General features: G+C 39.2%; 5 protein-coding genes across 5 annotated transcripts; 3 read left to right on the forward strand and 2 right to left on the reverse strand.

Moving 5' to 3' along the window:
• Nucleotides 1-44,092: 44,092 nt before the first annotated feature.
• On the reverse strand, nucleotides 44,093-45,840 carry LOC110880863. The gene is made up of 2 exons (XM_022129303.1): nucleotides 45,664-45,840; nucleotides 44,093-45,313 (listed from the first exon to the last, which is right to left on the reverse strand). The coding sequence occupies exons 1-2, from the start codon at nucleotides 45,838-45,840 to the stop codon at nucleotides 44,093-44,095; spliced, it is 1,398 nt and encodes a 465-aa protein (XP_021984995.1).
• An 11,891-nt stretch (nucleotides 45,841-57,731) lies between these two features.
• On the forward strand, nucleotides 57,732-82,967 carry LOC110880864. The gene is made up of 7 exons (XM_022129304.2): nucleotides 57,732-57,797; nucleotides 59,383-59,510; nucleotides 60,075-61,420; nucleotides 78,239-78,292; nucleotides 78,394-78,638; nucleotides 78,720-79,279; nucleotides 82,790-82,967. The coding sequence occupies exons 1-7, from the start codon at nucleotides 57,732-57,734 to the stop codon at nucleotides 82,965-82,967; spliced, it is 2,577 nt and encodes an 858-aa protein (XP_021984996.2).
• Nucleotides 82,968-89,630: 6,663 nt separating this feature from the next.
• Nucleotides 89,631-93,120, forward strand: LOC110884298 (pentatricopeptide repeat-containing protein At1g02370, mitochondrial). Its single transcript, XM_022132005.2, has 2 exons — nucleotides 89,631-90,010; nucleotides 91,622-93,120. The coding sequence occupies exons 1-2, from the start codon at nucleotides 89,711-89,713 to the stop codon at nucleotides 92,861-92,863; spliced, it is 1,542 nt and encodes a 513-aa protein (XP_021987697.1). The 5' UTR covers nucleotides 89,631-89,710; the 3' UTR covers nucleotides 92,864-93,120.
• A 3,417-nt stretch (nucleotides 93,121-96,537) lies between these two features.
• Nucleotides 96,538-99,400, forward strand: LOC110884299 (ATP-dependent Clp protease proteolytic subunit 5, chloroplastic). The gene is made up of 9 exons (XM_022132007.2): nucleotides 96,538-96,952; nucleotides 97,832-97,951; nucleotides 98,032-98,146; nucleotides 98,225-98,317; nucleotides 98,416-98,461; nucleotides 98,536-98,608; nucleotides 98,701-98,735; nucleotides 98,816-98,904; nucleotides 99,001-99,400. The coding sequence occupies exons 1-9, from the start codon at nucleotides 96,846-96,848 to the stop codon at nucleotides 99,193-99,195; spliced, it is 873 nt and encodes a 290-aa protein (XP_021987699.1). The 5' UTR covers nucleotides 96,538-96,845; the 3' UTR covers nucleotides 99,196-99,400.
• Nucleotides 99,401-106,970: 7,570 nt separating this feature from the next.
• LOC110884300 (probable WRKY transcription factor 65) lies at nucleotides 106,971-108,631 on the reverse strand. Its single transcript, XM_022132008.2, has 3 exons — nucleotides 108,483-108,631; nucleotides 108,229-108,360; nucleotides 106,971-107,613 (listed from the first exon to the last, which is right to left on the reverse strand). The coding sequence occupies exons 1-3, from the start codon at nucleotides 108,509-108,511 to the stop codon at nucleotides 107,148-107,150; spliced, it is 627 nt and encodes a 208-aa protein (XP_021987700.1). The 5' UTR covers nucleotides 108,512-108,631; the 3' UTR covers nucleotides 106,971-107,147.
• Nucleotides 108,632-144,179: the final 35,548 nt, after the last annotated feature.

Raw genomic sequence — 144,179 nt, forward strand, 5'->3', positions numbered from 1 at the left:
TCATCCTTCCATGGAACACCTTATCAGGGTCCAGACAGTTACCAGGCGAGGTTCAACCAGTGCGAGTGGTACTTTACACCCTCTCACCATTCATCGCCTCATGAGCAGCAACAACAGCAGCAACAGGATCCTTCCGAGGATTCGCGTTTCGTGGCAGTCACGCCACCGCCTCCTCCGCCACCAGTTCAACAGGCACCTCCGGATCCGCCAAGGCGTAGGAGATCAGGCGCGCGGATATCCGCACAAAGAGGGGATTTTCATTTCAGCACCCCTCGACACTCCAGTGGCTGTCATTTTCCGCCAGTGCCAGAAGACCCACAAATGGGTGGACCTTCGAGTCACCCTGCAGAGGTGAATTCTGCACCAGTTGCACCACCTCCGCCACCATTCGGCTATGATAACCCGATACCTGCGTACGCCGGTTCCACCGCGTATAACCCATTTGAGCAGCCAACTCACACTCACTACAACTATATGGGTGGCGACCCATACATAGAAGCGACGGCAAATTACCACGGCCTTCATCCTGAAGTACCTTATGAAACACTTTGGGGAATGGGATACTCAACTCATGGGTATCCAATACCCGCTAGAACTCCGGCTCAGCACTTGTCGCAGCAGCCACGTTTTTCCCCACCGGAGCAGGAAGAAATCCTCCACCGTTTAAACAGAGTGGAATGAGACTTTGAGCAAGAACGCAAGAATAATCGTGGATTCCTCAAAGGCCTAGCAAACCTGTTAAAAGGGAAGAAGAAGCGAGATCATTAGTCTCTATATGTACTATTGTATTCCCTATTTTAATCAAGTCCCTGCGTGGACATTTATTGTGTGTTAGTCCCTGCGAGGACTTGCCTTTCAGTCCCTGCATGGACATCTATCCTAGTATTCGGTCCCTGCGAGGACTTGTTTTTTGTATAACCTCTGCGAAGGTATTACGTCTTTTAAAAGTCCCGTTTAGGGCAGTGTGTAACTTTTTATATATATTGGAATGTTAAGTTTATAAATTTCATCTCTGTCATCATATGCGTAATTATATGATATAAATAAATCAAAAATCATTCCTTTTAAATTAATCTGCCTACCAGTTATTAAATAAAGAATCTTAATGGTGAAACCTAGCCTGGTGTCATTATAAGACCCGGCCAAGATGGTAAGACCTGATTTAAAAGATTCAGATTCTGGTTAACCTCTGTAAACATGTTAACCCTCCTGGCAGACGTGATTCGTTAAAATCACACGTGTCATTCTTCACAAGGATCCTTCTAAGGATCCCAACACCTAAATTAATGATTTATAAATCATGGGTTTACATCATCAAGTAAGATGATCATATATCAAGCATCCATTAGCGATGTAAAGCCTACGGGCCATACCCATTGTCATATAAGACAAAGGACAGCTGTAGTCTATAACTCCCTGTCAGAAAGGTAAGGAACTATATCCAAACCTGCGTGCCTTGATTCTCTGAAATCCTGGCTTATAATATAAAACGTCCCTGTGACTAGGCTTCTGTGCCACTAACAATATTATTTGTAATTACGATATTATATTAAAATCCTAAATAAACGTGAGTAACAAATTAACCAGATATGGTCTACGTTTACCATGGTTGATGAATTACCCAATAAGGGTAATTACACAGTAAACTCCCGAATAAGACTTCTGTTATTATCTTTTGTAGCAGATCAAGATTTCAATGGCTGACTCGGACGAGAATAACAGTCATCCAAACGCGAATGAGAATGATAACGCCCAAGTTAATTTAACGGGTGCTGAATTAAAAGCGTTAGTAGATAACGCTGTTAAAGAGGCCTTAGAACGGCAGTATGAAGAATACAACGAGTCTCGAAGTAGGACCCGATCTGCACCACACTCTAAACCAAGAACCCATTCTGAATCTCACAGCAAACCACCCTCTACCCAGTCTAAACCTAAGAAAGATGATGACCGGCGTTCATCAAATGAGAATAGTGCCCGTCCTAAGAAGATAGTGTTCGATGATGCACCTCGCGCCAAGGGTTGCACGTATAAGTATTTTGTTTCCTGCAAGCCCCAAGATTTTACTGGGGAAAAAGGCGCTGTGGATTTCATGACCTGGCTGGACGAAATGGACACTGTTGTGGACATAAGTGGTTGTACTAAGAGTGATGTGGTGAAGTTTGTATCCCAGTCATTTAAGGGTGAAGCCCTAGCGTGGTGGAGGTCATTGGTCCAAGCCTCGGGAAAAGTTGCTTTATACAACATGTCATGGGAGCAATTTGTTGCTCTTATAAAAGAAAACTACTGCCCTCAGCATGAGGTTGAAAAGATAGAGTTTGATTTTCTATCTTTGGTCATGAAGAACCTGGATTGCCAGGTTTATCTCACGAGTTTTAACACCATGTCAAGATTGGTTTCGTACCTTGTGACCCCGGAACCCAAAAGGATCGCACGTTTCATTGGGGGTTTGGCCCCAGAAATCAAAGCTAGCGTGAAGGCCTCTCGGCCCGCTACTTTCAGATCCGTAGCTGATATATCTCTGTCTCTCACTCTGGATGCAGTGAGACAGAGATCATTGAGAAATGCTAACACAGAGAAAAGGAAACGTGAAGATGATAATTCACGTCGGTCGAGCGAGAAGCATAGAGGGAACCGTGACCACAAGAAGGGATCTGAAACCAAGAAGAATGATCAGCAGCCGGGCGATAAACCCAAGTGCAAGGTTTGCAATAAGCACCATTTCGGGAGGTGCAGATATGAACAGAAATCCCAGCCGAAGGCATGTGGGATTTGCAAGTCCTCTGAGCATAGGACTCTTGAGTGCAAGAAATTAAAGGATGCAACTTGTAATAGTTGCAATGAAAAAGGGCATATCAAGACCAACTGCCCAAAGCTGGTGAAGAAGGGAAAAAGACCAATGCCAGGGTCTTTCAGATGAATGTTCAAGAGGCTATCCAGAACGACAACATTATAACCGGTACGTTTCTCATTAATGATGTATTCGCAAGAGTATTATTTGATTCTGGAGCAGATAAATCCTTTGTGGATAGTAAGTTTTGTGAGTTGTTAAAATTGCCTATTAAAACCTTGAATGTGCATTATGAGGTAGAGCTAGCAGATGGGACTATGGAAACAGTCTCAACTGTGCTAGATGGATGTGTCATATCCATTAGGAACCACTCATTTCCTTTATCCCTGTTACCCTTTAAACTAGCTGGTTTCGACATAGTGTTGGGTATGGATTGGTTATCGCATAACCAAGCTCAGATTGTGTGCAACAAGAAACAACTGATGATTAAGACTCCGTCTGGAGAACCACTTACCATTCAGGGAGATACTCGGCATGGATTGCCTGCGCAAGTGTCTATGCTAAAGGCATCCAAATGTTTGAAGAAGGGATGTGTCATTTATATGGCACAGGTGACCATTGGTGAGGAGAAACCCAAGATTGAAGACATCCTAGTCATCTCTGAGTACCCTGAAGTTTTCCCAGAAGAACTGCCTGGTTTGCCACCAGATAGGCAAGTGGAATTCAGTATCGACATCATTCCAGGAGCAGCGCCTATTGCAAGAGCGCCTTATAGATTGGCACCGACAGAAATGAAAGAATTAAGAACGCAGCTAGATGATCTGCTAGCCAAAGGTTTTGTTAGACCTAGCTCGTCTCCATGGGGAGCACCAATCTTGTTTGTCAAGAAGAAAGATGGTTCGATGCGTCTATGCATCGACTACCGTGAGCTTAATAAGGTTACTATCAAGAATAGGTACCCTTTGCCCAGGATCGACGATCTGTCCGATCAGTTGCAAGGAGCAAGCTACTTTTCCAAGATTGACCTAAGGTCAGGCTACCATCAATTGAAAGTCAAGGACGAAGATGTGCACAAGACTGCATTTAGGACTCGTTATGGTCATTTCGAGTTCCTAGTGATGCCTTTTGGGCTCACTAATGCACCTGCCGCATTCATGGATCTCATGAATCACGTTTGTAAGCCGTATTTGGATAAATTTGTCATTGTCTTCATCGATGACATCCTCATATATTCAAAAAGTCAAGCTGACCACGAGAAGCATATTCGATGTATTCTTAAACTACTTCATCAAGAAAAGCTTTATGCCAAATTCTCTAAATGTGAATTTTGGCTACGAGAAGTTCAATTCCTTGGACATGTAGTCAGTGAGCGTGGTATCCAAGTGGATCCCGCCAAGGTTGAAGCCGTCATGAATTGGCAGGAGCCGAAGACGCCTACAGAGATTCGCAGCTTCTTAGGGCTAGCAGGATACTACAGACGCTTCATCGAAAATTTCTCAAGGATTGCTGCACCCCTAACTTCTTTGACTAGAAAGAATATAAAGTTTAATTGGGGCCCTAAGCAGCAAGAAGCTTTTGATATCCTTAAGCAGAAGCTGAGCAATGCTCCTATGTTGACATTGCCGGACGGAATGGAAGAATTTGTAGTATACTGTGATGCATGACACACCGGGATGGGATGTGTGCTTATGCAGAAAGGCAAGGTCATTGCCTATTCTTCACGGCAACTAAAAGTGCATGAAAAGAATTACACCACCCATGACTTGGAGTTGGGTGCCATTGTATTCGCACTTAAGCTATGGAGGCACTATTTGTATGGCATTAAATTCGTGATCTATTCTGATCACAAGAGCCTCCAACACCTGTTCAATCAGAAAGATTTGAATATGAGGCAGCGACGTTGGATGGAAACTCTAAACGATTATGACTGTGAAATAAGATACCATCCAGGCAAGGCCAACGTAGTCGCAGATGCCTTGAGAAGAAAAGAAAGAGTGAAACCAATAAGGATCAGTGCCAAGAGCATTGAAATCAAGAACAGTCTGAATGAACGATTGTTAGCTGCACAGAAGGAAGCTGTGTCAGAAGCTAACTATCCTAACGAAAAGCTAGGAGTAACTGAAGAACAGTTATCCTATGGCAAAGACGGAATTCTGAGATTAAATGGAAGGATATGGGTTCCTGTTTATGGAGGTCTTCGGGACGTTATCCTTCAGGAAGCCCACAGTTCCTGATATTCTGTTCATCCTGGAGCGGACAAGATTTACCAGGATTTGAAGGCAAACTTTTGGTGGATAGGCTTGAAGAAGTCTATAGCCACATATGTGGCAAAGTGTTTGACTTGTGCGCAAGTCAAAGCTGAGCATCAAAATCCGTCAGGCTTGCTGCAACAGCCTGAACTTCCCGAGTGGAAGTGGGAAATGGTGACGATGGACTTCATCACCAAGTTGCCAAAGACAAGGAAGGGAAACGATACGATATGGGTAATAGTTGATAGACTGACTAAGTCAGCACATTTCCTACCCATTAAAGAGACGTATAGCTCTGACATGTTGGCACAATTGTACGTCGACAAGATTGTATCTCTGCACGGAGTACCCGTGGCTATTATTTTGGATAGGGATACCAGATACACGTCACGCTTTTGGAAAAGTTTCCAACAGTCTTTGGGCACGCGCTTAAACTTCAGTACGGCTTACCACCCTCAGACAGACGGACAGAGTGAGCGTACAATCCAAACGTTGGAAGACATGCTTCGTGCATGTGTAATTGACTTAGGTGGTAGTTGGGATAGCCACCTACCATTAGTCGAGTTCTCATATAACAACAGCTACCATACGAGCATTAAGGCCGCTCCTTTCGAAGCCTTGTATGGTAGAAAGTGTAGAACGCCCGTTTGTTGGGCAGAAGTTGGAGATGTCCAGATGACAGGACCTGAAATAATATTTGAAACAACAGACAAGATTGTCCAAATTCGCGACCGTTTGAAAGCTGCCCGAGATAGGCAGAAAAGCTACGCAGATTTGAAGCGTAAACCTTTTAACTTCGAAGTAGGCGACAAGGTATTGCTGAAAGTATTACCCTGGAAGGGAGTGATGCGATTCGATAAGAAAGGCAAGTTAAGCCCGAGATACATTGGACCATTCGAGGTAATCGAACGTGTCGGATCGGTTGCCTATAAGTTAAACTTACCGGAAGAGCTCAGTAGTATTCATAATGGGTTCCACATCTGCAATTTAAAGAAGTGTTTCGCTGACGAATCGCTAGTTATACCGCATACAGATGTACACATCAATGAGAGCTTAAAGTTTGTTGAAAAACCGCTGTCGATCGAGGATCGGCAGGTTAAGAAACTTCGGAGGAAGTATATACCGATTGTAAAGGTAAAATGGGATGCCCGTAGAGGTCCCGAGTACACGTGGGAGGTAGAGTCCACGATGAAAGAAAAGTACCCTCATCTGTTTCAATAAATCTCGAGGTCGAGATTTCTTTTAAGGGGGTGAGGATGTAACACCTCGAAAATTTGCGTCCTATAATGTGTTGACACGTGTCATAGGTTTGCACGTGGTAATAAATACTAAAGAGGGACTAAAGTTGATAAACATAGAAAGTATGTGAATTTAAGGGTTCAAAATGTCAACAAGGGATAAATATACTTTATAATAACCCTAAATGATGCTCGTATCTTTAAACGAATGAATCAGGATCATACGGAACGAAATGTGGAAGACAGTGAGGAATTACAAACTACACGGGCCAAATGTGTCAACATGTTTAAGTTATACCTCTGAGTGACCCTTGGGCATATCCGAGGCTTTGTAATGATAAATTATACTCACTAGAATGCGCGATATAAATTTCATCACGTTCCGTTACAATATGAGAAGGTTATGACCAAATTCGTTTAAGAAGGGTTAAAAGCGTCAAACATCGAAAGTTACGACTTTTCGGGTAATTATAAAATAATCGAGGATTAATAAGATGGGTAAAAGTTCCAAGGCCCTTATACGTAAATAAGAAAGGCCCAAAATGCAAAGTTACCCCTTCGAAACGCCAAGAGCCGATGGTAATAATTGAAAAAGATTTGAAAATCTTACAGCAGGCCTCAGGCGGGCCGCGTAAAGGTTGCAAAGAGCTTTACGCGGGCCGCGCTGACAGTGAAAGATATGGGTTCTGACAAAAGGATTCAGACGGGCCGCGTAAAGGTTAAGAGGGCCCTTACACGGGCCGCGTCAATGGCCCAGATACATAAAATGCGGACAGAAGCACTGTTTGCTGTTTTAACCGACTTAGGAGCCATTATGAGCAGCATGGGCGCCCCCTAAAAGATCCCTAGCACCCAGGGACACATGTTGATGATCAGGGAACCCTTGTAGACCTTGTTGTCATGATCTAATTCACCCAAGATTACTATAAAAAGGCCACTAAGTTGTAACAAGTTCCTCACACCTTCCATCTGCACATTAGAGCATTTCTGGAGCTAAAGACTTCTCTCTAAGCTTCACAAATCGTGCATAGGACTTCAGTAAGTGTGCCTAACCCTTAAGTTTTCGCTTAGTTATTGCTTAAAAGTCAATCCGTCGTAATTAACGATTGACTTAACAATTAATCACAAATGGTCCAGTGATTAGTCGAATCAAAGGTAGTTATATGTTGGAAATTATGTGGGCATTAAACCCTTAAAAGGGCACCCTTAGATTCCCACTCTAACTAGTCCAAATGTCGGGTCAAAGTTGCTTAGAAAAAGTCAACAGAATGCTAATTTTCGATTTAATGCATAATTAATAATGTAGATGGCATGTAACCTATTTTATCACACATATAACTTGATAATAAGTATTATAACTGGTCTAAGCTTGTTTGATCCGACCGTTTTCTGTTTTGACCCGGTTCGGAACCGAAAGTCGCAAAACTTTGACTTTTGCTTTGACTTCAGTTCTGACCCGATTTGGTATGATTTAGATATGCCTTAGGACTCTCTTAGGACCAGGTTACATGATGGTATAACCCTCTGTGGCTGGTTCGTTGTTTGTCCGAGTCATGTGCACATTTCCGTTATATGCTTAAAGTTGACCATAATGCCCTTTTGACTTTAAAATGAGAATTTTGGATATGTAAAAGAAAAATAACCTTAGTTACTGATTTCTAAGCATGTCCCTAAAATTTCATGTCAATCCGAGGTCTAGAATAGGAGTTATGCTAAATAGCGCAATTAAGAAAACTTTAATGATTAATCGGCGCAATCAGCATAAAGCCTATCTAAACCCGAATTTCGACACCAAACCTTTTACACCCTGATGTAAAATAATATTTTGGGATTTTTAAAGATTTTTAATTATTTTTAACCTACTCATAACCTGCGGTTATGGCATTGATTCGGTAAATACCAAATATACCCTTTTCGAACATAAAATGAGTTCTACGTGGTATTTTGACCCGAATCCAATTGCTACTGATTTCATATAAAGTATTTTGAACTTTATAATCTATTCAGGAAACTCAGATTTCCTGTAGAACCCGGAAACCTCTGTTATAATCTTTAAAATGACCAAAATACCCCTACGGGGCGTATGTTGGGATTAAACTCGTTATGGGCATAATGGAAGGTATCCTACTGATACCACAACCTCTTCAGAGCATATTAACTTAGGAAACCTGTGTAAGACTCTTACGGTTACCCGTTACGCCATTTACGCGTTCGGTCCGGTTTATGTAACTAGTTTGCATAAATTAGCCGAAACGGGTCCAACCTTGTCGTTTTTATCTCAAAATCCAGAATGTGTTTAGTTTACCCATAATATACAAGTCTCTGAACTTGTTGGGTCCAAACCACATTCCATTCCCGGTTTTCGCCTTTCATGCGATTAAACCGTATTTATCCTTTGAAACTAACCGGTCTAAGCTTAGGCTAAATTAAAGACCCGTTAGGATTCTAATAGGTTATTATAAACCTTCATTCCAGAATAGGAGACCAGTAAAAGATACTTGCATTTGCTTGTTGTGGTTATTACTTGCTCAGGTAAATACTTTTAACTTATTTTCCCTTATACGGGCTTGGGGTACGGTATATACAATACCGCTTGGTCGGGCAATTGACCCTAACTCATTAGTAGTTGGGTATTATCAATGTGACACTGTTCGATTGGATTTTTTCTTCCTCTGAGTAGGATGTGTTTGGGTATGATGGCTTGACCTTTTGAAGTTTTCGTTGTTGTATTTGAGAACATTGAAGTGTCCTTACCTTTCAGGTCGATCGATCGAACAGGCCGTTCGATCGGCCGGCTTAACCGATCGGTTAGGTACTTCAGTAATAAGTCCTCAGCAGGATGTCACCTGATCGGACAGCATGTTCGATCGGGTGGCACTCCAATACGTCGAACGAGTTGGAAATCGATTAAGTGTTGAAGCATAGTATCTCATGATGCGAAGAGTAATTCAACCCAAACCGTAGTTCGATCGAATAGCACTTCGTTCAATACTAGACTTCATGAAATTGTCAAAGTGTGGGGCCATGTGCGAGCCGATCGGCTGGCCTGGTCGATCGGCTGACATGTCCGATCGGCTGGGCTGTTCGTTCAAACAGCCTGTCCGATCGGTCAGCATCCTGACCTGGTCGGCCTGTTCGTCTAACACTTGGCTGTTCTGATGGTTTGACGTTATATCGAAGTATTTTGACAACGAGTTGGACCATGGAACCATCGTTCTTACTTGTTTCCCCTGCTCGGACAGGAATCACCCAAGTCCGGCCGGTGAACGGTTCAGAACAGAGTTTATAGTTTAACCCGAAATGGGTGAACCTCATAGATAGAATCCGAATCTTGAACCACACAACCATTAGAATGATTAGTGAGTTGGCTCAAGCTCCGTTTCTACCGGTTTGAAGGCATTGAGTGTAAAAGAGTTGGAAGAAGGTTGGAAAATCCATCTTTTCAATCCTTTACATCGTGTAAATGTTTAGATCTAGGATGGATCTTTGTTTGTTTATGTGGAAATCGGCTAGATCCAAGTGATTCTTGGTGGATTGAAGCCAAAACATGAAGTTCTTCAAGAACCCATGATGACATTATCCTAGAACACTTAGATCTTGATGATTTCACGGTTAAAAGTTAAGATTTGAAAGATAGAAAGGTGTAGGAGTGTGCATAGATCAAAAACGTACAAGATTTAGGATGAAATCTTACCGGGATTGAGAGAAATCTGAGAAAAGGTGAAGAACACGAGCTGGTCGGTCAGAGAGTTTCCAAAAGTGGAAAGAATGACAATGACAGGGCTATTTATAGGCTTCCCAAAGAGGAAAGGGCTGGCCGATCGGCAGGCATCCCGATCTGACAGCCTGCTCGATCGGACAGTCCGTCCGATCGGCTGGGCTGTTTGATCGGCTAGGAGCCTGATCGATCAACAGCCTGTTTTGAGCGTTCGGCGCGACGATTTCTGGTATTTCGATTTCGATTAAAGGCGATATGAATACGATATTTCAAACTACTTTTAATCCCAACCACTATATCTACATACAAGCATCTACATCTTGCACTGTCTCTTCTCCACCAATTATCATGATTCGATTTCGATTGAGTTCGAGTTTCAATTCGATTGAGCACCACACATAACATAAAGTAAACACGCACAAGTAACACATAAGGCACACACACACGTATAACGACACCAAAGTTTGCACAATTCGAGTTTCGAGTTTGATGATGATTCGATTAGCTTGATTATTGATTGATTGACTTTATCGCATTGTTACTTCCTACTATTCACAGTCGTTTAGCGTTTCGCGTTGATAAACATTCGACTTATTCGATTACTTTGATTAATAACACTTACTCCACATAATACAACTAACGGAAATGTGCACCTAAAGTAGACTAACTATAGTCAAAGAAGTCAATCTTGACTTGGACTTTGACTTTGACTTTGACATTCGAAAACACGGGGTGTTACAATCGTGTAAACCACAATGATCGAATCGTCATCCAAAAGTTTATTTGACTTTGGGATAAATTTATCAAGAAAGTTTTCGTCATCTTCAGAATCTGAACTGGAATTCTCAGAATGAGTTTTAACCGTTTCGAAATCAGTGTTATCACTCTCTTCATTCAACACTTGGTCTACAACTGTTTTAACCTGTTGTGACTCGTTGTCGGTGTCAAACGGAGAGAATGTAACATCAATGTTTTCTGGTAACTCATTCTCCTCTGTTCTCAGTTTGAGATTCAATGCCTCCTCCACCCCGTCTGGATATTTCTGAGAATAATGATTCCACATTGGGGGGGGGGGACATTTTTAAAATCAGCTTGTTGAGGAACTGTCTGATCAATCACATATGAAGATGAAAGATAACTGGTCAACTTTTTGTTGACTCTTTCTGTCTCAATGCGCATCAGTTCAAGTTCCTTCTTTAGAGATGCGATTTTATCCAGATGAATGTTAATCGACATTTGCTTATCCATGACCGTAGCTTTGAGCAGATTAACAATTTTATCATTTTCTTTTCTCTCATTGTGAATCGCTTTAATTGATCGTGACAGTGTGTCATAAGCTTCTTTAACACCATTAAAGTCAAATTTTAATTTGTCATTAAACTTTTTCAACTCTTGAAACTGTTTGTCTTTTTCAAGACAATCCATGCATGGTTTCAAACAGTTTTCGCATGGCTTTTAAAGAATTTGATCAACTTTTTCAAAAACATTTTCTTGTTTATCATTTTTACTTTCCGATTTACCAAACTCTCCGGACTCAGACTCAGATTTCTCTCCGGATTCGAATTTCACATTTTCTGATTTGCCATCGGCCTAGGACTTCACATTTTATGATTTGTCATCGGACTCCGACTACTTTTCAACTAACACTGACACTTGAGTTGCATCTTTGATCTCATTGTTATCAGAAGATGTTTTAGTTTGTTCTACCTCTTGCAGCTTGACCACGAGAGCTTTGTGTGCTATTTCTTTCAAAGTCTCTTCATTCATTTCCTTTGAAACATCAATGATCTCTTGAACCGGAGTTTGTTCAACTTCGTACTGTGGGCAAAAACCCTTAGTCGGTTCACTAAAGAAACCCGCAAAAGAATCAAACACATTAGCTGGCAATATAGATTTAAATGCATTAGTATTTAGTAATAACCTCCTGTTCAGACTGATAAAAGTAGACCGCTGCTGCCACCTCTTCTAGTTCTGCAAAACTTTCTTCAGTCATCACTTCACTGACTTCTTCAACTTCAGGAACAAATTCCTCGATTTTCGGTTCCTGCTCATCAATAATTTCAGCCATCATTGCAAGACCACTTCCTGGAACATACTTATCCCAACTAAAGCCTTGTGGAATCTTTTCGTCATCTTGATTCACCAAAAGAGCTTTTTCTTTAGATGGACTGTCCTCGATTTAAGGTCGTGGATTAAATGGTTGTTGACTGTATTTATGATAGATGGCATGTCGGTAATAATCGTTGGCGAAAGGATTCTGTTGGTTGTTAACTTCTCTATTCGGACATTCGCGCTTGAAGTGCCCCTTCTCTTTACACTTAAAGCAAGTCACCTTTGATTTGTCGGAGCAGATGTGGCAGATGAGTTTCCTTTGTAATAAAGTTGAACATCTTGCTGTACGTTTGCAAATTTCATTTTTCTCATCTTCCAAAGTTCAAGCTTATGAGCTTTAGCTCTCTCGATAAATGTACTTAAATTGAAACCCACGTATTCCAAATTGTTTTTCAAAACCAATAAGAATGTTCCCCACTCTTCATGTGGTAGGGCATCAGCCAACTTATCAATCCACTCTTCGTCTGGTTTATCCATATTCAAGCATTTCAGTTCCGCTACCAAGTGACGGTACCTCTCAATCAACTCATTCGTTGATTCTCCACTGAGAGCAGTAAATATATCGAATTCTTTTTTCAGAAGCGCCTTTTTGCTTTTGATCATAACAACACTTCCAAGAAATTTGATTTTAAGAGCATTCCAAATAGATTGCGCGTCATTCTGATGTTGTAGCAGTACCAAACTGTCTTCCTTAATTGCCTGTTGCAATATACTGACCATCTTCTTCTCGGCTTTAAAGCTTTCTTGTTCAACCGGAGTTAATGTGTTAAGTGTTTTCGGAAGACCAGCATCATTCACAGGAACTACATATTTTGTTTCAACTTTCAGCCAGCATTCGAGGTGATTCGCCTGAACCCACGTGCGAAATCTATCCTGCCACCCCGAATAATCTTCAATGTTAAGCAGTTTCGGTGGTTTTTGCATGGTTCTGAGCTCATTCTCCATATTCACATTCTGAGCTATACTTGCTCGAGTTTGAACCATCATACCTCCTCCGAAAAACGCATTGTAAAACTCTTGATTGTCCATTTTATACTTTGAAAAATGTTTCGAAAAATTTTTAAGTTTTGAAAAATTAGACTTTCAAGCGATCTGGACTTTCAAACGACCTCGACTTCAAATGAACTGATATGTTTCAAACGACCTGGAATGCCAATTCGTGCGAAGTGACAAAAATCAGTTAACAAAATTTTCAGTTCGTGCGATCTGACTTATTCACACGATCCGGATACTCAATTCGTGCGAGCTAGTCTGACTGTTTGTACTATTCGCGCGATCTGGTCCAACTCGTGCGAGCTGGACAAGATTTTTACACGATCTGACACATCATTTTCACACGATTTGGACATTTTGACATTTTTGAATCAGTTTTAGTTCAATTTATGGTCTGTAACTTTGTATGATTGTTCAAAATGATGTTTTACACATAATATCCAAAATTCAGTCTATTTTGTTTGTGAATTCGTCTAAAAGTCCAAGAAAGAGTAGAAGAATATGATTCTAAACCATTCAAAACACTGATATCAACTGATTTGACTCATCCTGAGCTCTGATACGACTTGTAGGATCGAGGATTCGTCTAATACGAGTCAAACTGAGTCAAATCTGAGTCTTTAGAAAGGCGGAAACAGACTAGAAACCGTCAATCAGTGTTAGAATAGGAGTAGAAGAGTAGAAAGTCACTTTAAACATGTTCTTCATTCATATAAAACGTTTTGGTACAGAGAGAATTGGACAGCACTTTGTGACAAGATTCTCTGGAAAGTTCTGAAATGAAAAACACTACTGACCTATATATAGGCCTTCCAGTTTGCACGAAGTAACATCTCCAGATCGCACGAACTGACAACTTCCAGTTCGTGCGACCTGACCTTCCAGGTCGTGCGAACTGGCCTAAATACATACAAAACTTAACTTTTTCAAACAATTACATATACATGACACGACATAGACTGATGACGTAGGCGATAGACATTATGCATCAACAACATCACTAAGAAAGAGTAGAAGATCAGAACAAGCTCCGATTCTATCGGTTTTGAGTGCATTGAGTGTAAAAGAGTTGAAAGAAAGTAGGAAAACCATCTTTCAATCCTTTTAACCATGGAAATGTTCAGAGCTATGTGAGAATCGTGTTTAATCATTTGGAAATCTTCCAGATCTAAGTTGTTCTTGGTGGAATGAAGTCAAAACATAAAGTTTATAAGAACTCCATGATGACATCACCCTAGAACACCTCAAAACCACTGATTTCACGGTTAAAAGTTAAGATTCAAAGGTGAAAAAGATGAGGAAGTGTGTGTAGATCATAGAAGTACAAGATTTAGGTTGAAAACTTACAAGAATCGCGAGAAATCGAGAGAAATGAGTGCTTGAGCGAGTTGGTCGAGTGAGAGAGCTGTCACATCACAAATGATGTGACAGGAGGGTATTTATAGGGTTTCCAAAAGAGGAAAGTGCACATGGATCGGATTAGCCACTGATCGGATGGAAACTCGATCGGATGGCCACTCGATCGGTTGGCCACTCGATCCCGGTGTCCGGGGTGTTATTTTTGTCGTTTCGATTCACGTGTTGAGCATTGCGATGCGTTTCGAGTGAGCGATGCGATAGTTTGATAATGCCCACACAAATACTATATCTAACATACAATCACTATAAATAACTTGCGTTTAGCGTCTGTGATTCGAGTGCGATAGAGTTGCGATTGCATTTTGATTGATCACCACAAACGTAAACATAATTTAAACATGCACAAGTAACACATAAACAACACACACACGTAACACAATATCCAGAACGCATAATTCGAGTTGCGAATGCGACTGCGATGCGATAAGCGATAAAACATGCGATAAATATCGATTCAACCCCGATTATTCACAGATACTCCACATAATACAACTAAAGCAAATAAAATAAAGGATTCAATTACAAGTCAAAGAAGTCAAAACAGTAGTTAAGCAAGGAGTGACAGATCTCAATTAGCAATCTTTTCTTCCTTCGACTTCAATCTGGACTTTGACTTTGACTTTCGAAACACGGGTGTTACAGCCTCCTCTACTTAAGGGAATTTTGTCCCCAAATTAGGTCGAAGCCGTAACAAACAACTGCGGGTACTTCGCCTTCATGTCGCTTTCGAGTTCCCAAGTGAACTTTGCGCCTCGTTTACCTTCCCAGCGAACTTTCACAATGGGAATGCGTGAGCGCCTGAGCTACTTGGTTTGTCGGTCCATGATCTCGACAGGCTTCTACACGAAGTGTAATGTTTCTTCCACTTGTAGATCCTCAAGTGGCACTTGTAAATCATGCTCAGCCAGACACTTTCTGAGGTTCGAAACGTTGAAAGTCGGGTGGACGTTACTAAGTTCCTCCGGTAGTTCGACTCTGTAGGCCACTTTTTCGATCCTTTCCAGAATCTTAAAGGGTCCAACATATCGAGGCGCGAGCTTTCCCTTCTTGCCGAATCTGACCACACCCTTCCAAGGTGAAACCTTTAGGAGTACGTGGTCGCCAACGTCAAATTCAAGGGGCTTGCATAGTCTATCGGCGTAACTTTTCTGACGACTCCAAGCTTTCAGCAGATTGTCACGAATTTGGAGGATTTTGTCAGTCGTTTCTTGCAATAGCTCAGGACCGGTTATTTACGAGTCTCCGATCTCGTGCCACATAATAGGCGATCAACATTTTCTTCCATACAATGCCTCAAATGGTGCCATTTGAATGCTGGAATGATAACTGTTATTGTACGAGAATTCGACTAAAGGTAAGTATGCGTCCCAATTACCACCAAAATCTATGACACACGAATGGAGCATGTCTTCCAAGGTACGAATCGTTCTTTCAGTCTGACCGTCGGTTTGGGGATAGAAAGCAGTACTTAGATTAAGCGTAGTACCGAGAGCAGATTGAAACGTTTCCCACAGACGCGAGGTAAACCGACCATCACGGTCAGAGATGATGTCGCGAGGTGTCCCATGTCGACAAATGATCTCATCGGTGTAGATTCAGGCTAATTTGTCTACGTTGTAGTCTTCTCATATTGGCAGAAAATGAGTGGATTTAGTCAAACAGTCAACGACAACCCAGATGCTGTCGTGACTTGATGGCGTGCGCGGAAGTTTCGTTATGAAGTCCATAGCTATACTCTTCCATTTCCACATAGGGATCTCGGGTTGGACGAGTAAGCCAGAGGGTCTTTGATTCTCGGCCTTGACTTTCGAGCAAGTCAGGCACTTCGAACCGTAGAGAGCGATATCTTTCTTCATGCCCGGCCACCAGTACTTGTAGCGAAGGTCCTGGTACATTTTATCGACACCGGGATGAATAGAATATCGAGACTTGTGGGCTTTGTCCATCAAGATCTGTCGTAAGTCGGTGCGCTTGGTGTAACACCTCGTAAAATCACGTCCAATGATGTATTGACCCGTGTAATAAACCCTAATGAAGTCAAATGTTGAATTTAAGGGACTAATTTTTTGAAAAATCGAAAACTTTGATAATGAAAGGACTGGAAGTGTTAGCATACCTAAAATAAGTTTCTAAATAACCTCTCACGATATTTATATTCACAAATGAGCCACTTGTCGATCAAGTGTAGCCGTTTGCGGAATTAATTGAAAGTTTGTGCAATGAAGGGTTAAAAGCGTCAACATGTTAATTCTTACTTCTGAGTGACCTTTTAACAAACCCGAAGCATCGTGATGTTTAATAATACTTTCAAGAATGCCTAATATGGATTAGATGAGGCTTCATTGCTAATTAAATGATGATATGCGCAAGTTTGCGCATTAGAGGGACCTAAAGCGTCAACTTTTGAATCTACGCCTTTTGGTGACCATTTAAATGATCGAGAGCATAGCGATAATTAAACTTATGCTTGGGAATGACCATTATGGGCCATGGGAGGCTTGGATGTCAGTAAACGACATTTCGCGCTACTTTGTGTGATTAAAGGACTAATTGCGTCAAACTGCTAAAGTATGCTGATTCGTATGGTAACGGACCTTCCGGAATATGACATGAGTTAAACATGCCCTAATTATCCTTTATGTAGCTTAGATATAGGCTTAGAGGTGTTTGGTGCGCAAAAATAAACTTTTAAGTCATGCAGGGACTAAAAGTGTCAAAAAGTGCACAAGTTTGCACTTTCGCGCATATCTCACATTCTGAATATACCCGGGCACCCAAAAATTTATGTGAGCACTAAAATATTTTATTTTAGTGTTCGGCATGATAAAATTCCATTCGTCACGTAGTATGGATCGTTTTTCACGTTCGTTCGTGTTTCATCGTAATTAGACGAACAACGAGACCGTACGGCCAAATGAACCGACATCCGGCATATTTTTGAGCATGTTTCATGTTCCTATGTTTAGACATATTAGTAGAGCCTTGAAATGAGGTTAACGGGCCTTAGATGTGTCAGAAACACATCTATGATCTATGTGATTACAGGGACTAAATCTGCCATTTCAGAAACATGTATTGCTGAGCTGGACTGTCAGGGGGGTCGCGAAGCCCTCTGGGGTTCCCTACGCGGGCCGCGTGAAGTACACAGATGCAGAAAACAAGTTTCAGCTGCTGGTTTTGCTAAAAATGGTTTCCATACTCTCATTTATCAATACTATGGGCCATTTTGGGCACCCATAGTATTAGAAAACAGTGGGTATGAAGTGTATGGTCCAGATTTAATCACGATTATCGAGGAACGATCCTAACGGTCCTCTAAATCCTATAAATACCCCACTTCTTTTCTTGTCAAACCCACACTTGATTTCTGAATCCTCTAAGTTGGAGACCTTGCTCTTCATACCTGAGAATTTAGGATCAAAACCTCCTTGCGTGGACCCTTTGTAAGTGTTTCTTCGTGCTTAGTTTAATTGTTTAGCGTTCATAGTCAAACGGGCAAGCGTTTCAATAAACGCTTTGACTTTTAAACGGTTTAGCCATTGTTCGCATAAAACATGGCTACGTGACCGTAATTAGGTAGGTGTTAAACCCTCAAAAGGGAACCTCCTAATTACCACGTTACTAAGTTAAATTGTCGGGTCAAATAAAAGTCAAACGGGTTAGTTTTAAATTAAATTCATAACTATTAATATAGAAGCCATAAAATCGGTTTTCTCACTTTAAATAACTTGGTAAATATTAATTGAACATGTCTAAACATGTTCAACCCGACAATTCTTAGTATAGGCTCGGTTCGGAACCGAAAGTCGCAAAAGTTGACTTTTGCTTTGACTTTCAGTTCTGGCCCGATTTAGCTTAGTTTAGATATGCCTTAGGATTCCTTTAGGACCATGTTATAGGTTGGTGTAACCCTCTGAGGTTATACAACTTGGATCCTTAGTTATCCTATTCATTGCATGTTTCCGTTATATGCTTAAATGTTGACCATTATGCCCTTTTGACCCTAAAACGAGAATTTTGAAAATATGAGAGGACAATAATCTTTATTACTAATTTATAAACTTGTCCCTAAAATTTGACATCAGTTTGAGGTCTAGAGGAGTTATGTTCATTAGCGTAAATGAAAAGCTTTTTATTAATTAAACGGCACAATTAGCGTATATCCTATCAAAACCCAATTTTTGATACCAAACTTTTTACCTACTGATATAAAATAATATTTTGGGATTTTTAAAGATTTTTATTTATTTTTAGGCTGAGCATAACATAGGGTTATAGCTTTGATTCGGTAATTGTCGGTTTTGCCCTTTTGGCCCATAAAATGAGTTTTACTTAATATTTTGATACCAAACTTTTTTCTGCTGATTTTATATCATAAATACAATATTTTGAACTTTATAAACTGATCAAAAACTCAGATTTCCTATTTAAACCCGAAAATCGCTTAAAACCGACTTTTACGCGTTTTAAGCGCATAGTATGAGTTAAAAACTATTTTTGGCATTTGAAACTTAATACCTACTGATGTTTTAAGTAAATTTATATATTTTAACAGCAAAGAAAAGTTTTAAACTCAGATTCTTTAGTTTTGACCTTTTAAGCTTATGTGAAATTACCAAAATGCCCATACGGTGCATAGTTTGGTTATAAATAGTAAATTTCACATATATGCTATACCCTACTGTTATAACTTATTAAATAAAGTATTTTTACTGATTATATCAGACCTGGAACTCAGAATAATATTTAATCTCTCTTATAACCTTTAAAATGACCAAAATACCCCTGCGGGGCATAAATTGGTTTTAAATTTGTTTTGGGCATAATGGAAGGTATCCTACTGATATCACAACATATTTAAGGCATATTAACTTAGGAAACCTGTTCATGACTCTTTTGGTTACCCGTTACGCACTTTTCGCGTTCGGATCGGCTTACGTAACTAGTTTGCATAAATTAGCCGAAACGGGTCAAACCTTATCATTTTTATCTCAAAATCCAGAATGTGTTTAGTTTACCCTTGTTACACAAGTATACAAGCTTGTCGGGTCTAAACCACCTTCTAATCCGGTTCTCGCTTAATCAAGCGTTTTGAACCGTATCCTCCTTTAAAACTAACCGGTCTAAGCATAGGCTTAATTAAGACCCGTTAGGAATCTAATAGGTTATTAAAAACCTTCGTTCCAGATTAAGAGCCCCAGTAAAGGTACTTGCGCTTGCTGATTAGGATATATGGCTGAGTATAAATTGCATTTTTAAGCTCAGGTAAATACTCTTAACTTATTTTCCCTATACGGGCTTGGGGTACGGTATATAAAATACCGCTTGGTCAGGCATTGAATTGTTAATCATGATAAGGTTAATGTATTGATATGACCCGTTTAAATTGTTTTGTTTGCTTAAAGCCTTTGGGGGGTTAATGACCATGTCCCGGATATCCTTGGCATCATTCATGAAATGGCCACGACCTAAGCACGGGGTGTAGGCGTACACCTGACAGTGCATATGTAAACAACTAGTAATCCACTTAGAGGAATCAACCTTGTGGGCATTATACCTGTGGTGTGTCTATTAATCTTTAACCCGGTATACAGACCGGGCTACTGAACGTATAACAAACATGTAATTCTTTTACAAGTTTATGTACAAATAATTATCCCAAGTTATAAAAGAATTTTGTGCCTTGAGCACTCATATCAATTTTCTAAAACATTTTCAAAATGAGTCAGTTAATTGTATTTACCAGTGTAAACTGACGTATTTTCCAAAAAGATTAAGTGACAAGTACTGTACGTAATTGGCTAGGAGCTCAGGGCGTTAATAGGGAATCTCGCAAGTTCTAGATGCCTAAAGTCTGTTGAACAATGTTATCTTTCTGTTTTAAGATCCGCCTGTGGATCTATCTTACATTCCGTTGTAATATTTGATATTACTTTTGAATCGGATTGTAATATATTTATCTTTTGCTTCCGCTGTGCATTTAAATTGTGTTGTTGACTATGATGATATCAATACGTCACGATACTCCCCACCGGGCCCACCGGTAATACGTGGAAATATTGGGGTGTGACACTTGGGAATCCAAATCCGATCCAGATAATGGAATATCCCGTTCGACTTATTCACTAGCTGGGCTCCATCGTTCAGAATCCTTTCCTTCTTCAAAGTGTGTTCGGTGAAACAAGCATGTTGGGCTTCGCGTATAAGGGTTTCGAGATGATGTTGGGCTTGGATATTACGAGCGCTATGCAAATAGTTTCGTCGGCTTAAAGCATCGGCAACGACACTTTCCTTGCCATGATGATAAGGATCTCACAGTCGTAATCGTTGAGAAGTTCAACCCATCGGCGTTGGCGTATATTAAGTTCCTTTTGGCTGAGGATGTGTGGTAGGCTCTTGTGATCTGTGAAGATCGTACACTTGGTACCATAAAGGTAGTATCGCCAAATCTTCAATGCAAAAACAAGTGCGCCTAGCTCGAGATCATGGGTTGTATAGTTCTTCTCGTGGATCTTGAGCTGACGAGACGTGTAAGCGATAACCTTGTCTCGCAGCATGAGAACACAACCAAGACCAAGGTTCGAGGCATCGCAGTAGATAACGAAATTGTTATTTCCGTCGGGTAAAGCGAGGACGGGAGCATTGCAAAGCATATGCTTGAGGGTTCGAAAGGCAGTCTCTTGTCCAGTTCCCCAAACAAAAGGCTTGTCCTTGTGTGTGAGAGAAGTAAGCGGCACGACGATTTTAGGGAATCCTTCGATAAATCGGCGATAATAGCCCGCTAGTCCGAGGAAAGAACGGACTTCAAACGGGTTCTTAGGTGTAACCCAACTCTTGACAGCTTCGATCTTCGCGGGGTCGACGTGAATACCTTGACTATTTACAATGTGACCGAGGAATTAAACCTCCTCCAGCCAAAATTCACACTTGGAGAACTTGGCGTAGAGTCGATTCCCATGGAGTAGCTCGAGAACCAAACGTAGATGTTGCGCATGTTTGGTTTTCGACCTGGAATAGATCAGGATATCATCGACGAACACGATGACGAAGCGATCGAGGAAAGGTTTACACACACGATTCATCAGATCCATGAAAACCGCAGGTGCGTTGGTCAAACCAAAGGGCATAACAACGAACTCATAGTGGCCGTAACGAGTGCGAAAAGCGGTTTTAGGTATATCTTCCTCTTGAATGCGTAACTGGTGATAGCCTGAACGTAGATCGATCTTCGAGAAACATGTAGCACCTTGTAACTGATCAAGCAAATCATCGATCCGAGGCAGGGGATAGCGATTCTTGATTGTCAGCTTATTCAACTCCCTATAATCGATGCACATCCGAAACGACCCATCCTTTTTTTTTGACGAAAAGGACTGGTGCGCCCCAAGGAGAGGTGCTAGGGCGAATGAAGCCTTATCAAGCAATTCCTAGAGCTGACTCGAGAGTTTGCGCATTTCGGACGGAGCGAGTCGATAAGGAGCTCTAGCAATAGGGTTTGCTCCAGGAATGAGGTCGATGCGAAAGTCGATATCACGACTAGGAGGCAATCCCAGAAGATCGTCAGGGAAAACGTTAGGAAATTCATGAACAACAGGTACCTGGTTTACCTCCTTCTCTTTCTTTTTCTTCTCTGCTATTACAATGTTAGCCAAGAAAGCTCTGTATTCCTTGCGGAGATACTTGCTAGCTTGGGTACACGACATAAATTTGAGACCTTTCGAAGGAGTTTCGCCATACCCACAAAGTTGATCCCTATTCACGAGCGAGAAACGAATCGTCTTATCGAAGCACACAACTTCAGCATGGTTTTCGCGAAGAAATTCCATGCCTACTATTACGTCAAAACTACCGAGCTGCGTCGGAATAAGGTCAATAGGAAAGATGTGATTGTTAAGTTCGAGGGTACAATCACGAAGAACAGAATTGATAGTAACGGTTCTTCCGGTGGCAACTTCAACATCGAACGTCGAGGGGAGATGGGCGCGCTTACGATTAAGGAGCTTTTCGAACTCAAACGATACAAAACAGTTATCGGCTCCAGTATCAAACAAACACGAAGCATATATACCATTCACAAGGAACATACCATTAACCACATTGTTTTCGTCTTGAGCTTGGCGGACATTGATGTTGAAAGTTCGTCCGTGGGCTGCTGGCTGCTGTTGCGGCTACTGTTGCTAATGTTGCTGTTGGGGCTGTTGTTGTTGTGGCTCTTACTTCACCACTCGATTGGGGCACATGTTTGCGAAGTGGTTGGGATCACCACACGCAAAGCAAGCTCTAACATGGATCGCGGGTGCAGGAGCCGCTTGTTGGCGTTGAGGAGCAGGAAGTAGAGCTTGTTGAGTAGGAGCTTGACCTTGAGCTGGAGCTGTAGCTTGGCGTGGACCTGTACGGCAATTAGCAGTGAAGTGGTCGTACATGTTGTAGTGCACACAGTATCTGCAAGCGATTCCCACTGGATGATGTGTCACACCCCTATTTTCCACGTGTCATCGGTGGGCCCGGTGGGGAGTATCGTGACTTAGTTGATATCATCATAGTCAAACAACACAATTTAAATGCACAGCGGAAGCAAAAGATAATTATATTACAACCGAATGAGAATATCAAAGTATTACAAACGGTATGTAAAAGATCCACAGGCGGATCAAACAAAAGAAAAACTGTTCAACAGACTTTAGGCATCTAGGACTGGCAAGACTCTTTATTAACGCCCTGAGCTCCCAGCCAATTTCGTACAGTACCTGTTACTTAACCTTTTTGGAAAATACGTCAGTTTACATTGGTAAATACAATTTAACTGACTCATTTTGAAAATGTTTTAGAAAATTGATTTGAATGCACGTGGCACAAAATTCTTTTATACTTGGGACAATTTTATTAATAAAAATCTTGTATCTGATTTACATGTTTGTCCAACATTTAGGGCCGGTGATTATACATATACAAGTCGGTCAAAATTAATAGATACACCACAAATATAATCTCACAAGAAGACACCCTTACGAGTGAGTATATGTTTTACATAAGCAACATGAGGTGTTATGCCTACACCTTGTGCTTACGTTGTGGCCATTCACTTTTTAAATGAGCCAAGGATATCCAGGACACAGTCATTAACCCCCAATGTTATTTGTTATTAAGCAATACAGATCAATACGGGATTATGTAATTTAATCATCTCCGATTAAAAGGTTTCTACACCCGACCAAGCGGTATTTTTATAATACCGTATCCCAAGCCCGTATAAGGGAAAATAAGTTAACCGTATTTACCTGAGCTAAATATAAATTCAATCTCAGCCGTATATCAAATCAGCAAGCACAAGTACTTCTACTGGGGCTCTTAATCTGGAACAAAGGTTTTATTAACCTATTAGATTCCTAACGGCTCTTGTTTAAGTTGAAACTTAGACCGGTTAGTTTTAAGAAAAGGTTTACGGTTCAAAACGCAAGATTAAGCGTAGACCGGATTAGAATGTGATTTAGACCCAACAAGTTTGGAGACTTGTATAATATGGGTAAACTAAACCCATTCTGGATTTTGAAGTGAAAGTGATAAGGTTTGACCCGTTTCGGTTAATTTATGCAAACTAGTTACATAAACCGATCCAAACACGAAATATGCGTAACGGGTAACCATAAGAGTCATATACAGGTTTCCTAAGTTAATATGCCTTAAATATGATGTGATATCAGTAAGATACCTTCCGTTATGCCCAAAATGTATTTAAAACCAATTTAGGCCCCGTAGGGGTATTTTGGTAATTTTAAAGGTTACAAAAGAGATTAAATATTAACCTGAGTTACAGGTCTGATATAACTAGTAAAAATACTTAATTTACTAGGTTATATCAGTAGGGTATTACATCTATGTGAAAATTTTCATTTATAGCCATACTATACGCCGTAGGGGCATTTTGGTAATTTCACATAGGCTTTAGAAGCTAAATTTTGAAATCTGAGTTTAAAACTTTTACCTACTGTTAAAATACACATATTTACTAAAAATATCAGTAGGTATCAAACCATATATGTTTAAAATGGTTTTAACGCATACCATGCGTTTAAAATGCTTAAAAAGGCGATTTAGAGCCATTTCCGGGTTTTCAAAGAAAAGCTGATATTTTTATTATTCCAGAAGGCTCAAAATATTTTATTTATCATATTAGATTAGTAGAAAAAGGTTTGGGGTCAAAAGGATTTGTAAAACTCATTTTATAGCCCAAAAGGGCAAAACCGGTAATTACCGAATCAAGCTTAAAACCCTATGTTATGCTCAGCCTAAAAATAATTAAAAATCTTCAAAAATCCCAAAATATTATTTTATATTCGTAAGTAAAAAGTTTGATATTAAAAATTGGGGTTTGATAGGCTATATGTTAATTACGCCTTTAAATTAATAAAAAGCCTTCAAATTACGCTATTGAGCATAACTCCTAATCTAGACCTCAAATTGATATCAAATTGTAAGGACAAGTTTATGAATCAGTAGCGAAGGTTTCTATCCTTTCACTTTTTCAAAAATTACATTTTAAGGTCAAAAGGGCATAACGGTCAACAATTCGGCATATAACGGAAACTTGTAAATGAATAGGATAACTAAGGATTCAGGTTGTATAACCTGAGAGGGTTATACTAACCTATAACATGATCCTAAAGGAATCCTAAGGCATATCTAAATAAGTCTAATTCGGGTCAGAACTGAAAGTCAAAGCAAAAGTCAACTTTTGCGACTTTCGGCTCCGAACCGGGCCTATACTTAGAATTGTCGGGTTGAATCACGTTTAAACATGTTTAACTAATATTTACCAAGTTATTAAAGTGGCAAAACTGATTTTATAACTTTTATATTAATAGTTATGAATTTCATTTAAATTAACCCGTTTGACTTTAATTTGACCCGACAATTAAACTAAGTAAACGTGGTAATTAGGAGGCGCCCTTTTAAGGGTTAACTACTTACCTAATTATGGTCACGTAGCCATGTTCGTTGTGAACCATGGCTTAGCCGTTTAAAAGGTCAAGAGTTTATCGAACGTTTGACTTTTCGGCTATAACCGCTAAAATAATTAAACTAAACACGAAAGGGGACTTACGAAGGGTCAAATGAACTGAAGGAGGTTCTCAAAAAGAGTTCAAGATCCTCACAACTCAGAGAGTAAGCAGATTTGAAGGCAATGGTGCAAATGAGAGCCAAATTCAATGGGTATATATAGGTTTTTGAGGACCGTTAGGATCGTTTCTTGATAAACGTGATCACATCTGAACCGTACACCTTTACCCCCTGTTTTTGGCAATCTATGGGCAGCCCCATGTTTAAAGAATGAGAGTACAAAGCTGGTTTTCATCAAAAACCAACAACAAACTGGTTTTCTGTTACTGTATAAGCCTCGCAGCCCGCGTAGGAGGACCCTGCAGACTTACGCGACCCGCCAGCCAGTCCAAAACAGCAAACAGCTTTTCTGAATTTACAGAATCAGTCCCTGAGAGCATATAAGGTTATTTTAAGCACGTTCAAGGCCCGTTAACCTCTTTTTAAGGCTCCACTAGGATGATTAAACATAGGGGACATGAAACATGTTCAAAAACATGTCGGATGTCGGTTCGTTTGGGCGTACGGTCACGTTGCGCGTCTAATTACGACGAAACACGAACGGACGCTAAAAACGATCCAAATTACGCGACAAGTGGGATTTTTTCATTCCAAACACTAGAATAAAATATTTTAGTGCTTACATAAATTTTTGGGTGTCCGGGGATATTCAGAATGCGAGATATGCGCGAAAATGCAAACTTGTGCACTTTTTGACACTTTTAGTCCCTGCATGACGTAAAAGTTTATTTTTTGTGCATCGAACACCTCTAAGCCCATACCTAAGCTATATATAAGATAATTAGGGCATTTTTAACTCATGGTAATATTCCAGAAGGTCCGAATCATACGAATCGACATACTTTTGCAGTTTGGCGCAAATAGTCCCTTAATTGCGCAAAGTAGCGCGAAATGCCGTTTAATGATATCCAAGCCTTCCATAGCCCATAATGGGCATTTCCGATCATGAGTTTAATTATTCTATGCTTTTGATTGCTTAAATGATCACCAAAAGGCGTAGATTCAAGAGTTGACGCTTTAGGCCCCTCTAATGCGCAAACTTGCGCATTTCATTAATTAATAGCATTGAAGCCTTATTTAATTCATATTAAGCATTCTTGGGAGTATTATTAAGCACCACAACGCTTCGGGTTCCCTAAAAGGTCATTCAGAGGTATAATTAAACATATTGACACTTTTAGTCCCTTATATTTACAAAGTTGCGCGTAACGTCACTTAAAGGCACAAAAGCCTTGGATGGCCAACGATTGGCATTCCCGAGAGTATATTCATATATCATGAAGTTCTCGGTTTGTTAAAAGGTCACTCAGAGGTAAGAATTAACATGTTGACGCTTTTAACCCTTTATTACGCAAACTTTCAATTAATTACACAAACGGCTACACTTGATCAACAAGTGGCTCATTCGTGAATATAAAACCATAAAAGGTTATTCAAAAACTTATTTTAGGTACGTTTTCTTTCATAATTAATGTTTTTCGATTTTTCTAAAAATTAGTCCCTTAAATCCAAGGTTTGACTTTATTAGGGTTTATTACACGTTTCAACATATCATTGGACGTGCTTTTACGAGGTGTTACATCCTCACCCCCTTAAAAGAAATCTCGACCTCGAGTTTTGCTGAAGTAAAGGAAGTACTTTCTTTCTTATATTGGACTTAATCTTCCCCAGTACATTTGGGCCTCTAAGGCACCCTAGTTGACCTCTATAATAGGTACATGTATCCTTTTGGAGGTTCTTAACCTGACGATCCTTAATCGATACAGGTTTCTTATTATATCATAAAGTTTTTGTAATCTGCCTATCATTATGACAGTGTGTTTCTGTAAGGTCCGCTTCTCCATAACTAATAAATTACTTATAAGAGTAATTTAAAGACATCAAAAATACCAACTTTAATACATAGTAAAATTTTTACAAAAATTGCGCATGACCCGTTCGTAAAACGAACATGCCCCTTGTTTTTAACATAATTAACTAAACAACATTCTACGATCCGTTTGACATTAAACTACCCAAAGCAAAGACAACAAGTTTTACAAATGTACGACTACTAACAAAGTTGGACAAAATAACAAGTCATGGACCAAAAGATGCGAATAAGCTAAGCGGAAGCGTTTGGTATAACAAGGCATGGACAAGTGCTCGCTCCGATTCTCCAAATCGCCTAAAGTGAGGATTTACCTACATTCAACAACAAAGCTTTAAAAGTTAGTTATCATACTTGCTAAATCATAATCTCATCATTTTAGTTTCATCCGTAATATGAGCTTACATCTTTCTTACACTTTCGACTACCCAATTGCTTGGGTTTGGCATATACACTCTCAATGAGAGTTAAGCATACACATTTAACCCGTATAGTTGGGTTATTCTCTTCCAACATAATCCTAGTTCGTTCCGGTTAACGGATTGAACCTCATACATTCGCTTTACATTTATGGCCACCCGTTCAAAACGAGTGGTACCATTTCATTACTCGACCCGGTTCGATTCGAACTGGTTGGCTTCCTTAGCTTAATATAGCCTTTATTAACATAACCAAATCCGCGAACAGATTTGTTACTTATTTACTAGTCACTATTTTCATTACATCATGGCTATTTATCAAAATAAAAACAAGATTTAATTAAGATTTTTGTATGCAACGGAACATACCTCGATCCAGTGAGCCTTCCGACTTCTTAGAGCTTGAACCCTCTTCCTTTATGCCTATATCAACACATACATTCGTTCGTTTAGCACCCGAAATTTCTTTCTTTTTATTTTCTTAAATTACACATAGTTGGTCATTCAAGCATTTCATCAAACACATGGCGGGTTTCGCATTTTCGGGACATTTACTCATCTATCTATCATATATTTCTAAGCTAATTACTTTAATCATTCAACAACAATCAATTGAGCCTTACTCCATATCATGTTATCTAGTGATTTTACATCATAAACAAGGTTATTCTTCAACAACACACACACATATACCAAAACTTGATCATTCTAACCCTAGTAACTTCTCATCAATTTGGGTCTTGGCTATTAAGAACAAAATTGCTAGAAATCAAACATGATTCTAATACTATATTGTCACACCCCAACCGATGGCGGAATCATCGGGGCGCGGCACTGAGCGAAACAGATTGTTCAGAAGTTTCCATAACAACTATTTATATAATCCAGTTAAAGATACGTCCCATACCGTATCCCGAATAAACAAACATGTCATTACAGATAATCATCCAAACAAGAAATTCCGTGCCGACAACTCAGATTCAAATATTATTACAGCAATTGTTTATCTGCTTCTAGACCCCTATTCTGTTGACTTTCTGGCTGAAATGCCAGAGGACAAGATCTACAGACAACTATGCCCTAGACACTTGTTCTTGGTAGACAACCATTTGTTGGGGACTTCTAGAAACTTATTCTAGCCTCGCTTTCCTAGCAAATAAGCATCCTAAATACCTGTCACATACGTTAAAATAAAGTCAATACATAAAATGTAAAGGTGAGCATACAAGTTTGATAATAGCATATAGAGTTTGGAATAGTTTACGCATAACCAGCACGTACACAGAGGAAACGAAGCATGTTAATTATCGACATGGACCTATCGATACCAATGACTGCGGGTTGACCGCCCGAGACGGTTCGCAATACATGATTACCACCGTAATCCATGCAAGTAATTGTCCTTAACAACCCCCGTGTGAACGGGTGCTAAGTCCAAACTATAGTACTATGTCATTAAGGCATGTAGACGGCATTCCACGTGTAAACACAATCAACAAGTATTCATTAAGTCACGTAATACATGCATATTGGTTAGCGTTCAAATAGCTTGAGTAGTGTGATTGTTCGTGTTTTGATATAAGCAACGTATGTAACACCCAAAAGTGCTAAAAGCAAAAAGGGATCGAGTATACTCACAGTGATTGATTATGGATTGAAGGGAGCGCTGAGAGTAGGGTTAGCCTGAATAGTTCGATAGCACAACAATGAGTAACGTGGAAAAGTAAGTAAATGTGGATGGATCGAATACTATGTCGTTAAGGCAGGTAGACGGCAGGTTCGATCGAACGGGCTGTTCAATCGGCTGGTATGTCCGTTTGGACAGTCCTGTTCGATCGGCCGGTAGGCTCGATCGGCTGGGCCATTCGAGTGGATTGTTTCTTCCTCTGGCGTGTTTTGTGTTTGAGGATTTGAACTTTTGAAGTTTTCGTTGTAGTATATGAGAACACTAAGGTGTTCTTACCTTTCAGGTCGATCGATCGAACGGTCCGTTCGATCAGCCGGCTTAACCGATCGGCTGGGAACTTTTGAAGTGATTCTCAACAGGATGTCGCTCGATCGAACTGACTGTTCGATCGGCTGGCATTCTTTACTACGAACGAGTTGTAAAATCAATCAAGTGTTGAAGCATAGTATCTCATGATCCGAAGAGTAATGTTTACCAATCGAGTAGCATACTCGATCGAACATCACTTCGTCAATAACATACTTCGTAAAGTTTGAAAAGTGAGACGCCATGTGCTAGCCGATCGGCTGGCCCGGTCGATCGGCTGGTATGTCCGATCGGCTGGGCTGTTCGAACAGCCTAGCCGTTTGGCCAGCATTTCTGACCTGGTCAGCCTTTCGCCTAACACTTGGCTGTTTGATTACTTGTTGTCATATCGAGGTAGATTGATAAAGAGTTGAACTATGATATCCTTCATTCCTACTCGTTTCTTCGGCTTGGACAGGAATCACCCAAGTCCGACCGGTGAACGGTTCGGAACGTCGGTTTAGAGTTTAACCCATCGTCTGGGAACCTTGTACATAGAATCCGAATCTTGAACCTCTTAACTGTTAGAATGATTAGTTAGCCGGTTCAAGCTCCGTTTCTACCGGTTTTAAGGTTTCGGGTGTAAAAGGTTGAAGAAAGTTGGAAATTATTCCTAAAAATGTTAAGATTCTTACAAATCTTAGTTTGTTTATGTGGAAACCGGTCAGATCTAAGCTATTCATGGTTGAATGAGGCCAAGGTTTGGTGTTCTTCAAGAACACCATGATGACATCACCCAAGAACACTTAGATCTTGGTGATTTCGCGGTTAGAAATCGAGTTTTGAAAGATAGAAAGGTGTAGAGTCATGCAATTATCAGAATCGTACAAGAATTAGAGTGAAAACTTACCGGAGTTGAGAGAAATCTGAGAAAAGGTGAAGAAGAAGGCTGGTTCGGTCAGAGCTTTCCAAAAATAGAAAGTGTAACAATGACAGCCCTATTTATAGGCTCCAAAAGAGGAAAATGGCAGCCGATCGGCCAAGAGCTCCGATCGAAAGGGCTGCTCGATCGGCTAGGAAGATGCTAGCCGATCGGCTGGCCTGTTCGGCCAGGATGCCTCCTGTTCGATCCGCGACCCACTTTGAGCGTTTCGCGACGATTTTCGATGTTTCGATTTCGATGGACGATGATACGAATACGATAGAGTTCTTGGTCAAGTTACTTTCAGTCCCAATCACTATATCTACATACAAGCATCTACATTTCACGTTTTGATGTCGGTTTCGATTGAGTTTGATTGCTTTTCGAGTTTCGATTCGATTTTCGATTGATTTGTTTGAATACCACACCAAACATATAAGTAAACACGCACAAGTAACACATAAGGCACACACACACGTATAACAATACCAGAGTTCACATAATTCGAGTCTCAAGCTTGATTGATGAATCGATTAGCTTGATTATTGATTGATTAACTTTATCGCATTGTTACTTCCTACTATTCACAGTCGTAAATCGGTCGCATTGATTAAACATTCGATCATTTCATTTAGACAACACTTACTCCACATAATACAAAAAGTAAAAAGAAGTGTTAACAGTCAAAGAAGTCAAAGTTGACTTGGACTTTGACTTTGACTTTGACATTCGAAAACACGGGGTGTTACAGACTCCCCTTGTTTAGGGAATTTCATCCCGAAATTAGGTCGAAGGCTACACAAAGCCGTGATTTACCAATTTGATGCTTCAGATCTATTTATTTAAACAACTGCGGGTACTTGGCCTTCATGTCGCTTTCGAGTTCCCAAGTGAACTCCGCGCCTCGTTTGCCTTCCCATCGGACTTTCACGATCGGGATGCGAGAGCGCCTGAGTTGCTTGGTTTGGCGATCCATGACTTCGACAGGCTTTTCCACGAAGTGTAAGGTTTCATTGACCTGAAGATTGTTGAGTGGTACGATTAGATCATGATCAGCAAGGCATTTTCGGAGGTTAGAGATGTGGAAAGTCGGCTGGACGTTACTGAGTTCCTCTGGTAAGTCGAGTCTGTAGGCGACTTTTCCAATTCTTTCCAGAATCCTAAAAGGTCCAACATATCGAGGCGCGAGTTTCCCTTTCTTGCCGAATCGGACTACACCCTTCCAAGGTGATACCTTTAGAAGTACGTAGTCACCAACTTCAAATTCAAGGGGCTTGCGTCTTTTATCGGCGTAACTTTTCTGTCTGTTCCGAGCTTTCACCAAGTTGTCTCGAATCTGGTGGATTTTGTCAGTCGTTTCTTGTAGAATCTCGGGACCGGTTAGTTGCGAGTGACCGATCTCGTGCCGTACAATAGCCGATCGACATCTTCTACCATACAAAGCCTCGAAAGGTGCCATTTGGATGCTGGCATGATAGCTGTTATTGTACGAGAATTCCACCAATGGCAGGTGTTTGTTCCAACTACCACCAATATCTATGACACACGCTCGGAGCATGTCTTCAAGAGTACGGATTGTTCTTTCAGTCTGTCCGTCGGTTTGAGGATGGAATGCAGTACTCAGATTAAGCGACGTACCAAGGGCCGCTTGAAACGTTTCCCACAATCTCGAAGTGAACCGAGCGTCACGGTCTGAAATGATGTCACGAGGCGTACCATGATTACAAATGATCTCGTCGGTGTAGATTTGGGCTAGTCGCTCCACCTTGTAGTCTTCTCGTATCGGCAAAAAGTGGGCTGATTTCGTTAGACGATCGACTATGACCCAAATATTGTCATGACCTGATGGCGTGGGCGGGAGTTTTGTTATAAAATCAATAGCTATACTCTCCCACTTCCATATGGGTATCGGCAGTTGTTCGAGTAAGGCAGAAGGTCTTTGATGTTCAGCCTTGACTCTTGCGCTAGTTAGACAACTTCCAACGTAGAGGGCGATATCTCGTTTCATGCCCGGCCACCAGTACTTATAGCGAAGGTCCTGGTACATCTTGTCTGCACCGGGATGAATAGAATACCGGGTTTTGTGGGCTTCATTCATGATAATCTTTCGCAATTCGGTCCGCTTAGGGATCCAAATTCGGTCCAGATAATAGAATATCCCATCGGATTTGCTTACTAACTGAGCTCCATCGTGATAGATTCCCTCTTTCTTCAATGTACGCTCGTTAAAGCAAGCATGTTGAGCTTCGCGAATAAGGGTCTCGAGATTGTGCTGGGCTTGGATGTTTCGAGTACTGAGCACGTAACTCTTTCTGCTGAGCGCGTCGGCTACCACATTCGCCTTGCCTGGGTGATAACGAATCTCACGGTCGTAATCGTTGAGAAGTTCTACCCATCGGCGTTGACGCATATTAAGCTCTCTCCGATTAAAGATGTGTTGTAAACTCCTGTGATCAGTGTAGATTGTACACTTAGTGCCATACAGGTAGTGTCGCCAAATCTTCAATGCAAAGACAACCGCGCCTAGCTCGAGGTCATGGGTTGTATAGTTCTTCTCGTGGATTTTGAGCTGACAAGATGCGTAGGCTATAACCTTGTCTCGCTGCATGAGGACACAACCGAGACCCAGGTTAGAAGCATCACAGTAGACAATGAAGTTGTCGCTTCCACCGGGCAGCGTAAGAATCGGAGCGTTGCACAACATATGCTTGAGGGTTTGAAAGGTAGTCTCTTGTGCGTTTCCCCACACAAAAGGCTTGTCCTTATGAGTAAGAGCGGTAAGTGGCAGAGTGATTTTGGAGAATCCTTCAATGAATCGTTGATAATAGCCCACTAATCCGAGAAAAGAACGAACTTCTGACGGGTTCTTAGGCGTAATCCAGCTTTTGACGGCTTCAATCTTCGCGGGGTCGACATGGATGCCCTGACTATTCAGGATGTGACCCAGAAACTGAACCTCCTCCAACCAGAACTCGCACTTGGAGAATTTAGCGTAGAGTCGGTTCCCCTGGAGTAACTCGAGAACCAAACGTAGATGTTGCGCGTGTTCGGCTTTCGTTTTGGAATAAATCAAGACATCATCGATGAACACGATGACGAAACGGTCAAGATAAGGCTTACACACGCGATTCATCAGGTCCATAAAAACCGCGGGTGTGTTGGTTAGACCAAAGGGCATAACAACAAATTCGTAATGGCCATAACGGGTTCGAAAAGCGGTTTTGGGGATGTCTTCCTCTTGAATCCGCAGCTGATGATATCCTGAATGCAGATCGATCTTAGAGAAACATGATGCACCTTGTAGCCGATCAAACACATCTTCGATTCGGGGCAAGGGGTATCGGTTCTTGATGGTTAGCTTATTCAATTCCCGATAGTCGATGCACATCCGGAACGATCCATCCTTCTTTTTGACGAAGAGGACTGGCGCGCCCCAAGGAGAGGTGCTTGGGAGAATAAAGCCTTTTTCGAGTAATTCCTGGAGTTGATTCGAGAGTTCCCTCATTTCGGATGGTGCGAGTCGGTAAGGGGCTTTGGCAACGGGGTTAGCTCCAGGAACGAGGTCGATGCGGAAGTCGATATCACGACTTGGTGGTAGTCCGGGAAGGTCATCAGGGAACACCTGAGGAAATTCACGAACCACTGGGACGTCTTTGACTTCAACTTTCTTTTTCTTTTCCTTCTCCACTACTACAATGTTGGCCAAGAAGGCTCGGTATTCCTTGCGGAGATACTTGCTGGCTTGAATACATGACATAAGCTTGAGACCTTTCGACGCTGTTTCACCGTACACACACAATAGATCACCATTCGCGAGCGAGAATCAAATCATCTTTTCAAAGCACACAACTTCAGCATGGTTTTCGCGAAGAAAGTCCATGCCTATTATGACATCAAAGCTTCCGAGTTGCATTGGAATAAGATCGATTGGAACGATGTGATTGTTGAGTTCGAGAGTACAATCACGGAGTACAGAATTAACGGCAATAGTTCTTCCCGTAGCGACTTCGACTTCGAATGACGAGGACAGATAAGAGCGCTTACGACTAAGGAGCTTCTCGAATTCAAACGACACAAAGCAGTTATCGGCTCCAGTATCAAACAAAGATGATGCATAAATACCATTCACAAGGAACGTACCATTAACCACGTTGTTATCCGTCTGAGCCTGACGGGCATTGATGTTGAAGGTTCGGGCATGGGCTGCTTGCTGCTGTTGATGAGGCTGCTGTTGTGGCTGTTACTGCTGGGGCTCTTGCTTAACCACCCTGTTCGGGCACCTGTTTGCAAAGTGGTTAGGGTCACCACATGCAAAGCAGACTCGAGCATTGGCTGCTGGTGCTTGAGCTGCTGGTTGGCCTTGAGGGGCAGGGAGTAGAGCTTGGTTGACCGTGGCTTGAACTGGGGCTTGACGGGGACCATAGCGACAGTTCGCAGTGAAATGACCGTAAAGGTTGCAGTGAGCGCAAAAACGACAGGCTAGACCCACCGGGTGATGGTACGAACACGTTGGGCAGAGTGGGTGAGGGCCTGTGTATGCACGCTTTGCTGGCGTTGCATTGATCACTGGAGCTCAGCGGTGGTGCTGCTGTTGTTGAACTGGTATAGCTTGAAGAGGAGCAGCAGTGGTTGCGGCAGCACAGCTCTTGTTGCTGGAGCTGTTGTTCTTCTTCCTTCTTCTTGAGGACTTGGAGGCTTGAGCAGTGGTGTTGTCGGTGGACGCTGTTGTAGCTTGGTGCAGAGACTTGGTTTGCTTATCCCAAAAACCAGACTTTACTCGCTTGTCATTGATCTCAGCGGCGAGTAGGTAGGTTTCTTCGATCGTTGCTGGCTTGGCGGCGTGAACAAAGTCTGCTACACAGTCTGGTAGGGCTCGGATATACTTCTTGATAGTCACCTCTGGGGTCTTGACCTGATCGGGACATATGATACTGAGCTGCTTGAAGTGAGCAGTGAGAGCAGCGTTGTCTCCGTCCTTCTGCTTAATGACCCAAAATTCATCCTCCAGCTTTTGGCGTTCATGAGGAGGGCAGAATTCGTCGATCATGATTGCCTTCAGTTCCTCCCATGTCAGCTCGTAAGCTGCATCATTCCCACGCTTGTTTCGTTCAGCAGTCCACCAGTCTAGAGCATGGGACTGGAAGACGCCAGTAGCATTGAGAGTGCAGAGATTTTCGGGGCATCCGCTTTGTCGCAGGGTGACTTGGACCGAGTCGAACCAATGAAACATGGCAGTAGGGCCATCCTCACCGGTGAATTCCTTCGGTCCGCACGCTTTAAACTGCTTGAAGCTAAAAGCAGTCTTGCTGGAATCTTTCGAGGTATCAGCATGAGATCCTTCAGACGACTTGCTAGCGTTTTCATACACCTCACTCACAGCTTTCGCTACGGATTTGGAGATGATAGCAGCGAGACGCCTGTCTCTCTTTTCTTGACGGGTCAGACGTTGACGTGATCCAGACGACGACATGGTCTGCAATAGACATCGTCACAGGACTCAACACAACGTAATCGATTCTCACCTCACACGTCTAGATTACTAAAGCTTAGGAACACGTCGAAACACATATTACGTAATCTCATAGACACAAAAGCACAGAATCCACATAACCACATAAGCACATAAGCAAGTAGAGCACAGAAGCACATAGTCACGAAAGGCACATACGCATTTAATCACAGAGGCAGTCAGAAAACAGAAACCTATCCTTCAAAGCTCGCATGTCGTTCGTATAGCATATCGAATAGCATCGTATAGTATAGCCTAACTTAGTCGTACAGCATAACATAGCATAATATCGTCTGGATTGCAGCAACTGGAGATCGATTGGGGATAGAATAACAGTATGAGTCGTGTGTGTCGATTGAAATGGTAGCAAAATCGAATAATGTCCAAAATATAAACACGTAAACAGATAAAGCACACAGAAACACATAAAAATCAACGAGTCATCAGAGTACACGGTTGCGGTTCTCATAATCGAAACACATAAAATCGAGAGATAGATTGTCTGCGGCTACTAGACATCGACTACCCTAGGCAACTCGACTATTCACAGTAGACTTGTCATCATTTTCGACTCTAGAGGTCGTGTTTCTGCCTCGATTCTTGGGCATTCCACACGCGTTCCCTAGGTCATACTTGTGAGTTCAGGTCGTTGGAGTCCGTTGAATGCCTTGGTGAGATGGAATAATATTCGGAACAAACTGCCAAGGTTAGGGTTTCACCCCTTGGCTTAGCAATTTCTTCCTTGTTTTAAGAAAATTTAAGGAGAATTTTATCAAAATGGGGATTTCACTCCTGATTTGGTATAATTCTCCTCGTATGTTATTGAAAACGTCAGGATAAGCATGAGTAAATGGATAAATTCATCACAAGTCAACCAATTTAGTCGGGAGTTTGCGGTTTTCGCACCTATTCCTGACTAAATCACCTGACTTTAATTGAAAATTTCGAGTGCAGTGATAGTGAAGAATTGCAGAATAAGGCACAAAAACTGGGTCTGTTGGTTCCTAACTATAGTCTAGGTCTCTAAGACAGCGACCCGGACTAGGTCGTGTCTAACCTAATTCCCTATAGTTATGGCTTTGATACCAATCTGTCACACCCCAACCGATGGCGGAATCATCGGGGCGCGGCACTGAGCGAAACAGATTGTTCAGAAGTTTCCATAACAACTATTTATATAATCCAGTTAAAGATACGTCCCATACCGTATCCCGAATAAACAAACATGTCATTACAGATAATCATCCAAACAAGAAATTCCGTTCCGACAACTCAGATTCAAATATTATTACAGCAATTGTTTATCTGCTTCTAGACCCCTATTCTGTTGACTTTCTGGCTGAAATGCCAGAGGACAAGATCTACAGACAACTATGACCTAGACACTTGTTCTTGGCAGACAACCATTTGTTGGGGACTTCTAGAAACTTATTCTACCCTCGCTTTCCTAGCAAATAAGCATCCTAAATACCTGTCACATACGTTAAAATAAAGTCAATACATAAAATGTAAAGGTGAGCATACAAGTTTGATAATAGCATATAGAGTTTGGAATAGTTTACGCATAACCAGCACGTACACAGAGGAAAACGAAGCATGTTAATTATCGACATGGACCTATCGATACCAATGACTGCGGGTTGACCGCCCGAGACGGTTCGCAATACATGATTACCACCGTAATCCATACAAGTAATTGTCCTTAACAACCCCCGTGTGAACGGGTGCTGAGTCCAAACTATAGTACTATGTCGTTAAGGCAGGTAGACGATATTCCACATGTAAACACAATCAACAAGCATTCATTAAGTCACGCAATACATGCATATTGGTTAGCGTTCAAATAGCTTGAGTAGTGTGATCGTTCGTGTTTTGATATAAGCAACGTATGTAACACCCAAAAGTGCTAAAAGCAAAAAGGGATCGAGTATACTCACAGTGATTGATTATGGATTGAAGGGAGCGCTGAGAGTAGGGTTAGCCTGAATAGTTCGATAGCACAACAATGAGTAACGTGGAAAAGTAAGCAAATGTGGATGGATCGAATAGGCTGGTCGATCGAACGGCAGGTTCGATCGAACGGGCTGTTCGATCGGCTGGTATGTCCGTTTGGACAGTCCTGTTCGATCGGCCGGTAGGCTCGATCGGCTGGGCCATTCGAGTGGATTGTTTCTTCCTCTGGCGTGTTTTGTGTTTGAGGATTTGAACTTTTGAAGTTTTTGTTGTAGTATATGAGAACACTAAGGCGTTCTTACCTTTCAGGTCGATCGATCGAACGGTCCGTTCGATCGGCCGGCTTAACCGATCGGCTGGGAACTTTTGAAGTGATTCTCAATAGGATGTCGCTCGATCGAACAGACTGTTCGATCGGCTGGCATTCTTTACTACGAACGAGTTGTAAAATCAATCAAGTGTTGAAGCATAGTATCTCATGATCCGAAGAGTTATGTTTACCAATCGAGTAGCATACTCGATCGAACATCACTTCGTCAATAACATACTTCGTAAAGTTTGAAAAGTGAGACGCCATGTGCTAGCCGATCGGCTGGCCCGGTCGATCGGCTGGTATGTCCGATCGGCTGGGCTGTTCGAACAGCCTAGCCGTTTGGCCAGCATTTCTGACCTGGTCGGCCTTTCGCCTAACACTTGGCTGTTTGATTACTTGTTGTCATATCGAGGTAGATTGATAACGAGTTGAACGATGATATCCTCCGTTCCTACTCGTTTCTTCGGCTCGGACAGGAATCACCCAAGTCCGGCCGGTGAACGGTTCGGAACGTCGGTTTAGAGTTTAACCCATCGTCGGTGAACCTTGTACATAGAATCCGAATCTTGAACCTCTTAACTGTTAGAATGATTAGTTAGCCGGTTCAAGCTCCGTTTCTACCGGTTTTAAGGTTTCAGGTGTAAAAGGTTGAAGAAAGTTGGAAATTATTCCTAAAAATGTTAAGATTCTTACAAATCTTAGTTTGTTTATGTGGAAACCGGTTAGATCTAAGCTATTCATGGTTGAATGAGGCCAAAGTTTGGTGTTCTTCAAGATCATCATGATGACATCACCCTAGAACACTTAGATCTTGGTGATTTCACGGTTAGAAATCGAGTTATGAAAGATAGAAAGGTGTAGAATCATGCAATGATCAGAATCGTACAAGAATTAGAGTGAAAACTTACCGGAGTTGAGAGAAATCTGAGAAAAGGTGAAGAAGAAGGCTGGTTCGGTCAGAGCTTTCCAAAAATAGAAAGTGTGACAATGACAGCCCTATTTATAGGCTCCAAAAGAGGAAAGTGGCAGCCGATCAGCCAGGAGCTCCGATCGAATGGGCTGCTCGATGGGCTAGGAAGATGCTAGCCGATCGGCTGGCCTGTTCGGCCAGGATGCCTCCTGTTCGATCCGCGACCCACTTTGAGCGTTTCGCGACGATTCTCGATGTTTCGATTTTGATGGACGACGATACGAATACGATAGAGTTCCTAGTCAAATTACTTTCAGTCCCAATCACTATATCTACATACAAGCATCTACATTTCATGTTTTGATGTCGGTTTCGATTGAGTTTGATTGCTTTTCGAGTTTCGATTTGATTTTCGATTGATTTGTTTGAATACCACACCAAACATATAAGTAAACACGCACAAGTAACACATAAGGCACACACACACGTATAACAATACCAGAGTTCACATAATTCGAGTCTCGAGCTTGATTGATGAATCGATTAGCTTGATTATTGATTGATTAACTTTATCGCATTGTTACTTCCTACTATTCACAGTCGTAAATCGGTCGCATTGATTAAACATTCGATCATTTCATTTAGACAACACTTACTCCACATAATACAAAAAGTAAAAAGAAACGTTAACAGTCAAAGAAGTCAAAGTTGACTTGGACTTTGACTTTGACTTTGACATTCGAAAACACGGGGTGTTACATATATCATAATCTTAACCGAATTTCATAAATTTCATAAGATGCAATCAGATTTGATCAAGACCCATTTCCTACAATTTACTAAATCATAAAATTTAACTTACCAATTCGAAGAACAGATGTAGGAGCTTAGAATTCGTTGTTTATACTTTCAATTTTCTCAAGATTTCACTTGATTCTTGTGAATTTTGGTAAACTAGGGTTCATCCCCCTTGCTCCCCTCTGTTTGCTCGACCAGAACCCCCACACACGAATTGTGTGTGGGTTTTTGACTTATGTTTCTTTTAGTAACCTAGCTTTTTGGCATTTACAACTTTGGCCCCTTGATTTCATTTACTTATTAATTTTAAATACTATCCCATTTACTTCTACATTTTATCCTAAGTGGAATAAACATTTTTGGGGTGTTACAAGTCTACCCCCCTCAAAAGAGGTTTCGTCCCCGAAACCTAAACACATAACTAATCAATTAATGTCATACCAAAGAGAAACGGATAGTGCTTCCTCATTTCGTCTTCTGCTTCCCATGTAAGTTCTGACCCCTTTCGGTGCTGCCATTGCACCAACACTTGTCTAACAGCTTTGTTGCGGAGATTCTTCACCTTAACGTCTTTAATAGCTATTGGTCTTTCAACATAGTTCAATGCCTCGTCTAACTCTATATCATCAAGAGGTACTAATGTTGTTTCATCCGCAAGACACTTTCTCAACTGTGATACATGGAAGGTATTGTGAATTCCGTCTAGAGTAGGCGGTAATTCTAATCGATATGCAACTTTTCCAACCCGAGCCAAGATTTTAAACGATCCGATATAACGAGGACCCAACTTACCCCGTTTGCGAAAACGGATTATACCCTTCCATGGGGACACTTTCAATAGAACCAAGTCTCCGACTTGAAGTTCAATGGGACGCCTTCTTTTGTTTGAATAAGCTTTTTGTCGATCCTGGGCTGCTTTCAGTCGAGCTCTAACCAACTTAATCTTTTCATTCGTTACTGCTATTAAATCACTTGGCGCAAGCTCTCTTTGCCCTACTTCTCCCCAGCATACGGGAGTTCTACATTTCCTCCCGTACAGTAATTCATACGGAGCCATTTGGATACCACTATGGTAACTATTATTATAGGAAAATTCCACTAGTGGCGCAAGCTCTCTTTGCCCTACTTCTCCCCAGCATACGGGAGTTCTACATTTCCTCCCGTACAGTAATTCATACGGAGCCATTTGGATACCACTATGGTAACTATTATTATAGGAAAATTCCACTAGTGGTAAATGGTCATCCCAACTTCCCCCAAAATCTAAGGCACACGCCCTCAGCATATCAACAAGTGTTTGAATGGTTCTTTCTGACTGGCCGTCAGTTTGAGGGTGGTAGGCGGTACTTATGTGTATTTTCGTACCCACACTCTCGTGAAACTTTTGCCAGTAACGAGAAGTAAATCTAGTGTCCCGATCCGAGACAATTGACACGGGCACGCCGTGTCGAGATATAATCTCGTTCATGTAAATTTCCGCCATTTTCTCGGAAGAGTAGGCTTCTTTAATGGGTAGAAAATGAGCGTTTTTCGTAAGTCGGTCCACAATTACCCATATTGTATCATGCCCTTTTTTCGTTCTAGGAAGCTTGGTTACCAAATCCATCGTTAATTCCTCCCACTTCCATACCGGTATTTCCAAGGGTTGTAATTCCCCGTACGGCTTTTGATGCTCGGCTTTCACTTGGGAACATGTTAAGCATTTCGCGACATATTTGACTATATCGCGTTTCATGCCCGGCCACCAATAATTGGCCTTCAAGTCCCGATACATCTTTGTAGCCCCGGGGTGGACCGAATATCCTGACTTATGTGCCTCGTCATGTAGAGCGGCCTTGACTTCATAGAATCGGGGTATCCAAATTCAGCCGAATCACGTCTTGAGTCCGGTCAAATTTTCTTCTAATTTATCGATTAGACCTTTTAATCTTTCTTTCTTTAAGTCTTCCGCTCCAAGCGACTTTATTTGAGATTCACGTATCATTTCAAGTAATCGTGGCGTAACTATCATCTTCATGGACTTTACGCGAAGAGGAGACGGATACTCTCTTCGGCTTAACGCATCGGCTACCACGTTTGCTTTTCCCAGGTGATAAAGGATATCACAATCATAATCTTTGATAAGTTCCAGCCATCTCCGTTGCCTCATATTTAAGTCTTTCTGCTCGAAGAGATACTTGAGGCTTTTATGATCTGAGTAAATTGTGCATCTCGTGCCATATAAATAATGCCTCCAAATCTTTAAGGCAAACACTACCGCTGCTAATTCTAGATCGTGAGTTGGGTAGTTTACTTCATGCGGCTTCAATTGTCTTGAAGCATAAGCGATAACCCTTCCCCTTTGCATCGGAACGCAGCCTAATCCCTGGTGTGAAGCGTCTGAATAGACCACCAGGTCTTCAGTTCCATCCGGTAATGTCAAGACTGGGGGACGTGATAGTTTCTCCTTTAACATTTGGAATGCCTACTCCTGTTCTTTACCCCACACAAACTTCTCTTTCTTTCTTGTCAGTTTTGTTAAGGGTAAGGCTATCTTTGAAAAATCCTGTATGAACCGTCTATAGTATCCCGCGAGGCCCAGAAAACTTCTTATTTCGGTCGGGTTCTTTAGGGAAACCCACTTCATTACAGCATCGATCTTTGATGGATCTACTACCACACCCTCCGAGTTGATTACATGCCCCAGAAACTGCACTTCTCTGAGCCAAAAGGCGCATTTTGAGAATTTCGCGTAAAGTTTCTCCTTGCGGAGAACGCCAAGCACTTCACGCAAGTGCTTTGCATGCTCAGCTTTGCTTCGCGAATAGACTAAGATATCATCTATGAACACGATTACCGATTTGTCTAACATGGGTCAGCACACCCGGTTCATAAGATCCATAAATGCAGCCGGTGCATTCGTTATTCCGAAAGACATGACTAGAAATTCATAATGCCCATATCGGGTTCGGAACGCTGTCTTTGGAATATCTTCTCCCCGTACTCTAACTTGATGATACCCTGAACGTAGGTCTATCTTGGAGAACCAACTCGCCCCTTGTAATTGATCAAAAAGGTCGTCAATTCTAGGTAAAGGGTAGCGGTTCCTTATGGTCAGCTTATTTAGTTCTCTATAGTCGATACACATACGCATCGACCCGTCTTTCTTCTTAACAAATAAAACAGGTGCTCCCCAAGGCGACACACTCGGGCGTATGAAGCCCTTATCTAAAAGATCTTGTAGTTGTGTCATTAATTCGCGCATTTCGGTGGGAGCCAACCTATAGGGGGGCTTCGCAACCGGCTTCGCACCCGGATTCAATTCGATACGAAATTCTACTTCTCGCTCGGGAGGAAGCCCCGGCAATTCTTCCGGAAATACATCTGGGAATTCGTTCACAATTTCGACATCTTCAAGCTTTGGGGAACCTTGTTGAGTATCTACCACATAAGCTAAATATGCCCTACTCCCATTAAGCACATACTTAATGGCTTGAACGAGGGTACATGACTTCGATTCTACCTCTCTTTCGCCTTGTATATTTAATCGCCTTCCACTTGGAGATTGAATAAGCATCGTTTTGGTTTCACAATTTATCTCCGCGTGGTTTTGAGACATCCAATCCATACCCACTATTACTTTAAATTCCCCCAACATCATAGGTATAAGATCGATGTCAAACTCCTCACCTTCGATGGTTAATTTACAACTCTTACATATTTCGTGCAACAAATAATTTTTGCTATCGGCTAGTTCTACTTCTAAGGGCATCGACATTCGTTCAACCTTAAAGGAAGGATGTTGTACAATTTCATGAGATAAATGACATAGTGGCTCCGGTATCAAATAAAACATAAACCGGTATGGAGTTTAATAGAAAGATACATGAGACCACATTCGGATGGGACTTGGCTTCTTCGGACGTGATTTGAAACATCCTTTCCTTAGCCCTAGAACCCTCTTGCTTCTTATCTTCCTTTTTCGATTCTTGCTGAAGTTTTGGGCATTCTGATTTGATATGCCCCCTTTCAAAACAATTGAAACAAGTCTTCGGGTTGTTCGGGCATTGATAAGATGAATACCCCTCCTTACCGCATTTGTAGCACCCTTTTTTGCCTAACAAACACTCTCCGGTATGGAGTTTTCCACAAGTCTTGCAAGGAGTAATTCCACCTTTCGACTTATCCTTCCTTCCTTGATTTTGAAACTTCCCCTTTTTTGATGGACTAGAACTTGCACCCTTTTCACTTGGTCTCTTTTCACCTCGCTCTTCTTGCCTTTTAATTTCAATCTCTCTATCCCGTGCTAAATTAATAAGCTCATCAAGGGTTTCACATTTTGAGGGAGTGATGAACTCTCTAATTTCTGCCTTTAACACGCCATAGAAACAATTGATCTTCATTCTCTTGGTCGTTACAAAATCCCCACAGAACTTCATCTTATCCATGAAAGCGTTTGATATTTCGTTTACTGACTCATTTTTCTGCCGGAGGCGTAAGAAATCCTCCTGAATCTTATCAATAGCCGTCTGAGGACAATGATATCTCATGAAGGGCTCCTTGAACTCTTGCCAAGTCATAATTTGAAGTCTATCCTCGCCTATTTCCTTACTGTGCGCATCCCACCAATCTTTCGCTTGATGGGTTAGTTGACCAGTAGCGAACATCACTTGATCTTCCTTATCGCACCGACTTCGTATAAATACCGCCTCTATATTTGAAATCCATCTTTGACATTCGATTGGATCGATTTTACCGTCGTACGTTGTTGGATGGCATGCCATGAAATCCTTATATGTGCACCTTCGTTCTTTGCCTTTACTTTTGGACCCCTCAATTAGTTCTTTCAATTCGTCGATCTTACTAGTCATCATAGCATCCACGACTCCCAAAACTCGGCTTTCTACTTCTTGAGCTAATCGGGGAAGATTAGCTTGCATAACTCCTTCCGCCACCTCTTCAATTTTGCTATTAAATGCTTCTTGTTTAGTTATTTCATCATCATCATCATTAACGTTTCTTGTATCGGCCATCTACACATTGTCATGTTCATTTTTAATACAAATCACAAGTTTTCATTACATCATAATTCATTAATCCGTGTTTACTTCATTCGCATTCCTATATTTTAGACTTTACTCGCGTTTTTAAGCTTTCATCTTTCGTTCATGTCATTCGACACTTTACTTTCGATTTCTTTATACACTTCTTTCTATCATAACCACTAGTCGGGGTTTACATAATCATTTTAGGCCTTGTATAGACCCTAAGTGAGCTTATAATAGGCCTTTAGACCATTTGGAAACTCAAAATATTAAAGACAACATAAAATAAAATTTCCAGCGGAACCATTTTCCACTACCCGTCGGCGACGGCATCATACCCCATCGGCGACGGGCTTCCTAAATGTGGCGTCGGCTACTTTATCCGTAGGCAGACAGTTAGAGCGTCGGCAACCAGGGGGCGTCGGCGACGGCCAGAGGCCTGTCGGCGATGGCCTCTCCTTTGCTGAAACGTTGCAGTCTTGTTTTAGGTTGTTCTGACTGTTTTCCGGGTCCATTTTCAGCTACCCGGGTCCAGGGACTTCTTATTTTTATACGCATTAACACTTCTTAACATACTCAACCTTAAATCTTAGACCGTAACGCATTAGGCATGCTTATATTAGACAATTATCTAAAATCTTACCTCATTGGCGATCTCGGAGCGAGCACATTTGCACGAGCCATCGGTTTCGAGCACTAAGGCTCTTGCCCGAATCCCTCAAACCTTGGCTCTGATACCAACTTGTAAGGTCCGCTTCTCCATAACTAATAAATTACTTATTAGAGTAATTTAAAGACATCAAAAATACCAACTTTAATACATAGTAAAATTTTTACAAAAATTGGGCATGACCCGTTCGTAAAACGAACATGCCCCCTGTTTTTAACATAATTAACTAAACAACATTCTACGATCCGTTTGACATTAAACTACCCAAAGCAAAGACAACAAGTTTTACAAATGTACGACTACTAACAAAGTTGGACAAAATAACAAGTCATGGTCCAAAAGATGCGAATAAGCTAAGCGGAAGCGTTTGGTATAACAAGGCATGGACACGTGCTCGCTCCGATTCTCCAAATCGCCTAAAGTGAGGATTTACCAACATTCAACAACAAAGCTTTAAAAGTTAGTTATCATACTTGCTAAATCATAATCTCATCATTTTAGTTTCATCCGTAATATGAGCTTACATCTTTCTTACACTTTCGACTACCCAATTGCTTGGGTTTGGCATATACACTCTCAATGAGAGTTAAGCATACACATTTAACCCGTATAGTTGGGTTATTCGCTTCCAACATAATCCTAGTTCGTTCCGGTTAACGGATTGAACCTCATACATTCACTTTACATTTATGGCCACCCGTTCAAAACGAGTGGTACCATTTCATTACTCGACCCGGTTCGATTCGAACCGGTTGGCTTGCTTAGCTTAATATAGCCTTTATTAACATAACCAAATCCACGAACAGATTTGTTACTCATTTACTAGTCACTATTTTCATTACATCATGGCTATTTATCGAAATAAAAACGAGATTTAATTAAGATTTTTGTATGCAACGGAACATACCTCGATCCAGTGAGCCTTCCGACTTCTTAGAGCTTGAACCCTCTTCCTTTATGCCTATATCAACACATACATTCGTTCGTTTAGCACCCGGAATTTCTTTCTTTTTATTTTCTTAAATTACACATAGTTGGTCATTCAAGCATTTCATCAAACACATGGCGGTTTTCGCATTTTCGGGACATTTACTCATCTATCTATCATATATTTCTAAGCTAATTACTTTAATCATTCAACAACAATCAATTGAGCCTTACTCCATATCATGTTATCTAGTGATTTTACATCATAAACAAGGTTATTCTTCAACAACACACACACATATACCAAAACTTGATCATTCTAACCCTAGTAACTTCTCATCAATTTGGGTCTTGGCTATTAACAACAAAATTGCTAGAAATCAGACATGATTCTAATACTATATCATAATCTTAACCGAATTTCATAAATTTCATAACATGCAATCAGATTTGATCAAGACCCATTTCCTACAATTTACTAAATCATAAAATTTAACTTACCAATTCGAAGAACAGATGTAGGAGCTTAGAATTCGTTGTTTATACTTTCAATTTTCTCAAGATTTCACTTGATTCTTGTGAATTTTGGTAAACTAGGGTTCATCCCCCTTGCTCCCCTCTGTTTGCTCGACCAGAACCCCCACACACGAATTGTGTGTGGGTTTTTGACTTATGTTTCTTTTAGTAACCTAGCTTTTTGGCATTTACAACTTTGGCCCCTTGATTTCATTTACTTATTAATTTTAAATACTATCCCATTTACTTCTACATTTTATCCTAAGTGGAATAAACATTTTTGGGGTGTTACAGTTTCCGCATATTGGCGAAACTTATCCTTGAATCATCAGTGTGGGTCGTATTGCGAGCTCCACTAAGCTCCTTACATAAGTTTTAGCTTATAGGCTTATTGACCTTTGTTACATTCGATTTCCCAAATGTTCCTATATATCTAGGGCTTAACTTACCCTGAGGAATTAAAATTTAGCACACCCTTCTTAGGGCGATACCTTCGATTGAACCTTATTCCTTATTAAGGACTTAAAAAGGTTGCGACTTTTATAAATCCTAAATTTTCTGTCGATTACTGGCAACTTTAAGATGATTACGAATTCGAATGATCTTATTTGTTGTTTCCAATGCAACGTTCAGATCCTGACATTTGGACTTACCATTCTATTGTTCTAACAATAGATGTTCAATATTCCATCTTGTACAAGGTCCCCAAAGGAGCAGCCTTGATACTTACATAATAATTGTTATGGAAAAACTTATTTTATGGTGAGATGGTTATTCCAACCATTGCTTAAAACTAGCCTTAAGGAATAGCTAATCCTCACAGTTAATTGAACAAATCGTCGATCCTGGGCAGCTGATATCGATTCTTAATCGTTGCCTAAGTAGGGTTGCGGTAATCAATGCATAAGCAAATGAACCGTCTTTCTTATTTAACAATATCTAACTCTCAGAATTATTGAGTTGGGCTATATGAACCTTTATCTCAAAACTTACTTAATCGGGGTCTCGATTCATCCAATGATGGTACTAGCCGTCTTGGAGATTTCATATTAATACAGCCCTAAATGGGATATAATCTTAATTATACTTACCTTACAAGAGGTAGACAGGGTAATCTTAGGAGAAGATAATCAAGATACAAGGAGATTACAGAGATTTTCCAATTCTCAGGCTCCAGTTCATCTACCAAATTCTGTGTCGGATAAGTGACACATTTATGTTACAAGTCAACGAATTCCTTAATGGAAGGCATTTTCTTGGACAATTCCATTCTGGATATCTTCTTTGAATACCATTAGTTGACTTTTAGTATCATATGATCATTGGAATATCTTTGGGGTTCCATGCATTAAACCTCCATGTTGATCAGGCATGGGAGCAATCTATGGAACCTATTAAGATACACCAACCCTCATATGGCGCTTTTTGTCATGCCATCTGGTATTCTTAATCGATAGAGATCAAGAGATATCATCTGCATATTCTGACATACTTCATCTGGAGCGAGAGTACACCTAGAACCTTATGACTGAAGATCTCTGACGAAACAGAAGAAATGGTTCCTATAATTCTGTCTTCAAGTTTTACCTTACACTTAGTATCTAGGGTTCTCAAGAGAGATTTTAAAAGTTTTCTACACTTAAGGTTTATGAAGGATTTGGAGCAAGTAGCATTTAGCTCTTGGATCTTTTTCACTGTCTCCTTCACAGCTTTTCCAACAGCTGCGTCTATCATAGTTAGAAGAATATCCTTGTCAATTTTGAGGTTCTCAATTGTAGCATCATTAGCATGCGTCGCATTGTCAATGGCGCGATTGACTGTTGTCTTATCCGCGTTTGTCATACTCAAGTTCTGGTTCTTATTACCAAACGAATCGATTTCTTAGTTGCAGTCCAACAGTTGCTATTCATCACCCTGATGGCCTTAGCATATACTAACCATGGTATCATTAAACCATGCAGGCCAATATAGCACTAACATTCTTAATGAACGTTATTTAAAAGAATATACATTAATATTACTTAGCCTAGGTCACAAAAGACCATCAATGGCATTTAAGGTTTGGACCTAGTCCATCACCCTTTTTGACAGGGGATCAAAAAGTCACATCTGTCTTTATTATATTGATGAATTTGAATAGCTTGAAAGCTTGCCAAAAGGATATTAGAAGAGTGATTCCTAATAGATATAAGACATCTATCTAAGGTTTGTTGGACCATTCTCTAAAGTATCATCGGCCAGTTTCCATCTCGCGTTATATGACCGGAGTCCTAATCAGGCGGGGACAACAGTTTACAACACTTATTGTTCATTATAGACTTACCTGTGCCATTATTAAATGATTTCTGTATAAACCTCTTAATAAGGAAAGGTACCTGTTATTTTGTCATCATTCTGCACTATCTCCTGGGCGTTCCTCTGGAAGACTTACGCGTCTGTCTTCCTGGCCTCTCCATGCTTCTTTACAAGTTTTGGGCAGTTGGTTTTGATGTGCCCTTCCTCGTTACAGTTGTAGCATGTCGCGTTTTTCAATTCCTTGCAGTCTAAAGTCTTGCGACCCTTGGTCTTGCAAACTCCACACAGTTTAGCACTTGGGTCAATCGTACACTTCCCAGAATGTTGCTTTCTGCAGTTACTGCATTTGGGTTTGTTATTAGACTGACTTGAGTTTTTCCTAATCTCGGAATCTTTCTTGTTCTTAAAACTTCCCTTTTTCTTCTTGTCAGATTGATGAGAGCTATCTTCCTCTCTCCCCCTTTTTCCCTCGCCAGGAGCCTTAATAGACCTATTTCTGATTGCATCTAAGGTGAGAGATAAGGATAGGTCCACCACGGACCTATGTGTGGTTGGCCTAGATGCTTTAACATTTCCCTTTATCTCTGGTGCTAGGCCTCCTATAAAACGCGCTATGCGTTTCAGGGGTGACTAAATAAGGAACTAGGCGGGACATAGTGTTAAAACTTGTCACATATGCCTGGCAATCTAAATCCTTCATGACCAGAGTCAAGAAGTCTATTTCTATTCTTTCTACCTCATGCTGAGGGCAGTAGTTTTCCTTGATCAGTGCTACAAACTGTTCCCATGATAAATTATAAAGTAGGGTCTTTCCCATGGCTTGTAGCAATGATCTCCACCAAGCCAACGCTTCTCCTTTAAATGATTCTGAAACAAATTTCACAATATCCTTCTCTGCACAACCACTGATGTCTACTACTGTGTCCATCTCTTCGAGCCATGTCATACAATCGATGGCTCCCTTTTCTCCTGTGAAGTCTCTGGGCTTGCAGGAGACAAAACATTTATAGAGCAGCTCTTAACATGTGCCTCTTGATGAAGCACGACTTGTTTAGATGGAATACTCTTTTGATTTGACGAGTTATGAACATCGTCTTCCTTTGACTCATGTGATTTAGAAGGGGGCTTACTACGAGCCACAGATAGAGTCTTAGAGTGTGTATCCCTTGATTCATTATATTGTCTGTCAAGAGCTCGGGTAACAGCATCATCTACTATCTTCTGCAATTCTGCAGCCGTTATATTCATTCTTGTATTGGCATCCCTCATATTGGGTTAACTGTTGACTTCATCCGATTTAGACATGCTGAAGCTTGTTTTTCTACAAAACAATTGCCAATAATCCACTCAGAAGTCTATCTTTGGGATCATCATCTCCGATGATTCATTAACCATGGTAATATAAACCATATTGGTTAATTTGTTAATTATATTAGTATTTTCATTACAATTTATCCTAGTATATAAAACATTAAGGATATTAAAGTGGCACAACATGCCTTGTCACGAGGACAGTTTTGAATTTATAAGCCATGATCGTTTGGGATCGAGGCATTTAAGGTTTGAGCATAGTTGTTTACTTTCCTTAACAGCGAGTCGAAGACTACAACTGTCTTTTGTCTTTTAGGACAATAGATATAGCCCGTAGGCATTTCCCTTCTGAGGGATATTTATGATATGATCGTCTTTTCAGATGTTATTAGTCGAGATCGTAGGGATCATACAGACTATTATGCTTGGATGTAATCCAACATTTTTAGACAGGGGTCAGAGACCACCACTGTCGTTGTCTTATCGGACAACAAGTTTAGCCCGTAGGCACTTCATCACTAACGTATGTTTATAATATGATCATCTTATAGGATGATACAAGCCATGACTTCTGGATCATTAGGCCAAATCAAGAAATTTGAAAAAAATTTCCAATATAGGGGTGACTATTGTGATTTTCTCGAATCACTTTTGTCAAGAGTGCTAACACGTTCTCGGTGTTAACAATATGATCATCTTTATTTGATGATTTAAGCCATGATTTCTAAATCACTAGGCTAGATAAGAAAATTGAAAGAATCCAATATAAGGATGACTATTGTGATTTTCTCGAATCACATTTGTCAAGAGTGCTAACACGTTCTTAGGTGTTAACAAGGATTTGAATCTCTTGAATAGATTTCACCATCTTGGCCAGGTCTAAAATGACATGCAGGCTAGGTTTCACCTTTGAGATTCTTTTTAATATAAAGCGCAGAACAATCCTAAATTGAGATGTTAACAAGGATCTGAATCTAATTGAGTAACTACCATCTTGGCCCTGTCTTAAAATGACACGTGGCTAGGTCTTTCCCTTTTTAGATTTCGCCATTTTATATATTGGTAGATCTTATAAAAGGAATGTTGCTTTTTATTCATATCATTTTCATGTTTAGAATGAAAATTTTAAATTTAATCATTCCTCTACAAAAATACAGATGTGCCCTAGACGGGACTTGAAAGGGATAATGTTGTCCTCAAAGGGACTGAAAGATAAATATGTCCTTATAAGGACTATTAAAGAAACGATTTTCAGCAAAAGGAGTTTTCTTCTTCACTTTATTTCTGAATGTTTTCTCCCTGGATGCACGTTTCATTCTAGCCGCGGTACAAAGCTCAGCATTTCAAGGCTCCGAAAGTGGAGAGTTTCTAATACAGCTTCTTCGCTTGGCGACATATTCAAAATATATAAAAATTTTGAAGCAATAATTTACAGATCAGGATTGAGGGTATTCCTATGTTAAGTCTAGACTCAGAAGGTCAAGGAATGTGCTACTGTGTCATTGAGATTAAACACAAAAGGCTAGTGTTTAATTCACTCAATGTTGGCTCTGATACCAACCTGTCACACCCCTATTTTCCACGTGTCACCGGTGGGCCCGGTGGGGAGTATCGTGACTTAGTTGATATCATCATAGTCAAACAACAAAATTTCAATGCACAGCGGAAGCAAAAGATAATTATATTACAACCGAATGAGAATATCAAAGTATTACAAACGGTATGTAAAAGATCCATAGGCGGATCAAACAAAAGAAAAACTGTTCAACAGACTTTAGGCATCTAGGACTGGCAAGACTCCTTATTAACGCCCTGAGCTCCCAGCCAATTTCGTACAGTACATGTCACTTAATCTTTTTGGAAAATACGTCAGTTTACACTGGTAAATACAATTTAACTGACTCATTTTGAAAATGTTTTAGAAAATTGATTTGAATGCACGTGGCACAAAATTCTTTTATACTTGGGACAATTTTATTAATAAAAATCTTGTATCTGATTTACATGTTTGTCCAACATTTAGGGCCGGTGATTATACATATACAAGCCGGTCAAAATTAATAGACACACCACAAATATAATCTCACAAGAAGACACCCTTACGAGTGAGTATATGTTTTACATAAGCAACAGGAGGTGTTATGCCTACACCTTGTGCTTACGTTGTGGCCATTCACTTTTTAAATGAGCCAAGGATATCTAGGACACGGTCATTAACCCCCAATGTTATTTGTTATCAAGCAATACAGATCAATTCGGGATTATGCAATTTAATCATCTCCGATTAAAAGGTTTCTACACCCGACCAAGCGGTATTTTTATAATACCGTATCCCAAGCCCGTATAAGGGAAAATAAGTTAAACGTATTTACCTGAGCTAAATATAAATTCAATCTCAGCCGTATATCAAATCAGCAAGCACAAGTACTTCTATTGGGGCTCTTAATCTGGAACGAAGGTTTTATTAACCTATTAGATTCCTAACGGGTCTTGTTTAAGTTGAAACTTAGACCGGTTAGTTTTAAGGAAAGGTTTACAGTTCAAAACGCAAGATTAAGCGTAGACCGGATTAGAATGTGATTTAGACCCGACAAATTTGGAGACTTGTATAATATGGGTAAACTAAACACATTCTGGATTTTGAAGTGAAAGTGATAAGGTTTGGCCCGTTTCGGTTAATTTATGCAAACTAGTTACATAAACCGATCCAAACGCAAAATATGCGTAACGGGTAACCATAAGAGTCATATACAGGTCTCCTAAGTTAATATGCCTTAAATATGATGTGATATCAGTAAGATACCTTCCGTTATGCCCAAAATGTATTTAAAACCAATTTAGGCCCCGTAGGGGTATTTTGGTAATTTTAAAGGTTACAAAAGAGATTAAATATTAACCTGAGTTACAGGTCTGATATAATTAGTAAAAATACTTAATTTACTAAGTTATATCAGTAGGGTATTACATCTATGTGAAATTTTTCATTTATAGCCATACTATACGCCGTAAGGGCATTTTGGTAATTTCACATAGGCTTTAGAAGCTAAATTTTGAAATCTGAGTTTAAAACTTTTACCTACTGTTAAAATACACATGTTTACTAAAAATATCAGTAGGTATCAAACCATATATGTTTAAAATGGTTTTAACGCATACCATGCGTTTAAAATGCTTAAAAAGGCGATTTAGAGCCATTTCCGGGTTTTCAAAGAAAAGCTGATATTTTTATTATTCCAGAAGGCTCAAAATATTTTATTTATCATATTAGATCAGTAGAAAAAGGTTTGGGGTCAAAAGGATTTGTAAAACTCATTTTATAGCCCAAAAGGGCAAAACCGGTAATTACCGAATCAAGCTTAAAACCCTATGTTATGCTCAGCCTAAAAATAATTAAAAATCTTCAAAAATCCCAAAATATTATTTTATATCAGTAAGTAAAAAGTTTGATATTAAAAATTGGGGTTTGATAGGCTATATGCTAATTACGCCTTTAAATTAATAAAAAGCCTTCAAATTACGCTATTGAGCATAACTCCTAATCTAGACCTCAAATTGATATCAAATTTTAAGGACAAGTTTATGAATCAGTAGCGAAGGTTTCTATCCTTTCACTTTTTCAAAAATTACATTTTAAGGTCAAAAGGGCATAACGGTCAACAATTCGGCATATAACGGAAACTTGTAAATGAATAGGATAACTAAGGTTTCAGGTTGTATAACCTCAGAGGGTTATACTAACCTATAACATGATCCTAAAGGAATCCTAAGGCATATCTAAATAAGTCTAATTCGGGTCAGAACTGAAAGTCAAAGCAAAAGTCAACTTTTGCGACTTTCGGCTCCGAACCGGGCCTATACTTAGAATTGTCGGGTTGAATCACGTTTAAACATGTTTAACTAATATTTACCAAGTTATTAAAGTGGCAAAACTAATTTTATAACTTTTATATTAATAGTTATGAATTTCATTTAAATTAACCCGTTTGACTTTAATTTGACCCGACAATTAAACTAAGTAAACGTGGTAATTAGGAGGCGCCCTTTTGAGGGTTAACTACTTACCTAATTACGGTCACGTAGCCATGTTCGTTGCGAACCATGGCTTAGCCGTTTAAAAGGTCAAGAGTTTATCGAACGTTTGACTTTTCGGCTATAACCGCTAAAATAATTAAACTAAACACGAAAGGGCACTTACGAAGGGTCCAATGAACTGAAGGAGGTTCTCAAAAAGAGTTCAAGATCCTCACAACTCAGAGAGTAAGCAGATTTGAAGGCAATGGTGCAAATGAGAGCCAAATTCAATGGGTATATATAGGTTTTTGAGGACCGTTAGGATCGTTTCTTGATAAACGTGATCACATCTGGACCGTACACCTTTACCCCCTGTTTTTGGCAATCTATGGGCAGCCCCATGTTTAAAGAATGAGAGTACAAAGCTGGTTTTCATAAAAAACCAGCAACAAACTGGTTTTCTGTTACTGTATAAGCCTCGGGGCCCGCGTAGGAGGACCCTGCAGACTTACGTGGCCCGCCAGCCAGTCTAAAACAGCAAACAACTTTTCTGAATTTACAGAATCAGTCCCTATGAGCATATAAGGTTATTTTAAGCACGTTCAAGGCCCGTTAACCTCTTTCTAAGGATCCACTAGGATGATTAAACATAGGGGACATAAAACATGTTCAAAAACATGTCGGATGTCGGTTCGTTTGGCCGTACGGTCACGTTGCGCGTCTAATTACGACGAAACACGAACAGACGCTAAAAACGATCCAAATTACGCAACAAGTGGGATTTTATCATTCCAAACACTAGAATAATATATTGTAGTGCTTACATAAATTTTTGGGTGTCCGGGGATATTCAGAATGCGAGATATGCGCGAAAATGCAAACTTGTGCACTTTTTGACACTTTTAGTCCCTGCATGACGTAAAAGTTTATTTTTTGGCACCGAACACCTCTAAGCCCATACCTAAGCTATATAAAAGATAATTAGGGCATTTTTAACTCATGGTCATATTCCGGAAGGTTCGAATCATACGAATCGACATACTTTTGTAGTTTGGCGCAAATAGTCCCTTAATTGGCCAAAGTAGCGCGAAATGCCGTTTAATGATATCCAAGCCTTCCATAGCCCATAATGGGCATTTCCAAACATGAGTTTAATTATTCTACGCTTTTGATTGCTTAAATGATCACCAAAAGGCGTAGATTTAAAAGTTGACGCTTTAGGCCCCTCTAATGCGCAAACTTGCGCATTTCATTAATTAATAGCATTGAAGCCTTATTTAATTCATATTAAGCATTCTTGGGAGTATTATTAAACACCACGATGCTTCGGGTTCCCTAAAAGGTCATTCAGAGGTATAATTAAACATATTGACACTTTTAGTCCCTTATATTTACAAAGTTGCGTGTAACGTCACTTAAAGGCACAAAAGCCTTGGACGGCCAACGATTGGCATTCCTGAGAGTATATTCATATATCATGAAGTTCTCGGTTTGTTAAAAGGTCACTCAGAGGTAAGAATTAACATGTTGACGCTTTTAACCCTTTATTGCGCAAACTTTCAATTAATTACACAAACGGCTACACTTGATCAACAAGTGGCTCATTCGTGAATATAAAACCATAAAAGGTTATTCAAAAACTTATTTTAGGTACGTTAGTACTTCCAGTTCTTTCATAATTAATGTTTTTCGATTTTTTGAAAAATTAGTCCCTTAAATCCAAGGTTTGACTTTATTAGGGTTTATTACACGTGTCAACATATCATTGGACGTGCTTTTACGAGGTGTTACATGATGATAAGTACAAGTAGGGCAAGCCGGTTGAGGACCAGTGTACGCTCGCTTGGCCGGCGGTGCGTTGGTGACCGGTGCTGCTACTTGGCGGTGTTGAGGCTGCGGTTGAGCAGGGACAACTTGAAGAGGAGCGGCAGCGGTGACAGCGCAATTTTTGGTACTGTTGTTGTTGTTCTTCCTCTTGCGTCGAGATGACTTTGAAGACTGCAGAGCGGCGGCGGTTTCAGCGGTTGCGGCAGTGGTAGTTTGATGTAGATTCTTGGAGGCCTTTTCCTAGTAACCAGACTTGACTCGCTTATCGTTGATATCAGCGGCGAGTAGATAAGTTTCCTCAATCGTTGTCGTCTTTGCAGCTTGAACGAAATCATCCACGCAATCCGGAAGAGCACGGATATACTTCTTGATGGTGATTTCAGGTGTCTTAACTTGGTCTGGGCAGATTATGCTTAGCTGCTTGAAGCGAGCAGTTAAAGCAGTATTGTCACCATCCTTCTGCTTGATATGCCAGAACTCGTCCTCTAACTTTTGGCGCTCGTGGGGAGGACAAAACTCTTGCATCATAACGTCCTTCAACTCATCCCACGTCAAACCGTAAGCTGCATCATTTCCGTGTTTGTTTCTCTCGGCCATCCACCAATCTAGAGCTCGGGATTGGAAGACGCCAGTGGCGTTGAGGGTGCAGAGATTATCAGGACAGCCACTCTGGCACAGGGTGACCTCGATCGAATCAAGCCATTGGAACATGGTCGTAGGTCCATCTTCGCCGGTAAATTATTTCGGGCCGCAGGCTTTGAACTATTTGAAGCTAAAAGCAGCTTTTGGCGAATCAGTCCGGGACTCTTCAGAAGACTTACTGGAATTTTCATTCAGCTCACTAACAATATGGGGGATAACTTTCGCCATTTGCTTAGCAAAGAGGGCGGCGATGTGTTTGTTATCGTGATTGCGGTGAGCTGTTCTAGAAGAGCGCGTTCCAGATGAAGACATTGTCTGCAACAGATATCGCCATAGGATTCGGACGCTATATAATCGAATCTCTCCTCACAACGTACTTAATACTACTAAAGCTCAGGAACACATTGATCATACAATCACATAAGCACAAAATCACATAAGCATATAATCACAGAACACATAAGCACGTAGGGGCACGTAAGCACGTAAAGCACAGAAGCACAAGAGGCAATCAGAATATATCATTCAAGTCCGCGCGCGTTCGAGAACAGCGATTGCGATTAGCGAGTACACAGCGAGTAACATAGCATGCGTTTATCCACCAGTAGTAACGATTTGTTAGCGACTTGAGATAGATGTGCAGTGCGAGTCATGTGTGTCGATCAAAGCGAGAGCGAAAAGCGAATAAATTACCAAAATCGAAACACATAAACAGATAAGATCACATGATCACATAAAATCCACATAAAAGCGACGGATATCAGAGTCAGCAGTTGCGGGCTTAGAATCGAAAACACATAGATCAGTGGTTGTGAGCTTGAAATCGAGGATAGATTGTCTAAAGCTTGATAGACTTCGACTACCCAAAGTGATTCGACTATTCACAACGACTTTTAGTACACACTTTGGCTTTCGGGACTGTGCTCTTGCCTGGATTTGGGCGAACGACACTCATCCTTCCAGTTGTAGCGTGACTTCAAATCGTTGGAGTCCGTCGAGACTTTGGTGAGAGTTATGTAGAAACCAAAAATAGAGTACGGAACAAGTCATCAAGGTTTGGGTTTCACCCCTGACTTAACAACTTCGTTCCTGTTTTGATAAAATAGAGAGGGAATTTGTTAAAGTACGGATTTCACTCCTGATTCAATGCAAATTCTCCTGTTTATAGATACATAATGCGGGTCGAACAGGTGATTTAGTCGAGAGTTTACGGTTTTCACACCTAATCTCGACCTAATCACTTGTTCACTTGGAAGTAGTGTGCAGTCATAGTGTAGTGTTCAGCGAGTGCAAGCGAAGATAGCAAGTAAGCTCGTACAAAACCCCTACAGGGCATTGCACAAGTCGGTCTGTTGGTACTTAAACTATAGACTAGGTTGTTTCTAAGACATCGACCCGGACTAGGTCGAGTCTTGCCTAATTCCCTATAGTTATAGCTCTGATACTAATTTGTCACACCCCAACCGATGGCGGAATCATCGGGGCGCGGTACTAAGCGAAACAGATTGCTCAAGAGAATCCACAACAACTATTAAATTACCAATCCTTAACATTAATATCCCATACTACTAACAGATAAAGTAAAAATAGTTATTACAGATAATTGTCTCAAAAACAAGCAAACTGTTCCGACAACTCAGATTTTTATTAGATTTGTTTCTAGACTCCATCCTAGCTTGATTCCAGCAAATAACAAGCAAGCATCCTAAGCACCTGTCACATACGTTAAAATAGAGGTCAATACACATAGTGTAAATGCAGGGGCGGAACCACCAGAGGGTCAGGGGGGTCAGCCGACCCTCCGGCGAGCAAAATTTTTAGTTTACCGGAGTACTTGGTGAAATTTTTTTTTGTATAGCTGACCCTCCTGATTGTCTTGCGTAAAGCTTTAATATTAGAAGAAAAAACAGAGATCTTTAAAGATTTTCCGGTGGGCGAGCGGCGGTCCGGCGGCGGCGCACGGTGGTCTGACGGTGGCGCACGGTGGTATAGTGAACGATAACTATTTGGCAAGCTGAATGAAGAAGATGTATATTTAGTTATTGATATATTTAAATTGATAATGATGGGCTTTATGGGAAAATAAAGGCTTTATATGACAATACAAGTTCAGCCCAAAAACTAAAAACCTAATTTTTTTAATGTTGTTTTGTCTTCTCAAGAAAAAAAAACCACTTTGTCAATATGCTTCTTCTTTGAAAAGCTTTGCCTTTTGAGTTTTCAAGACTTGAAGTGAACAAGTCAGTCATAGCCTCATAGGTCTATCACTCTACAATTTTTACCATGAAGTAAGTTTTATTATATTTTCCAATTATTAATTATGATTTTATTTTGTATTGCTTCAAATATTGTATGAATTCAATTGTCATAATTATTTTTGTATTTAATAGTCATCGAATGAATTAAATTGAAGTGTTATTGAATTGTTATAGTATTTTCTATTATCTTTTAACATGTCTGTAGTATATTTTTCTTATAAGTTAAATGTTAATTCTATATTTTGTTTTATGCAAATTTATCTATAATAATTTATTGTTATTTTTATCATAGGAATGCAACTATACAAAAGTATTTTACCAAAGAACCCAAACCAAGTATCCCAACTTCATCAAGTCCGTTAAACTCTAATGAACATAATAACAAAAGAAGTCGAGAGGAAGTTGAATTATCTGAAGATGAAATTGTTGGTGACCCGGCGTTACGTAAACCAATTAATGATTATCCAACTAATATACGAGAAGAAGTAAGAAGACGGTACATAGCGAAAGGTGCTTGTCAACCAAAAGGTCATGTTTTCCCTAAAACGAAAGTTTGTGGATTTATGAGAAAATTTCAAGAAACATGGTTTGACAACTTTTGTTGGTTAGAATATAGTGTATCTAAAGATGCCGCATTTTGTTTATGGTGCTATCTTTTCCCGACCGGGAATAAATTTGGGGATGATGTTTATATTAATCATGGTTTTAATAATTGGAAAAAGGCATGTGAAAACTTTCGTGATCATGAAAGGGGTCGGAATAGTAGACATAATCATGCAAGAGTTCAATTCGAGTCATTCAAAGATCAAAGACATAATGTAAACTATATGATGCCTAGACGTTGTAAGCAAGATGAGATTGATTATCGTATTCGATTAACCGCTGTTGTTGATGTGATTCGATTCCTTTTACAACAAGGTTTGGCTTTTCGCGGGCATGATGAGGCTGCAAGTTCTAATAGTCGAGGTAATTTTCTTGAACTTGTCAAGTGGTATTGTGAGCATAATGATGAAGTAAATAAGGTGTTTAACTCGAACGCTCCTAGAAATAATCAGTTGACTTCGCCTAAAATCCGAAAGGAAATTGTTAATGCTTGTGCTATGGAAGTAAGAAAGATTATCGTGAATGAGGTTAAAGGTAGGTTCTTTTCTCTTTTGATTGACGAGTCTCGTGATTGTTCTATAAAAGAGCAAATGGCAGTGGTTTTGAGATACGTTGATGATGGTGGGGAAGTTATCGAACGGTTTATCAGGGTAATGCATGTTATTGACACTTGTGCATCATCTTTAAAAAGTGCTATCGATAATTTCTTTGCAAAACATGGTCTGACAATGTCTAGAGTTAGAGGTCAAGGTTATGACGGAGCTTCCAATACGCGTGGTGAGCTAAATGGATTGAAACAAAAAATCTTACATGAAAATAAGTACGCATTTTATATTCATTGTTTTGCTCACCAGTTGCAGTTAGTCGTTGTAACTACGTCATCTGAATATGCATCTGTGAGTAATTTTTTTGATTACCTTGGAAGGATTGTGAATATTATTGGAGCTTCATGTAAAAGGAAAGATGCTATCCGTCAAAAACAGTATGATGATTTCGTGAAACGTATAGAAATGGGTGAAATTTGTACAGGAAAAGGTAAAAACCAAGAAACGAGCTTAGCTCGAGCCGGCGACACTCGTTGGGGTTCTCATCTTAAGACAATACATCGAATTTTAGACATGTGGAAACCGGTGAGAGAAGTGCTTATTGCTGTCACGGCCCTCGGCCTCGGTTTGACCCGGTCTAGAGCCGCGAGGCAGGAAATCCCGTGGTATTTCTTTAAGTGACAGCGGAAGTCTTTTTAAGCAGGATCGTTTAATATTAAAACTGCTCGTTTATATATAATATAGGGATAAATCCCATAATTTACAATGAGGTGATTTCACTGGGAAATCTTTATTTCGCAAAACATGTTTCTTTATTTATTTACACTGAGCCACTTTTCTAAGCTTGTAGTGCTCCACGGCACTTTTTCTTTGCTCATAACAGATCACCTGAAACATGTATGAAAAAGGTTTTGTCAGCAGGGAAATACTGAGTGAATCATTCAGTTTACTAAAATGACTCATTTGTTATAATTTACAGTATTAAGAGAGATTACAATGTTTCTGATATCAAACCAACTACCCACAGTATTTGTCACTCGACTCATTTCGGTGACTGTGGTCATATCCCCCATTGGCTGCCCCAATGGTGACGAATATCACTAATTAGGTTCGCCCACCTAACGTGATAACAACAGTAGTAATGTGCACAATACCCCACATACCGGCTGTAATTTGGTGATTACATAAACTTAATCACTGTAATTATAACTTTGGAAAAATACTTTGGAGTATTGTAAAACAGTTGATAAAAAGAGAATGACTCACATTGCAGATTTAACGAGCAGAGTATAAGCCTACTGATTAGCCGTGATTAACCTAATTTAAATAACAATGCACACACACAAACGGGTTAGTAACTAATACAGCATTTACGACAATTCACGAGATTAAACCCTCACAACGATATACAAGTGCAATACTTTAACAATTCAGCGGATTCACAACGAATGACAGAGTATAGTCCGAGTTCGAACAGCACTCAAACATTCAAGTCGAAATCACAATGAATAACAAAGTATAAGCTCAATTCGAGCAACACTCAAGCAATCGTTGGATTGTTATAATCGATCGGACGTTGAATCGTAATAGCGATCGAGTTATTACCCTGATTGCGGCAGCGATTCGTGATCGGTGTGTGTTTTAGTAGTATACAGAGTATAACTCCGTGTGTATTTCGACATTTAACGTCGTTTTTGTGCCCAGATTCAAGTGCCAATGCCCTCTATTTATACCCAGATTTTGACCCCCCTCGCGTGACGCGAGGGGTACCCCTATAGGCGTCGCGTGACGCGAGGGGTCACCCTACTCCATAGGTTAGCCCTTCGTGCATGTAGGCTGGCTGAGTTGACAGTTTTATAAAATTCAATTTCGACAACAAGTTATTTAGATAACCGTTGGCTAGGGTTTATCCCCCCCTGAGTTTTAGGGGCCCTGATCCTGATTCTGATGATTCTGAAAATTTTAGGGTTTATGCAGAATTACTTGGGTTTCTTAATTAGGGTTTTCTTAAGAGACAATTAACATACTAAGTGTTGGTTTTAGTGAGAGTTGTTACATCCTTCCCACCTTAAGAAAAATCTCGTCCTCGAGATTTACTGGAATAGATGAGGATATTTCCGCTTCATTTCTGATTCCAGCTCCCAAGTGTATTCTGGTCCTCTTTTTGAATCCCATTTGACTTTGACTAGCACTAGTCGCTTGTGTTTGAGAAACTTGACTTTCTTGTCTTCTATTTGCAGTGGTTTCTCTACGAATTTTAACTTTTCATTTATCTCTACATCTTGAAGAGGTACTACCAGGGATTCGTCTGATAAACATTTCTTGAGATTGGATACATGAAATACATCATGTACTCCAGCTAGTTCTTCTGGTAGTTGTAAGCGATAAGCAACTGGTCCTATTCGTTGGATTACTGGGAATGGTCCTACGTATCTTGGACTCAGCTTTCCTTTCTTACCGAATCGTACTACTCCTTTCCAGGGAGAAACTTTCAAAAGTACCTTGTCTCCGACTTGAAATTCTAATGGCTTGCGGCGATTGTCTGCATAGCTCTTCTGGCGATCTCTAGCAGTCTTCAGTCTTTCCTTGATTTGAGTTATCTTGTCTGTGGTTTCTTGTACAATTTCTGGACCTGATAATTGACTTTCTCCTATTTCTGCCCAACAAACTGGGGTTCTGCACTTACGTCCATACAGTGCTTCGAATGGAGTAGCTGCGATGCTTGAATGATAACTATTGTTATAGGAGAATTCAATTAAGGGTAAGTGGTTATCCCAATTACCACCAAAATCAATTACACATGCTCGGAACATGTCCTCTAAGGTTTGTATCGTCCTTTCATTTTGTCCGTCTGTTGAGGATGATATGCAGTACTTAAATTGAGTCGGGTTCCCATTGCTTCCTGGAAACTAGTCTAGAAATGGGAAGTGAAACGACTATCCCTATCTGATACAATGGAGAGTGGGACTCCATGTAAAGATACTACTTTATCTACATATAATTTAGCTAATCTTTCCATGCTAAAGGTTTCCTTCATTGGGAGAAAATGAGCTGATTTGGTTAATCGATCCACAATTACCCAAATCGCATTATTACCTTTTCTGGTTTTGGGTAACTTAGTAACAAAATCTATTGTTATGAGTTCCCATTTCCATACAGGCATTTCCAACTGTTGTAGTAATCCTGAAGGTTTCTGGTGTTCGGCTTTAACTTGTGCACAAGTAAGACACTTCGATACATAACTAGCTATATCCTTTTTCATTCCTATCCACCAGAAATTGTTTCTTAAATCTTGGTACATCTTATTGTTTCCTGGATGTACGGAATACCTAGATTTATGAGCTTCTTCTAAAATCTTATTTCTTGATTCTCCTTGCTTAGGTACCCAAATTCGTTTCTTGTGGAATCTCCAAATTCCTTCATTTCCTTGCTCTAGTTCCTTTTTATAACCTTTCATTCCTTCAGCATCGTCCTTGATTGCTGTTTCTTGAACTTTCTTTAATTGTTCCATTAAATCTACTTGTAGATTTAATCTAAGAGCACGGACTCGCTTTTGCTTTTCATGATACTTACGACTTAAGGCATCTGCGACTACATTCGCCTTTCCTTCGTGATATTGAATATCACAGTCGTAATCGCTTAGGATTTCCATCCATCTTCTTTGCCTCATATTTAACTCTTTTTGCCCAAATATGTACTTTAAACTTTTATGATCTGTATAAACAGTAAACTTACTTCCATACAGATAATGTCTCCAGATTTTAAGGGCAAAAATTATGGCTCCTAATTCTAAGTCATGAGTTGTATAACTTTCCTCGTGCTTTTTCAACTGCCGGGAGGCATACGCAATTACCTTCTTGCGTTGCATCAACACACATCCGAATCCTAATTTTGAAGCATCACAATATACCTCAAAATCTTCTGTTCCTTCGGGCAATGCTAAAATTGGAGCATTCGTCAATTGGTGCTTTAAAATCTTAAAAGCTTCTTCTTGTCTATGTCCCCATTCAAACTTAGCGGCTTTACAGGTCAACTTAGTCAAAGGTACAGCTATCTTAGAGAAATCCTTAATAAATCGTCTGTAGTATCCAGCTAAGCCTAGAAAACTTCTAATTTCCATAGCTGTTTGCGGGACCTTCCATTTGGTGATTGCTTCTATTTTAGCAGGATCTACTGAATTCCTTCATGATTTACCATGTGACCTAAAAATTGTACTTCTTGCAGCCAGAATTCACACTTCGAGAATTTAGCGTAAAGCTTTTCCTTTCTTAACAAAGTTAAGAGTGCATGCAGGTGCTTACAACGTTCTTCCTGACTTTTGGAATAAATAAGTATATCGTCGATGAATACGATTACAAATTTATCCAAGTATGGTTTACAGATTCGATTCATCATGTCCATAAATGCTGCTGGGGCATTTGTTAGTCCAAAGGGCATGACTGTAAACTCATAATGGCCATACCTAGTTCTGAAAGCAGTTTTAGGTATGTCTTCTTCTTGTACTTTCAGCTGGTGATATCCGGAGCGCAAGTCTATCTTAGAAAAATACCTAGCGCCTTGAAGTTGATCAAAAAGATCGTCAATCCTAGGTAATGGGTACCGATTCTTAATTGTAACCTTATTTAGTTCCCTATAATCGATACACATTCTCATCGATCCATCTTTCTTTTTCACAAACAACACTGGTGCTCCCCAAGGGGATGAACTAGGTTGTATAAATCCTTTGCTTAGTAATTCATCTAACTGTTTCTTCAATTCTAGCATTTCGGTGGGTGCTAATCGATAAGGTGCCTTGGCTATCGGTGTAGTACCCGGAATTAGATGAATTCTAAACTCTACTTCTCTATCAGGTGGTATTCCAGGTAATTCTTCCGGAAAGACGTCTGAGTATTCTGAGACTATAGGGATGTCCTGGAGTTCCTTACTTTTAGTGTTAATGATTACCGAAATCATATACACCATTTCTTGTTTTCGTGAATAACTAGCCAACTTCATTACTGAAATGAATTTCAGTGGCTTTCGAGGTCTATCTCCTGTAATTAAAATTACCTCTCCTGTGGGGGTACAGATTTCTACATAATTCTTATCACACAGGATCCGAGCATGATTGGCTACCAACCAATCCATTCCTAATACCACATCGAATCCGGCTAATTTCATAGGTAACAGGTTATCAGAAAATTTATGGCCTAAAAGTTCTATCTTTCCTTCCTGCAATACCTTATTTATGTTAACAGAACTTCCATCTGCCGTTTCGACTGTAAAAATCTGCCTAAGGGTGGTTAAGGGTAAATTAAGAGCTTGGCAGAATGAAGTATTGATAAAACTTTGGTTTGCACCAGAGTCAAATAATACTTTTGCATAAACATCGTGAATCAAAAACGTACCAGCTATGACGTCAGGAATTAGTTCGGCTTCCTGAGTAGTCAATTGAAATGCTCGGGCATTCTTCTTTGTTGTTCCATCAGCTGGTTTGCCTTTATTGTCTGCGGTTTTAATTAATTTAGGACATTCTGTTTTGTAATGTCCTGTTTCTCCACAGTTATAGCAGACTATGGTTTTCTTTTTGCAATGTTCTTCATGATGTCCTGCCATTTTGCAGAAGTTGCAGGTTATATTGCATCTTCCAAAATGATTCTTTCTGCAATTTCTGCAAAAAGGCGGGTTTGTAGATTGTCTCATTCCTTTCTTCTTGAACCTATTATTATTATTATTACCCACACGAAATCCTTGGGTAATCTTTTGAGCCAATTCTTTCTTTCGATCTTCTTCTCTTGTGCGCACCAGTTCATCAGTTAGGGTATTAGCTAACTCTACAGCATCGTCAATAGTACGAGGTCTCGCAGCTTTAACGATGTTACGGATTTCACTAATTAGTCCCCAAATATAACGAGAAATGAGTACCGGTACTGGCGAAGCTAGAGTTGGTACCACTCTAGCATATTCAAAGAATGTCGAGGTATAACCGCGACACTCTACACCTACCATATAATGGCTTAGGAACTTATTTGCCATTTGTTCCTTTTCATATTCAGGACAATATTTTCTTTCTACAAGATTCTTAAAATCTTCCCAGTTCATAGCATAGGCCATCCTTCTTCCTTTTGCTTGTAATACCGTGTTCCACCACTCTAGCGCCCCTTCTTTGAACAAATTTGATGCATACATAACCTGATCTTCTTCGGCACACTTACTTATTGCAATTACTGCTTCGGTTTTCTCTAACCAACGCAGTATTGCAGTTGCTCCTTCGTTGCCTGCAAATTCAGCAAGTTTGCAAGCAAGAAATTCTTTGAAAGTGCAACCAGGCGTTGCAGTTTTCAATTTCTTAAGAAGTGGAGTCTGTCGTGGATTATTATCGTCATGATTGCCGCCTCCATTTACACTATGACTAAAATTGTCTTCCTGAGTACGTTTACTAGGAATGATTTGTTGCGGTTCAACAGGTTTCTGAGCAGCAGCCATGATTGCAGGAATAGCATTAGCTATACCTTGAGTGATGATATTTTCAATATCTTGTCTAGTCATATATTGGTTTTCCTGATTCTGTTCAGATTGATTCCCTGCATTAACTGGTTTATTACTAGCGTTTTCCATCTGATAATTATTATAGATATAACTATTAGTATCAAATGATTGTGAATAAAACAATGGCAAGTAATCACATAAATCTTTTCACAACATACATATATATAGCCAAAATTGTCGATGTTTCGACTTCTATTTTGTTTTATAGATTATATAGGAATCCATACACACTGTTTATCTTACAATGTTTTATTTCCCCTTTTACAGAGTTAGATTTTTACTATTACTATTATGATACAGACATACTTCCTATCCCACCATCCTTTGGTCAACTGGCAGTTTTTAGTAGCGACGCTCCCTCTCGTCGTACTTCCAGGAGATTTGTTCTCCCATTTCCCGGATCCTATTCCCTGTACCTATCAGCTCTTCACCGAACTGACGAAGTTCGGCTAAGTTTTCGTTGCTCATTGGAGGAATGGGGATAGGTTCTGGATCAAACTGTGGGAGGAAGGAATAAGGACTGTTGATCATATTTTGGAATTGCCAGTCATTCGTCCACCATTCTTCCATTTGGCCTAAAGGTCGAGTGTGGATTAGTGGGTCTGGAATAGCTGGTTCCAGATTTATAGGAAGTTGGTTTTGGGCCGGGTAAGGATATAGATTATTATGGATAGGGCTAATGACATCACAATTTGCCAGTAGACGGTCTATTTCGTCTTGAAAGGTGATTTCTTCAGGTTGCCTAGAGCTCTCTCCAATTTCTATTCCTTTTTGTTTAAAATCTTTCGTGATTTCTATTTCTGCTGGCTTAGAACTTTCTCCGGTTTCGATTCCTTTTCCTTTGTCTATAGGGTTTTCTACTTTGGGGAGTTTCCTAGTGGCTGGCTTTCTTCTGCGCACTTTCCTCCATCCTACATATCTTCTTCTCTTTTTAGGTTTTGCTTTTTCCAGCGGTGGAGCTTGGAATTCCAGAGGTTCCTCTATGTCAGCAATATAACCAGTAAAGTCGTGGGAGACTTCTATTGGTACTGGATATAGGTTGAGATTCTGAAATGCTTCCGATATCTCATTCATGCTGGATAGCATATATGCAAAATGCACAAAAATGCTAAGTTAAAACTTTGGAACAAAGTTTTATAAATAAACATTAAAGTTTCATTGCATACTAATTTGTACAAAAGACAACAGGAAAAAGAACACACTAGAATTTATTTATTTACTGGGTAGGAATTTTCTACTAGACAAGGCTTATTGATAGTTTAGAGGTTTGCATTCTCTGCTACGGTAGCTAGCATATAAAGATTTGCCCATTTTTCATCTAATTTGTCTTCCCAAGGTAGACTATTGCCTAATTCCTGAATTTCTGGATTAAACCTCACTTTCTTGAGTTGGGGTTTCTTTATTTTCTCCTGTCCCTTCCTAAGAATCGAATTTCTTTTATCTGGGGTGAGAGGATTTTCATAATTTGCCTTACGGACAAAAATCCCTTCTTCCAGATCTGCTGGGCGTTTTGAGGAAGAGGTTCCTTTTTCTGTGGGTGCAGTATCTAATTGTGGTAGATAGCAGAAAGCTTTTGTTTACCCATACTGTAACAATTAATCAATTAATAAAACACAGATTCACAAAATGGCAATTAGAATCCCTAAGTATCTTTCAATTTCTTTAATAGGCTAAAATCAATAGTAAGCTTAAATCAGTGGCTCTGATACCACCTTTTCCTGTCACGGCCCTCGGCCCTGATTTGACCCGGTCTAGAGCCGCGAGGCAGGAAATCCCGTGGTATTTGTTTAATTGACAGCGGAAGTCTTTTTAAGCAGGATCGTTTAATATTAAAACTGCTCGTTTATATATAATATAGGGATAAATCCCATAATTTACAATGAGGTGATTTCACTGGGAAATCTTTATTTCGCAAAACATGTTTCTTTATTTATTTACACTGAGCCACTTTTCTAAGCTTGTAGTGCTCCATGGCACTTTTTCTTTGCTCACAACAGATCACCTGAAACATGTTTGAAAAAGGTTTTGTCAGCAGGGAAATACTGAGTGAATCATTCAGTTTACTAAAACGACTCATTTGTTATAATTTACAGTATTAAGAGAGATTACAATGTTTCTGATATCAAACCAACTACCCACAGTATTTGTCACTCGACTCATTTCGGTGACTGTGGTCATATCCCCCATTGGCTGCCCCAATGGTGACGAATATCACTAATTAGGTTCGCCCACCTAACGTGATAACAACAGTAGTAATTTGCACAATACCCCACATACCGGCTGTAATTTGGTGATTACATAAACTTAATCACTGTAATTATAACTTTGGAAAACTATTTTGGAGTATTGTAAAACAGTTGAAAAAAAAGAGAATGGCTCACATTGCAGATTTAACGAGCAGAGTATAAGCCTACTGATTAGCCGTGATTAACCTAATTTAAATAACAATGCACACACACAAATGGGTTAGTAACTAATACAGCATTTACGACAATTCACGAGATTAAACCCTCACAACGATATACAAGTGCAATACTTTAACAATTCAGCGGATTCACAACGAATGGCAGAGTATAGTCCGAGTTCGAACAGCACTCAAACATTCAAGTCGAAATCACAATGAATAACAAAGTATAAGCTCAATTCGAGCAGCACTCAAGCAATCGTTGGATAGTTATAATCGATCGGACGTTGAATCGTAATAGCGATCGAGTTATTACCCTGATTGCAGCAGCGATTCGTGATCGGTGTGTGTTTTAGTAGTATACAGAGTATAACTCCGTGTGTATTTCGACTTTTAACGTCGTTTTTGTGCCCAGATTCAAGTGCCAATGCCCTCTATTTATACCCAAATTTTGACCCCCCTCGCGTGATGCGAGGGGTACCCCTATAGGCGTCGCGTGACGCGAGGGGTCACCCTACTCCATAGGGTAGCCCTTCGTGCATGTAGGCTGGCTGAGTCGACAGTTTTATAAAATTCAATTTCGATAACAAGTTATTTAGATAACCGTTGGCTAGGGTTTATCCCCCCCTGAGTTTTAGGGGCCCTGATCCTGATTCTGATGATTCTGAAAATTTTAGGGTGTTAGGATCTGGGGCCGTCATGATTGTTTGCATGAAACGATTAATCAGAACATATGAAATGATATAAGTGCAGCGGAAATAAGTAGCAAACTTTGTAAACACAATCAAAGGAAAGTATAGATTGATAAACAATTGCTTTTCATTGAGTCAAAAGATTTACATAAAAGCAAAAGATTACAATGCAAGCTTACAATCTAAACTCCCCCTCAGCCTGATACACCAGAGCTGGTTGCACAAGATGAAAGGATTGAATTGAGGAGAAGAACTCACTCAAAACGATCAAGTATAACAATACAGAATACTGTCACATTTATAGGCAAACCAAACTACTGATGAGCTTCAGCTGACGTCACCATGATAGTGACATCTAACGACCTAACAAACTATAAACACTGTTCTATACAAACTACTAACATGTAACATCTGATAAGTAGTAAAAAGCAAAACTAAGGAAAACTACTGCTTCACGTTCCACTGTTGTAGCCTGAGCACAGATGTTGAATCTTCAGTGCATTCTTCAAAGGTGATCAGTCTTTGAGAGAGCAGTGCTTGAGTCTTCAGCAGTACTTAGGAAACAGCAGTAGATAGAGCATCAGTGTTTGTCTTCAGCAGTCGTTGGATAATCATCAGAGTTTGGTTTATCAGTTGTTGTAGTTGAGCAGCACTTAAGATCCATCAGCTGTTAGATAACCACTGTCAAGGGGAGAGCATAGGATAAACTGCTGCTTATTGATGGTCCACTGATGAGATCCGGTTTTGGCTTTACATTATCTGTTCCTCTGTTAGGGTTCAATCCCAACAATCTCCCCCTGGAACAGATAATGCCAAAACCCTTCCTTATTTAGGACCTTTATTACTCATCAAGAGTGCCTTAGCTTTTTCCTTAAATTCAGCTTCAAATTCTTTGGCACTCTGGTTATCTTCATCCCTGCATAGTGAGAGCTCAAGGAGATCCTACAAATCTTCAACACTAAGGCCTAGTGCTTCTTTCCTTGATATGTGCTTCACCTCACCATTGGATCTGAGTAAAGTCAATACGTGGGTCTTTTGATCAGACTTCCACTTTAGTATTTTTGAATCCAATGGGTTTCTTGGGAGAGATTTATTATCAGATGAGTTGAGGGATGATGGCCTTGAAAACACATGCAAACTCTCAGACATTCTTTTGAAAGCTTCTTCAATGACTTTGTTTGCTGCAGCTATGTCTTCTGCAGTTTCTTGTCCAGTAAGCTCTTGTTTTTCTTTTTCTATCATGCCTGTTGCAGTGTTTGGGACTGCAGTACTGTTTAATACCTTCTTAAAAAGGTTTTGAATTCTTGCTGAGCTATCTTCTTTTAGACCCATTTTCATGATGGTGTCTTTGAGATACTCTGCTTCCTTTTCTTTGACCTCCTTGTCAGACAGCTGTTTACCTTCTTCTTGGTTTGTCACAAGAGTAGGGTTGTCTGCTGATTTTAGCATTGTTTTGAGGCTTTCAATTTGTTGTTCCAGCTTCACCATTTGTTCTTTCTTCTTCCTTTTCTTTAGCCTCTCATAGGCTTCATCAGTTTGCTGCCTAGACCATTTTGATATGGCTTCAGCAGTGTCCACCTTAGCATCCACTAGCTCCTTTTTCTTTCCTTTATATTTAGCAGTGAGGTCAGCAATGAGCGTTTTGTACTTACTCCAATTTGGAGCATTCTTTTTCTTTGAAGGATCATTTTTGGTTCTTTGGATCCTTTCAGCCTCATGCTTTAAAGCTACTAAAGGCCATTCTTTAAACTGTTGTTCTTCAACAGGATAGAACTTTTCTTTCATGATGAAGGCTAGAAGTTGTTCTCTCAACTTCTTCTTTTGATCAGCCTTTTCTTTGTCTAGCTCTTTTGCAAATCCTTCTATCAGCTTAACCTTTGCAAGGTAGAACTCCAGTCTATTAGCAACGCCTTCTTCGCTTAGCCTTTCATTTTCACTGTCAACCTTAGCTTTAACTTTAGCTTGCCTAGCCTTTATCTTGAGATAATCATTTATATCTTCTGGAGCTATATAGCCTATGAGTGAGGAGAATTTTCTTTTTGAGGGATCTGTTTCTGTATAAAACTGCCTCATCTCATTTTTGATGGCTTCAAGCTCCAATGGATACTTTTCAGCATTCGGGTCATGTATCCCTTCATCGGCAGTGATTGGCTTTCTTTTTATGCTAAAGAGCTTTTGTTGAGATATAGGAAAGGATAGAGCAGTGGTGGATGATTGACTAACAACTATTGAAACAACTGGTGTCTCAACTGCTGTTGTCATCACAACTACTGATGTATCAGCAGATGTCTTCTGCTTTTGAGCAGGGGTTATTGTGGCAGTTGTTTGGGTGGTGATTAGTGGTTGACTAGCAGTAGTTGAAACAACTTGTGTTTCAACCGCTGTTGCCATTACAACAGATGTTGTAACATCTGTTGTCTTCTGCCTTTTAGCAGGGGGTGATGATGGTTTGGTGGTTTTTGATTTTGATGGTGGTTTTTATGTTATGGACATAGGTGGTGGTGGTGGAACAGTAGTTGTGGTGATTTGTGTTGAGGTGGTGTGTGTTGGAGGTGTGTGTGTTGATGAGATGGCAGTTGTTTGGCTACAGACAGTAGCTTTTGTAACTGCTGTTGTATCAGCTGTTTGAGTTGAAGTTTTTGAGGTTTTGGGTTTTTCTGGTTCAATGTACAGCCCATCTTCTATACCTTTCTTTTTCAGCTTGTGTTTCTCCCCCTTTTTGGCATTATCTGCCAGGGGTGTATCCATGAAGAAGATGGCAGATGGAACTTTCTCACTCTGAGCAGTCTTTTGTATGCTAGCTTTTATAGCCTTGATGTCTGCTTGAGTGTCTTTGAACCTTGATTCCACCATGTTGGTCAGCATTTGTACTTGAAGAGCATGCTTTTTATCAGCCATTTGTTGCTGTTGTTCAAGCATGGGCTAGAAGATATTCCAAAGCTCATTTGCAGCAAATGCTTGTGGAGCGGGTGCTTGAGCAGGAGGGGCAGATGATTGGGCTTTTTGAGCTTCTAACAGCTGCTGCACCATATCTTTTATCTCTGCAACTGAAGATTCCAAATTTTCAACTCTGGCCGTCAATTCGTTGTATTTTGAATCATCACCTGAATTAATAGGATCATCTGAATCCCCACCAGCAGTGGTTGTATCAATGTGTGACTTAGGAACTGTGGCCCAAAAGTCATCCATTGATGCCCCTTTTTCTTGGTACTGGGGACTTCTTTCTTCAGCACTCGATAATCCTTTGATGTTACCAGCAGTTAAAGATAACTCACTGGTGGTTACCGATGTTGCCATGGAAGAAATTGCCTTCAAGGGAGTCTTAGTAATGTAACAACTGTCCAACTGAAGATCTGTTGATCCATCAGTTGTAGTTGCTGCTCCACTTGAACTACCACCGAGAGTTACTTGTAACTCAGGGGGTGTAACCTCCTCAGCTGTTGCTGGGTTAGCAGAGGCATGAGCGTCAGACCCAGTCACTTGTGGAGGTATACTCTCAGTAATAGGTGATAAAGAGGAACTGGTTTGTGTCTGTGCCATATCAACTGCATGCAACATGGGTATTATTGATTGTGGCAATATGATTGGTGAGGGTATGGGTGTTGAAAGAGACATGTCCTTGGGATTAGGACTGTGGAAGATGGATCCGAGTGGATACAAAGCTTCATAATTTGGTGTCCCTGTGCTTACAACCTGATCCTTTTGTGAGGATGCAGGAGGAGTTTTAGGTTGAGGTTGAGATCTTTCTTCCATCTGCTGTGAGGAAGTAGCAGCAGTGGTTTTGTGTGACTTTTGTGTTACTGGCATTGACTCTGGGATCTCATCTTCCAGAGTTGCCTTTGGTGTGGGTTTGGTGGGTTTTCTGGATAAATTTCTTTTTGTCTTTTTGGTGGCAGGTGTGGGTTTCAAAGCAGTGGGTGTGCTACTTTGATCACCTGGAGTAGTGGGCTCAGCAGTGGTTGCTTGAGGATCAGTAGCAGTTTCTAAAACCTGCTCAACCTCCTTTGTTTTTAATTTTATTGGTGCCATCATTCTTGAAAAAGTTTCAATTGTTAAATAGTTTATTTTGAATGAGACACCTTGTTTGGGCAATTCTGCATCTTTCTCTACAAATTTTTGTTCAAAATAGTAGCTTAGAAATCTTGGAAAGAGCAGAAATGCTTTATTATCAACGTTCTTTACCAAATCATCAAATATTTCCTGGGAGTAGTTATAGTTTTTATCATTTAAAATAGCATACCCCAGGCATTGGATTTTTGTTGGTATCTCATTAAAAGACGTTGTTTTATTAGATACACACATGAGCAGTGTGTGGAATAAAAATCTGGGTGCAGAAGGGAAGTAACCCTTTTGTAGGGTATCCCTATTTGGTTGTTCTGCATAGCCCCTGTTCATGAAATCCTTTACCAACTCGTCTTTAGTAAATGAGGTTTTTCCTTTCAAATCATCGAGTTTAAAGGTTTCAGAAATGGATTTTGGTGAGATTTGTACCTTCTTACCCTGTATCGAGGAGTTGATGGCGGCGATGATATCTCCTTGTTTTTCAAGGGTGGCATTTTTCCAGAACTCTCTCTGGGTATCAAGGTAAATAGGAGCGTCTGCTGTTATCAAAGTTTTGTACTTTGATGCAGAAAGGATGTCAAGGATGGAGTCGAAGGTGTGGTTATCGGTAGGTTTTGTGAGTATACCTACATAGTTGTGTGGAGCTTTGTAGCGAATCTCCGGTGTTTCAGCGGCCATTTGAGTGGCATCTGCTGTTGTGGAGGAAGATGATGGTTTTGATTTTGTTTTCGATTTTGGTTTCGTCATTTTTGATGAAGAAGATCGAAGAAGATTTTTTGGAGTTATGAGAGGGAAACTGCTTTGTGAAGAGAATGTTTGGAATTCAATTCGACAGTGTAATCCTCTGTTTGGGTTTAATCAGGGTTTTATTTAGGGAAAAGTGATTGCTGATGTGGCAGCGGTTATTTTGATCTGAAGGCTAAAAACTGACCATATGTCAAACATCTGATGAAATAGAAAATGATGGAGGACAGTTGTTTTGACAACTACTGATGGATCAAGTATCAGTAGTTACAACGGTAATAAAATGAAACAGTGGATGTATCAGTGGATGGAGCAAAGATTTTAAACATCAATGTTTTGGAGAACAGAGGTTGACACTTAGCAGTGGACAGATTTTAGTGAGTAGATGTTGAGGCACAACAGCACTTTAGGAACAACAGTGGTAGAAAATAAAATTGTTCCAACAACTGATAGTGCAGCAGTATTTCAACTTTTGACAAACAATGTTAGCATCTGCTTGTTTAGATGTAGAACTTGATTTTGCTTTGTGAAGGCACAGTATCTTATCTAACATCTGTTGAGCATTTGAGATGCTATTCTTAACAAAATACATTTTAGATGTAAATTATCAAGATTAAATTGCCAGCAGTTATCTACATGGAATTTTGTTCAAGATTTTGCCAAATGTCTATTATTTTAGACAATGGTTTAGCATCCCAGATGATGAAGACATTTCTACTAGAGCTGCTCATTTTGTGTCTAATTACTGGAACTAGAACATGAGTATCTCAGTAGTCTAAGTCAATTTGCAATCAATTTATGATCAGTGAAAACCTAACTTGAGCTTAACATGATCTTGATATGTGTTGCCATTTCCTTTTGACCAGTTTTAGGGATAGTAATTACACACAAAAATAAGGTAATTACATCCAGACCAAAGATGAACTTTTACTATATAAGAAAAATGAGTAAAAGATCATAATATATTTTACAAAAAAAAAAAATAAAATACATCTGGTTTTTATTTTAGAGGAAAACACCTTAACAAAAAATCAAAGGAAGTTTTGAAAATAATCAAAAGGATCCGACAATTTTCCAGTAAATTCATGATCATATTATTCTCAAGTTATTTTGACCACTGTTTGGGTCATTTTCTTGTCAATTGATTGAAAGTTTCTTTTAAGCATAATCACTGGAGATGCCATTGCTACCAGAACAATTTCTGCATTGATGAATGCACACAGTTGCATGATGACCATTGATGACCTAACTTTAACCTCAAGAGTGTTTTATGCTTATACTCTTTTCTTTTGATTTCAAAAGTTTTGAGATAGCCACACTTTGAGATTTGCTCATTTTCCTTTTCCCGTTTTACCCTTTTTATTCATATGTTCAGAAATACTCACTAGGATAATCACATGAAGCAATGTTTTGAGAGGTCTGACCATATTCGATCATGTTTTATTACAGATCTCACATTACCTATGATTAGGACTGTTTTGACACCTTATTTTCTCAATGTGTTTTGGACAAAGTTGATTTGGTCCTTTTGAAGGTACTCAACCTGCCTTTGAGCACATGAGAGATTTTGACTAAAGTTTTATTTCCCTCTTTTCTATGTCTGCAGTATACTAGTGTTTTAAATGAACACAAGTTCTGCTATACTGAGGTACATACTTTAGTTTTTATTGAAAACATCACAAATATCGAAACAACAATTGAAATCAATTTTGAAAACATCGAATGATCCCATAGTTTATCAGATATTTTACAGATCTGAAAACTATGAGTGACATATGCATGAAAACACTTGTTGTGTGAGATTTGTGTGTCATATGACATCTTGGTTGATTTACAGAGTTTTTGAATAACCATTTTGACCATGATTCACTCGTTACTCTGTTTTTCAACTGAATACAACCAATCCTTTAGTATCAATAACTTTTGAGCTGAACTGTTATGTCAAATTGATTGTTAGATCGAATTTGACTGTCCAAGCTCTGATACCAATTGTTAGGATCTGGGGCCGTCATGATTGTGTTTGTTTGCATGAAAGGATTAATCAGAACATATGAAATGATATAAGTGCAACAGAAATAAGTAGCAAACTTTGTAAACACAATCAAAGGAAAATATAGATTGATAAACAATCGCTTTTCATTGAGTCAAAAGATTTACATAAAAGCAAAAGATTACAATGCAAGCTTACAATCCAAACTCCCCCTCAGCCTGATACACCAGAGCTGGTTGCACAAGATGAAAGGATTGAATTGAGGAGAAGAACTCACTCAAAACGATCAAGTATAACAGTACAGAATACTGTCATATTTATAGGCAAACCAAACTACTGATGAGCTTCAGCTGACGTCACCATGATAGTGACATCTAACGACCTAACAAACTATAAACACTGTTCTATACAAACTACTGACATGTAACATCTGATAAGTAGTAAAAAGCAAAACTAAGGAAAACTACTGCTTCACGTTCCACTGTTGTAGCCTGAGCACAGATGTTGAATCTTCAGTGCATTCTTCAAAGGTGATCAGTCTTTGGGAGAGCAGTGCTTGAGTCTTCAACAGTACTTAGGAAATAGCAGTAGATAGAGCATCAGTGTTTGTCTTCAGCAGTCGTCGGATAATCATCAGAGTTTGGTTTATCAGTTGTTGTAGTTGAGCAGCACTTAAGATCCATCAGTTGTTAGATAACCACTGTCAAGGGGAGAGCATAGGATAAACTGCTGCTTATTGATGGTCCACTGATGAGATCCGGTTTTGGCTTTACATTATCTGTCCCTCTGTTAGGGTTCAATCCCAACATAGGGTTTATGCAGAATTACTTGGGTTTCTTAATTAGGGTTTTCTTAAGAGACAATTAACATACTAAGTATTGGTTTTAGTGAGAGTTGTTACAATTGCTTTGTCTAGAGAGGGCCCTGATGGAAAAACTCGAGGTAATGCACTTAGTTTGGCTAAAAAATGGAAAGTTTTGAATTTGTATTTGTTGGTCATTTGATGTTGAACTTATTAAGAATGACAAATGATCTGTCACAAGCCCTACAGTTAAAGAATCAAAATATTGGCAATGCTGTTCAATTGATTAAAGATGTTAAAAATGATATAAAGAAATATAGGGATGATGGCTGGGAGGAACTTATGGAAGAAGTTAGTTCATTTTGTTTTCAAAATGAAATTCACATGCCTAATATGGAAGATGTCATTCCCGGCCGAGTCAGACGAACTATTGATGATGAGCCACAAACAAATCTCCATCGTTTTCGTGCTGATATTTTCTACCAGGTATATTATTTTTATAAATTTTCGATAAAATATTTTACTTATTTTTATATTAAAATTCTACATTTTCTTTACATGATTTAGGTTGTTGATCTACTTTTTAATGAGATGAATGAACGATTTACTAAGTCAAACTCAGAGTTGCTTATGTGTATAGCTTGCCTTGATCCTAGAGATTTATTTCAAAGTTTTGATCGTGAGAGGTTATTACGACTTGCGGAATTATATTCGGAAGATTTTTGTGGCTCTGATCTAGGACAACTAAAGATACAACTTGGCCGATACATTTCAAATGTGAAAAGTAATGAAGCTTTTTCTAATCTGCGCGATATTGGAGAACTTGCAAAGAAGATGGTTGAGATGAAATATCACATTACATATGAATTGGTATATCGACTAATTGAGTTGGCTTTGGTCTTGCCTATTGCAACAGCTATCGTTGAAAGATCTTTCTCTGCGATGAAGTATATTAAGAATAATTTACGCAACAAGATGGATGATGATTATCTTACAGATTCGTTGGTTTGTTATGTTGAGAAAGATATTTTTGCAAAGGTTGAAAATGAAGCAATTTTACAACGATTTCAAGCTATGGGGCCTCGAAGATTACAATTACCCGTTGATAGATCGGTTGGTAAAAAAAAGTGATTGATGTACTTCAATGAATGTAAAACACTTTTATATTTTATTTGAATAACGGAAATTTTAAAAATACGCCTATTAGAAAATTTGTGAACAATTCTATTTCGACCCCCAACCAAAAAGTTCTAGTTCCGCTACTGTGTAAATGTGAGCATACAAGTTTGATAGATATAATAGAGTTCGAAATCGTTTACGCATAACCAGCATGTAACATGTATAAAGTGAAAGCAAGTAGGTTATCGACAGAGAAATATGCACAGACGTGACTGCGAGTTGTAGAATGCGCAACACATATCCCCACTGGGACACGTGAAGTAAAGCCCTTAACCACCCCTGTCCTAGGTGCTGAGTCCAAACTATAGTACTATCGTTGCTAAGGTGTCAGGCAACAATCACTGTGTTAACATAACATACAAGCATTCATCGAATAACACGTAGCATGAATTGACGGTTAGCGTATAAATAGTGTTTGCGTTGCGTGTCGATTGTGATTTAGAATAAGTAACGTATGTAACACCCAAAAGTGCGTAAAGCAAAAAGGGATCGAGTATACTCACAGATCGTGCTTAACAAATAAACACTCTCTTGGATTGAAGGGAACGCTAAGAGAGATTAGCCTGAATAATTAACGATAGCGTAAGCGAAGAATGACGCGTAAAACGGTGCAAAGTGTCAAAGTGTCGGATGGTAACCCGATCGGATGGCAATCCGATCGGTTGACCACTCGATCGGATGTCAATCCGTTCGGATAGTCATCCGATCGGATGGCCATTCGATTGGATTGACATCTGTTTGGTAAGGGTGTGTTTGCGTATGATGGCATTGAAGTTTTCGTTGTAGCATTTTGAAAATAGAGAAGTATCTCTACCTTTTAGGTCGTTCGATCGGACGGCGGCTCGATCGGATGACGATCCGTTTGGCGAGGTATTTCTCAGAGAACAAGTTCACAACAGGATTTTCATCCAATCAGATGGTCTGCCGATCGGGTGGCAATCCGTTAGAACTGATCATGCTTTGGAGGTTATAAAAATGTTAAGTGTGGAGGTCCAAGTGCAATCCGATCCGATTGCGGTTCGATCGGATGGCAATCCGATCGGACGGCAATCAGTCCCGCGACCTGATTGTGTTGCTAACTTGAAAATTTGTTAAGTTTTGCGGTTTGTTCGAGACGATATTACAACGTGCTAAACAACAGAAACCCCATCAAAACCCAAGTGATCCGATCGAACAGGAATCACCCTAGTCCGATTAGTCAACTGTTCGAGACGGTGGTTCATGCTTAACCCGAAATCGGTCGTCTCTTAGATAGAAATCAGATCTTGAACCAACACATCACTACAAAAGAGTAGAAGATCAAAACAAGCTCCGATTCTATCGATTTTGAGTGCATTGAGTGTAAAAGAGTTGAAAGAAAGTGGGAAAACCATCTTTCAATCCTTTTAACCATGGAAATATTTAGATCTATATGAGAATCGTGTGGAAATCTTCCAGATCTAAGTTGTTCTTGGTGGAATGAAGTCAAAACATGAAGTTCATAAGAACTCCATGATGACATCACCCTAGAACACCTCAAAACCCTTGATTTCACAGTTAAAAGTTAAGATTCAAAGGTGAAAAAGATGAGGAAGTGTGTGTAGATCATAGAAGTACAAGATTTAGGTTGAAAACTTACAAGAATAGCGAGAAATCGAGAGAAATGAGTGCTTGAGCGAGCTGGTCGAGTGAGAGAGCTGTCACATCACAAATGATGTGACAGGAGGGTATTTATAGGGTTTCCAAAAGAGGAAAGTGCAAATGGATCAGATTAGCCACCGATCGAATGGCAACTCAATCATGGTGTCCGGCGTGTTGAGTTTTGTCGTTTCGATTTGCGTGTTGAGCGTTGCGTTGCGATGCGTTTCGAGTGAGCGATGCGATAGTTTGATAATACCCACACAAATACTATATCTAACATACAATCACTATAAATAACTTGCGTTTAGCGTATGCGATTCAAGTGCGATAGAGTTGCCATTGCGTTTCGATTAATCACCATTAACGTAAACATAATTTAAACATGCACAAGTAACACATAAATAGCACACACACGTAACACAATATCCAGAACGCATAATTCGAGTTGCGAATGCGATTGCGATGCGATAAGCGATAAAGCGATAAAACATGCGATAAATATCGATTAAACCCCGATTATTCACAGATACTCCACATAATACAACTAAAGCAAATAAAATAAAGGATTCGATTACAAGTCAAAGAAGTCAAAGCAGTAGTTAAGCAAGGAGTGACAGATCGCAATTAGCAATCTTTTCTTCCTTCGACTTCAATCTGGACTTTGACTTTCGAAACACGGGGTGTTACAATGTAAACTTGCCAACAATTCAATTTTAGGTTCTTATCAATGTGATTCATTCATTATTATTAACCGACGTTTCATTCAAGCATTTTGTCATACACCTTGTGGGCATGAATTTAAAGCTTTTCTTTTTCTTAGGTTTATGGACTTCATAAACCCAATTTCATATCATTATGAACGTACTATCATAAAAATTAAATCTCTTATACAACCATGTCTATCAAAAGCATCATATCAAGCTAGTACACGTAACAATTTGGCCTCTTTCGTGTTAAAAATAAAAAAAATCTACTTACTCATTCAAACACATAAACCCTAACACTTTAATTGTGCTATTTTTTTTTCCAAATTTAGCAAACATGGTGATTTTAAACACATACTTGTCATAAATGTTGGAATTTGGGTGTGTGTGAATGGTAGTCTCATATGGTAAAACACTTGTCCCACATTGGTGTGGAGACAAAGAAAAAGGGTATTTATAAGGTAAAACATTTACCTAACCAATATCACTTTATGACATGTTTTACCACAAGTCCCTCGCGCGTGCGCGCAGGGGGGGTGAAAAAAATGGAACCGGATTTAGTTGAACTCGTGTGCGCCCGCGCGTCCTGCGGACACGAATGCAACTCCGAAAACCCGGACCCGCGCGAGGCGAGTTTTTTGCACTCAAGACTGTAACCGTTTTTTAATGAGTTTTAAAACTGAAATTAAGATGATTATTCGCATTGATGATGATCATTATTTGGTCTTCGGTTTTGAATATCAGTTTCGAAACTGACTCAATGATGACCATTATTCAGTTTTAATTCATGCATTAATGGGTCAGATTTCGGTTATAGTTTAATGACTATAAAACCAGATGTAAGCTGCTCAGTTTGAGACACACCAGATATCATCTCTTCTCTCGATCTCTCTACAGCATTCTCCTTTTCTTTTCAGGCAAGTGTTCAAGTCCGGCAGTGCGTTGTTGCTGCTTCCAACCGGCGTACCCTGGGAACAGACGACGAATCTATTTAAGGGAATTGTGTCAAACACAAGCCCGGTTCTCGTTAACTATTTCTGTTTCATATTATTTTGCAGTTCTTATCAGTACCAGTTTTCCAACAAACTTAAACAGATCCGTTTACTAATTGTTTCTGCATTATTTTCTTTTCAGAATGGCATCCCAACCGATGACTACTGCTGCTTCTGCTACTTCTGCTATCATGACCAGTGTTCTTTCTGCGGTCATGACTTCCGCTGTTACTGTCAGTACCGGTCTAGTGACACCACTGCCTAATGCAGTGTCGCATGCTGAGAAACCAGAGAAATTCAGTGGTCTGAATTTCAAATAGTGGCAGCAAAAGATGTTCTTTTATCTGACCACGTTGAATCTGGCAAGGTTCTTGACTGAACCAAAACCCCATGTTGATGAAGGGGATATGAATGCTCAAACTGTGAGCGCGATGCATGCTTGGAATCATTCGGATTTCCTGTGCCGCAATTTTATTTTGAATGGTTTGGTGGACACATTGTATAATGTGTATTGCAAAGCCAAGACTGCCAAAGAATTGTGGGAGTCTTTGGATCGCAAATACAAAACAGAAGATGCGGGCACTAAGAAATTCGTGGTGGCAAAGTTCTTGGACTTTAAAATGATAGACTCAAAAACTGTCATGAGCCAAGTCCAAGAATTGCAGGTTATCCTTCATGATATTCATGCGGAAGGAATGATGCTCAGCGAGACATTCCAAGTTGCTGCAATGATCGAAAAACTGCCACCAAGTTGGGTTGATTTCAAGAACTATCTCAAGCATAAGCGAAAGGAGATGACCATTGAAGATCTTGTTGTTCGTCTTTGGATTGAAGAAGATAACAAAGTGGCCCTAAAAAAGGTTGATGGTCCTGAAACTGTGAAGGCCAATCTTGTTGAACATGGCCAATCTTCAAAGGGAAAAAACAGTGGAAAGGGTGGAAAGAAAAGTCATGGGAAACGCTCCAACCTTGGTCCTAAAGGGGGAGTTGGGAAAAAGAAGTTCCAAGGAACTTGTTATAATTGTCAGAAGCAAGGCCACAAGGCCAACGAATGCAAGCTTCCTAAGAAGGAAAATGCTCGACAAGTGAACATGGTTGATGAAGTCGACAACCTGGTTGCCATGGTCACAGATCTCTCGATTTTGGTGACTGAAGTTAATTTGGTCGGGCAAAATAACAAGGATTGGTGGGTTGATACGGGGGCTACCCATCATGTGTGTTTCGACAAGAGCCTTTTCAACGCTTTCAAAGAGGTGACTAATGGCGAAAAGGTTTTTATGGGAAACTCTGCCACGGCCGAAATTAAAGGTGATGGGAACGTGGTTCTAAAAATGACTTCTTGAAAGGAACTCACCTTGTCAAACGTGTTGTATGTTCTAGAAATTCGTAAGAACCTTGTGTCGGGGTGGTAGTTAAACAAATTTGGGTTCAAAATGGTGATTGAGTCGGATAAGGTCGTGTTGACCAAAAATGGTATGTATGTTGGTAAGGGCTATGCCCTAAATGGAATGTTCAAACTCAATGTAATTGTCGTGAATGCAATGAATGAAAACGCTACTAGTTCTACTTACTTGATTGAGTCGTCTAATCTTTGGCATGGTAAACTAGGTCACGTAAATTACAATTCCATTCGTCGTTTAATCAAACTTGATTGCATACCAACATTCGATATCGACTCAACTAATAAATGTGAAACTTGCGTAGAAGCGAAACAAACGAAATCGTCATTCAAAAAGGTGGAACGAATCACCGAACCCCATGAGATGATCCACACTGATGTGTGTGATCTAAAGGCAATTCCTACTCGTGGTGGGAATAGATACTTCATCACGTTCATTGATGATAGTACAAGGTATTGCTATGTGTACTTACTTAAGAGTAAGGACGAGGCTATTGACAAGTTTATCTTGTTCAAGGCTGAAGTTGAGAATCAACTAAATCGGAAAATCAAAGTCGTAAGGAGCGACCGAGGAGGTGAATATGTTTCACCTTTTATTGACATATGTGCAAAGAGTGGAACCATCCACGAACTCACGGCTCCTTACTCCCCTCAATCAAATGGCATAGCGGAACGGAAAAATCGTACTTTGAAAGAAATGATGAATGCCATGATGATAAGTTCTAGCGTAAACCAAAACATGTGGGGGGGAAGCAATCTTATCGGTGAATTATTGATACCCAATAAGAAAAAGGATGTAACGCCTTACGAATTATGGATGGGAAAGAAACCACCATATAAATCCTTGAAAGTGTGGGGGTGTTTAGCTAAGGTGGTGGTCACTCCACCTAAGCGCCTACTAATAGGACCCAAAACGGTGGATTGTGTATTTATAGGATACACCCGTCCTTATGGTCCTTATCGTTTTCTTGTGCATGATTCTAAGAATCCTGGAATATGCAAAGGCACTATAATGGAATCTAAGGGATGCATCATGGTTTGAACAGATGTTCCCATGCTTAGATAAAAGTGAACCGAGTTCTTCTAGACCGGTTGAAGAAATTGTTCCCGAGGGTGAATTTGAAAACGATGAACCTCGAGAACAATCTAATACTGAGGAAGTTGAAATCAGGAAAAGCAAACGACAAAGGACTGAAAAATCCTTTGGCCATGAGTTTCTTACCTATATGGTAGAAGATGAACCTCAAACGTACCAACAAGCGGTACATTCCTCAGAAGGACCTCAGTGGAGAGAGGCAATCAAAAGTGAGATAGACTCTATCTTACAAAACCATACTTGGGAACTAGTGGATCTTCCTCAAGGATTAAACCACTAGGATATCGATGGATCTTCAAGAAGAAGATGAAACCAGATGGGACCATCGATAAGTACAAAGCAAGGTTGGTTATCAAAGGATATAAACAACGAGAAGGTTTAGATTACTTTGATACATATTCGCCAGTTACGCGAATAACATCCATCAGGTTGGTGCTTGCCATTGCCGCCATTAGAAATTTGGAAGTTCACCAAATGGATGTGAAAACAGCTTTCTTGAATGGAATTCTAGAGGAAGAAATCTACATGGAGCAACCCGAAGGCTTCACAGCTATTGGGCAAGAAAAGAAAGTGTGTAAACTTGTGAAATCCTTGTATGGATTGAAACAAGCTCCAAAACAATGGCATCAAAAGTTTGACCATGTCATGCTTGATGCTGGGTTCAAAATCAATGAATGTGACAAGTGTGTGTATGTGAAGGACACATCTGATGGATATGTCATTTTGTGTCTATATGTAGATGATATGCTCATTGCTGGAAGCGATGACAAAATAATAAAATCTACAAAAAATGCTAAAAGCAAGATTTGACATGAAAGACATGGGTCTTGCGGATGTGATTTTGGGGGTCAAAATCACGCGAACCCAAAGTGGACTCGTTTTAAGTCAATCCCACTATGTGGACAACATTCTTGAGAAGTTCAATGCAAATGACTCTAATGAAGCTAGAACTCCACTTGACACAAGTCAACATCTAGCCAAGAATAGAGGTGAACCCGTAAACCAGTTGGAATACTCAAGAATTATTGGTAGCTTGATGTATCTTATGAGTTGTAGTAGGCCAGACATAGCATTTGCTGTGAGCAAGCTAAGTAGATACACAAGCAACCCAAGTTCAATGCATTGGAACTGTATCACTCGGTTGCTTCGCTACTTAAGATACACTCGGGAATAGGGGTTGCATTATAACAGATATCCAGCAGTTATAGAAGGACACTGCGATGCAAATTGGATATCTGACACGAATGATTCCAGAGCAACAAGTGGGTATGTATTCACACTTGGAGGTGCAGCGATATCGTGGAAATCATCAAAACAAACGGTTATTGCTAGATCCACGATGGAATCTGAGTTCATCGCTTTAGATAAAGCAGGTGAAGAGGCAGAATGGCTACGTCAATTTGTTGAGGATATACCAAGATGGCCTATGCCGGCAACGGCCATTTGTATACATTGTGATAGCCAATCGGCACTTGGCAGAGCTCGTAGCACAATGTATAATGGTAGGAACAGACATATCAAACGTAGACATAATACGATACGACAACTAATCTCTACAGGAATTATCACTGTTGAATACGTGAGGTCAAAGGATAATATTGCGGATCCGCTAACAAAAGGCCTAAGTAGAGAGTTAGTACAGAAGTCGTCCATGGGAATGGGACTGAAGCCCTTGAAAATAAAAGTTCATATGATGGAAACCTAACTTAGTAGACTGGAGATCCCAAGAGCTGAGTTCAATAGGAAAACCTAATTGTATGAATTGGTAAGGTCACTGTGGGGGATAACCCTACGTATATATATAAGGGAGTTTATTGCAAAGCTTAGTAAACTTCCTAGTCCATTCCTAAAAGTGACAAGTGTGAGGCTAAGTCTATGGCTTTTAATGATTCGACTAAGGTAACCATACATAGTGAATCACCTATGTGAGAGAGAAGTGGGGTCGCTTCGAAGGGTATTGTTGGGGCACAATACCTAATGGCTCTCACAGAACTAGGCATCATGTTCATGACCATAACGAACATAACTATGATGACTTGACTTTGTCAGGGAGAGTCTCTTGTGAAGTGCATTGTCGTCTACACAAACGGCAGACGAGTTCAAATACATCGAGTTCTACTCAGAGCTAGTGGGCTAAGTGCATTTCATGAGCGAAGGTTCAAAGGGTAACACCTACCTATCGTATGCAAAACTCAACTGCTGAAATCTAATGGGAACAATGTTGTTCTGAGATCGACCTCCATTCATGTGGGGGATTGTTGGAATTTGGGTGTGTGTGAATGGTAGTCTCATATGGTAAAACACTTGTCCCACATTGGTGTGGAGACAAAGAAAAAGGGTATTTATAAGGTAAAACATTTACTTAACCAATATCACTTTATGACATGTTTTACCACAAGTCCCTCGCGCGTGCGCGCATGGGGGGGGTGAAAAAAATGGAACCGGATTTAGTTGAACTCGTGTGCGCCCGCGCGTCCTGCGGACACGAATGCAACTCCGAAAACCCGGACCCGCGCGAGGCGAGTTTTTTGCACTCAAGACTGTAACCGTTTTTTTAATGAGTTTTAAAACTGAAATTAAGATGATTATTCGCATTGATGATGATCATTATTTGGTCTTCGGTTTTCAATATCAGTTTCGAAACTGACTCAATGATGACCATTATTCAATTTTAATTCATGCATTAATGGGTCAGATTTCGGTTATAGTTTAGTGACTATAAAACCAGATGTAAGCTGCTCAGTTTGAGACACACCAGAAATCATCTCTTCTCTCGATCTCTCTACAACATTCTCCTTTTCTTTTCAGGCAAGTGTTCAAGTCCGGCAGTGCGCTGTTGCTGCTTCCAACCGGCGTACCCTGGGAACAGACGACAAATCTGTTTAAGGGAATTGTGTCAAACACAAGCCCGGTTCTCGTTAACTATTTCTGTTTCATATTATTTTGCAGTTCTTATCAGTGCCAGTTTTCCAACAATAAATTCTACCATACAATCTATAATCCATTCAAGAATTGAGATTCATGGTTTTTTTTTTAATTATTCATACTTCATCAAAACATGAAATTTAACATACCTTATGATCTCTTAGACTAGTTGATCACTAATATTGATTCATGCATGAATTTAGACCCAAATCTTTCTTCAATTTGATAATTTTAGGTTAGAGAAGGATTTACCTTCTTTTTCTCTCGTCGTTCCCAGAACACACACTTGTGTGTGCTTCATTTTCGTTTTTCTTTTTTAAAAACTCTAGATCTCATGTTGACCATTTTAGTCCCTCATCTTTAGTTTTGTTATAAAGCCCACCATTCATTGTTTTATTAACCAATAATATATTACTAATTAGGTTAATTGTTCCTAGTTATTATACTTAGAGTTTTATTCGAGGGTGTGTGTGTGTGTGTGTGTATATATATATGTGAATTGGTCTGTAATAATCCCAACTAGACTTCATTGGCCTGTAATAATCCCAAGTAGATTTCATTGGCCATTGACAGTCCCACTTTTGAATATTCTCCATGCTAGTCTCACCTTTCACCTATTTTTCCTCCACCGTTCCTCAATTAAAAAAAACTTAACAGAGTTAAGTTTTTTTTTTTTTTTTTTTTCTTTCTAAATTACAAGCTGACGTTTTAGGGCTTTTGAGAGGATACGAGTCGAATGATGTAAAACCTTTACGAGTTTTGTTGACATTTTGATACTATTAAACTCTTAGGTAGTGTTTGGTATGTAGGAATTAGAGGTGGAATGGAATGTATCATTGAGAGGGAATGAAGAAAAAAGTGTTTGGTTGGTCGATGGAATGGAATCGTCCATTCCAAAATGCATTTCATTCCCTCAAAATCATTCCATCCCTCCCCCGTGTTTTTTTTCCATTCCATTCCCTCTTCACCCTTCATTAACAACACCACAACCTACTACCGTTGCCACCACCCACTACCACTGTCAACCGCCGCCGTCACCCACCTTCGCCGCCACCCACCACCGTCGTCACCCGCCACCGTCACCCACCACCGTCGTTGTCTCCACCCACCGCTGTCGCCGCCATCCACCATCGCCGTTGCCACCTCCGATCACTGCCACCACCCACCTTTGATCATCGCCGCTACCATTGCCGCTGCCACCTCCGATCACCACCGCTGTCGCTACCCACCTCTGCCATCGCTATCAACCACCACCACCCATCGCCACCACCGCTACCACCTGCCACCACCGTCGCCACCGCTACCACCTCTGACCACCGCCACCACCCACCTCTGTCGTCACCCACCACCACCACTAGTGTCACCACCCGTCGTCGTCTCCACCCACCACCGCCGCCGCTACAACTGCCACCTATCACCACCCACCATCGTCGCCCATCATTAACCACCGCCATCTGATTTTGTTTTTCATCTTTTCTCACATACCAAACAACAAAAAGTAATGGTTCATTCCATTCTCACATGAAATGACATTACCTCGTCCATTCCATTCCGATGCCAAACAGACCTTTGATATTTTGATGGTATTAAACCCTTAATAGAACCCCCATCTTACATCAACCCGATCAAACAACGAATCAACGATGATTATAATCCGCTGCCGGGGCCGGATACCGTTAACCACAACATCAACAATCCTGAGAACCTTTTCGACAATGGTGGAAGAATCCAACGTTTCATCTGAAATTGTCTCGCCGCCACACAAACAATCCGCAAACGAAAAACGGCTATACAGACGGCTGTCGGAGCTAGGAGCCACCGGCGGCACAGTTGCACAAACATTAAATCATTATATGAGAGAAGGTAATTTTGTTAAGAAGATTGAGTTAGAGAGATGCGTTAGGGAACTCCGGCGGTATGGCAAGTATCAACATGCTCTTGAGGTATGTTTTTATGTTTATTGCTGTTAATTTGTTGATTTGATGTTGGTTTTGTGTGTTTTATATTTTGACTGGTATGTTGTAAGTGGAAATGTAAATTAGGGCTAATATCGATTAACTAAACCGGTAACCGCATCTTAGGAATTTGAGCAATAACTAAACACTCAATAACTAAAAGTTAAAATTAAAGAAAAAAAGTTAGCAAAAAGAAAATGCTGTGATTGATCAAAAGGGGGTCTTAGGCGCGTTGTTGGGTTGGCGGAAGAGGGCGTTGGCACCACTAAACAACTAAAGGGGGTGGTGTTTAACGCCCCGTATGCTGATTTGGCATGTGGGCATTAACCCACAACTAATGGCCTTATGTTTGTTGTACGGATTTAGGTTAAAATAATTAGAGTTTGTCAGACCACATGGTGTGGTATAGCGCCCCGTGCCAAATCAGACGAATTGGCGCCCTATGGCGCCCCTAACCCACTTTCTGGGCGCCAAAGGGGGGTGCCATCGTCCTCTTCGCCATGCCCTTAGGCCGGTGGGTGTGGCTTAGCACCACCCGCCACATCAACATCTATGCGCCCTGGGGCGCCATCAACCACCCCCTGCTTGTTAAAAGGGGGGCGCTACCCCTTGTCCACCATGGTGATAACGAGCCGGGTGTGCAGGTGGGGCCCACCTCTTTTCAACCAATAAAATCTTTTTTTTAATTTTGTTTAATAGGGGGCTTTATACCACACCATGCAAGTTAAAGGGAGGGGCTTTAAAGCCCCCCATATGACGTGGCGCCTAGGTGGATCTGACGTGACGTGATAAAGCCCCTAGGGGCTTTATACTACACCCTCCTGCCTTAACGGGCATTAAGGGCTGCACAGGTGGGGGCCACTTTTCAAGAGCCAATCACATTTTTCTTCCTTTTTTCTATATTAATAGGTAAGGGGCTTTATCCCATTGCATGGTAGTTAGCTATAAAGCCCCTGTCTACGTGGCACTGATGTCGTGTGATAAAGCCCCTAGGGGCTTTAGACCACACCACCCAGCCTTATGTTAAACACGCATGTACGTTTGGTGTGATGATGGGATTTAACAGCTCGTTTTATCAGAAAATTTGATTTTAAATGGTGGATTAGTTTACAGGAAACATGATTGAACGATTTTTGATCTGCTACTTGTAGATCATATGGCGTTTGGGATTAAGGAACTGACAAATGTATAATTGTTTCTGGTCTTTATTCTTAAGGGGGTGTTTGGCAATTGGCATAATGTCATTGTTTACGTAGTCATAGGTGCACTCAAGGTGCAAGGTCCTTAAAAAGCAAGGGGTTTTTTTAACAATATGAACAAACCGTTTTTAGGGGTTTTAGACATGTTTTACACTGGCATAAGGCTAGTTTAGGCTGGTTCCAGGCCATTTTTGGATGTTTCAGACCTGTTCGGACTAGAATTTGACCACAAAGCGAGTGCCTTTGACTACTATGGTCATTGTGTTTCGAAAGCAATTACTGACTATTTGGTTTTGATTCCGGAGATGATCAATTTCGCTGCAATCCGAAACACCCACTAACTTAAGTTTTAGTCCCAAATTCCTAAATGTAATCTCACTGCATTGTTCACATACTACAGGTAATGGAATGGATGGATAAACGAGAAATCAACTTTTCCAACACCGATTTCGCAGTGCGTTTGGATCTAATATCAAAGGTACACGGGGTGTCAGAAGCCGAAGATTTTTTCAACAATCTATCTCCACAATTACAGAACCGGAATACATACGGGGCTCTCTTAAACACTTACTGTAAGTTAAAAATGGCCGATAAAGCATTGGCTCTTTTTAACGTAATTGATTCAAAAAACTTCACAACTTCATTAGCTTACAACAATATAATGACCTTATACATAGGATTAGAACAGCCCGAAAAAGTTCCCCCATTAATAGAAGAAATGAAAAGACGAAAAATCTATTTAAGCACATTTACTTATAACATATGGATGCAAAGCTTCTCACTATTAGGAGATATCGAGGGGGTAGAACGGGTATTTGACGAAATTGCAAGGGACGGAAAGGAAACTTGTAACTGGACTACTTACAGTAACCTTGCTGGAGCGTATGTTAAAGCGGGTCTTGTCGAAAAAGCCGAGTCAGCTCTTAAAATGCTCGAAAACGAGATAAAAGAGCTAAAACACTCGTCACGTGAAGGGTACCATTTTCTTATAACGTTTTACTCTACACTTAACAATCGAGAACAAGTTCATCGCGTATCGAGCTTACTAAAATCTTCATTTGAGACAACTAGTAACATGAGTTATCGAATCATACTTCAAGCTCTATCTAAGGTGAACGATCTTGAAGGAATGAAGAAGTGGTTCGAAGAATGGGAATCAAACTGCTCGTATTACGATACCCGTGTGGCAAACGTTGTTATAAGCGGTTATCTACAACTCAACATGGTTGAAGAAGCTGAGCTAGTCTTTCACGGATCCGTAAAACGATCAAGCGGCCCATTTGTTCAAACGTTGGTATTATTTATGAAACATTATCTTGCGAGGCAGCAGATCGATTTGGCTATGAAATGTTTGGAAACGGCTTCTGCACAAGCTGAAATTGGTAACTGGTATCCTCATAGTGAGAGTATCGATGTGTTTCTGGAGTATTTCGAGAAAGAGAAAGATGTGGCGGGTGCGGAAAAGTTATACAAGATTCTGCAGAAGTTGAAGTGCGTTGATGATAAGGTGTATAGTCACTTGTTGCAAACGTACATTGCTGCTGGTAAAACTGAACCCGATATGGGCCAGAGGATTGAAAGGGATGGGATTGTGGTAACAACCGAGCTCGGAAATATGCTTAAAAAAGTTTGTTCCGAGTAGTTTTTTACTTAATGGGCCGGGCTTTGTGGTGGTTTGCCAACACTTCAGGCCCGAAGTTCTTCATTCTGGGCTCCAAATTTCAGGTTTTTTTTAATCTTTTTCTGGACTTATGTTTTATTAGGTAAACTACATGAAATATTGAAATTAGTCTTTTGATTTACACTTTTTTATTTAGGCATTGATTTTCAGTTTTTACTGAGCTGTTATTTAAATTTCTTTACTGAGCTACCAATTATATTTATGTCTTGTTAGGATTCTCCTTTGTAACTTGGATATTCATTTAGTAGTATTACACTTTTTTTTAAAGGGATGAGCGTGGTACCGGTACTGAATCGGTACCGAAAATACCGGTACCAAAATTCGTCAAAACTGGGTACCGGTACCGAAATATTCGGTATCCGGTACCGGTACCAGTATTTGAAGGTAAAATTCGGTATTTTACAGGTACCGAACCGGTACCGATACCGAAAATGCCAAAAAGTGGGTACCGGTACCAAATTAAAAAATTCGGTACCGGTACCCAATACCAAATACTCAATCCCTAGTTTTTATACTATGGGTGCACAAAAGAATTGAATAAGTGAACCGTAACTTGGGAAAAAATATACCGAAACCCAATAACCGAACCTGTTATTGATCATGTGTTTTTATAATCGAGTTTTATGGTTTGGTAATGGCTATATGTAAGCCTGAAACGGTTTGGTCGGGTCGGATCGGTAACATGCTAACATGGGTTCTGACCAAGATGGGTTCGCTTGCTATATTTGCTTTTTAGCGGCGGATGGCGGTTGTGGCACGTGACAGTGATAGTCGTGGATATGATAATGGCAGTGGTGGTGGCGATGATATTGGTGACGCGGCAGCCGAGGTGGGTGGGGGACAACCCATTTCTTGATGAATGGATTACAATTGTCGGGTTTAGTTATATGTTTATACGAAACCGAATCAACTGAACCAACATCTATAATCGAAAAACCACACACATTGTAACTAAACCAATTGGTTATGAAAATCCAAAAACCGGAACATTAGTTATAGACTTATTGGTTTGGCTTTGGCCGACTAACCGAGTGTCCGAATTCGGTCCCTTATATTTGTATAATGTGATAGGAGTTTTATGTGAACATCAAAGGATAGCTAGAAATAAGGGAAGGCAATCCTGATTAAATGATGAACCATTTATTTGGTTGTGAGTAGTTACAAGTTATATATATCCATTTTTTATTTGCAAATTACCCCCCTCCTCTCATTTCTATCTACATGTGAGAGGAGAGTAGAGATAATAAAAGAGATTAAATATGGAGCTTAGAGCTCGTATTTTGCTCATAATCTCCATCTCTTCTCTCATTTTATATCTTTCTGTTGAAGGTTTTAATATCCTGCCATCTATAGTCCGACCCAATTCTAAAGTAGGCGGTTTTGACGAACCATCCAGACCCATACTAGGCCTGGAAGAAGCCCGAAAGACGATTGCACCCGTTACATCCTCATTTGTAAACGAAGCGGAAACCATTTCATCGTCAGTTTTCAGACGAGATACAAAGGTAGCTAGCCCTGTTCCAACTCCTTTTTCCGGGCCCGGTTCCTTGAGCCCGGGTCTTGCTCCATCTCCGTTTTCAGGGCCCGCTCCTTACCCAAACCTTCCCTTCTCACCTGGCTCGGACATGAGCCCGGCTTCATCTCCGTTTTCAGGGCCGAACCCGCCCTTGTCACCTGGGTCAGGCCTGGGCCCAGCTCCATCTCCATTTTCAGGGCCCTCTTCACCTGGGTCGGCTCCAGGCCCATCTCCTTCTGGGTTCATTGATCATGATGTTGCTTTGGTCATTGAGTCCCGAATCAAGCAAAGTCAGTCCGATGCTCAATCAGCTATGGACGAGGCTAAGAAGCTTCTAAAGGACCCAAACATGGCTTCTTCGGAAACAGGCAAGTGTTTGAGTAAATGTGTTGATAAGTACGGTGCGAGCCTAAACAAGTTGAACCGGGCCATTACGGATCTTGGGGTTCGTGATGTAACATTGCTTGCTGATGATTTCGGTGCGGTGGAGGTAGATATATCGACGTGTCAGGCATGTTTTGCAGAGAACATTGGGGAGGATTCGCCGCTGAAGTCGTTAGAGGAAGCCACCATGAAGGCTGCCCGCGAATGCCTAACTGTTATGGATTATGCAGCCTAAGTTTTTATTTTGTTAGGTAGATTATGTGTGTGTAATTTTTTTTTGGCAGGAAGAAACTTTAGCAATTCATAATCTCATGTTACAAAATCAGCCCTCCTAATTCAGAGCCCAGCCCAAATTATATGAAACTACAATCCAAATCACACCAAGCCCATTTGGTTTGGGCTGTTTGGGATTGCTTCATGTCAACTGGGCCCTAAAATTTGACTCATTATTGGACTTATAGGAATATAGGTTATAAGCACCGACTTACTAAGGTGGGGTTTGTTTTATAAGAGGTAAAATGTCTGCAGTCTGCGGACTACATCTACAGACATCGGTAGAAGAATGGGTTGACCAAACTGCAGTCTGCAAGAAGAAGAATGTTTGTATTTTAACGTACGTAGACTTCTAAAATAAACTGGTGGTGGTGCACGGACGGTGGTGGTGGACGGTGGCTGTGGATGGTGGGTGGTGGTGGTGGGTGGTGGTGGTGGACGGTAGGTGGTGGTGGTGGACGGTGATGGTAGTAGGCGGTGGTGGTGGGCGGTGGTGTTTAACTTTCTGCAGACCTTAAAAATCTTAAAAGTGACTGAGCTAAGTCTGTATCAAGAGGAGCTCGTGCAAACATTTTTTAATTCAATGTCTTTGAAAAAATCACACAATCTGCAGATGGCAATGTCTGTGCGACGCAGACATAAGAGCATGCGTAAATTATTTTTTTAGAAAAACAAACGACACCTAAATAATTATCGGCTCAGTTAAAATATATTTTGTTAAATAGTTAAAATATAGATTTGGGTTAGTTAAATTATCTTTAATATATATATTTTTTGTAAAGATTTAGGTAAAAACAATTGAGCATAAATGGTCCAAATATCTTAAAGATTTAGGAATCAAAATCAACATCAATGAAATTTAATTTTTTTTAATGACAAATGTTACTTCTAAATTACACCAAATTATTCCTAATTTACACCTTACCTGGGATTGAACCAAAAACCTCTTACTAAAAGGCGAGTGCCTCTACCAAGTGAGCTAGGCTCACGTTGACACAAAGAAATTTACAATTGAAGTACAACAATTGGTTTGTATTATTAAATCTTGAATGAACTCTATTTTTCGATATCCGTATTTACTGTTAGATATCTCATTTTATACTTTGTACCCACTCATTAACGACTATTAACTAATTATAAAATTTGACAATCCAACCGAAAACATAAAACATTCATCATCTACCTAATATCTAACCAATTATTGATTCATATAATACTCATATTCAATACATTTATAAAAGACGAACATTAACTAAGAATAAGACTTTTTGGAATTTTTATACACATCAAGGATAGAAAATGAGAGGTAACGTGTGTAACCTTAAGCTTCTGAATAGGATATCTTAGTCTACGGGCTTGCATTTACGCCATCAAAATTATGCATATTACTTTTATAAAATTTAACCTAGACCTTTCATATAAAAAGTATAGAAGATGATTTGCTTGGTATACATAATAAACCAATAAACGATCTAGTATTTATTATTAGTGACGTTTCCTACATTTTGTTATATTTATTGAGGTTAAGAATAAAGATAATTTGTTGTTAATTTATAAACCACAAACCCAGGCCCAACCCGAATTCTCACAGTTGGGTTTTCAATCCCCACACGAAACCCAAATAAAAATCTAGTTTCCATTTTCTTTTATCTTCACCCCTCCCTCACCTACTCCGTCGCACTCGTCGGCGTTATACGGATAAGCCACCGTCACCGTCACCTTCACCGTCGCTTACTGAACTACAACATAACATATCCTTAATTAATTTCAATGGCGCAATCGTGCGTTCCGTCGCTCAGATTCAACGCTCTCGCCTTCTCTTCCACAAAAAACCCTAACTCCATTTCCGAACCCAACTTTCACCCCCTCCGTTCCAGGTACCGGTTTTTTATTGTTTTACTGCAATGTTCTTGCGTTTTTGTTCTTAACTTTGTTAGTTATTATCAATTAGCTTAGGTTGAATTAACTGGTGAAAATTTGAAGGTATATATGGGGGAATTTGTGTAGAATTTAGTTGAGTTTGAAGTAGACATCTTAGTTGAGGTTTTGGATTGAATATATTTCCATTCCACTATGTAATTATTGTTTAAGATTTTTAAAGTTAAAGACCGGCGGCTCCGAAACAAACATTAGACAATACAAACAGTACTAGAAATATAGAATTGGAAAACTATTGATAACGAAAGAAATGGTGAGGAGGAAGGAAGATAGAAACAGGGATAACGAAAGAAATATAGCCACGACTACAAGAATACGGTATCGTGCAAAGTCCACTAAAAGTGTAGAGAAGACCCTAAGGCAAATTTGTACCCTTAAAAAAAGAGTCCTTAATCTTAATCCTATGTCTTTGTAAACTGCTATTGGTGATGATGTCCTCAGAGTGGTGTAACTCTAACAAATCCTACCTAATCCGCTCATCTCAAGTCAGCTTGAGCATACCTTCTCCCATGCGCAAAACATTTAAATCTCCCGTCTTAACTTATCTGATATTTACTAGCTTCCCCTAACCTGTCCCTAAAACGTTCATATTTTATCCAGTCCAACCTTGTGTGCTCACATATCCACCTTAGCATTGTCATATTTGCTACCTCCGTTTTACGCATCCGCGTCTTCGCGATGGCTCAACATTATGTTCCATATATAACAAAGCCGGTCGAATTACAACCCTGTAAAATTTTCCCTAAAGGTTCAGTTGGGAAATTCATTTATCTGACACGAGTGTGAGATTTTAATTGTGTGAGCATTATTGATTGCAGGAATGTTAGTAAATTGAGAAGCAATCAGAAAACCGTTCGGACTTCTTCGGTGAAAGCTGTATATTCCGGTGATTATCCATCACTAGACAAGAATTCAAGGCAGGGAATATGGTCCATTAGGTGGGGTTCTGTGCTTCTGTTTCATTATTTTTATCATTCTATTTATTTATTGTAATTGTTGAGTAATTTCTAATACGCAGGGAGGATGTACAAGTTCCATCATCGCCCTACTTCCCGACATATGCACAAGGTCAAGGGCCACCTCCGATGATGCAAGAACGGTTCCAGAGTGTTATCAGTCAACTCTTTCAATACGTGGGTACCTTCTTTGTGCTGATGAACTTTGTTTAATCCGTTTATAGTAATTATACGCGTGTTTGGCTGTGTTTATAGAGAATCATACGTTGTGGTGGTGCGGTTGATGATGACATGGCAAACATTATCGTTGCTCAGCTTCTATATCTTGATGCTGTTGATCCTAACAAGGTTTGATCAGATCCATTACTTAACTGATCGAAAGTTAGTTATTCCTCTAACGACTGCTCACTACATACTACTGTCACTGTTATTAATATTATTGACAGGATATTGTGATGTATGTAAACTCTCCTGGTGGTTCTGTCACTGCTGGTATTTTGCTCTCTTCGTAATCTTTTTTCGATTCTTGAATATGAGTTTTGTTGTTTATTTACGTGATTCTTTAGGTATGGCCATTTTTGACACCATGAAGCATATCCGCCCCGATGTTTCCACTGTATGCGTTGGACTTGCTGCAAGGTAATCAGTTTATATTTATTATAACGTTACGTAATACTTTTTAATTTCTTGTTTATCAATAAGAAGTATATTTTAACTCGTTTATTTTACAGTATGGGTGCTTTCCTGCTTGGTGCCGGCACAAAAGGTATTAATTTACTTTCGCTTTAATTACTTTATGATTTCAGTTACTGAAATATTATGTTTTATCTCTTCAACAAAATTTAGGAAAAAGATATAGTCTTCCAAATTCAAGGATAATGATTCATCAACCTCTTGGAGGCGCACAAGGTGGACAAACTGATTTGGATATTCAGGTACGTCTTCTTTTGTCCGATTTTAAAAACTTAACACAAGATGTGTAATGAAATTACTATGGTTAGTGGTAACTAATGACGGCATTATTCTTGTAGGCTAATGAAATGTTGCATCACAAGGCGAATTTGAATGGGTATCTGGCATACCACACGGGTCAAAGTCTTGACCGAATTAACCAAGACACGGACCGTGATTACTTCATGAGTGCCAAAGAAGCTAAAGAATATGGGCTTATAGATGGTGTCATTATGAATCCACTTAAAGCTCTCCAACCACTGGCAGCCGCTTAAGTAAGCATCAGTTATAATTTTGAATTGTGTAAACCAATGTTATTTGCTTCACATAAGTAGTGTCTTCATAATGCTGTGTCAAGCTGGATATACTGTCGAATTATGTGAACCATATGAAGAGTAATGTTTTTCGTTGTAGTGTAATATTTTTCTCCATTGCTTGTAACGATGGATGTTCAATTTAAAACCAATTTTAAGTAGATAACTGCATGAACATGTATAGAAATTGCTTTAAGTGTGATATATAAGATGGGTTTTTACGGCCTTTCTTTCTCTATCCCATTTACATGTGATTATCTTTCATGTCAAATGCATGGATGTTTATGCGTTTTCATAACTCTACTCAAAATGGGTTTCGTACTGAACACTTTTGAGGGTAAATTAAAATTTGCACTTAGATTAATATCTGGTATGACGTTTAAATTTTGTAAATTTGTAGTATTAGTCGGAAATTTTAACAAGTCTACGATATTCTAGTTCTTGTTTGTCTTTACACAGTTGTCAATTAGGAGTGTTGTTCGGGTACTTTAATTAGGTTTCGGGTTATTTGGGTTTTTGGTTATAGTGATCCAAGTGAGGTTTGGGTTAATCAGTTTCGGGGTAGTCTCGGTCGGGTTGTTCGGTATTCAGGTTGTAGTCGACCTCGTATGAAATGAAGATGATGCATAGAAGTTTTAGTTATATAAGTAAGCTTGGTTGCAGAACTTATAATGGCCATCGACCTCAGCTTGTATGCCATTTGAACTTATGAGAAAGCACAACGGATCTCTTGATGATATGAAGAGTCCCGATTAACCTTTTCTAAAACCATTTACCGATTCAAATTCCAACTCTTTGGTTCGGTTTATTTTATGTACAGGTTTGGGTTAGTCGAGTTCCATCTTATTCGGGTTCATTAACACTTGGGTTCGGTATTTGGGCTTCTGGTAAAAAATGACACCCCTAGCGTTGTAATCATAAGTTTATACAGGAAAGTAAAAGTATAAGAATTTTGAAACAAACGAACCCGACCCAGTTATTCGAATTCGAGTTGTATAATTATTATTTTTTTATTAAAAGAATACATATTCTTTTATTTATTTGTTACTCAACATTTAGATTATTTAAAATTAACCTGAATTCGCAACTTTAGAATTTGAATTAAACAAGTAGAAAATCATAATTCAAAACCGTGCGTGTTCCAAAAAACAAAAACCACTAGTCTAGTATTTGTTTAACATTTGTCTCTGACGGTGATGGCAATCGAGGTTCCCTCCTCTCTTTCGCTACTTTCTCCAATCATTCACTCTTCTCTAAAACCTTAAAAAATATATTTAGAATCTTGAAAACAATGAAAAGATTCAGATTGAGAATAGGACCTAACCTTCACCTGAAAAGAATGGAAAGATTCATGTTATTTGAGAATACAATCTAACCTTTATGTGGGTGCTTTTCAATTGATTTCTGAGAGTTGAAAGAATTGAAACACAAGTACTCATGGAAGAAAAAAACATGTAGAGAGAGAGAGAGACAAAGTGAGAGAAGACCCCACTTTGTGTTACTTTGCTGAATATATGTGGACAATTAGGAAGGAGTAAAATTAAACAGTAAATACCCCTTGCAAACAGCTTTTGATAACTAATGGCTCAAACACACCCAAATGCTTATTTCCACATTTTAGGGTTTATATACGTTGCGTGTAAGTCTACACATATAGTCCTATACAGGACTTATACTACACCTATAGGCTTACGTGAGACCTATACTATATCCATAGGCCTATACGAGACCTATAAGCTTATAAAGGACCTATAAAAGACTTATACTATACCATATAATACGATACTACACATGTAGGCCTATACGAGACGATACTACACATAGGCCTATACGAGACGATACTACACATATATGCCTATACATGACTTATACTACACTATACGATGCAATACAATAGGATACAATATTATGTTACACGTATAGGCCTATACGAGATTTATACTACACTATATGATATGATACTACATCCATAGGCCTATACGAGACTTATATTATACTATACCATGGAATACTTAACAATGTGTTTTACTACACGATACGATACGATACGATACAATATTATATTACATGTATAGGTCTATACGAGATTTATACTACACTATATGATACGATACTATCCACATGCCTATACGAAACCTATATTGTACTATACCATAGAATACTTAACAATGTTTTTTATTTATCTATTTCTAAAAATTACTTATTATAAAAGTTCGCTAAAACAAGAAATAATGTATAACAATGTTCCTTTAAAAAAAGAGTAAACTGCTAAAATCATCCCTGAGGTTTGACTCAAATTGCTAAATCAGTCCAAAATCAACTTTTTTTGCTAAAACAGTCTCTGAGCCTAGTTTCTGTTGCTATTTCAGTCCAATAAATTAACACCGTTAGAACCTCCGTTAATGAATGGGTAAAACTGCTAAATTCGTCCCTGAGGTTTGATTCAAGTTGCTAGATCAGTCCAAAATCAAGTTTTTTGAATTTGTTAATTATAAACTTATTTAGGTATATAATTTTTCTAGACTTGCATTAATTTTTTAAATTTGTTAATTATAAACTTATGTAGATTATAAACTTATTTAGGTATATAATTTTTCTAGACTTGCATTAATTTTTTGAATTTGTTAATTATAAACTTATGTAGATTATAAACTTATTTAGGTATATAAATCATTAATATCACAAGATTATAAACTTATTTAAGGCGGGTCCAGTTATATTTATTATTTATGTTCGTTGAATAAATCATTAATATCACAAGAGAAAAAAAATGGTAAATGACAGAATGTAGCTCTTTTGGAGAGCGCAATTTTATTTTTTAAGAGTAAACTGCTAAAATCGTCCATGTGGTTTGACTCAAATTGCTAAATCAGTCCAAAATCAACTTTTTTTGCTAAAACAGTCTCTGAGCCTAGTTTCTGTTGCTATTTCAGTCCAATAAATTAACACCGTTAGAACCTCCGTTAATGAATGGGTAAAACTGCTAAATTCGTCCCTGAGGTTTGATTCAAGTTGCTAGATCAGTCCAAAATCAAGTTTTTTGAATTTGTTAATTATAAACTTATTTAGGTATATAATTTTTCTAGACTTGCATTAATTTTTTGAATTTGTTAATTATAAACTTATGTAGATTATAAACTTATTTAGGTATATAATTTTTCTAGACTTGCATTAATTTTTTGAATTTGTTAATTATAAACTTATGTAGATTATAAACTTATTTAGGTATATAAATCATTAATATCACAAGATTATAAACTTATTTAAGGCGGGTCCAGTTATATTTATTATTTATGTTCGTTGAATAAATCATTAATATCACAAGAGAAAAAAAATGGTAAATGACAGAATGTACCAAATGCATTATATATTTTCTTAAATGTCTTAAAATTTAAGATAAATTACAAGTCTACCCTAAATATATAATTTAAATTTGTGTTTAGTTATAAAAATATAAACAGAATGTAGCTCTTTTGGAGAGCGCAATTTTATTTGACCTGTCTTAAACACTGGTTTGACCCGAACCCGTTTTGACTCAAACCAAAATAATCCTTTTTATGAGACTTGTTCTGGCACGACATGTTGTCCGACCTCACCTGAATGATAAGTATTATAAATAAGAAACCACTTAATTAAGTAGAAAAAATGAATACAAGGACTTTATAATACAAATATTAAATTAAAATAATTGATAAATATTAAACATTAAATATTACGAATTAAATAAAAACAAATAAAAATTATGTTAATTTCTTAATATTTAAATTTACATATAATGTTTGTATTTTTCATAACTAAATATTGTTTAAATTAACTGTTGTCTTATTTAAATCCTTAAATAAATACTAAATATTTACATGGTAACAACAACAACAACAACAACAAAATAAAATCAGTATTTAAGGCTGGGCCGGTTAAATTACGCTCTTCAAAAAAGCTACATTTATATTTTTAAAACTAATTTTATTTAAATTAAATTAAGTATTATCTTATTTAAATACTTAAGTATATAATTAGTAAACATTTAATGATAATAATAATAATAATAATAATAATAATAATAATAATAATAATAATAATAATAATAATAATAATAATAATAATAATAATAATAATAATAATAATAATAATAATAATAATAATAATAATCAAAATAACTAACAAATAATTTTTCAAAATAACTAACAAAAGGATTTTTTTTTCTCTTGTGATATTAATGATTTATATACCAAAATAAGTTTATAATCTAAATAAGTTTATAATTAACAAATTAAAAAAAATCAATGCAAGTCTAGAAAAATTATATACCTAAATAAGTTTATAATCTAAATAAGTTTATAATTAACAAATTCAAAAATTAATGCAAGTCTAGAAAAATTATATACCTAAATAAGTTTATAATTAACAAATTCAAAAAACTTGATTTTGGACTGATCTAGCAACTTGAATCAAACCTCAGGGACGAATTTAGCAGTTTTACCCATTCATTAACGGAGGTTCTAACGGTGTTAATTTATTGGACTGATATAGCAACATAAACTAGGCTCAGGGACTGTTTTAGCAAAAAAAAGTTGATTTTGGACTGATCTAGCAATTTGAGTCAAACCACATGGACGATTTTAGCAGTTTACTCTTAAAAAATACCTTTTATATACGCTGCGTATAGGCCTATACGCGGCGTATATAAATGGACAAATTCCCACATCATATCCGAGATTCTCTTAGAAATTGAAAAATGTGGCTATACGCCGCGTATAGACCTATACGTGGTGTATAAAAAGCTAGAGTTTGGTGTGCAAATGTGTACACACGAATTAATATACAGGAAATATATATTTTCTACCACCGCATGCCAATCAGCACTACAAAACAAAAGATTTTCATCGACGGTAAACCGTTAATGAAGGTGGTTCACATTTGTAATTCGTTGGAAAATACGATGTGGGTAATGTATTAACCAACAGGTTACTGATGAAATTTCCGAGTGCCAACAACTGCGTATTCAGTCATGACGGATTACCAACTACTATGTCGAACAACTATGTCAGCGTCGCACTTGAACTTCTTTTCCTTAGGGTGGTAAGGGCGCCCTTTGGTGAACCCTTTGGTGAGTTCTTTTGCCGATAGGGGAAACACCGCCGAGGGTTGTTCGGTATTCGATGAATAGGTTGCACGGTAGCTAGTCACCGAGTGAAAAATCCAACTGTTGGCAAATTATGACCGTTGGGGTAAACAAAAAAATGACCGTTGCACAATTAAAAAAATAATTGTTTTCTTTTATAAAACCCACACATTTCAATCTTCTCACACCACTCTTACTACAATCTTAAATTTCTACACACCATGGATAAACAAAACAAAGGTGAAAGTACGAAACAAGGTTCCGCTAGCCGAGGATCGAGTTCAAACCCAAGAGGACGCGTGTCGCAAACTAGACGAGGCGTTTCTAGCGGTCCGAGTGCACCGTTTCAAACCCCATGCGGATATTCAACAAACTCTCAACCTCAATCTTTTTACCCCCCAAGCTTCACAACCGACGTTTTATAACACCCAACCCCAACCTAATTTTCAGTCACAATTATTTTCACACCCACACGGTCCAACGATGGTCGCACCTGGCATGTACGAATACTCCATGGAAGCGCAAAACTCGTTTGATCCGTTTGCATTTAGGAGCCCACAAATTTAATCACCAAGAGAGAATGTCGAGCGCTCACTTCCGATCTATGATGACAATGAGGACCAAGATGTAGAGGTTGTCCCCGAAACACAACATTTGGATGAAGAAATTGGCGAAGACGAAGAAGAATATGAGGTGGAAGACGAAGATGTCGGTGAGGCAAAGGCAAGTGAGTCGAAAGAAAAGGGAGGAAAAGCGGAGCGTCAATCTTGGACGAAAAAACAAGAAGAAGCCTTAGCCAATGCATGGGTTCATTGTTCTTTAAACAAGCAAATAAGCAACCAAAAAAAGTTAGACAATTTTTGGAGAAAAGTTCTCGAGCATTACAACCCAACGGTCGGTGGAAGTACACGGACCGTCATCAAGTACGTTCAAAATGGTTCCCTATGTTGAAGAAGATAAACTACTTCAACGGCCTTTAACATCGAGCAGTATATATATATTTTTTTTTAACTTTATAGGATATTTTCTATAACATTGTTTTTGTTTTTATATTTTACTTTATATTTGTTATATAGGTCGGATCGTATTCATTGTAGCGGGTGTGGCGACGTCGATGTCATGAATAGGGCTTTAAAAGATTACCAATCAAAATTTCCGATTGGTTTTCATCATATTAAGACGTGGGAGGTTGTTAATAAACATGACAAATGGGCCCGGTTACCATTGTTGGGTGAGGATAATGGTAGTTCGGGTCAAAAAAGAAAGTCGTCGAATTCGGGTAACTATATATAATACGGGTACACCGGGAACTGAGTTCACTAGCGGTATACCGACATAAACCTAGACCCCTCACCAACAAGACCACGTAAGAAAGATAAGAGAGCCGCAACACGATCGATAGTGAAACGACTTTGACCGAGAAGCTTTCACAATACACCCTTATGAAAGAAGCAAAACAAGCACGGACGATGGAGTTGTCGAATATAAAAAAGAAACATGAGGAAGACACCATAGCGTTAGTGGCGGAATAACGCGAGGCGATGAAACAACTTTTGTATGATTGGGATATGGAGACGTTTACTAAGCCACACGACCATGCTTCACCTGAGATGTTGCCGTGTATTCCAGCCCGAAAACGGGAGATCGCGAAAAAATATAATTGGTGATGCCCCTTCTAAATTTTTAGTTTTATTGTTTTTGTTTTAATTTTCTAGTTTTAATTTTATGTAATGTGTTTTTTAATTAAACGTACTTTTATTTTGTTCAATATATGTTTTATTTATTTTTAATGCATAATTTCTAGAAATTAAAAAAATTTAAAAAAGCAATGGATTCCCATGTGTTTAACCCCCTTAGTGATTGAGTGAAAAATGCAGAGTGAAGAGGGGAGTTGACATGACATAAGGTGATTGACTAGGTGAAGATTTTAGCGACAAATTTGGATCACTGACGGACCATTTGAGTATCATCGTGTCATCAACGGAACCACCTGATCATATCCATCTCCACTAGGCTACAATGCCTATACACCAATCCTGGAAGAAACCCAATAAATCTGGGAATCGTGCAATCAACGGAACCACCCAATCATATCCATCTCCACTATGATATAATGCCTATACACCAATTCCGGGAGGAAACCCAATAAATTTGGGAAAACCCACCTTGTAGGAATCGAACCCAGGATCTAATGGTCTCTAAGTGTTATCCCACCCTAAGATGCAATTAGGCTATAATTACACGGCCAATTAATCTACTTCTAATAATAAAATGTTGGTGTGATAGATCGTCCGTGATACACGTTTTTGTGCATTAACAAGAAAGTGGCTGCATCTCACATAATAAATGCTTTCTAAAAAGGACTTCTTAAAAGTGGCTATATGATTGTATATTGCATATGCTCCAATCATCCATGAAGCACATGTAAACTTATTTGGAGCTTTTAGATTTGGCATTTAACAAAAAGGGGAATCTCGCTAGTGCTAAGAAATCAACAAAACCAAAAATGTTTGTCGCCACTAATATTGATTCAGTTCTACCACATGAACAACCAAAACCCTTTTTTATAGTGCACCAACTTAACCTCTTGATTATGTTATCTTTTAAAATCATCAAAAACACAAAACATCTTGGAACCAACAATGATCCACAAAATTAGCATTATAATTAATATATCTACACTAAGTGCCTCTAGTTTAGAGGGATTATTATTTTATATATATTATTGGTACTACCTAACTTCAAATAACAAACAACTACATTTAGTTACATATTTGGTTCTCACCCTTAATCAAGAAGGTTGAACAAGAACTCTCTCCTCAAAGAAATTACTTCTCATGATGCTTTTGAATGATGAGGAAGACATTGGTAGCTCTTCAAGTTCATCATAGAAGTCGTTTTCTTCGGTTTTCGTTGCTGAAAAGTTCATGAGATCCGGATATGAAAGAGGTTCTTCATCAAAGTATGTATTTTCAAGAGTTACCGCTAAATGAGTTTCATCTTCTAGGGTCTTAATGTAGCAAAAACCATCATCTTTGGGCGTAATAACGGGTTTTTGCTCTTCGTTCTCTTGATCAGGTTCAAGAATGGTGTTCATTTCAGGTTTTGAATCGGTTTTCGACTGTTTGGAGAGATTAGGGTTTGGATGATTATGGGTAGAGGTGTAAGTGATGATGAGCATGGTTGAATCTGTTCTACATATCTCCACTTGCTTCTTGGCTGAACAACTTTTTGATGTGCTACATTTGTAGTATCCCCTGCAAAATTATTGAAAATGGAGAGGAAAGTTGCAAGTTTGTCAGCAATAATTGATGTTTCTTTAATAAAAAGGTTGGTGAAACTGAGTGATGGCTAAATGACCTATACTTTTTGGGATTCAGATTATACATATGCATGTACACATTTAACTCATATCTCATGTAGCTACGAACCATATGTCAGTCAATCCCTAGTTAAACATATATACAAAATATGAGTATAGGGGTACTAAGATTATTACAAAATTAGTTTTGAGTAAAAAAATGAAAAAACACATAACCAAATCTCTTTTCTGAGTCCCTGTTGCCTCTATCTGATGGGTTAAAAGGTAGCCAGATACACTAGGGTTTTCACTAGCAGACAGCTACACAAGCATGATTGGACTGATTTGAGTCAAAGTAGAAGCCTAGAACAGGAACAAAAAAAACAACTAGGGAAACCTGGAATCTATCACAGTTTTGTGAAATGTTAATGATTGACACATGCTAAAAGTAGGATCAAGATACCACCCTTTCTTCCCAAAATAGATCTTTTTTGAGTATGGAATATACTGAAAATAAATCTTGATTTACTACAAGAAACCATATATTAACATAAATGTCAAAATCAAGTACCTTGGATAAGGAGACCCTTTGATAGGTTTTTGACCATATTTCCTCCAAGACCAACAATCACAAGAAGGGTTTTGATCACTCTTCTTTTTTCCTTCAAGTTTCACTTTCACCACAGTCTTCTCAGCCACCTTTCTATCTTGCAAAAAGAACCAGAAGAAATAAAAGATGAAAACTTTTGTGCTTTTAAACTCATGTAAGTTAGAAAATAAACTAAAAAACCAAGAAAATCTTGATCTTGATGAGGGTGTACTTGCCTTTTCTTGGAAGTTTGAAAATCTTCCATTTTGATCTTGTTTATATGATGAGAAAACTGAAAAAAGTGTTGTAGAATGGGTAAAAATGGAAGTAGGAAGAGGAAGAAAGCATTAAAGAAAGAGAATTGATTAAGAGAGAAAGAAAAGGAAATAAAGCAATAGGTGACAAGATCCACATCATGCACTTCACCACTTCCGTCCACCCATGTGCAAATTACTTTAATACCCTTGTCCCTATGAACAGAATTTTTTATCCAAAATTTATAAATATACAAGTGGGTATTTTTTTTATTGTTTTTATTAAGTAGTAGTTGGGTGAGGTTAAAGCCTCTAACTAACACATTGCAGGGTTCAATAATTTGAAGGCACCCACTTTTTTAGTCTATCAATCTAGCTTCTAGAATAACATGTCAGGACTCTTGATAAGTAGTTATATATGACAAATCACCTATGTACAATATTAGCTTCATAATTTCTGTTTTGTTGGTTTATCTTTTAGGGTAGGATATTCATTGTCTCATTTGTATATAAGTCTAGCGCTTGCATCATATCCTAATTGATATATATTAACAAATTACTATGTACAATATAGTAGTTTCATAATTTCAGTTTTGCTGGTTTATCACACCTTGTATATTCGTCTGGCACTCACATCATATCGTAATTAAATAATTAATATTATATCGTACAATATCATATTGTGTAGTATTATGCTTATAATAGATTTCTACAATGTCGATGAAAAGAAAACAAAATTCCCTAGGCACATGGGGCAAAATGGATGGTATTGCCACGTTAGTTAAAAATATGTCGGGCGAGTCTAGTTTGGGGTCTATGGGCCAAGGAGGTGTGGATATTCATTATGATATAAATGTTAGCAACACCAACATCAAACAATGTCTTCGAAAAGTTACAGATGGCCACTTTACTGCAATGGTGAAAGTGTTATGCCCGTCTAGTGTCGCTCCATATAATGGTGATACCATGAAGGCTTTAGAGGCTGAACACCCGCACATGCCACCTCCAGCTATGCCAATTGCCAAGAACTATGTATTCTAAGCCTCCCCTTGTAGCAACAACTGATAGTGTCATTGGTTGCACCAAATTGTTTCCTAAAGTAATTTGGTGTCGGGTGGCATAGAGGCTATATTACATAGTGCCAACAGGGGTTTGAGTGGACGTCAAGTTGATGGGTCTCTTTTTATGCTTAAAGTGGATTTTACTAACGCGTTTAATATGGTGAATAGATCAACCTTACTTCATGACGCCAGGTTCTATTTCTTTGTGGGTAGAATTCTTATATGAGTAACCATCACGACTGTGTCTTGGAGATGAGCATACATGGTCAATAGGGAGACCATTTGAGACCACTTTTTTTTTGCACCCCCGTGTGCATCAAATCAGAGATAAATGCAAGCTCTTTCTTCATTCTTAATATCTTGATGATGGGACTCTCAATGGAGATTCAGAAGAGGTGGCTAGAGTGTTGGATATCATTAAGGTGATGGGTCCATCTTTGGGTCCTATTTTATTAATAAAGAAAACTGAGTTATTTTGGCCTTCTTATGATAGTAGGAAGTTTCGTGAGGTTTTATTCTTGATAGACAACAGGAGACCGTTATTGGGGGTGAAGCTTTTGGGTGGGTGGGTGGTGGGCTTTAGGAGAGATGCATGGTTTAGTAGTGGGTTAGCAAAGAAGAGAGCTGCTAATGCTATTGATTCAATGCATCTTCTTCCAAAACTAGGTGACCCGCAGTGTGAGTTACTCTTGCTTAGATCCTGTATGGGTATTGCCAAAATTTTCTTTGGCTTGAGGATGTGCAAACCCGTACAAATGATGGAGGGAGTGTTGTTCTTTGACAAAGGACTTCACGAGGTGATTAAGGACATTGTGGTTTGTGGAGGTCCTTTCTTTGGAGATTTCCGTTGGTGACTTGCTTCCTTATCAATTAAGTTTGGGGATTTAGGGTTATATTCGTCAGTAGAGCCTTCATGCTACGTCTTTTAGCCTCGAGGTCCTAATCTTGGGTGCTTCAGGACCAAATCTTACGAGGCAGTGGTATATGTGCCATGGATTCTGATTATGGTTTTGCTTTGAATTGTCTTTTTGATATGATTCCAAGCTTTGAGTTTAGCTATTTCTCTAACAAGGACACTACTCTCAAAAGTCCAACATGCCAAAGTTCCCTTTTTAGTAAATTTACCGAGGACATGGAAGCACACTTTGACATGACCATTAGACAAAAAGCCATTTTTGAGTGTCTATGAGCACCAGCTGCCTAAGACTTTATTCTTGCTACCCCTATAGATGGGCTAGGCCAAAATATGTCACAGGTGGAGTATCGTTCTATCCTTAGGTATTGTCTCATGATTCCTCTTTTTTCGGTTGATGAGATATTCACTGTTTGTCTCAAGGTGTGTTTGGACCCATTTAGGGAGCATGCAATACATTGTAGAGAGCTAGTCGGGTTCAAGTACCAACATGATTTGGTTAGAGATCTTCTTTTTTGACATATTTATGCGTGCCGTGGTTTTTATTAAAAAAGAAGCCCCTATGAATTTCTTGACTTATCTGTTAGAAGGAAGGTCAACTCTCAAGACTAGCTGACATTTTGGTACTTGGATGGATTGGAGGGAAACATGCGTGTGTGGCTCTAACAGGGGTCTCCCCTCTTGTGAGTTTGGGGACTAATATTTTCACGGCTGGTCAGGCTGCTTCATGCAAAGTGACCAAACACGAGAAAGCATGCATTGACAACTAACACGTCTTTGTACCATTTCCATTTGATACTTTTGGTTTCCTTGCTCCTGAGGCTGTGAAGCTACTTAGTCGAGTCCATCGGGTCATGCATAGTAATGTTATGACCCTAAGATATATGAATGTAGTTTTTAAAAGACTTAGTTTTGTTACTCAAAAGGGGTAGCGGTGCAGTTTTTATCCGTTTGCCTCAGTGGCGGAACTAGAAAATTTTTTAAGGGTATCCCAAATTTTGTTTATCGTACGTCACGTCATACGATGTATTTTTTTATAGTCCATTTGTACAATCAAATACAAAATAATAACAAAAATTAGTAACTAAACCTCAACCAAAATCCAATTTCGTTCCTTTTGTGTTAGAATACCTTTACTTAGGCGGTGGCTGAACTTGAAACTTTTAACTAGGGCTCTCAATAACTTTAAACTAATAATTATTAGTTGGTTAGTGTATTCACCGATAATTTGTTTTTCTAATAATCTGTCTTTATCTCTACTTTTTTTCTTTTATAGATATCTCTACCTTTTTTTTATTATCTTATTGGTATTTAAGAATCTTAATAAAAACTTTAGTGTTTGGTACAATTCTAAAATTTATTTTTATAAATACGTCCTAATAAAACAAATTCTAAAAGATGTCAAATAATAAACGTTAATAAAAACAAATTCTAAAGATTTCAAATAATAAACGTTAACAAAATAAAACTATAAACAAAAATTCACTAGAAACAATAAATACACAATAAAATATTGCTTTGACTAACCAATGTAGTGTCAGAACTTGTTGTAATTTTTTTTAACGGTAAATTTGGATCACTGACGGTCCTTTGGAGTATCATCGTGCTACCATCGGAATCATCCGATCATATCCATCTCCATTAGGCAATAATGCCTATACACCAATTCAGGAGGAACCCAATAAATCTGGGAAAAATCCCCCCTTGTGGGAATCGAACCCATGACCTAATGGTCATAATCCTTATCCCACCACCAAAATGCCACTAGGCTATAATGTCATAGGCCATAACTTGTTGTACCAGCCTTTTAAATTCGAAAAGAGAAATATATAATTAAGAAGTTGTCGTCTTCTTTCTTCTCTTGTTAACCAGAGCTTCTTACCGGAAAAAAAAAAAAAAAACCCGATCTTGTTATCCATCGTCTTCTGGCCTCTTATCTTTCACTTTTACCATTTCGATATATTAGTTTGCTATTAGGATATTAATATAAATATTATGAATATTAAAAATAAGGGAAGATACAAAATGAAACATTAGATCTTAACTCTTATGATTAGTATACAATTACATTTGAATAGTTAAAAACATTTTCATACAACCAAAAGATTCCATGCAGTTTATAATACTTTTTGACCCATTCTCTGAATGGCTGCAATGTTATCTTCATGCAAGGTTGTTGGGGAGCTTTTAATTTCTCAGAGCTACTTCATGTGTAATTTAAATTAATTTTAAATATTTAAAAGTGCGTACATGCCATTAAATAAGTTGTCGTTATGAGTTTCTAGAAGCTAAAGTAAAATACAGGTTACCCAAAGTCGTATAAATAAGTTATGAACCTTAAAAGTTAGAATTGTTTTATCTGTTGAAAGTGATTGTTTAGAGTAGTTGTAATCAGTGGCGGATACATGAATTTTTTCATTAGGGTGTGGAAAGTTTTTAAAAATTTTAGACGTCTAGATATATACATAAAATGGTTCGAGTCGGGTCATGTAAAACAAAAGAACATCAAATTAAAATTTATATAATCATCAAAAACACGTCAAACTTTGTTACAAAGATATTTAAAATGCCGCCCCACGGGTTTTCATTTTTTGAAATCTATCCAAAACATCATTTATAGGTACTTTCTTAAGCAAGTCTTTTTTCTATATAACTTATACAACTATCATTTAAATTCTCATCCCCAATCCGATTATGCAAGTCGGTCTTCACATTCTTCATTGCCAAAAAGCATCTTTCAACGGTTGCGATTGCGACGGGTAATACGAGAACAAGCTTCAAAAAAATAAACGATATACCAATGTAAATTTTACGTGAATATTTGTTGAAATCATTAACCTTACAAGACTTGACAAACCATCCAAGTTGGCAAATCATCTTTTTTCACAAAACCAATGTAGTTTCCGAGTTAAATCGAAAGCCTTTGTTTTTCGGCTTCATCGAAATCATATGGATACTTTTCGGCTAGTTTTAGTATATTTGGAATGTCAAACGCACTAAAATTATCACACGGACTCAAACAACTCATACAAAGAAGTAGTTCCGATGTTACCTCGTTAAAACGGTTCCCAAATTCTTGAACTTGCGAGAACTTATAAAAAAATTTAACCTATCATTTTTTTCAATCTTAAAAATTTAATAATGAAATAAACAATAAATATATATTGTTTGACAACCCAAAAATACATCAAAACACATAAAATTTTAAACCTTTTAAACAAATATGTATGTTTATTATCTCTTGAAAAAAACACATAAACATGAAAATAACTAAAAACAAATCAAGGTACCTCTATAAATTCAAGAGTGCGGTACTGTTGTGGCTGGAATTTTTGCGATTTCCAGCGAGATTTGTGGTTGATCGAAGAGAGTCTGCAGGTTGTTGTTCTGTTTGTTGTTCGCTGGCAGCAGAGAGGGGAGGGCGGAAGGATATGAATGGACGATTGGATTATTTGGGTTATGTTTTGTTTAATTGATTTAGTTATTCGGGTTGGGCTTTAACATAAACTTATATAATTTGGCTTGATGTTGGGTTATAGGAATACAAATTTTATTTAAAGAAATTAGTGGGTTAACTTGTTTACATATAGGGTCGGGTTTAAATCAGTTTTCACATTTTTTTATATAAATTCCTAACATTTTTTTTCTAAGGGGTGCGGTCAGAATTTTCCAAGGGGTGCGGTCGGGGTTTTTTCGCAAAAAATAACACTAAATTATTTTTTCAAGGGGTGCGGCCGCCCACCCACGGGCTAAGATGGGTCTGCACCTGGTTGCAATATAATCGATTCATATTATTTATGTTGGGTTTAATCTTGATTAACGGGTCACGAGTTGAGAGTCAAATGGTTCGAATGGGTCATCCGGGTGGTTCCTTTCTACATGTGCTAATATTAGATAGAGGAAATATACCCATGATTTAAAATGCGCACGTTAATGTGAAATAGTCAAGTTTGACCGAGTTTCATGCAAGGGGACGTTGGAGATGAAAGTGAACGTGCAGTTTTATTTTAGCATGTGGTTTGGTTTGTTTTATTATAAATGTTGAGTTGTAGTTCATTAAAATGAAGCACCCACTTTTCATTTGAATAAAGCAAGAGTTAGAAAGCTTATTATTCTTCTTTTACGTGTGTGATCTTTGTGTTGTGATCTTGGGTTTGAACCGACATTTGGTATCAGAGAAAGGTTGTCAAGCAACGACGGCCAGTTTGAGAGTCGTGTTCGGAGAAGGGGGTGCAGCCCTCTAAACTGCAGGTCACCGGAAAGAATGAAAAAATAGGGTTTTGATAACCCTTAGAAAGAAGGATGACGAAGAAGAACGATTCGTTGGTAATAGACCGTACAGGCAGTAAAGATAGGCTGCTACAACAGCACATACCGAAGAAAGAGATCGATGTCGGAGAAGAACTGGCAAAGGACCGCTACAGTAATGTGAATTCCAGTGGGGAGGAAGAGAAGACCGTTACCGAAGAAGAAGAACCGGTGAGACTGTGAAGACCGAAGCTGTGAAAGACCGAACGGCGTGACCAAGACAGTAGGTGTGACAATGACCAGAGGTTCACACCAAGATTGACCGAGAAAGATCGTAGAAAGAAAGAAAGAAAGAAAGAAAGAAAGAAGAGGCGCCACAAGAAAGAAGAAAGTACGAAAGAGGCCGGCGTCCCTTAGCAAGAAAGAAAGGTCTCGAAAGAAAGAAACCGGTGCAGAAAGAAAGAAAGATAAAGCATCAGCTAGAAAGAAGAAAGTATGAGCGTCGATTTGAAAGAAAGAAAGAATCAACAGCCCGAAGAAAGAAAGAAAATTGGAAGTTAGCAAGATACCGGACCATTGTGGTTCGTAGCAAGATCGACTCTTTATGATTCGAGTAGCAAGTTTATAGCAAGAATGAAGTGGTGATAAGGATGTGTAGTAACAACTATGGGAAGAAGCTTGCATTGCAATGGAAGTGTGGTGAAGAACTGTACAAGAAAAAAAACAAGGGAAACATTATTTGTGTTATTTTGTTTCTTTGTTTTGGCAGGTGTGAGTAAACACAAAGAATATGTCGGAACCGAAGACGGGAGAAGGCGAAGTAATGGTACCCGTGTAGGTCCCTCGGAGGATGAGGTTCAACCTTAACCTTGTTATACTAACACACTAGCAAGTGCGGAATCCAAGCTAGTGAGCAAACCGAGTTGAAACAAGCACAAACACAACACACAAAGTTCACCGATTAACACCACTTGTATTAATACGAATGAAAGGTTCCGGTTACAAGCTCAATGTTTACAAATCAGTTTTGCAAACTCTCTAATGTGTGTGTTCTTGACAGAATGCTTTCCTATCTCTCGAGTCTATCTTTCTGTCTGTGTGCGTCTCTCTCTAAGTGAACACACTGCATGGGTATTTATACCCAAACACAGCAAGTCTGTCCGAAGGATCATGAGGACTGCTCGATAGATGATCTATCGAGCATAAAGCTATCGAAGGATACACAAGGACCTCGAAGGATGATCTATCGAGGTCAATCAATCATCCATCGAAGCATATCTTTCGAGGTCATCGAAGGATAGAAGTAATCCTTCGATGGTCCAACCTTCGACACAGACATTGTACAACCATATACTAACTGTTTGGCCAAGTCAAACCAGGAGGACGGTTGACTTGGTCAAACTTACATGACTAACAAGGACATCGTTTACATCGTGACCGAATACAGACAAAGTACAGACACAAGTGCACCAACAAACTCCCCCTTGGCTGTAGCTTTGTCTCGATCTTGATCATCTTTGATCTTCGTGTCTTCATGACTCTGATGTCCTTTTAAGTCTTCAATGTCGGAGGATCTTCAAAGTCTTCACGTCTTGAAAGCAGAGAGTGTATCAACAAACTACCCGTATCATGTAGGAAGTGTGTTGACAAACTCCCCCTTAACATAAGCTCCTCCTTGAGTTATGCTCGTGAATGACTTGATCTTTACAGCTTGAGATCCTTGTGGTGTTGACAATGGTCAGCGGCAAGTCGATCATCTTCATCTTTTGACCGCCTTCACGTTGTGTCTTCATTCCGAAGCTTGTCATCGACTATGTTCTCCTTGCCTTTAGGATCTGCACATGCAAGAAATCTAAACGCGTAATGAGAACAACTGCTTGGAATATAGTTAGCATAAACAAATGACACACGTATGACCATGTCATAATCAAACACCGTCCGACAGTTTGAAAGTTTAATAAATTTGTCAATTTTAGTCTTTAACTTTCAAAACATGCAAATTTCGACCGTTTATGAAGATTTAGTCAATTCGGTTTTCGTTCAGGTTTCAGGTAATGAAGACTCGAGCTCCAACATCGTACGATCGAAAATAAAGTAGAGATAAAATCTTTTTGGCTTTTACAAAGTTTATATTAAAACTCACCTAAAATCTTTTTGGTATTTTTGAATATTTGAAATGTAAAGACTGAAAGCAGTAAATATATACAGACATTCTTTTTGCGAGTTTCGAGGGTAAGAGAATCATATCAGTGTACGGTCATGCCAAAACACTCTTGTTGTTCAATTAGTTAACATTAAGATAAGCCTCCTATAACAATTATCGGTATTGTTGTCCACTTAAGCTCAACTTATCAGATGTAATCATGGCGAGGGGATACGTTAAGGTATGATTTATACTTACCGACCGGTGTTCATCCACATCACGACACATTCCCGTATCAAGGTATGCACGAGGGTTCATCTTACCGGTGAGTATACCGATTATCATCTGTTTGACCGTATATGATGTGAGATTCTCACTTATTTTGATTTGAAAACAAGCCCTATGTGATAGAATCACTTATTTATGAGGAACTTGATTTTCATATGCATGAGGGCACAGGAGCAAGTCCGTGAACAGGTCAGTACTTCCGTACAGCAGAGAGACGAACTTGACTCCCGGAAAAATGTGATATTTTATCACTTATTTGATTGGACATGTGATTGTTTATCACTTATTGAGGTCGAATGCAGTATGCAGTATGTAATATGTACACGTATGTGTAGTATCATGGAAGATCTAGACTTGCGTCCCTGTTATTTTTCGGTAAAAGATACAACCATGATACCCAGATGATAAGCAGCATAAAGACCGAATATCTCAGAACCTCGGCAATCAATCAAACGAAATTTCGGTACTAAGACCATATGCCAATGAATGGTTCCCACCTGGTCTTTAGTCGATTTAAGATTTATATCACCCTACACACTTTAAAATGATTGTGAGCCTACCGATACATCTTATATAGAGCTGCTTATCGTTTTTCATTTAAGGTTTAAAGAGGTTTGGATAGACCACTGATGTACTATCATTTTCTCTTTTGCTCGCCAGGAAACTCATTTTTGCTTTTCTATTGTTTTTGTGTTTTTGAAATTTTTCGATGTTTTTGGATTTTCAGATTTTGGATTTACTCCCCCTAAAATCAATAAACTAAGACAAATTTAAAACACAAAGGTATTTACAAAAATGATTTTCCGATGTTGGTTTTACTCTTGCTTGACCTTAATGCCGTTTACCAATAATAAAAAGTCAAATCTTGATTTGTCAAATGCTTTGGTAAAAAGGTCGGCACGTTGGTCATCAGTGTGGACCTTAACAACATCGATTAGCCTTTTCTCAAAGCAATCACGTATGAAGTGATATTTGATTTCGATGTGTTTGGTCTTTGAGTGCTGCACAGGATTTCTAGTGATCTGTAATGCAGCAGAATTATCAACGTAAATAGGAGTAGTTAGGAATTCAAAACCGTAGTCCCGTAATTGTTGTTGGATCCACAGAACTTGGGAGCAACAACTTGAGGCAGCAATGTATTCAGCTTCGCATGTTGATGTAGCGACACAAGTCTGCTTCTTGCACTGCCATGTGACTAGGCGATTTCCTAAAAACTGACATCCAGCCGTTGTGGATTTGCCGTCGATTTTGCATCCGCCAAAATCAGAATCACTGAAAGCTGCCAATTCAAAGTTATTATCCCTAGGGTACCATAGACCGGTGTCAGGGTAACCCTTCAAATAACGAAAAATCCTTTTTACAGCTGCAAGATGTGAGGCCTTCGGGTTGACTTGATATCTGGCAAGCAGGCACGTTGGGTACATTATGTCTGGCCTTGATGCTGTGAGGTACATAAGAGATCCGATCATTGCGCGATAGTATGAAGGACTAACAGCTTCACCCTTCAAGTCTGGAGTAATTCCGTGATTTGTTGGCAATGGGGTACCAATGGGCGTTGCCACTACGTCAAAACAGGGCTTTAGCCACACTTTTTCTAAAACAACTCTGCCACTTTTTTATTAAATGTGTGACTAAAGGTCATTCACATCATTTCAAAATACTTTTAGCCACATATTTTATTATTTAATGTGACCATTGTGTACCAGCTCAAAATCATTAGCCACACTTTTAAAAATAATGTGACATTTATTAGCCACAACTCGAAAAATGTGGTAAAATTTGACATACGGTCACATATTTTTGTTTCATGTGACAAAAACACATGTATTTGAAATTTTTAGCCACACTTTAAGAAGAAAATAGTGACATTTATTAGCCACACTAGAAAAGTGTGGCCAAATGTGATCTACGGACACAATATTTGTTTCATGTGACCAATAACACATCTATTGGAACCTTTAGCCACACTTCAAGAAAAAAATTGTGATATTTATTAGCCATGATAGAAAAGTGTGGCCAAATGTAATCTACGACCACAATATTTGTTTCAAGTGACAATTAAAACAGATGTATTCGAAACCTTTAGCCACACTTTGAGAAAAAAATAGCCACACTAGAAAAGTGTGGCCAAATGGTATCTACGACCATTGTACATGTTTGATAATGTGGCTAAAATCTAATACATATAGCCACATGTATTATTTTGTGTGACCAACGGTTAGACAATAAGCACACTTAAAATTACAATATTTTATGTGGCTTTACATAAATATTTGTCATATCATCATCACTTTTTTATTTTGTGTAACAGAATGATATAAGATGTCATGGAAAAATTGTGTGACCCAAGGTTAAACTTACTACATCTTTAAAAGTTCCCTCCAAAATATTTGATTCTAAAACATAAATTCCCCTAAAAATATATCATCCTAAAACTTCTCACTCAAATAATATTATCATTTATAAATGACATTACTTAATAAAAAAAACTTACTACATAATTAAAAATTTAAACTATTATTAAATATTATATTGTCTAAACCATTTTTGTTATTACTCATGTTTTCTAGATAATATGTTAATGAGATACGCTTATATAAATTTTTTTGTAATATATTTTAAATTTTGTAGTCAACGTTTTTTTAATAATCATATGTTTTTAAGATATTTCGATTGGTATCGTATTGCTAAAATTTCAGTACCCACCTTTTAGCATTTTCGGGATCGTAACTTACAGTTCCTCATTATGGTACTTTATCAATTTTACCTTAAAAATCGTACCGTCCCATACCGAATGTTTTTTCTATACCGCTAGTAGTACTAAATTTTGGTAATTTTCGGGATCGGTATGTTCGGTACTGGTACATTCGGTACCAAACTAATCCCTATTAGATCATATATGTCTTAATGATTCATATTAGGCCTTATTAATGGATCACAATGGACGATAGTAAATCATATTTGTCTTAATGGACCATGTTGGGTCTTAATGGACCACGATCGCCAACAGTTGATTATATATGTTTTAATGGACCATATTAGGCATTAATGGGTCACAATGGACAATAGTGGATCATATATGTCTTAATGAACCATATTGGGCATTAATGGATCACAATGACCAATAGTAGAACATATATGTCTTAATGAACCATATTAGGACTTAATGGATCACAATGAACAATAGTATATCATATATGTCTTAATGGACCATATTGGGCCTTAATGGATGACAATGAACAACAATAGATCACATATGTCTTAAATGGACCATATTAGGCATTAGTGGATCGCAATGGCCAATAGCAGATTATATAATTCTTAAAAGGCCATATTGGGCCTTAATGGATCACGATGGGCAATATTAGTTCATATATGCCTTAATGGACCATATCAGGTCTTAATAGACTACCATGGTGAATAGTTGATCATACATATCTTAGTGGACCATATTAGGCCTTAATGGGTCACAATGAACAATAATAAATCATATATGCCTTAATGGAGTCACAATGAACAATAAATGAACAAATACGTCTTAATGAACCATATTAGGCTTTAATAGAACACGATGAAACTAGCAGATTACATATTTAAAATTGGCCATATTGGATTACAACGAACATTAGTAGATCAAATATGTCTTATTGGATCATATTGGGTTTTATGGTTCACAATGGATAATAGTAGATTATACATGTCTTAGTGAACCATACTAGACCTTAATGGATCACAATAGACAATAATAGCTTATATATGTTTTAAAGGACCATGATTGACCTTAATGGATCATAACAAAGTATAGTTGATCTTATTAATGTAACATACTAGGATTAATAGTCACAATAACTCTCTATAAACCATGATAGGCTTTAGGATTTCATGTTAGATTTTAAATGGTTACGTCTTAATGTTAGTTGTTTTAATAAGTTTTTATATATGGTTCAAATTAAAATTTTGAATTTAAACATGTAATTTATATACTTTTACAAATATATATATATATATATATATATATATATATATATAGGATTAGGTTCAAACGTGAACAAATATATATATATATATATATATATATATATATATATATATATATAATTTTAATTTACTTTTTATAACTTTATATGTATTAATTTATATAAGTATAAATATATTAGTTTGCGTGACCAAAAGTTTTTTAAAAACCGGTTCAAACCGGCTAGTTGAACCGCTAGATACACCCAATTAAACTGTTTCTAAGTCAAATATTATACGATATAAAAATCGGATTTTATAGTTTACTAGGCGCTAAAATTTTCGTACTTTAAACTTTTCAAAAATAAATTTCCATTTCCCTCTTATCTCCATTCTAAACCCTAATTCCCTCGCGCCCCAACTGTAAAACACTTCATCTGCAAAAATCCACCACCAGATCTAGTGCAAAATAACCTTTGTGGACGTGGTTAAACAAACAACCTTGATGAAACAGAGAGTAGAACTGAAGGGCGCCGCGGGAAGAAGTTAGAGGCCAGACAGAGAGTAGAAAGTGGTGGTCTTCGCCGGCGGCCTGTTAGTTCGTAGGCTAGAGAGCCACCGCCACCGGTGGTGTGCGTCGGTCCAATTCCACCTCATACCGTCCTTTTACGGTAAATAACGCCGTTAGGTAACGTCAGTTCGTGGTCTTCACATCAGATACCCTAATCCAATTCCATTGCATCCTGTTCTCCGCTTCCTCTCTCTTCTCTCTGTTAAGAAATGCGCTCCATTCAATTTTGATTTCAGCCAACCCTCATCGGAATCCACGCTTGATGCTTGTCGTCTGAACTTAGGCTCTGACATCTATGTTTCAGCAATTAGGACTCAGATTTCAATTAGTTTTGGTTAAGTCTTCAACTTTGCTTCTGTAATTAGGGTTCGAATTTTAGTTAGTTCTGAGTAAATCTTTACAATTTGAGGAATGTCGATTTCTGTATTTGCATTTATGTTTTTAGATTGCATGTGCGAATCGATATGCACTTTAGGTCTCACATGGGTTGATTGTAGATTCTGCAAGTGTGTTTGCTTTTCATCTAACATTCACCTTGGCAACGGATGGGAGGTATCAAGGGTTTTCGACACTTTATTATTCACCGCTTCCTCTGAAGAAAAGGGGGTTTTCCTTCTTGCTGGTTGTACAATTTAATTGCCGGTGGGGGATATCAGGCATATGGTGGCAACGGAGATATGCTAGCCGAGGTTCAACCAGTGGTAAAAAATGAGGTGGCGGATACAATGGTTGCTTACGAAATCAAGGCAGGTTAATTACTTGAATTCTTTTGTAAGTTTTGAGAAATTGAAGTTATTTAGGATTTATAGGAGACCCTAGGGTTTCTAATTGGGTCCTTTTTTTTTCAATTTTATTTACATTCTACCATTCACCTGATGATTTTTGGCTACTTCTTAACGACTTCTTTCAACTTATTAAAAATTTCATGCTTCATTCGTATTTTGTTACTGCAGTTTCCATTCTCATGTGTCTTTCTGAGGATCGCTGAAGACTCGAAATAAAAAAGAGAGAGAGGGGTCAGTGGGTTATTCTTAGTTTTACAACTAATTATGACTTATTTGTTTATTTTGCAGCTCCTGTTGGATGAATTGTAGTATGACATAGAGTTTGTTAATTTTGCAGCTTCTATTGGACAAATTAATTAGACTACGTACTGCTAAAAACAACCACCCAGATCTGTATTTTTTTGACTTACTAGCCAGGGGTGACATGTGAATGCTTGCTATATTATCTTTTTGCAGATTGAGAATTAGCACTTTATTCTTTGACGAACAATAATTTATTATGCTTGAATGAGAATTTAAAAAGAAACAGAGTTGGGATCACTATTTCAAATGCCTACAGATTAAGAAATGATGTTTTAAAAGCTCAATGAGATATTTGGAGTAGCATTTCAAACTTCTTTATTCACTTAAATATTGGTATAAAACCTGCTGGATTAGGGAATCATGTAAAAAGTGATTGGATTTCTTACCAAGTTCTTTTTTTACTTAGATGCATATACTCAATTTACTTTTCCTTTATGTGTCACATGAGGGTGTAGACGTCGATGCTACCCATAGCGCTTCACTATTTGCACTCATAAGTGATTCTGTTTTTCAGGTTCGTATCTTTTGCTATCAACTTAAATGTTGTGTATATACAAGCTGAGTGAAGCACAATGATTTAACAGATAGTAAGTACATTAGTTACGAAGTTTGATAAAAAATGTAGATTTATGGTGACTTTCAACCGGTTTGGGATAAACGATCCGAAGATTTTCGTTTAATGAATACGTATAAAGAGAAAGGCGTCAATGATAGGCAAGGCACGGTTGATGCACATCTCAACAACACCAGCCAACCTCTAAACAACACAGTGTCTTGGCAATCCCTCCCACAACGCCTAACCCCAAGATTAACCAGACAAAACGCCTGCCAGTGGGTCACCAGATACAGATATGGGTGTTGGGACTTGGGATGGTCAAGCACCTTGGCATTTTAAAGGTAGGCTTCTTTTTACTTATCTATATTATATTACAATACAATATTTATTTATGTTATTCAACGATGTTTACATTGCCTAAGTAACGGAGATAATAAGGTTTTTACTTATTTTTGATCATTTGATAAAGCTGGGTCTTTTGTAATCTTTTTCTCATTGGTTTTGGGTGATAGTTCATATTTGAGGCTGCTTCAAAGTTTTGTGTGGACATTGCTACCCGTCAATATGGCTGATGTGTATTGCAACGATGCATCCATCACTCAACCTATGCGCATCAGGTATGCTTAATTCTAGAAAATTCTGCACATAGGCTGCTTCTAGCACAAGATTCATTTGGGTATACAAATTATGATCCCATTTGTGTTCTTTGTCATATTTCATACAGATGGTATATTCGACATGTCATATTTCATACAGATGGACGTTTTGAACCTAGCGTTTATGCTTTAGAGTATGTTATGTCTTAATTTCTAAGCCCCGGCTGCATCGTGGCGGGACTTCCATCTAGTTTTACTTAATAATCAACATTAGGTAATTTTTTGCCCTTTTGGTGGACTTAGGGATTTTGAGCTGTTAATTTTATACAAAATGGTACACCTTCGATTCTTCAAAGTGGTACTCGCTCTAAATCCCTCAAAATGGTACTCCCTCCAAATCCCTCAAAAAGGTACTCGCTCAAAATGGACTTAGGGATTTCGGCTGCTGTGATTGCTACACCTTCGATTCTTCAAAATGGTACTCGCTCTAAAATCTAAATCCATCTCGTAATTTATTGCAGTTTTCGTAATTTAAGCTAGAATTTCTTCTATTGCGTCTGACTATTTGTATGATAATTTTGCTATAAGAACTTGCAATTTGTACAGTTTAATTTCTAATTCATAGCTGCTAAAATGAACAATGTTCACTTCTATGCTATAAATGCCAGACGTATGTTTCTCGTTGAATTTGCGTTGTGCTGCAGATGATTATCTTCAATAAATGATTTTAGGTTTGAATCTGTAAATGCGCATGTATGCTTTTTTGAATTTTCTGAATTAATAAATTTGTGCGATTTGTTTGATTAGTTATGAGGACGCTATTGTTTTATAGGAATGAGCTGTAAATTGTGCACGGGTTACTCTCGGAGTACTCTGTTTGGTCCAGTGGGTGCCCCGAGAGTGCTCGGGATTAATTCTGTTGGCCGTTAAAAAAAATCGTGCACCAGCTGTTTTAAGTGAATGACTTTTCGCCTAATTTTCTTGCTAGTTTAAATTTAGGGTAGACATGATATTTTGTTAATGCACAGTTGAGTGAATGTGCACTCTTGACACTTGAGTTTAACAGGCACTTGAAGAAAAATGCATTAGGTTTTATAACGTAGAATATTGCTTCTTGCTCATAGAGGATTGGAATTTCGTATTCTGTGGTAACTTTTTGGAGTCTAGATGCTTTGCTAGTGTGAGCTACGTTTGGGAGCGCGATTTAGTGTTCGGATAGAATCTATGCAGTCATACAATGGACCGTTTGTTATGACATTACAAGCACCATGGAGCAAATGTTATGTTTTTTTAAATCATTTTTATAATAATGTACATGCTTTGTTCAGTCGACATTTTATAGTCGACATTTTATAGCTGCTTCATTGTTTTTAACAGAGTTTGCATAAGGTACTGCCAACTTTCATGTCAAACAGATGCAAAGTTTCACTTTGGCATATTTTTTCACTTTGACCAACTTTCATGGAGACGTAGGATTAAGGTTAAGGACTTATAGGGACTTAGGGAGGAGGGGGGGGGGCTCTCTTGTTTTAGGAACTTGCCTTTTATAGTTCTTTGCGGGGTGAATTTTTAAACCAAATATGTTTTTTTTGTAGACGCGTGCAGGTGTATGCTTTTTATGACTATTATATCTTGATATCTCTTTGGAGTCGCCTCTCTATCCTCTAGGATAGAGGTAAGGTGTGCCTACATCTCACCCTCCCTAGACCCTGCCAATAGCTTCTTAGCTATAGGTGGGATAAACTGGGTAAGGTTGTTGGTGGACTTAGGGAAAAAATAATGGTCATTCAGTAGTTTATTCCACATGATTTTGAGTCACAATCTGTTGAGATTTCATTTATTCTATCATTGTAAATACAAGATTCTGTTCCATGATGTTAGGTGTGCAAGCTGGTTATGTGTCGTGAAGGGACGTGGCTTGACCCATTCGAAATAAGGCTTCAAATAGAGGAGGCTTTACTTTCATGGTACTATATTTATCCGTTTAGTGTAAAAGAAGACTTTATGTGGATTGGTGACAGTAGTGCCAAAACAGAAGGATAGACTTTGGATTCATTATTAGCAAACATGAAGGAGCAAAGGATGAAGGTTTTATCTCAGCAGCAACACAACAATAATGTGGGGAGAAGAAATGGACCTGAACAACCAAGGCATATGTTTTCTTCTAAATGGCTATTGAAGACCTTGAGAGAGATTCACATGAAGTCGTAGTTGCATTATTTGTAGATAGCTTATCATCAAAAGTATATGTAATATATTATTTAAATTTAAAACTTATGTATGGATTTTGGTTTATTATTATTATTATTAATATCATTAGTTTTGTTTTTAGGTTTGTTCATGTTTATTACTTTACTCCTGTTTTAATTTTACAAAAAAAATGAAAATAAAATTGATAATTACGCAAAAATGCCACATAGAACCACAACAAATATGCGTGGCTAAAGGTTGGATAATAGCCACACTTAGAATTTACAGAATTTTGTGTGGCTATAAATAATTGTTAGCCACAACATAGTCACTTTGTTTCTTGTTTGTGTGACGGAATAATACCAAGCGTCATGGAAAAAAAGTTATGTGTGACTAAAGATTAGAAAATAGCCACACTTAAAATTACAAAATTTAGTGTGGCTATAAATAACCATTAGTCACACCATAGTCACTTTGTTTTTTTTTTGTGCGACGAAATGGTAGCAAATGTCATGGGAAAACAAATTTGTGTGACCAAATGTTATACAATAGCCACACTTACAATTACAAAAATGTTTTATGTGTCTAATAACAGTTTTTAGCCACACTTCCAATAAATTCATGTGACTATATAATAGAATCGACGACACTTATAGTAAATTAATGTGGCCATTGCTACAATTTAGCCACACTTAATAAACACAGTGCTTGATTACAACCCTTTTTGCCACACAATTTTTAACTAGTGAGGCTAAAATAGACTTTTTTTACTAAATTTATGTGACCATATAATAGAAGGCAGTCACACTTAAAGTACATTAATGTGACCGTTGCTACCATTTAGCCACACTTACGCTGGATTCCAGCAAGAAATTTTTAGTACCCTTTAGCCACACTTTTAGGTTGCAACGGCCAATAAAAAGTGAATGTGGTCGTATGATACCTACGATGACTGGACCTTTGGTCACACTTGAGTTGAAAAAAATTCGTGTGGCGAAAGACATATAGTCACACTTTTTTAGTGTGGCCGTAGCCCTTTTTTGACGTAGTGTGCATCAGACATCTGGAACCGGCTCAAGATGTCGCCAACATATTTAGTCTGATGGATGAATATCCCAGACTCAGTTTGTTGCACTTGTAGGCCCAAGAAGAAGGTCATTTCCCCCATAGCACTCATCTCGAATTTATCCTGCATAATGCGCTCGAAATTCCTACACAAGACATCATTAGTAGAACCAAAAATAATATCATCAACATATACCTGTACCAGAAGAAGATCTCCATCTTGTTCTTTGATGAAAAGAGTACAGTCGATAAGACCTCTTCGAAAACCGTTCTCCAGCAAATAGTTAGATAAGGTTGCATACCAAGCTCGTGGTGCTTGATGTAGACCATAGAGAGCTTTGTTGAGCAACCAAACCCGATCGGGATGGATAGGATCTTCAAAACCTGGAGGCTGTTCGACATACACCTCTTCTTCAACCACACCATGTAAAAATGCACTTTTGACGTCCATCTGGTAAACCTTGAATCCTTTGAATGAGGCATAAGCCAGAAAGATCCGAATAGCTTCCAGACGTGCAACAGGTGCATAGACTTCGTTGTAGTCGATCCCTTCAATCTGACGAAAACCTTGAACGACTAAACGTGCTTTGTTCCGGATAACAACTCCGCGGTCATCCTTTTTGCATTTGAAAACCCAACGGGTACCAATCTTCTTGTATCCAGCAGGTTTCTCTATGAGTTTCCAGACACCCAGCTTCTGGAATTGTTGCAGTTCTTCCTGCATTGCTTCAACCCAAGAGTTATCTTTCATGGCTTCTTTCCAAGTTCTTGGCTCTTCCTGTGAGACATAACACGCGAAAGACCAATCATTTTGTTGCCCGGATTCTCGAATAGCCGCATACAAGCCTGCATTGTTGTTGTTTCGCAACATGTTTCTTGTTTGAATGCCACTTTGCATATTTCCGATGATGTTTTGTTGAGGATGGGTATTATGAATCCTTGTTTCTGGATTATCTGGAACTGGAATATTTATACCCAGGTTGTTGAGGTTGAGATCAACAATTAAATCAATGCCCGGAATTGACGAAGAGGATGATGCAGTTGCTTCAGCTGTTCTATGGGTATCCACTGGAGGAGTACCCTCTGAAGTACCATGAACTGCTCCTGTTGGAGCTTCTTGATCTGCATCTAGAAATTCATCATCCTCTGAAGATTCGTTCAATTCAGCAGCATCGTGAAAATCCTCATTGTCGAGAGTATTATTGTTCACCGAAGATGGTTCTTGATTGACAAGAATGGGACGAACCACCGGTGAAACTGTCGCATTGTCACTCTCGAAAAACATCCTTGCCGCAGCACTTTCTTCAACGGCTTCAACATTGATCGAATTGAAAAAGTCATCGTATTCAAACATCCACGGTTGACCCGGACATTTGACTGGCAAGGTGTGCCTTTGTACTCTGACCTCAGACCACTCCTCGACCCTTTTAGTCTCTAGATTCCAGACTCGTAAGTTAGGGGTGGCATACTGTCACACCCCGATTTCCACGTGTCACCGGTGGGCCCGGTGTGGGGTACAGTGACGTAGTTGGCATCGTCATAGACAATCAACACAATATAATAATGCACAGCGGAAGCAGAATAGATACATTTCAACTTTTAAATAAAATGACATAATAACATCATAGTAGTTGAAACGGATCCACAGGCGGATCAAATAAAATAAGATAAAAAAAATAGTTCAACAGATATTTGTCGTCCGAGCTTGCGAGACTATAGTGGACGCTCTTAGGAAACAGCCAGCCTATTTTCGTATAGTACCTGCACTTAACCTTTTGGGAAAAATACGTCAGTTTACACTGGTAAATACAAGTCGACTGACTCATTTTGAAAATGATTGAAAATTGATTTAAATGCACAAGGCATAAATATTTTTATTAACTTGGGATAATTATATAATATAAACTTGTGAACGAATTACATGCACTTATATCTCTGGTGGCCCGGGATCTGCTGTCCGGGCTAGAGATTAAATGACACACCACATTAAAGAGTTATACACGTCGGGTGTACGCCTACACCCCGTGCTCTGGTCGTGGCCATCTCGTAAGATAATGCCAAGGATATCCGGGACATGGTCAGTAACCCCCCAAAGCCTTTAAGTAAGACAAGACTGTTTAAACGAAGTCGCACAAGCTATTCAAGACTGTACACCCATAAGGCGCAGGACTTGTGCGCCCGATCAAGCGGTATTTTAAATACCGTACCCAAGCCCGTATAGGGAAAATAAGTCAAAATGTATTTACCTGAGCAAGTATAAGTCACAAATGATAAGTGTTGGTAGCTTTTACCGGGCCTCCTAATCTGGAACAAAGGTTTATAATTAACCTATTAGATTCCTAACGGCCTTTTATTTAAGCTTAAGCTTTGACCGGTTAGTTTTAGGAAATGATACGGTTTACGCACGATTAAGCGAAAGACCGGATAGAATGTGATTTAGACCCGAAAAGTTTGAATACTTGTATAATATGGGTATACTAAATACATTCTGGATTTTGAAATAAAAATGATATCGTTTGACCTGTTTCGGTCAATTTACGCAAACTAGTTACGTAAACCGAACCGAACGCGAAAAGGGCGATACGGGTAGACCAATGATTCAAATGCAAGTTCCCTGAGGTAATATGCTTAAAATATGATATTATATCAGTAAGTTATGTTCTATATTGCCCGGAATACTTTTAAACTCAATTTATGCCTTAGAAGGGCATTTTGGTCATTTAAAAATAATAAAAGAGTAAAATTAGAAATCTGAGTTTCGGGTCTGATTCATACAGTAAATATACTTAATATAACATATTATATCAGTAGGGTATGACCCATATACCAAATTTATCATTTAAAACCAAACTATGCACCGTAGGGGTATTTTAGTAATTTCACAAGGGCTAAAAATGCCAAAACTGGAAATCTGAGATCATATACTTATACTTACTGTTATTATATGAAAATATGCTAAACACATCAGTAGGTATAGGTCTTATATGTTTAAAACAAGTATAACGCTTACTATGCGCTTAAAACGCTAAATATGCGAGTTAAGGGCGTTTTCGGGTTTTCAAATTAAATCTGAGATTTTTATATTTCCAGAATACTTAAAATAATTTATTCATCATATAAAATCAGTAGAAAAAGGTTTCGGGTCAAAAGGATGTGTAAAACTCATTTTATGGCTAAAACGGTCAAAACCGACATAAGCCGAAATGACTAGACGATCTAGGATCCGTTCAGCCAAAAATTAATTAAAAATCATCAAAATTCCCAGAATATTATAATACATCAGTTGGTAAAAAGTTTTATACCAAAACGTGGCCAGAAATAGGTCATATGCGAAAAGGGCCGTTTATGTAAATTTATAATATAGTTTTACGCTAATGGCCATAACTCACAATCTGGACCACCAACTGATCCGAAATTTTCGGTGCAAGTTCATATATTAGAAATAAAGATTTCTATCCTTTCACTTTTCCAAAAATCACGTTTTATATCAAAAAGGGCAAAATAGTCAACTTTATGCATAAATCGGAAACATGCATTCGAATCGGCTAAGCATAGACTTATGACATAAAATTTCCAGAAAGTTTAACTAAAATGCCAATGGTCAAAAATGCTCTAAAATACAGATCTCACACATGCATGTACGGATCCGAACCGATAGTTTACGAAAAAGTCGTCTATTAAGACTTTCGGTTCCAATCCGGGTTTACACTAAAGATCGTCGAGTTGATCGTGGTAAAATACATTCTTATATTCATAATAAAGCTTTCTATGAAGATCAAACAGATTGCATGTCATCTATATCATTATTCATGTCATTTTTCACAAAAATCGCTTCTGTTGACTTTTTAGAAATAGGTTTGACTCGACATTTAGCATGCATGTAGTGGGAATCAGAGAGTACCCTTTAGAGGGTTTGTTTCCCATAATATTACCAACATGTATCAGGTTTCAATTCGAGAAATGACTGATTGAAACCCGTTTAATCAGAAAGTCAAAGCTTATGAACACCCAGTTTGACTTTTAGCAATAATCAAAGTAATAACGGATTAGAGAACGAATTGAAAGCTTACAAAGGTCCTATAGGTGCTTAGTGAACACTAGGATCGGCCTTGATGATCAGATTAACTCCAGAAAGCCTGCCTTGAAGGTTCTTGAGAGCTCTTGAGAGAAATGTGTTCTTGTTCAAATGCAAATGTCCAAAATTTGGCCTTGTAATCTGATTTAAAGATGTAATTTCGAGGGTACTGTTTGCCTAGCCATGCATGGCTTCTTATTGGAGCAAAAGGAGGCAAGAAACAGCTGTAAGACACTCAAATTCAGACCCAAATCACCCAAATACGAATTTCCTGTCGCTGGCAGCCCCACGCGGCCCGCTTGGGTCATGCCAGGCGGGTCGCCTGACCCCTGTTCAGCCAAACAAGTTTCAGTTTTGGCAGCTTTAGTCCCTGAGCTTGCGTGCGATGTTTCGGCTGCTTAAATTGACCCGTAAACCCCCAAACTTGGTTTTTAAGAACCTTAGGACATTTACCAACATGGTAATGTCCTCGGATAACTTTGCGCTCAACCGAAAAGCCCTGAAATTCGACGTTGACGCTTTTAGTCCCTTAAGTACGGTTTTGGCCATAACTTTCTCATACGTTGACGAAACTTCATGAAATTTTAACCACATATTCTAGTGAGTATATTTTAGCTATACAAAGCTTCGGGTCTGCCAAAAGTTCACTCAGAGGTATAAATTAAACATGTTGACACTTTTGGCCCCTATAGTTTGAAATACTTCACTTTTGTGCAATTTCCGCGTCGTATGATCCATGAACCATCCGTTTAAGGTTATAAACATTATGTAGGGTTATCATAGAGCCTATTTATCCATTGTTGACACTTTGGACCCTCACGTTCCATAGTTTTCACTGTTTGTCACTTTTAGCCCCTCTAAAGTATGTTTTCACACAACGGAACCTTATGACACGTGTCAAGACATTATTGGACGAAATTTTTTCGAGGTGTTACATCCTCACCCCCTTAAAAGAAATCTCGACCCCGAGATTTATTCAAGCAAATGGGGATATTTTTCTTTCATCGTGGATTCCACTTCCCACGTGTATTCGGGACCTCTACGGGCATCCCACTTGACCTTAACAATAGGCACGTGCTTCCTTCGAAGCTTCTTTACCTGTCGATCCTCTATCGACAAAGGCTTTTCCACAAATTTTAGACTTTCGTCTATGTGTATATCTGTATGCGGTATAACCAGTGAATCGTCAGCGAAACACTTCTTCAAATTACAGATATGGAACACATTATGAATGGCGCTAAGCTCTTCCGGCAAGTTTAACTTATAAGCGACTGCCCCGACACGTTCGATTATCTCGAAAGGTCCTATGTATCTTGGGCTTAGCTTGCCTTTCTTTCCAAATCGCATTACACCTTTCCAAGGTGATACCTTAAGCAACACTTTTTCACCCACATCAAAGTGAAAATCTTTGCGCTTAGGATCCGCATAACTTTTCTGCCTATCCCTGGCAGCTTTCAAACGATCACGGATCTGAACGATCTTGTCTGTCGTCTCAAAGACGATATCTGGTCCAGACAACTGGACATCTCCAACTTCTGCCCAACAAATGGGCGATCTACACTTTCTACCGTATAGGGCCTCAAAAGGCGCAGCCTTTATGCTGGAATGGTAGCTATTGTTGTAGGAGAATTCAATCAGTGGTAAGTTCTTATCCCAACTACCACCTAAGTCGATCGCACATGCTCGAAGCATGTCTTCCAGAGTTTGAATAGTACGCTCACTCTGACCATCAGTCTGAGGATGATAAGCCGTACTAAAATTCAAACGAGTGCCCAACGACTGTTGGAAACTCTTCCAAAAATGCGACGTATATCTAGTATCTCTATCAGAGATAATAGATATAGGTATACCATGTAGCGCTACTATCTTATCGACGTATAATTGTGCTAACATATCTGAGCTATACGTCTCTTTGATGGGTAGAAAATGAGCTGACTTAGTCAGTCTGTCTACTATGACCCATATGGTATCATTTCCCTTTTTCGTCTTCGGCAACTTGGTGATAAAATCCATTGTCACCATTTCCCATTTCCATTTGGGAATTTCAGGTTGTTGAAGCAAACCTGACGGCTTCTGATGCTCGGCCTTGACTTGCGCACAAGTCAAGCATTTGGCCACATACTCGGCCACGGACTTTTTCAAACCAATCCACCAGTAGTTTGATTTCAAATCCTGGTACATCTTATCAGCTCCAGGATGAACGGAATATTTAGAGCTGTGGGCTTCCTGGAGGATAACATCCCGAAGTCCTCCATATACTGGAACCCATATTCGTCCGTTTAGTCGTAGCATCCCATCTTTGTCGTGGGATAACTGCTCCTCAGTTACTCCCAACTTTTCTGCAGGATAGTTAGCTTCCAGCACAGCTTCCTTCTGTGCAGCTAACACCCTTTCATTCAAGTTATTTCTTATTTCAATGCGCTTGGCATTGATTCTGATCGGTTTAACCCTTTCCTTTCTACTTAAGGCGTCGGCAACAACATTTGCCTTGCCTGGATGGTATCTTATCTCACAGTCATAATCATTGAGGGTTTCCATCCATCGCCTTTGACGCATGTTCAATTCCTTCTGATTGAACAGATGCTGAAGACTCTTGTGATCCGAATAAATTATGCACTTGGTTCCATACAAGTAATGTCTCCATAACTTCAAAGCAAATACAACTGCACCCAATTCCAAATCGTGGGTGGTGTAGTTCTTCTCATGCACCTTGAGTTGTCGAGAAGCGTAGGCAATGACTTTGCCTTTCTGCATGAGTACACAACCCATGCCAGTATGTGATGCATCACAATACACCACAAATTCATCTATACCATCGGGCAACGTCAATACTGGCGCATTGCTCAGCTTCTGCTTCAGAATGTCAAAGGATTCCTGCTGCTTAGGGCCCCAATCAAACTTAATCTTCTTACGGGTCAATGAGGTTAGGGGCGCAGCAATCCTTGAAAAGTTCTCGATAAATCGCCTATAATATCCTGCCAATCCGAGGAAACTGCGAATCTCGGTAGGAGTCTTCGGCTCCTGCCAGTTCATGACTGCTTCTACTTTAGCGGGATCTACTTGGATACCACGCTCGCTTACTACATGTCCAAGGAACTGGACTTCTCGAAGCCAAAATTCACACTTCGAGAATTTGGCATAAAGCTTCTCTTGATTCAGAAGTTTGAGAATACAACGAAGGTGTTTCTCATGGTCAGCTTGGCTCTTCGAGTAGATAAGAATGTCATCAATAAAGACTATGACGAACTTATCTAAATAAGGCTTGCAGACGCGATTCATGAGGTCCATGAACGCGGCTGGTGCGTTAGTGAGCCCAAACGGCATCACTAGGAACTCGTAATGTCCATAACGAGTCCTAAACGCTGTCTTGTGTACGTCTTCCTCCTTGACCTTCAACTGATGATAACCTGACCTGAGGTCAATCTTTGAGAAGTAGCTTGCTCCTTACAGTTGATCGAACAGATCGTCGATCCTGGGTAACGGATACCTATTCTTGATAGTGACCTTATTAAGCTCACGATAATCGATGCACAGGCGCATCGAACCATCCTTCTTTTTAACGAACAAGATTGGCGCTCCCCAAGGAGACGAGCTAGGTCTAATAAAACCTTTAGCTAACAAATCATCCAACTGCGTCCTCAACTCCTTCATCTCCGTTGGTGCCAATCTGTATGGTGCTCTTGCTACAGGTGCAGCGCCGGGTATGATATCTATCCGAAACTCTACTTGCCTATCTGGTGGCAAACCAGGTAGCTCTTCAGGAAATACCTCAGGATATTCCGAGATAACAGGAATATCTTCAATCTTCGGCTTCGGCTCATCAATGGTAACTTGTGCCATATAGATGACACATCCTTTCTGTATGCATCTGGATGCTTTGAGCATGGACACTTGCTCAGGCAATCCATGTTGGGTATCTCCTTGAATAGTAAGTGACTCACCGGACGGAGTCTTAACTATTACTTGCTTTCTGTTGCACAGAATCTGGGCTTGGTTACTCGACAACCAATCCATGCCTATCACTATGTCGAATCCAGCTAGCTTAAAGGGAAGCAAGGATAACGGGAAAGAATGATTCCTAATGGATATAACACATCCATCTAGAACAGTCGAGGCGGTTTCTAAGGTTCCATCGGCTAATTCCACCTCATATTTCACGCTTAAGGTATTAACAGGAAGGTTCAACAATTTACAAAACTTATCATCTACAAACGACTTATCGGCTCCTGAATCAAACAAAACTCTAGCAAAAACATCATTTACAAGAAACGTACCGGTAATGACGTTATCGTCAAGGACTGCTTCCTTAGCGTCCATTCTGAAGACTCTCGCATTAGTCTTCTTCCCATCATCTGCTTTCTTCGCATTCTTCGGGCAGTTGGGCCGAATATGCCCTTTCTCGTTGCAACCAAAACAGGTTGCATCCTTCATTTTCTTGCAATCCACAGCTTTATGATCTGTGGACTTGCAGATTCCACAACGTTTCTCGAAAGACTTGGATTTCGTCTCCAAACGACATCTCCCAAAGTAGTGCCTCCTGCAGATCTTGCATCTGGGTTTCTCACCCGACTGATGATCACTTTTCCTAGACCCCGACCCTTTCCTATGGTCGTTGTTTCCCTTGTGTCGTTTCTCAGATCTTCGTGAGGTGTCATCCTCACGTTTCCTTTTGTTCTCTTCCGAGCTCTTCATAGCTCTTAGTCTGACGACATCTTGAGTAAGGGAGAGGGATAGATCTGCTACGGATCTAAATGTTGTAGGCCTTGAAGCTTTAACACTCGCCTTTATCTCCGGTGCCAGACCCCCAATAAATCGAGCAATCCTACGCGGCTCCGGGGTCACCAGATAAGGCACTAAACGAGACAACGTGTTGAACGTAGTAAGATACGCTTGACAATCGAGGTTCTTCATAACTAAGGATACAAAATCCGATTCAATTCGCTCGACCTCGTGCTGCGGACAGAAGTTCTCCTTGATCAGTGCTACAAACTGATCCCAGTTCATGCTATATAGGGCGGCCTTACCGGCAGCTTGAAGTAGTGACTTCCACCATGCTAACGCGTCTCCCTTGAACGACTGGGATGCGTACTTCACAACATCCCTATCAGCACACCCGCTGATATCCACCACAGTATCCATTTCATCAATCCACGTCATACAATCGACGGCTCCCTTTTCCCCAGTGAAATCTCTGGGCTTGCAAGATACAAAATACTTGTACGTACAGGACCTGTTGTACGTGTCATGTTTCAGCTTAATCTCCTGCTTTGGGACGCTGCTGTGGTTGGATGAGTGATTATCATCCTCAGCTTTCTTCGGCTCACTCTTTTTAGATGGCGGCTTACTATGAGCCCCTAAATGAGTCTTAGACTTGACATGCGTCACTGTGCGGGTTCTACTCTGAGTACCACTAGATTCCTTGAACTGCCTATCCATAGCCTTGGCGACAGCATTATCTATCAGTGCTCGCAATTCTTCACCAGTGACGTGAATCCTGGTATTGTCTGGGTGCTCCCCAGAATGACTGTTGGTCTCCTCCGATTTGGCCATTGTAGCTTTAAGCTACAATAAAGGACAAGGTCTAATTTAGAACCTAACAGTATCATCGTTCTTAAACGATTTATTAACCATGGTATCAAGAACCTTAGCAGTTAATTTAATAAATTTCATTCAGGCTCTTATTAGCAATCAAGGAATGAAAATATATATATTGGCACCATAGGCCTAGTCACAAGGACAATCACTAAATTATAAATTTAGATTTTTATAGGATTATAAATTGTAATATTAAACAAATAATCCTTTACTAGACAGAGAGTCATAAACTACAACTGTCACTATATAACATAGTTATAACCCGTAGGTATCAAGTCATAAACAGACTTGTGTACAGATATAATCTGTAGATAATTCTTTTCTTGGCAGGGAGTTATAAACCACAACTGCCACTATATGACATAGTCATAACCCGTAGGTATCAAGTCATTAATAGACTTGTATACAGATAAAATCTGTAGATAATTTATTAAAAAAAAGGGTGGCTTGTGTGATTTTACAGATCACGCTTGGCCAGGAATGTTAACATGTTTTCAGATGTTAACAGGGAGTTGAATCCTTTCAACCAGGTTTTACCATCAGGGCCAGGCCTGTTAATAAGGCATTCAAGCTAGGTTATACCTTACTAAGATTCTTATAAAATGGCAAATCAAATAAAAATTGATATTTTCCATTATTTTAATATTATTCATGCATATAAATAAAATGATAAATTCAATTTAACCATTTCAAATTTCAAACAAGTACTAGTACATCTTTTGCCCTAAACGGGACTTTGAAATAATATGAATAACATGAATAACATGCCCGCGCAGGGCTAAACAAATAACAACAAAAGCAAAATAAAATAAAGCAAACCCACGCAGGGGTCAACAGAACAGCATACCCACGCAGGGGTAGAATAAGATAGATATACCCACGCAGGGGTAGAGTACAAGGATAGATGTCCACGCAGGGACATGAGTACATGAGACAAAAATCGAAGGATTCAATGATCCCTCTTGCTCTTACCCTTGAGCAAATCAAACACCTTCTTGAACATGCCACTGGTGCGACGGCGATCAGCTCGCATCTCGTGTTGAAACTCACGTCGCATGCTATCAATCCCATGCAGGATTTCCTGAACCTGCGGCGGCGACATCATAGGCGCCGGTGGCGGTGGCTGGTACTGCTGCGGCTGCGGTGGCTGGTACGGCTGCGGCTGCGGTGGCTGCTGGTAACCCGGAGGGTAACCAAAAGTAGACTGCCCAGCAGCCCAAGTGTCTCCCAATGGACCACTAGGTGGGAGTGAGCTGTAGTTCACAGCTTGCCAATAAGGGTCTCCTGTGTAATCATAACCCTGAGGGAAAACATGCTCGAACGGGTTAAACTGAGCTGCACTAGCATAAGCCGGAATCGGCTCTCCATAGTTCTGCGGCGGCAGAGGCGGGATCGGTACTGAAGTAACCTCCGATACGGGATGCTGAGACTCCCCCGTCTCGGACTCCTCGGGAAGAGGCGTGTAGCGGCTGCTACCAACATGTGGAGGGGTGCCTATGCGAATCCCTCCGCGCGTAGACATGCGCGCATTCCTCCTTGGCCTCTGAGGCGGAGGAGGTAAAACTGGTGGTGGCGGTGGTGACGGAGTGATCACGTCACGCCATAGGGCCTCAGATAGGTCCTGCGGTAGAGGCGGCTGCTGCTGAAGCTGCTGCTGCTGCGAGTGGTGCTGCGAGTGCACCGGTGAAACCTGGTGAGACTGGAGCATCGGAGAGTTGTGGCTGGGGGTGTAATACCAATCATGCTGCTTAAATCTCTCCTGAAAGCTGTCCCCACCATTGTAGGGTGATCCCCTAAATGGCGACCCATCCGATATCTCAATCCGATGGTTAGGCGTACCTGACGGTGGTAGCGAGGGGTCCGTATCCTCGTCGACGTCCATCTCGTGACCACCAGAAAAGTGGTCCTCCGATCCGAGTGGGTTATGACCCACTGGCTCATCCACAAAAGCATCAGGGTTATACAAACCCTGGTAGACTGGTGCTGGATACTGGTGCGGTGACTGATGCAAAGGTATGTAGGATCCATGCGAACCATGGGGCCCATTCTCCGAGTGGGGCCCAAACGAGTGGGGTAAAGACGGTGAAGTGCTTGCGGATACCGAGTGTCTAGCAGGCTCGGCGAAAGACCTCCAAAGGTCGTTGGCGGCTGTGTTGTGCGTGGCGGATGGAGCTCGCCTATGTGAGGGCCCTGCCTCATGGTCGTGAGACGTAGCAAATCCTCCTCGACCTCTCATTCGTGGCGGCATAATGATCCTGTCAAAAATCAAACAAGTTGCACAACAAAATATATAAGACAAAGCAAAATAATAAAAATAAATTAAACGAAATGTTGAACATTTCCTAAGTTCTTTGTCTAGACTCGAAAACCGAGGAATGTGCAATTGTGTAACTGAGATTAAACACATTAGGATAGTGTTTAATTCACTCAGCGTTGGCTCTGATACCAACCTGTCACACCCCGATTTCCACGTGTCACCGGTGGGCCCGGTGTGGGGTACAGTGACGTAGTTGGCATCGTCATAGACAATCAACACAATATAATAATGCACAGCGGAAGCAGAATAGATACATTTCAACTTTTAAATAAAATGACATAATAACATCATAGTAGTTGAAACGGATCCACAGGCGGATCAAATAAAATAAGATAAAAAAAATAGTTCAACAGATATTTGTCGTCCGAGCTTGCGAGACTATAGTGGACGCTCTTAGGAAACAGCCAGCCTATTTTCGTATAGTACCTGCACTTAACCTTTTGGGAAAAATACGTCAGTTTACACTGGTAAATACAAGTCGACTGACTCATTTTGAAAATGATTGAAAATTGATTTAAATGCACAAGGCATAAATATTTTTATTAACTTGGGATAATTATATAATATAAACTTGTGAACGAATTACATGCACTTATATCTCTGGTGGCCCGGGATCTGCTGTCCGGGCTAGAGATTAAATGACACACCACATTAAAGAGTTATACACGTCGGGTGTACGCCTACACCCCGTGCTCTGGTCGTGGCCATCTCGTAAGATAATGCCAAGGATATCCGGGACATGGTCAGTAACCCCCCAAAGCCTTTAAGTAAGACAAGACTGTTTAAACGAAGTCGCACAAGCTATTCAAGACTGTACACCCATAAGGCGCAGGACTTGTGCGCCCGATCAAGCGGTATTTTAAATACCGTACCCAAGCCCGTATAGGGAAAATAAGTCAAAATGTATTTACCTGAGCAAGTATAAGTCACAAATGATAAGTGTTGGTAGCTTTTACCGGGCCTCCTAATCTGGAACAAAGGTTTATAATTAACCTATTAGATTCCTAACGGCCTTTTATTTAAGCTTAAGCTTTGACCGGTTAGTTTTAGGAAATGATACGGTTTACGCACGATTAAGCGAAAGACCGGATAGAATGTGATTTAGACCCGACAAGTTTGAATACTTGTATAATATGGGTATACTAAATACATTCTGGATTTTGAAATAAAAATGATATCGTTTGACCTGTTTCGGTCAATTTACGCAAACTAGTTACGTAAACCGAACCGAACGCGAAAAGGGCGATACGGGTAGACCAATGATTCAAATGCAAGTTCCCTGAGGTAATATGCTTAAAATATGATATTATATCAGTAAGTTATGTTCTATATTGCCCGGAATACTTTTAAACTCAATTTATGCCTTAGAAGGGCATTTTGGTCATTTAAAAATAATAAAAGAGTAAAATTAGAAATCTGAGTTTCGGGTCTGATTCATACAGTAAATATACTTAATATAACATATTATATCAGTAGGGTATGACCCATATACCAAATTTATCATTTAAAACCAAACTATGCACCGTAGGGGTATTTTAGTAATTTCACAAGGGCTAAAAATGCCAAAACTGGAAATCTGAGATCATATACTTATACTTACTGTTATTATATGAAAATATGCTAAACACATCAGTAGGTATAGGTCTTATATGTTTAAAACAAGTATAACGCTTACTATGCGCTTAAAACGCTAAATATGCGATTTAAGGGCGTTTTCGGGTTTTCAAATTAAATCTGAGATTTTTATATTTCCAGAATACTTAAAATAATTTATTCATCATATAAAATCAGTAGAAAAAGGTTTCGGGTCAAAAGGATGTGTAAAACTCATTTTATGGCTAAGACGGTCAAAACCGACATAAGCCGAAATGACTAGACGATCTAGGATCCGTTCAGCCAAAAATTAATTAAAAATCATCAAAATTCCCAGAATATTATAATACATCAGTTGGTAAAAAGTTTTATACCAAAACGTGGCCAGAAATAGGTCATATGCGAAAAGGGCCGTTTATGTAAATTTATAATATAGTTTTACGCTAATGGCCATAACTCACAATCTGGACCACCAACTGATCCGAAATTTTCGGTGCAAGTTCATATATTAGAAATAAAGATTTCTATCCTTTCACTTTTCCAAAAATCACGTTTTATATCAAAAAGGGCAAAATAGTCAACTTTATGCATAAATCGGAAACATGCATTCGAATCGGCTAAGCATAGACTTATGACATAAAATTTCCAGAAAGTTTAACTAAAATGCCAATGGTCAAAAATGCTCTAAAATACAGATCTCACACATGCATGTACGGATCCGAACCGATAGTTTACGAAAAAGTCGTCTATTAAGACTTTCGGTTCCAATCCGGGTTTACACTAAAGATCGTCGAGTTGATCGTGGTAAAATACATTCTTATATTCATAATAAAGCTTTCTATGAAGATCAAACAGATTGCATGTCATCTATATCATTATTCATGTCATTTTTCACAAAAATCGCTTCTGTTGACTTTTTAGAAATAGGTTTGACTCGACATTTAGCATGCATGTAGTGGGAATCAGAGAGTACCCTTTAGAGGGTTTGTTTCCCATAATATTACCAACATGTATCAGGTTTCAATTCGAGAAATGACTGATTGAAACCCGTTTAATCAGAAAGTCAAAGCTTATGAACACCCAGTTTGACTTTTAGCAATAATCAAAGTAATAACGGATTAGAGAACGAATTGAAAGCTTACAAAGGTCCTATAGGTGCTTAGTGAACACTAGGATCGGCCTTGATGATCAGATTAACTCCAGAAAGCCTGCCTTGAAGGTTCTTGAGAGCTCTTGAGAGAAATGTGTTCTTGTTCAAATGCAAATGTCCAAAATTTGGCCTTGTAATCTGATTTAAAGATGTAATTTCGAGGGTACTGTTTGCCTAGCCATGCATGGCTTCTTATTGGAGCAAAAGGAGGCAAGAAACAGCTGTAAGACACTCAAATTCAGACCCAAATCACCCAAATACGAATTTCCTGTCGCTGGCAGCCCCACGCGGCCCGCTTGGGTCATGCCAGGCGGGTCGCCTGACCCCTGTTCAGCCAAACAAGTTTCAGTTTTGGCAGCTTTAGTCCCTGAGCTTGCGTGCGATGTTTCGGCTGCTTAAATTGACCCGTAAACCCCCAAACTTGGTTTTTAAGAACCTTAGGACATTTACCAACATGGTAATGTCCTCGGATAACTTTGCGCTCAACCGAAAAGCCCTGAAATTCGACGTTGACGCTTTTAGTCCCTTAAGTACGGTTTTGGCCATAACTTTCTCATACGTTGACGAAACTTCATGAAATTTTAACCACATATTCTAGTGAGTATATTTTAGCTATACAAAGCTTCGGGTCTGCCAAAAGTTCACTCAGAGGTATAAATTAAACATGTTGACACTTTTGGCCCCTATAGTTTGAAATACTTCACTTTTGTGCAATTTCCGCGTCGTATGATCCATGAACCATCCGTTTAAGGTTATAAACATTATGTAGGGTTATCATAGAGCCTATTTATCCATTGTTGACACTTTGGACCCTCACGTTCCATAGTTTTCACTGTTTGTCACTTTTAGCCCCTCTAAAGTATGTTTTCACACAACGGAACCTTATGACACGTGTCAAGACATTATTGGACGAAATTTTTTCGAGGTGTTACACATACCCAAGAAAGTATCCATCAATTGCTTTTGCCCCAAACTTTCCATTAGGATCGATGATTGTGCATGGAGCTCCAAACGGTTCAAGATAAGACAAATCTGGTTTCCGTTTTTGAAGAAGCTCAAAGCAGGTCTTATTGTGCCTTTTGACTGTAAGGACTCGGTTCAATGTGTAACATGCAGAGGCCACAGCTTCAGTCCAGAATGGAATGGGCAACTGCGACTCTACCAACATTGTCCTAGCAGTCTCGATCAATGTGCGGTTCTTACGTTCAGCGACGCCATTCTGTTGAGGAGTATAAGCTGCACTAAACTCATGAAGAATACCCTTTGAAGTGCAAAACTCCGCCATGGCATGATTTTTAAATTCAGTATCATTGTCGCTACGTATCCGCCTAACCTTCAACTTATACAAATTCTCAATCTGAATGATCAAGTTTTTGATAATGCCAAAGGTTTCACTCTTGTGTGCCATGAACGCCACCCAAGAAAATCTTGAATAATCATCAGTAATCACGAGGCAGTATTGATCACCTCGAATACTCTTGTGCTTGACAGGACCGAACAAATCCATGTGCAAACGTTCAAGAGGAACTGCCACCGTGTTGATCTTCTTAGTAGGGTGCTTCTTCTTTGTTTGCTTTCCTTTCTGGCACGAAACACAGACGTCTTGAAGATGGAAAGTTTTGAGGGGAACACCATTCACCAATTCATTTGAAACCAAATGATTCATTTTGCGTAAGTGAATGTGACCCATTCGTCTGTGCCAAGAGATAGTGTCTTTTTCTGTGGCTTTGGAAACGAAACAAGTTGCTTGTGCAGACGTAGTAATAGCTTGGCTCATATCAAGGACGTACAAATCATTTATCCTTGGAGCTGACAAGAGAATCCATTCTTTTGGAATTTTGAAGCCGGGTTTCAGCACATAACATCCATTAGCATCAAAGTGTACTGAGAATTGCTTGTCACAAATTTGAGAAACACTAAGAAGATTGTGATCAAGTTGTTGCACAAAGTTGATCTTGTCAAAGCTGACAATCCCGTTGGATATCATTCCTTCACCCATAATATATCCACCTTTATCTCCATCAAAAGCAACATAACCTCCTCTAATAGATTTGACATCGTAGAGAAGCTTCATGTCGCCCGTCATGTGCCTGGATGCCCCACTATCAACAATCCAATGACTACTGATAGTTCCTCCTGGAACACCCTGCACATGAACTCAATCAATTAGTTGGAGATGGGGACCCAAGCCATTGTGGTCTTGGGTCTTCCATTTTCATCAATGACAATAACTTCTTGTCTTTGATGATTGGTGAATTGTGATGTTCCCCCTGATT

The sequence above is a fragment of the Helianthus annuus genome, chromosome 10 (assembly GCF_002127325.2).
Source record: "Helianthus annuus cultivar XRQ/B chromosome 10, HanXRQr2.0-SUNRISE, whole genome shotgun sequence".
NCBI lineage: Eukaryota > Viridiplantae > Streptophyta > Magnoliopsida > Asterales > Asteraceae > Helianthus > Helianthus annuus.

Excerpts from the sequence above, each read along its gene's own strand:
- LOC110880863 (XM_022129303.1), bottom strand. The coding sequence starts at position 45,840 with ATGGACCCGGAAAACAGTCAGAACAACCTAAAACAAGACTGCAACGTT. Across the intron at positions 45,314-45,663 it reads GGAAGCCCGTCGCCGATGGG|ATGGCCGATACAAGAAACGT; the intron begins GTATGATGCCGT and ends GACAATGTGTAG.
- LOC110880864 (XM_022129304.2), top strand. The coding sequence starts at position 57,732 with ATGGGGGATAACTTTCGCCATTTGCTTAGCAAAGAGGGCGGCGATGTG. Across the intron at positions 78,639-78,719 it reads GTGCTGATATTTTCTACCAG|GTTGTTGATCTACTTTTTAA; the intron begins GTATATTATTTT and ends TACATGATTTAG. Across the intron at positions 79,280-82,789 it reads AGATCGGTTGGTAAAAAAAA|AATGGCATCCCAACCGATGA; the intron begins GTGATTGATGTA and ends TTTTCTTTTCAG.
- LOC110884298 (XM_022132005.2), top strand. The coding sequence starts at position 89,711 with ATGATTATAATCCGCTGCCGGGGCCGGATACCGTTAACCACAACATCA. Across the intron at positions 90,011-91,621 it reads AGTATCAACATGCTCTTGAG|GTAATGGAATGGATGGATAA; the intron begins GTATGTTTTTAT and ends CACATACTACAG.
- LOC110884299 (XM_022132007.2), top strand. The coding sequence starts at position 96,846 with ATGGCGCAATCGTGCGTTCCGTCGCTCAGATTCAACGCTCTCGCCTTC. Across the intron at positions 97,952-98,031 it reads CAGGGAATATGGTCCATTAG|GGAGGATGTACAAGTTCCAT; the intron begins GTGGGGTTCTGT and ends TCTAATACGCAG. Across the intron at positions 98,147-98,224 it reads TCAGTCAACTCTTTCAATAC|AGAATCATACGTTGTGGTGG; the intron begins GTGGGTACCTTC and ends CTGTGTTTATAG.
- LOC110884300 (XM_022132008.2), bottom strand. The coding sequence starts at position 108,511 with ATGGAAGATTTTCAAACTTCCAAGAAAAG. Across the intron at positions 108,361-108,482 it reads TTTCAAACTTCCAAGAAAAG|AAAGGTGGCTGAGAAGACTG; the intron begins GCAAGTACACCC and ends TTTGCAAGATAG. Across the intron at positions 107,614-108,228 it reads AAAGGGTCTCCTTATCCAAG|GGGATACTACAAATGTAGCA; the intron begins GTACTTGATTTT and ends ATAATTTTGCAG.